A 121,896-nucleotide genomic window follows, 5' to 3' on the forward strand; every position below is an offset into this window, starting at 1 on the left:
CCCCAAAGACAGAAGCCAAATCCCCTTTGGCCACTACAACTCCTCTCTCTCTGCTTTCTTTCCCTCCCTCTCTAAACCATTTTAGCCCCTTTAGCATGCTAGCCAGATAGCCAGAAAGACAAGTGTGGATGCTAGAGAGGTTACAGAAGAGCTTACTTGGAAGTGTAGGGTGAACGAAGAGTGGGGAAGAGTCCCTAAAAAGCAATGTCACAAGCCCAATGATGGAACAATGCATCCCACAGCAAGGGAGCAGGGAGAGGAGAAGATTTCAAAGTAACAGCCAGGAGCTCTACTTCTGCAAGATGATCAGTTACAGCAGTCACCTCACTCATGCTGAGCCCTCAGCAAGGAACAGGCTTCACAAACTCCTCAGCCCACCTGGCCACATTCTTTAAGCTGGCATGGCTCATCACACCAACTCCATTCCCCCTCCTGCATGTAGTCTGCTGGCAAGTTCATGGGAAGGCTGAGCTGACTGTGTGATTCTTTTCCTTGTCAACCCTTAAGAGGGAAAGTAACCCTCAGCTAGGATAGCCAACACCTAATAAAAAATTCCCTTAAAAAGGCTTCTAACAATCTTCCCTAACACTTCAGTTACAATAAAACTTTCTGTTGGTAGGGGCAATTCTTACACAGGTGAGGCTATTGGCGAGCATTTCCTAACACAGGAACATCTTTGACAGAAATGAACTGTCTAATTGGAAAATATTGTGCAGGCATTCTTTAGATCGCTGTGACCAAACCTATACCAATCTGGAATGAATGAGGGAAGCAAATAGCCCTTTGACTCTGCTGTCTAGTAATATCTCAACAGAGGAGCACTCCTTTGCCCTTCCTCCAGAGCCAGGCATCATTAGCATCACTAGTGTGAAGAAGTCCTCATCAAGAACATGACCTCATTGTTTCAGAGGCTCTGCCCCCGAGGAGCCCATAATCATGTGTAAAACACTAGAGAGGGAACACAGACTGATTGAAAGAGAGTGTACGGGAATAAAAGATAAAATTGAAATATGTCCCTGGCCTGTCTCCCTTTCCTCAGTGTGTTACTCCCCAAACTCTGATGATGTGATGTCTCATTCACAACACTGGAAAAGCAGTCCATATATATCCTCGTAACTAAGATATCAGGGACCATAATCTGAGGTCCAACTGGTGCAACCCAGCTCAGCTACTCATAACTAAATTCTCTTCCCTTCCCTCTTCCAAACCATGGTAACCACACCCCTAAAGCTTATTGGGAACCGCCCGAGCACATGCTATTCCCCCGTCCGAACCTATGAAAGACAGGTGCTAGCTGGCTAACTAAAAGGAAGTGTTTGTTATCCCCACTGCATGAGGCTAAGAAGTAAAGATGACTTGTCCATGGCCACAGGGAGAGTCAGTGTCAGACACAAGGCTGGCCTTTCCAAGAGTCAGACTAAGAGGGAAAGACGAACATTTTTCAGGTTAGGATTGGACTACTTGGGATGCCTGCTGCTTTTTTAACATATCATTCAGTATTAGTTATCACCTGAGGCTCAACTTCATAACAGGGTCTAGGCACCTAAATCCTAACTTCCAGAGCTGCATGTCTTCATGGCTGTCTGCCAAGCTGCAACAAACACTGGTTGTATATGCAAGTGACCACTGCCACGCATAGTGAAGTCTTTTCAGCAGACATCAGTGTCCTTTTTTTACTAGTAAGTTGTTGGTGCATATAGAGCCCTAGCAAAAATGGCCTGCAACAAGTTATTGCAGTGTTCAGTAGAGGCCTTTTAGCACAGGGTGCTTTAGGAGGATCAAGTTAGCTCCAGCTAAGCCCCAGATGTTCAGTCACAGCTTCTGATTCTGCAAAAAGTACTGAGCTGGAGAGCATTAACACCAAATCTTCACTTCAGTGGTGTCTCTGGTCCCATTCAGACTATGGCTAGAATTTAAGCCAACAGAGTGAAGAGTTCAGATCTGGTAGTCCTGGATAGCAGGCAGCGCCCATGAAACACTACTGCTTTGAGTTAGGATGTGTTTGTTACATCTCCTTTAAGTAATTAAGCTGGCAACATTAAGCTACAAGATTACATGAGCTGTGGAGTGACAACTCCTGAAAGGCCTGTAGCTCTCATAGGTAAACGGCAGGCTTCCTGTGCCAGAGAAGTAATATTGTCAATGGGTATACCCGTTTCCCATCCTGGGCAAAACTAAACCATCACATCAGCAGTTGCAGTTGCACTGTCCTCTAGAAACTGAGCCAGTCAAACATCAGCTTGAACTCTGCAGCCAGTCGAGCCCCTCTGGCTACAGATGGGTCTTGCTCTCCATCGTTAATACTGCGCTTCTAATTACAGCCACTGCCTTGCCTAGATGTGAGGCTTTGTTGTGTACAGCTGCAACAGCAGATTTCTAACAGTGACCCCTTGCACTTCTGTCATTTCTCTCTGCTGCTGTGGAGTATCTGCAGCAAGGGAGAGGAGATGGGGTTTATTTTTTTGGGTGATATAAACTGAGTGGGGAACAGGGAGAAAAGAACTGCTGATTTGACCTTGAGCGCTGGGAGAAAGCATAACACACAGTCTGTATAAAGTTTCCTCTTGAAGAAAAATAATAATAATAATAATAAATCTTTTTGTTCCTCTACCAGAGAAGACTATAAAAATCGGCTCCTGCGAAGCTCAAGTGGATTTCACAGCCAAAGGAGGTCATTTAGAAACTGTTGCCAGGTCAAGTTTTCACTTTGAATATTTTCACAGTTAAAGGAGGATCCAGGACATGTAAGAAAACACAGCCCCAGACTTTCCACTTTAAACTGCTTCTTCCGTGAACTACAAGGTGCAAAAAAAAAGAGGGAAGGATATGGGGGGGGGGGGGGGGCGCGAGCAGGAGGAGGAGAGGAGACCTTAGGTGATTTGTTTATCTAGGAAATCTCAGCATTGGCTCTTTTCAGCAAAGTTCCCATTGCATTTTTTTAAACTCCATTTTCCAGCTGTGTAGCACAAAGTACAGGCAGGTCAACAGCCTTTCCGAAGATCACAGAATGAGTCAGTGGCTCTGCAGAGATCAGAGCCCAGATCCCACTGTGTGCCAGCTCTTTGTGCTTCCCTCTAGTTTTAAAAATCATTTCAACCCCAGGTGCTAAAACAAGGTGAAACAGGACTGATTCCAGGCTGCAGACTTTGGTGGGGGCTTATGAAGGACACAATCATAATGCCACCAGGATGCTATGACACCAGACACTATGGACTGAAGGGTGTTTAGCTGATACTTATGCACAGAGGCATTTGTGTGTGTGTCGGCCCATTATTTTGCATGAATTTTTCAACCCACTGGTCCTTTTCAACCAAATGTGGCAGCAACGCAGGGTCCTTGAAGACATCATATTCCTACAGTTTTCATGAAAATTGGCAGCCAGATAGAGAAGAGAAACTGAAATTAAGTACCAGCTTTAGGAAAGTGTGAGCTGAGCCACAAAATGAGACAACAGCAAACCTATTCAAAATTAGGGTGCAGCAAACCACATGTTGTGGCTACACTCCTAAATGTCAATTAAACAGGACACAGGCTCAAGCACTAGCAGGTAACTGTGCTATTTGATTGCTTGCACCCTCCTTGTCACAAAATCACAGAATGGCCAGGGTTGGAAGGGACCTCTGGAGATCATCTAGTCCAACCGCCCTGCTCAAGCAGGGTCCTCTAGAGCACATTGCCCAGGATCGCGTCCAGGCGGGTTTTGAATATCTCCAGGGAAGGAGACTCCACTACCTCTCTGGGCAACCTCTCCCAGTGCTCAGTCACCCTTACAGTCAAGAAGTTTTCCTCATGTTCAGATGGAACTGCCTGTGTTTCAGTTTGTGCCCGTTGCCTCTTGCCCTGTTGCTGGGCACCACGGAGAAGAGTCTGGCCCCATCCTCTCGACACTCTCCCTTCAGATACTTGCAGACATTGATGAGATCCCCTCTCAGCCTTCTCTTCTCCAGGCTCAACAGGCCCAGCTCTCGCAGCCTTTCTTCCTAGGAGAGATGCTCCAGTCCCCTCATCATCTTTGGAGCCCTCCGCTGGACTCTCTCCAGGAGTGCCATGTCTCTCTCGTACGGGGGAGCCCAGAACTGGACACAGTACTCCAGGTGAGGCCTCCCCAGGGCTGAGTAGAGGGGCAGGATCACCTCCCTCGACCTGCTGGCAACACTTTTCCTAATGCACCCCAGGATCCCATTGGCCTTCTTGGCCACAAGAGCACTGCCATGGCAGTGTCTTCCAGGCCTGGGCCAGGGCCTACTCACAGGAGCAACATGGAGGACATTCCCCTGTGTTTGGACAGAGAGAAAGAACTAAGTGCTATTGATGAGATCTGGGCTTTGTCCAGACCGTGTTATGCTCGTTCCCCAACAATTTTCAACAGGGGATATGATCCAACAGCCACTGAGGAAGCACCAGCCATCACCCCCACCAGGCCCTGCGGGGCCACACCCACCTCAGGGGGCTATAGAGGCCTCAGAGCATGTGTGGCCAAACAGGATTGGTCAGCGGCAGAGACAGATGGCAACACAGGATTGGTCAGAGGCAGAGGCCCTTAGAGGCTGAAAGCTGCGTTACTGGTTGTCCCTTCTGTTTGCTGATTGGGCGCTTCATTTGCTCAATGCGATCTCTGCAGTGTTCGTAAAGCAAAACGTCTTTACACTTGTGTTAATCAAAGTGCTGGCCATAAGTTTCACTTTCTGAAATGACTAGCAAAAACATTATTTATAAAGCTGTTTTGAGGTATTCGAGGGAAAAATATATTATATATATTTTTTATATATGTGTGTGTGTGTGTATATATGGTGATTTTGCTAGCAGTGGATCTTGATTTGTTATTGTAGGGTCACTCAAAAGCAACAGCTGGCAAGGGGAAAAAGCAATTTGTGAGCCCTGAGCCACACTGATTAATTGTGGCCAAGTTGCACAGAGATAGCAGGGTCTTTTATTAGGAGGTCGCTCAAGGGTACAGGGCTGAACAGAATAGATTATTACTGGAGGGTTGCTTGTTAACAGAAACTATAGAGCTGTTTATGAACAGAGGACTCTGCTGCTATGAACAGGATATTCATGAGCACTGCACTACAAAATGGTTCGTTGTTGTGGTCATGCGCTCTAGGCTGCTAATATTCGTGGGTATACTTGTGTGGGCATGTTCAGTTTATTTAGAAAATAAGGGCATTGAAGCACTTGTTTTCTGAGGGAGAAAAAAAAAAGCACAGAACAAGAATGACTCCAACTGTGCAAATATTGAAGAGAAAGAAATGAGAACGTCTCGTTCTGCTTTTACAAGCTTTTAAATGGCAAAGCGAAAGATGCAAAACTCTGGGCAGCACTGTGCTTGCCATTGCCTGGGGTCCCCAGTGCAGCAAAAGGCTGCTAAACCAATAATCTTGCTTTCCTGACCTTGCAGCCTTCTAACAAATCCTTTCTACTTTGGCAGGATTTGTTTCAGAGACCTCGGCTGTGTAATCTGGTACTCTGGTAATGTCCTCATTTAACAGATCCAAGGCCAAATCCTGCACATAGCTCCACTGGCGCAGTCCCATCGCTTTTGGTGCGGCTGCTCTGGCTGAGAGCAGAGTATGACGTTTTTCCCATTAATCTCATCCCCCCTTCCTATTGTATTTCATTTTACGGTGCCTTGGAAACCAGGAAACCTGTGTGTCTTCAGCCATTTGATGTACAGGAAATGTAGTCGCTTAACTAATCTGTTCCCTCAACAGAGGCCTTTTTTTTTTTCTTTTTTGTGAGATGGTCTCATGATGCTTATGGAAACTGCTTATGGTAGAGGGGAAAAAGATTAGGGATGGTAACTCTGCAGCCACATATATCATACTCAGTTACAATCATATCCAGGCAGCTCCAGGAACAGAAGTCCTGAGTCTAAACGTTGTATAACGCCACCCTCCAGCTAACCTTTCAGCTAAAAGAGCAGCCTTTCTCTCTTTTCCACTAGCTGGAGTGGGTGCAGACATGAGCAAGCCCTTAGGCTTCCCGTGCAGACTACACGGGCCATCCCGTGCAGACTACAGCCATACCAGGGTGACCGCAGCCATCTGGCCCTGCCTGATCCTGGAAGCCAAGCAGCTGTCAATCAAAGAGCTCCAGAGCTTGCTAGAAAACCAGCAGGAGTCCAAGGCACAAAAGCTAGACTCTTTCAGAGGAAGAACTGAAGGTACTCGCCTTTTGAGGAGTAAGACTGCTCCAGTCTCCCCTCCCTAACCCTGGAAAAGGCAAGAGTACAATTTCTGAACATCCACCAAAACTCTGAGGCCTGGGAGCATCTCAGATCCCCCACGCCTAATTTTAACCATGAAAAAGCTCAACAGCTACCTTAAACTAGACGAGCAACTTGTAGATGTGTAAAGAGAGATGGGATGGGATCTGCATGCATAGCTAATTAGAGTGTACAGGCTACTACACTGATTTAGAAAGATGAGACAGCGGAAGGATGGAGATGAAGGTCCTACATAACCTTCACTGTGACCTCTCCAACATCCTGTACCACTCCAGTTGACATACGTTCAGGTTTAGGAAGGTTTCAGTGGACAGCAAGATATACGATACAAATTTCACCCACTGTTTGAAAAGATGAAACTTCAAGAGGCAGACAAAGAGGTCTTAATGGAAGAGATGGGGAAGTTAAGCAACATGTGCCATTCGGAGACTTGGGGACCTCAAAAAAATGCAAGGATCTGACAGCAAGTAGTGGTTTGAGGCAGAGTTAGAGCAGAGGTAATAGCTACAGGAGCCAGTCACCTAGGAAAGCTGTTACAGTAGAGTTTACATTGGATCAGGCTATTCTGAGGGATTTCTGCAGGAAGATTGAAGAGGCTGCTGAAAACTCAGGAAAAAGAGTGCAAATGGGCCATAAAAATGAAGGCAAGTAGGAGGCATGAATTTATTCCTTTGACCTAAATTCATGCACAGGCTTTTGCTCAGATTTGAAATTCTTGTTCTCCTGAGGAAGAATCCATCATTCTCTGGTATATGAATGTCTGCAGAGTTAGTACCATTGCCAGGATGCTTGTTTACTGTGCAGTTTCCTAATGTGATGTTTCAACAGCAAGAAAGGGCTCTCCAGATCTTTCATTCTGCAGGCAGGGAGAAGATCCCTGCTCCTCTTCCTAACTCAGTTGGAAACTGCTTGCTCTTCATGGCACTGTATTTCTATGTCTACGCTGTCAAGTTGATCCACATTTCGCTTGAGCCCTGAACCCTCTGTTGTCCAGTTTGCACATACTAGTTCATTCCCATCTGAAGTGCAAAAATTAGCTGCCCTAGAGGAAGCCCAATGTCTTCAGGCACTGTTTATATCAGACTTTGCCCCAGACAGAGGGATGGCAGCCAAGTGTGCATGGGTCCCAGAGGCACGTGAGACCACTGCTATACAAAAGCTCTTTGGAATTCCCTTTCCTAAGAGGGCTAACTTTCCTAGCCTTGTTCCCATTACCTTCCTCTCACCAAGCAGCAAGCAGCTAGCTGATGTTTTCTTGAGATGCAGCACAAGCATCTCAAGCACAGTGCCTTCAAAGACGCGACGTCACGTGTACCAGAGCATGCCTCTGGTCTGACTGAGTTCCTGTCAGCCTGACACGTGGGGGGAACACTCAATTAATTCCTGATGCAGTTAGATGCATCGTAACACAAAGATGTCACCCACTAGCATGAGCATGTTGAGTCACTACATTCCCCAAGGCTACAAAAGTGCAAGAACTGTAACTATTTCCCAGCACAAACTCACAAGGGTGCTGGCTCCAGCTGAGACTCTTGTGTGCTCCACTCAGCCTCCTGCTAGCTTTTCCAAGAAGTCAGCACCAACACTAGGCACAAACATGTCACCCTTTCTCTCTTTCTTTCTTTCTCTCTCTCTCTGTCTTTGGGTCTAGCAGAGCATGGCTGTAAAAACAAAATAAGAATAGTGCAGAGAATGCTGTGTGCCTGCCCCAGGTTGTGAAACTTATTTCATATGGGTCTGTGGAGAATCAAAAAAAAAAAAAAAAAAAAAAGAAGAAGAAATGATGGCTTGGACTAAGTTCAGGCCTTTGATGTGTGCTCTGAGTCTGGGAAACCCAAGACACAGTTGTATGTTTAATGCCCCACTGTTTCTGTACGGGGCACACACTCCATTATCCCTCACTGCCTCCTGGATTGCATGTGATCTTATTTCAGCTACTTTCTTTTTATATATATTTTAGTATCTCTTTTTTATTATTTCTTTTAATACTGAGTGAAACAATGACATATTTTATGGGCCAGTTGCAACTCTTTGGGCTGAGGTGTCATAGGGGCTGTTTGTCAGAGAGTGTCAAGAGGCTGGAAAGATGGCAAGGACTCTTGCTGAGTCAACCTTGAGTGATGCTCTGCTCCACTGGGAAGGCCAGCAGGACATAAAGAGGAGTTGGGATGTTTCCTAGGAAAAACAAAGTGCAAGGGAAAGGATGTTTTGTTCACGAACTGAACAGCACTCCCCTCACCAACCACAGCCTTATGCACTTGGAGAATGGGCCAGATTTGGTCAGGCCAGCTCAGACACAGGATTCACACAAAACAGACACCGAAGTCCTTTGGTCCTGCAAGGTCTGAGTGGGCCATGCTTCCTCTCACCCCCGTTACTGACTCCCCTACATAATACTTCCCTGGATATTCAACTTTCCAAAGAGCTTTGCTCACTTTTCCAGCTGTCCTCCCTTAGTTATGCATCCGCCGCATCAGGGACAAGCCTTCTGAGGCTGAAACCACGCTACACTTTCACTTCCAAGAAAGCTCAGAGATGGCCCATCCCCTCTGGGAGCAGTGAGTGTCTCCGCCAGACTTCCCAGGTCTCATGGCATCTTTACAGGAAAGAAAAACTGTGGCTGTAAATACTTTTACAAGTTGAAAACACAGGCCTCTGGCTGCTTGCTAAGTATGTGCCTTACAAACCCATGGTGTGATCCCAAGAGCAAGCCACACAAGTGTGGCTGCAGTGACAGGGATCTGAATCTCACCTTGGCCGTAATACTGCGGCTACCAAGCGAGGTAGGTTAGCACCTGCTAGCGAGACCCTTCATCTCTTGGTGACGTGCAGTATGGCTACTACTGTATGATCAGGGCAACAAGGCGGGGGGGCCCACCGCTGCAAGCGGTTTGTCAGGACCACAAGAGATCTGTATTTGGCTTACAAATAAAACATACGGTGCTCTGTTTAGATTTCTATCGTTGTCTGCTAAGGGAGCCAGCAACAGTAGAGTGGAGGAGGAAGCTAAAAAAGGGGAGGTGGGACAGCTGTTGGTCCTGGATGGACAGACATACAGATAACTATTGCCTTTAGGATCCTGGGGGACGGGTAAATTGTAGAGGAAGCTGTAATATGCCATAAAATGAGTATCTCTTGTTGAGGCCAAGATTTGTCACAGCCAGGAGAGTTATTAATTTTAGTTCAAGAGTCAGTATTATTTTAGCTTACTCTTGAGGATCAGGATTCCCAGGCTAAGGATGAAGTGAATGTTGTACAAAAATGTTCCCCCACTGGTAAGTGGGTATTTCTGCTCTTCACTGAGTGGTCTGCACAACATATAGTTTATGGGAAGGCATGTGTAAGGGATAAAATATATCACATTCCAGGTGTGAATATGTGGATCCAAGGCTTTTGATGGATCTGAGGTGGGACAGGTCTGAAAACATAGATAACTGGGTCACTGACAAAATGCCTTTGAGGTTTTGCTTCTGGTGAGTATTTAGGTCCCCACACCTCTGGCTTAGGATAGGAGAAAGAGTTTTTCAAGTAGAGTATGTCAAGCACAAGCAATGAGAGGAGATAATAGCTTGAGCTGTGGTGCAAGGGAGAGACTTGTCAGGGAACTGAGCACCCTGGCAAACCACAGGAGACTCTGTGGGGAGGACAGGGGCCTCTGAAAGAGGTCTGGTCAGGTGAGAGCTGTGTGCCTTTTGATGTTTCCTCTCTCTTTGCTAATGGCTACATCCCTCTGGATAAATCACTAATGCTCTGACTTGAAGGGGCTGCTCAGAGTTGCTGTGCTTATCTGTTAGACCCATCAATGCAAGAACACATTCCTAGAAGATCTGAATTAGGCACAGTTCAGCGAGAGAAGGCGTCTCTTAATTCTTTGCCTTTCCTAACTGTTGCAGACAGTCATCCCCTTGTTCTGCATCCTACCTTCAACCTCTGCCATGCTCTGGACTCGTTGCCCCTTGTCACAGAAATGGGTTAACAAAACACAGCACTGAAATTTGGCCTCAGAGAAGGAGGTAAATTAGCAAGTCAAGCTAGGACCCATTCAGGGGAGCGACCTCTGCCATTGTGTATGACACCATCAGCCCCCTCCGCTTCTACATGTTATCATCTCCAACTCACTGGGGATGAAGGTGTCCCAAGATCAGCAGTGCATCATGAAAGGCTTGTTCTTAAGGTAAAGCAGAGGCTAAAGCACATGCACAGGTTTCCCTGCAAGAGCTCATCTTCCTGCTTGTCAGCAGCATAGCTGTCTGGAATGCTGTAACTATTGTAAATATAATTAATAGTGATCTGGGAAGATTATAACTTTCTCTCTCTTCTTCTTCTCCTCCCCCCCCCCCCCAACTTTCTGATTTTGCTTTTTTTGGCAACCCCAAAACAGTAATTCAATGCAAATTCTGGCCACAAATCCAATGGAGCTTGATAGGTTTTAAATGAGGGGAGGGGAGATAGGCGGGGGTGACTGCTTTAATAACTGTTCATGGAAAAAGGCCATTGATGTGTTTTCATTACTCAGAATAAGAAAGCCAGAAAGAAAACAAGTGGCAGGACAGCCATTAGAAAATAACTATGAATAATGATAGAGTGGGGGTAAGGGGAAGTCCAGGGAATTACTTAAGGGATATAATCATGAGCCCACATCCAGGCCAGTTATTGGCAGCTAAGAAGAGGAGGTATCCAAGTAGTGTTTGTGGGCCCCTCTGATTTGTTTCTGCCTCCATCCAGTCTTGCAGGAGCCTGTGACCTCCATCCAGTCTTGCAGGAGCCTGTGAGCCCATCACAGAAGCTCTTGTCCTCACTGTATCAACAGGAGCCCCAAAATGCTACACATGTTCCTGGCCTTAGAGGAATCTGCAAACCTTCACGGATGAAGCTCCTGGTGCATGTCTGGGATGGGATGGAGACAAGATTTTTCTTTTGCAGCAGAGAAGCTGAAAGTCTAAGTTGTAGTCTGAATTCAACTAGTGAAGTTCTTAATCCCTCGAGCCAAGTAACTGCTCTACTCATTGGGGGTACTTGTTAAAGGAGGGTATACACAGGCATCCCACCACACAGCAGAAAGCTCTGCAAGATGCAGAGGTCTAATAGTCAAAGGGAAAAGAAAGGAAGGAGTTTTCCCTAGCCAAGAGAGCTATCAAAGGGAACCACCAGTTGTTCCCATCTCCGGATCTCAGAGTAATTTGGGTGTCCTTGGGAACTTCTGCAACAACTGCACAGAAGAGACAGCCTGATTTGTGAGCTCTCTTCAGTGTCAGGCTGTAGAGGTAATGCCGCCTCATCTCCAGAAAGCCTCCAAACCATCCATATCCACTCCTGTCAGTGGTGCAGACACCCACCCTGCAGGGCTCTCAATGGACTGCACCTCCACAGTTGTCCTGGAAGAGGTGTTTTGGTGCATTCTTGATGGTGATATTGAGCTGACAGGAATATTTCCAGGCAAGTGGCAATCCAAAAGGAAGTAAAAACCACAAATCCCTCTCAGCTTATGCACAGCTTTTGATTCAGGAGGGAGTCCAGAGTGACACAAAGACAGAAAAAGGAAAAACTTCAGCAGGTCCCAAGAGGTTATTTTCACACCAGCTCTTCAGGTGCTATGCAAAGGTTAAGGAACAAATGTGCGCAGCAGGCTTGACAGCAAGCTCTCAGAGGGAGTTGGTGATCACAGTCAGCCTAAGCATCTCCTCCAAGCAAACTGCTGCTCCCTGCCAGTTCACAGAGCCAGGCAGTACATACACACAATCACAGAGGCAGCCCACAAAAGTGCATCCCCTGCACCACAGCCAGCACACCCTGTAAGGGACCTCCAGTTTCTCAGTCAAATCCAAGCATATTTTCTCACCTAAAGCATTCTCCTAATGCTCACTGCAAAGCCTGCAAAAACTTAAAGGGACAGAAAGGGACATCTTTCTGAGAACACCTACTTCTTCCAGGAGGTGCCCTCTCTCCCACAACAGTAACTATCTAATGTATTTCTGGGTCACCCATCACCATGGTATCCAGCTGCACAGCAAATGTTCTAAAGTTCCTTTCTGTATGCCAGAGAGGCACAGCAATCCCTTGTATTTTAATGCACTACAAGGTAAATAATTACACAATACCTCCAGAAGACAGCAGGCTAGAGCATCTGTTCAAGTTTCCCAGAGACCCTCTGAATTTATACTCTTCCTTTTATTTATACCATTTTTTCTTCTGGTTATTGATGATGTTTCTCATTTGTTTTTATTGGATGCAGGTGTTTTCTGCACTTCAGCTGGGAGCACTTTCCCTTTTCAGCCAATTGCAGTTCTACTTAGTGTCTCGGTCACCTTTTGACTGTGATACTGGAGAGGCAGAGAGCAAGAAAAAAAAAGAGAGCAAGAGATACTGATTTTTGCTGCCTCAGCAGATGTGTGTTAAAGTGATTCAGCCAGTGCGTCTGCCTGAGGCCAAAGGAGAGGCATTGTCTGAATCTAAAACAATTAATAACAAAAAAAGAATGTGGGCAGCAAGAAGCAGGGGAAGGTGGAGGGGGAAAGTGAGAGAATCACAAGGATATTTCGAGCTTGCAGAGCACCAACATGAAGATCTCCCAACTGCTTTCCAAGACAACCATTTAAATCTAACCCGTCCCTTGGAAATACAGAAGCTTCGTTTGTTGCACAGACAGGAAAACTGAAGGGGTTTTTGCAACTTGTCTCCAGTCATCTAGAGTCTCTTAAAGCATGCCAGCCTCCTCCCTGGAGCCAAAATGCACTTCCATGATGTCCCAGGGAAACATGTACCCATACTCGGGCCCATGTCCGTGGTCCACTTGGACGTGGGGCAGGTCACTGCATGCCACTCAGCACTGGGCCACGCACACGTGCTGAGAGAGACACCAAGCTACTCGGCTCACGTTCAGGGACTGAGTTCAGGCAGTTGGAGAAGCACAAGCAACGCAACGACCTCTGCTCTCAGCATCGGCCATGGAGGAGCAAAGGGGAACCTCTATTGTCAATTCATGATGAAATATCTGTCTTTTCTCTGTTAGCAGAAGAAAATCATTTCTTTTGTGCTCAGGGAAGAGGAATTTGTCCCCAGAGCAATTTCTGCTGCTATGATTTAAACATCCACGTTAGACTCCGACATAGACTTTATGCTTGGGTACTTCTGAAAGACTCAGAGTGCCTCACGATGCTCAGAAGCTGCTGTTTCTCACTTACTGAATCCCCCCACCTCTTAAGGTGGCTCAAGTGGGCCACACGAGAATGGAAGCACTCCATTCACCAGTTGTTGCTGGAAATCTTGGCCACTGAGCCTTGGTAATGTGAAACAGAGCCAACACAGCCATGCAGAACACCCAGACGCTGGTCTGGTGAGGGGAGACTCCATTTCTACATGTGGTTTAAAATTGATACCCCCAGGAGGCATGTTAGAAAGCAAAACACTGATGCTGTCTTCACTGGAAGCATCGGTTGCTTTGTTTTTTTAATGACACAGAAAGCTGCTTGCAAAGAGATAATTTCATTCAGCCCAGCCTTTGCTGGATGTGGAAGAAAGTCATCGGAGGTGGCTATCTAATGTATCCAGTATGCCACCTAGCCCTCGCTAGTTCTACTACACTCACCACTGCAATGCTGCTCTGCCGCTCCAGCTAGCTCTATATGGCTGCTTGAAAGTTGCTTCCACCATGGCAAAGAAGGCTTCTTTCAAAGGGCACTGTCCAGAGGAACGACAAATACCTTGGGAAGAAATCACATTTTACCCCAACACTAACTGTTGATACCTGCTGTTCTCTGTCTTCCCTTTCTGCACTTCTGTCCAGGTGGCCTCTCAGATTTGCCCAGTCAGTTCCACTTTCATTATACATCAATGTCTAGATGACCCTGCTTGAGCAGGGGGGGTTGAACTAGATGGTCTCCAGAGGTCCCTTCCAACCTTGGCCATTCTGTGATTCTGTGATCATTTTTCCGTCTGGGATTTTTACTCCAAGGATGAAATATTGGTATTTTTCATAATGAAGTTTCGGTCCCAGGCACCTGATTTCACCACCTGTCGGTGTTTTTTAATATTTGCATGCAAATATGTGTGTGTGTGTGTGTGTGTGTGTGTGTGTGCACGCGTATTCTCCTGTATAAACATTATCTTCTTAACAAGTTTCAGATCTACACAAACTGGACAGTGGTTTTGGAGGGAGAATAAAAAAACCTCACTCATGTATCTGTGATTCAGCTCTTAATCTTTCTAGATTACCTGAGCTTGTTTGATGTTCTAAGTGCCTCCAAAACACACAGGTTAGCCAAAACTGATTAAAGCATATGTTCCATCCTCTTTATCATGCCCAAGAAAGTCAGTGCTTTTGCACATTACAGAGAGTATCATAATGAAGTATCTGAGATGTAAAGAATGGTAACTGCTTTCCAAATAATGACTTTGCTTTTTGCAACAAAGGACTGTATGTAACACATGGAGACTCTAGAAAAAGACTATATTAGAAGACACTAATAGAAACCTTGGTTTCATGCTCTCTGTTCACTCCCCCAAAATAAGAAAGCATGTCTTATAAATATAAAACGTTATTGTGATCTCCCCTGGAAGAGCACAAGCCACGAGAAATATGATCTTCGTTAGCTGCAGTTTCTGCTACAGCTCATGAGCAGCCGTATGCTGCACGCTACCCTGTTGCTGTCTCTCTTTCCCAGGGTAATGTTTTTCTGGAGTGCTGGGCAAAAGATGCCACACCAAGGCAGCCCCCATGAGGAGCATGGACAGCATATGCCAGGCATTCATCTGCAACTCCATCCTGACTGCCAGGGAAGCAGTTCAGTACCTGCAGTAGCCCCAAGATCCTCATGGCAGAGGCTACTTTCATAATTCCGGAGAAAACACTCTGCACAGAAGCAGCTCATGGATAAAACTCGCACATCTCCTGGCTGAAGATTTTAACCAGTTTTCAGGTGCGGTTTCATGGATGAAGGGCCCAGCACAGGCTCACAGCACAGCGCAACGAGGGGGCCCGCAACACACTCTCACACCACCTTGATTTTGGCCTGCTCTGAACGTCCTGGAAAGTACCCAGACAGACCTAAGTTAGAGCAGCTTCCCTAGGGATCCCTCACAGGATCTCTGCCCTGAGGCAATCCAGCTGTGCCCAAGTCTCCTGTGCCAGGGCTTGCAGCTGGGCCCTATGGAAGCAGTTCTCTACATGCCTCACCATTTTGTTTCTCATGGGGAGTGAAACCTCCTCTCCACCCCTCTATATACTCTTGCTGTCTCTGTACCAGTTATTAATATTTTGTGGGACACACTATTTCTTAACTTCTTAACTTCTCCCTCTCAGGAAATGCTTCTAGATCTCCAGGTTAAAAGTGCCCAGTGCTATCTTATGCAAAGCACCCCTTCAGACCAGTGATAGATTCTCATAAACAACAGAGGCAGGATGCAATTAATATGCTGTAAAAGTTGTAAGCGTTGACTGGAGAAACCATTTAAAATAACTTTTAGATAAAATCCTAGGGAGTTGCTTTGCTTACCTTAAGGTGCCTAATTTTTGGCAGTTAACTATGATCTAAGCAGATACTTAGGAAGTATCAGATAAAACCTCTGGAAAACTCTGGTAGAAAAAGAAAAACTTAGAAATGCGGCTTTCTTTTTTGTAAAGAGAAGAAGTACAAAAGACAGGAGGGAGTTATCTCTACTACAGAATACACATGGGGTAAGAAGGCAGTAAAACAAGGAACATTTGAGATGCGCAAAAAAGCCTTAAGAGATGAAATGCCGGCAAAGGAGGAGTTAATGTTTTTAAGCAACCACCCGTCCTCTTACCATAGATGAGGGTGCATTCTAGTGGCAAAATCCATGCAATGCAGCTGCATGGATGACTGACCTAAAAAGAAACCTGAGGAATATAAGGCTTTGGAGGAGTGTGTGCATGTGTGTGTGTGTGGGGGGGGGGGGGGATGTTGACTTGAATTGCATGTAAACCTCACCCAAAATTGGCTGATCCCTTTTAGTTTCCCACTCCCCTAGTAGATAAGGCTTTGCTGCATTAGTGAGCAAACTCCCACCCCTTCATTTAGCCGTTCCTCCCAGCCTGGTTGCTCGTCCTTTCTGCTCCAGGTGTAACATCCCTGTGCACAGATACCTGGGCGGGCCACAGGGCTGCACAATGCAATTTTGGAGATTCCTGTCTCCACACTTCCAGCCTCCTTGCTTCTAGCAATGAATGAGCACTAAGGGAGGCAATGCAAAGGACCATGGCCTGGAGATCTGTAACACTTAGGAAAGCAGCAGTGAAGCAAAAGATAACAAACCCTAAACTGTCCAGGACAGAGGATGAGCACTGCAAAGTCCATGGGGTTTTTTTCTTCCCTGCTTTGTGCAGGGCAAGAGGCAGAGAAAGAATGAGCTAAAACGTGCAAATTGGACTTCACATGGCAAAATTCCCCTTCTTTTCTGGCATGCCCTAAGCAACAGCGAACTTTTCCAGAGAGGAATCTAACACAGCTCTTAAAAGTAGCCCAGCCCTGCCTCCTGCGCACTGTCCGGCTCCGTTAACCCTCGCTGTTTGAGGGTGGCAAGGGCTCTGGCACTGGGAAAAGCCTCACTGCATTTTTCCCCCTAGCCCAGCTGCAGAGGGGCAGGAGAGGTGAGCCGGGCACAGCACTGCACACACAAAGGATCTTTCTGGGTCCAGGGCGTGCGAGAGTGGCTCGCCTGGCCCACTTCCAGCCATTGCCCAGCTGATCTCACCTTTAGTGCTGATGGGTAGCTGCACGAACCAGTTCTCCCTTCTCTGTGAAGGTCCCTAGCCTGCCAGCCGCCTGGGGAAGGGATGGGGGTCCCTGCACCACCAGGGAGACTGAGTACAGAGTACAGCTTGCAGGATCAGTCCCTGCTAACGCACCCCCCCCCCGAACTCAGAGGCCTGATCTCTCCCTCATAGACTGCCTGCAGCCCAAGCTGCCTTGCAACCCAATTGCAACCACTTTTCTCTCTCTTTCTCTTTTTTTTTTTTTTAACTGGGAAGATCTGAACTTTTTTCTCTCTCCCCTCCCCATCCTCGGCTTCCCCTTCCCCCTCCTCCTCCCCTTGTCTCTCCTCATAATATTATCCTTGATCACTGCCCGGGGTTTGAAGCCCAGAAGTCAGAAGCTGCACACCCCACCCCCACCGGCTCGAGTGTGCACTGATAGGGCCCTAGTTGCTGGCACCTAGTCAAACTGAGGTGTCATTGGGATCTCAAATTGCAGCTAGGGGCTGGCAGGCAGCCAGAGGCAGTCTATTTAAAAGACAGCCTGTTCTGCAGTATTCAGTCTCTTTAGAAACTTCTCCAGGGGAAAAGTGTTGGGAGATCTACAAAGTGGATTTTTTTTCCTCTCTTTTCCTTTTTTTTTTCTTTTCCCCCTGTTTTTTTACCGATCCTCTGCAGACTTTGCAACAAAACACTCCAACTTTGCAGAAAACTTTTTTTTTTGCCTTTTTTTGGCTTTTTTTTCACCTTTTGCCTTTGCAAATCTTGGAAGAGGAAAGCGGGAGGGTTGAACAGAGCCGATCGAAACACAACTTTGCTTCATACCAAGCTTCCCGGCAGCTCGCTGGGTCGGGAGAGGCTTTTTCTCCTCCTGCAGAAGAAGGGGGCGGGAAGGGGAGCTTTGCATCCCCTCTTCCTTCTCCTGCGTTTTTTTCCCCCCTCTTGACTGCTTTGATGCATTAATAGCAGGACACTGGTTTTCAAGGAGCTTTGCTCCCTCCTCAGCCTGCCTCCTCCCAGCCCTTTGGGAAGTGTGTGTGTGTGCGCGTGTGTGTGTGTGTGTGTGTGTGTGAGCGTGTGAAATTGCCATCCCTCCCCCCCTAAACCTCACGCCTCCCCCTGCAACCTGTTGCAGGCTTTTCTCCCTCTCCCCTCCTCCTTTCTTCTCCCTCTCTTTTTGCGCTTCCGCAGATCGCGGTGGGATTTTCCCCCTTTTGAGGCAAAAAAAAAAAAAGACCTGAAAGAAGGGAAAAAAAAGACAAAAGCAAACCTAGACAACCCCCCTCTCCCCGCCCAAAGCCGAAAGAAAAGCAGGAGGGTCTCGCACACCGAGAATAAACCTGAGCGTGGGGGCTCGCCCGCAGGGGCTCCGCTTTCTGACCCTTTTTTTGCTTTTTTGAAATTTTTTGAAGGAGAGAGCGAAAAAGAGCCAGCCGCCCGCCCCCGGCTCCCCCTCCCCGCCCCGCCCGCCCGCCCGCGCCCGTCCCGCAGCATCCCCGCCGCGATGCTGCTGCGGCTCCTGGTGCTGCTGGGCGCCTGCCCGGGGCTGTCGCGGTGCCTCGGCTCCTTCGTGCAGTGCGAGCCGTGCGACGGCAAGGCGCTGTCGCTGTGCCCGCCGCCGCCGCTGGGCTGCGAGCTGGTGAAGGAGCCGGGCTGCGGCTGCTGCCTCACCTGCGCCCTGCCCGCCGGGCAGCCCTGCGGCGTCTACACGGAGCGCTGCGCCCGCGGGCTCCGCTGCCTGCCGCGCCAGGGCGAGGAGAAGCCGCTGCACGCCCTGCTCCACGGCACCGCCGTCTGCCTCAGCGAGAAGAGCTACCGGGAGCAAGCCAAGACGGGTGAGTGCCCCCGCCGCCGCGGCTCCCCCGCCTCGGCTTTCGCATCGCCCCGCGGCCGGTCCCACCTTCCCCGCTGCCCTTCCGTCTGCCCGGCTGCTCTTCCATGTCCCCCCTGCCCCCCACCACTGGTTTTCTGGCTCTCCGGCCGCTCTTCCATGGCCCCCGTGGCTTTTACATCTTTCCGGCTACTTTTCCATCTCTCGCCTGATTTTTCACACACAGTTCCATCTTTCCAGCTTTTTCTCCATCCTCCTCCCCCCACCCCGGCTGCTTTTCCATTTTTCCGGCTACCTTCCTGTCTTTCCGGCTGCTTTTCCACCCACCACCGCCCCAGCCACCCTTCCATGCCCCTGGCTGCTTTTCTATATTTCCAGGTGCTTTTCTACATCCCCCTTCACCCCCCCCCCCAAGCTGATTTTTCATCCTTCTGGGTACTCTTTCACACCCACCCTCCCCGGGTGATTTTCCATCTTTCCCAGTGCTCTTCCATGCCCCTGGCTGTTTCTCCAGTCCATCCCTCCATCCATACCTCTTGTTGCATCGGTTAACAGCCCCCTTCCATCACCTCACCTCCAAGGTCTGGGTTGTCCCATCCTGCATGAAAAAGTTTCCTCCTCCACCCCCCAGATGAACCCTTCTAGTCCCAGATGCATCCCTATCCCATCCCCCTCCCAGTTGCATCCCTTTAGTCCTTGCTGCATCCCACCCCTTCAATTGCATCCTTTTTGTCTTTCCTGTATCACAGTCCCCACCCTTTCCCTGACCCCCTTTCTCTTCCCATGCCCTCCACCTTGCTCTGGGGACCGAGCTGGGCTCTGCAGCGTGACATAAAAGGGAGCTTTCTGAGCAGGGTCCCCTCTTTGCAGCCCTCTACCCTATCCCCAGGACCTCAGCCAGCCCTGGGATTTGTTGCTTGCAAATTCAGCCTCCTGCTTTCTCTCTGGCTGTTGCAGCCTGCTCTTCCTGGCTAGTTGCTGCTGGAGGTCTTTGTTGGGCAATGGATTTTAGCCCTGGGAGGGGAAGAGAGCAGGTGCATTGGGGACAGAGAAGCCATGAATGCAAAAATAATGAAGTTGATAATCTGAAAGAATATATGAAAAGCAAGCATGAAGGCTGGTGTGGTAGCACCAGGGCAAAGCAAAGCTTCTGAAATCTTTGCACCTTTCATGTGACAAAAGCATGAAAGAAAGTGCTCCTTCACTTTGGCACTTGCTTAACTCTCATTTGTGGATCCTGTAGGTTTTGCAAGGACACATTCACTCTACTTCTTCAAATGTTTCTGTATTTCTGCCATCACATGAAGAGGAGGCAGGGAGGATTTCTCTGTATCCAGGAAAGCAGGGGAACTAATTTGCAAAAAAAAAAAAAAAAAAAAAAAAAAAAAAAACAGAAATGAGTTCCCCACTTTTTTTTCTCAAGGAAAAAGTCATTTTTGCTTGTTAGCAAGCTTCTGCTTATACTGGCGCAATGGGAATCCGTTTCTCCTTTCTAGCACCTAATAAATCTTGCTGCTTTTATTATTTTTCCTCTTTGCTGCTTGAAGGCAGTGGTCGTGCTGTTATGTTTCATCCCGTAGAACAAAACTGAATTCTATGTGTGCATATATATGTATATGTACACATATATAGTTCCCCCCTCCAAATGACAAAAGGTATCCAACCTCCTTTAAAATTGGCCAGAAGCAACAAAGCTGAGCTTGGGCTTCTGAAAGGAAGCTGGAAGGAGCAAGGGTTAGGAGGGAAACCTGTGCGGGGTACCATAGGGTGCAGATGGTAAGACAGGAGCTGATTTCCTATCTTGGAGCCCAGGAAATTATGCAATAGCCCGCTCACAGCAGAACTATGTGAAGTATCTCAGAGCGCGTCATCTGCGGTGTTTATTTACTTTGCGTGTGTGTGTGCGTGTTCAGGAGGCTGGCAGTGTGGTCAGGAAAGCAAGTTATGCAGCTGAAATGCAGCGGCTGCTGAGAGAGCACTGCTGATCCTCAGGCATGTAGTGAGGGTGCCCCTTGCAGACAGAGGGCACCAGAAAAGTTTTGATCTTGGCTCCCAGCATGAATCTCTTTTCGTTCCACCTGCCTCACTCTTCCCAAGGAATCTGGTCCTTTGGCAGGTGCTTTGGGTGAATCCTTTGGCTGACCGTCTCGTAACATGGTTGGCTTTTGGTTGCCTTGGGACCAGCAGCATCTTTTGAACGACTAAGGAGAGGAATAGGAAAGAGACTGCAGGTTTGTTGCAAACGTAAACCCCCAGCACCACTTGCACTTCCAGTTTGGACTCCCCAAGCGCCGCAGGGGGCTTTTTTCAACAGATTTGTCTGCAGCTGGGACATGAGTCTCAACTGGAAAGGCTTTTGCAGGAAGCCATGGGAGACCAGCAGGCTTCTCTGGAGATTTATGAGATTGCAAAAAGAAATAAAAAATAAATCAGGAGTTCTTGAGGACGGGAGAGGGAAAAACTCTCTTGGCATTCGACTGGTAGCGTGTGAGAACAAAGTATATTTTCATAGGCGTGTTACTAAGCAACGGGGCAAGGAAAGAAATGAAATTTGACTTGAACTTTCTGGCCTCTGCCAGTTTGGCCAGCAATGCAGGGACTGTGTGCTAGGGAAGCTGGCCTGGCCATACAATCTATCAATGACCAAAATTGGCCCTAAGCTGGGAACCGCTGAGAAGGAGTCAGCACTCTGCAAAATAAACTATGTGACAGTGGCAAGGACGAGTCAAACCGCATTTCTGTCTGTTTCTGCTCTTGCACTGGTTCAGTTTAAATCACTGATGCGATCCTCCTTATAGTCGTGGTGGAGATGCAATAAGCAGTATTGCAAGGAAGCCCCAGCCTGGGAGGCCAGACTTGACTTTTCTGTAAACCAGCTGTTTTATGTGATAGCAAGATGCTTCCAGGCACCGTGCCTCAGTTTCCCTTTCTGTAAATTGGGCATGATGGTATTGAGAAATGCCAGAGCTGCTGTGCAGGATGTGCTCCTGATTTGTGAAGAGGTCAGAAATGAAAGCAAATTCAAGATTAAAAAGCTTTGGTAATACTCATTTTAGGTAGATTGAGGCGTTGGTATTGTCAAGGTGATCCCCATATTCCTAAAGGGCACAACAGACGCACTATCCTTTACCGAAAGCCAAACATCACTGCTGTAGTTGACGTTCCTGGTAAAAACCATGAGTGAGCTTCATTTATGGCACAGGCTTCAGGATTCTGGGATTTTTTTCTGTTTTGTTTAGGTTCTGTTTGAAATACACCACATCTTTCCATTTTTTTTCCCCGCGCTCTGCCAGATTTCCTCCTGCTGAGACAGCAAGGTCAGGCTGAGCTCTGTGAGGAGTGGAGGGCACAAATTGGAGCCTGCTGCCCTGAAAAGGCTCGTGGAAAAACAAAGGTTGTCAAATATTTCCTTCTTGCCTCTCATTCCTTCTCTCTTTCTAGAAAGCAGGCAAGACTTGGCAAGTTTCCTCATGAAACCATGAGCCAATGATAACCAGAAGGGAAGTGGTGGGGGGAGCAGAATTAGCACTAAGAAAATCATCTTTGCTGCGTCAGCTGGAAGTAGGCGGAGGAGAAGTGCTGAGGGAGCCCAAGTTTCCTGCTTCTCGTATTCGATGTAGTCCTTTATCATTGCCTGACATATTTCCCCCCTCTCTTTCTCCTTATTGCACTCGTTCCCTCCCTGTTTCGACACGTGATGCGGGGTCTGGGTTTTACAGGCGCACAGCAGCTGTGGGAGAGTGGCTGGGACATGGTGGGGCAGGTGGGCAGCTCCACGCCAAGGCTGGGGTGGGCAGGGTTAGAGCCAAGGGTGAGGGTTAGGGCAGGGGTCATGGGAGCAGGGATCTTTGTACAGACTGGGTACAAACATGTGTTGTTCAGGGAAAGAGCCATCTAGGGATGAGTGGCAAGTCCTTTGTATGAAGCAGAGCCACTTACAGCTCTGAAGCTGTCCAGGTGAAAGCTTGTAGCAAAAGGCCTGCAAAGCCTCAGGTCTGAAACAGGAAAAAGCTCCATTTTTCTTTTGATCTTTGAAGTTTCAACAGCAATAACAATAAAAAAAAGACAGTGAAATCCATCAGGTGCCAGCAAGAAAGTTGGGTTTTTGTGGTGTGTGTCTGTGGGGGAGGGAGCCCTTCCATCAAGGGAGCCCTTCCAGAGTTTGTACCATTGTAGCTGAGAACAGAGGCTGACCTTAAGTGGGAGCCTCAGCAAATGTGAGGGATGCTAGAGGAAGACTGTGCGCCTGCCCATGTCGATAACTGAGCGCAAGCATCCTGTGCTCAGATGACTATTGCGGCTTTGGCGTGTCAGTGGCATGAATACAGTCATGTGTGACTGGAAGCATTTGTATGTCTGTGGTGTGAGTTGTCCCATCCCATCAGACTCAGAAAAAAAGGGATAGGAAAGCTTGGGTAGCTCTCTTTGTGCAAGCCAGCTTCAGGACACTCCCTGGTTTCTTTCCGTTGCCTAGTTTGGCACATGTATGTCAGGACAGCCAGGGAGGAAAGAGAGAAGGAGAGGCGATGAACAGGCTGCATCCCCATTCCTGGCAGCTCGCACAATAACACAGTGCTCTGCTTCCTCCTAACGTTCACTGGAAGTTTTACTCGCACTGGATCAAAAGGCTTCTCATGCTTTTCAGTTTTGAGCGCACCCAACTGCATCCAAGACGCAGGAGCAGCTGCAGGAATTGTTATAGCAGTGGTAGTTCCAGTGCTCTTCATCCAAGCTGGAAGGGCCTGGAGCAGTCTGTGAAGCGATGGAAGAAGCCTCAGCCTCCTCTGGGCTTGTTCCTCCTCTGCTCAGCGGAGTGAGCCTCTAAGACAGCTGCAGCTCATTTCAGCTGTGCTATGTCACAGAGCAGATAACAGCCCGTGGCGAGACAAATCTGATCTGTTTTCTACCAAGCACTTAGTAGTGCAAATTCACTACCAGACATAAATAAAAGCAAAAATTGGCTGGAACATACCTGTTCCTCAGTGTAGGCTGCAGAACAGCAAGATTATAATGCATAGGAAAGATATGCATGTGAACATATGCACACATGTACCTATGTTCACACACCCACACACACCTGCACAAACATTTAATGTGTGCAGACACACACACGGAGCATTTTTGTCTCTGGGGGCAGAATGGTTTCCAGGCAGCACACGCAAATCTGTCTTTCCATACAGTAGTTCTGCTTACCACTGGCACATAGGTATTTTGACATAAAGATCAGGTAACGCCGTAAAGACCAACCTACCCTATCCTCTCCCACTGAGAGCTGAGAAATAAAATGCAACAGCTGAGCATATCAAGCAACAGGAGGGAAGAAAAGAGATAGAGGCAAGATACTCTTGACACCCCAGCCAGCTGTGTGGATCTCAACTCACAGAGTGTTTGGAGATGGGTTGTTTTTTCTGGAGAGTCTAAGCCAGTGGCAGTTAAATGCCCTGTTGGCCTTAGTAGCTAGACGTATCCTAGTGAAGTTTTAGTCAGGTTACAGCTTGCAGTCAATCCACCTCAGTGAGGCACCATGTCACATACAAGGGATAGAGGACGGAGGCAGGGGGCCATGGTGCCTGGCAGCATCGGTGGAGGAGAAGATGCCGGGGTACAGAGGTGAGCGGGGAGCCTGGCAACTGCTCTTTGCCCAGCCAGTCACAGTTGGCATTTGGAAAAGCTGGGGACAAGAGCTGAGATGGGAAAACATGGCAATTTGAGACATGGCAAGCTAAGGACAGGAGAAACAACCTCTGGCATTGATGAGGAAGAATCAGCAGGACCCAGACACGTGGTACATGTAGAGGTCAAAGATAATCCGAAGGGTTTGGCCTGGGTGAACTTACTGGCAGCCTGAATAATGACCACATAGTCATTTGTAAGGAGATTTTTTGCAAGTAGAAAAATCAATATTAGCTCTTTATCCTCAGGACAGCTGTGGCAAAATGCATGAGGGGCCTCTGCCAGCAAGGGGCAGAGAGGATGAACTGCCCCTGCTGCACCGGGGTCTCCTAAGACTGGGACGCATCAGGCCCATTTAACTAGAGCCTTCATGCCAGGGTCTTCAGTGGAACTGTGTGCAGAGCTGACAGTGGTTTGCAAACCAAGCTAGCCAGTCCCAAGTCCTGGGCATGCTCAGCCTGAATGCTTGAGATCACCAGACATGGGCCATGTCTGATGCATCAGCCCATCCAGGAAGGGTTGCATTGCATCTGGTGGCAAAGGAGTGAAACACCCCCACCCTCTCACCACTTCCCCCCAACAAGAGACTCTCTTTATTCCTTCAGCTGTGTAGCCAAGGCAACTCTCAGCAAGATGTTGTTTTTGAAGTGGCTCTTTGATGCTAGTGATCTAAGGGGACCCCTTAGTGTTTATGTCAATTCACCGGCTCGCAGTTAATCCCAGCAGGAGCAGGCATAGCGTGTCTGCAGAAATTTGGGACTCTTGATGGTTTGATGTGGGCAAATTTACTCTCAAGGAAGCCATTTCTCAGCATGTTTTCGTGGATCTCCTGTCTGTTTACGATGTTTCCACGACAAGTGTGCTAAGTATCCATCAGTCCTTGTTCTATGGCCACCAGCTTCTAGCTGAGGAACCACACCTCCCTAAAGCGAAACCTACAGAAAGGTCCAAGTCTCTCATGGGTGCAGAGAGACTCTGGTCAGCAGGCTAAAACTTGAAGAGGCATCTTAAATTTATGCTTGTGGAGTCAGTGGGCATTTCTTGAGTGTCTTTGCATAAAGCCTTGCTCTCTTTATTGCCTTCATTGTCCAGACCTCTGTCATCTCCACAGCACTTTTCCCCATGCCCACAACCCCTGTGAAACTGCCTCTTTCACACAAAGGATAGAAATGGCTTTTCAACACCCACCTCAGGGAACTAACAGGTTGTTGCCTTATTCCTATTAGCCTGACAGGGCTTGATCCTGCAAGATGCTGAGCACCTTTTCTCTAGGCCCTGAGGCCCAGAGCATCATAGGCCTTTGGACACCTAATTTCCTCAGTGGCAGCCAGCTACTTCAGTCCTCTAAGGACTGCAAGGTCGAAAGCCCAAAGATGCTGTTTACTCCAGTAGGGTTTCAAAGCTCTTGGCACCTGCCTGCCTTGAGGGCTGTTATTGCAGAGTTTGGTTTGTTTGCTTTTTGGATGGACACAGCTGGTCCACTGATGGAGATAATTGTTATGCCCGTATTTAAGGGCAAGAAGGCAAACCTGACAGGTATTTAAGGAAATGATCCCCCAGCTAAACAAGAGAGTGAAGGCATTTTAAAGGTAACTTTGGGGGCAGAATTAGCCAGTAATCATAGTTCTTTTTTATAAAACCAGTAGAAATATTTTCTGTTTGCAAGTTCAGGTGGGATTCATCCTCTGAAGACAATTAAATCAACAAACCATTTTATTGTTCATGCTTAAGAGATTGGATGTTATGCATTGGGCTAATGATGAGGAACTAGTAATTAAATAAGGCAGTGAATAAACAGAAAGGCATGGACTGTAGATAGCTGGCTTTCATTTTGTAAGATACAGGAAGTGCAGGAAAAAAAATAGAGTCTTATTAGGGAGGGATTATGTGTCTTACCTGTCTAATGGTCATAGTAGACATACATGTGGCTGAGGCAGTCCCTTTGTTTCATATGTGTTTCCTGCTTTCCTGAAGAAACAACAGAAATGAGTGAAATTTTACTGCTTCATTTTCTGGCCATTTAAGCATTTGCTCTTTGGTTTTCTACCAGCGGGGTGGTTTGAGGTTGCAGGAGAAACAGTGAAGCACAACAGGGAGTTTATAGCTCCAGAAAGTACCAGGACTTACTACAAAGGGTGGTCAGTTATTTCTTGGAGTTTCAGATCACAAAATGGAGGTCCATCAAGGGAGCAAAGGGAGTTTTTCTTAACACTGAAAAAGCAACTTTGTGTCATGCTGAAACAAAGGGAATCAGATGGTATATACTGTGGTTCAGTGCAGGAAGGGGAAATGGCTAGGTTGAGATCCAGCTTGGGCAAGTTTCTGCCTGACAGTATTTTCAGAGTGTGAACATCAGACTTGTCCTTGTTTGTGGTACTACTTATATGAACTTCTACTTGCTTCCTGACAGAAGGACTCATTAGAAAGTAGAAGGGGGTCCAGAGAGCAGAGGTGAAAATGTCATCACTCGGAGCTCTTAAAAGTCTGATTGGATGGCACATGTGACAATGTGTCATCTGTTGCTGACACAGAGATGAGCAATGGATGTTCTAACAGATCTTTTCCATCTGGTTTAAGATAGAACTTTGGAAGTCGGGCTGCAGGCATAGAAATGAATCCAGGCTGGGCTGGGGGTTGCAGTCCCCCAGTGGCACATGTGAAGTATTTGCAGTTCTTTTCCAGCACCTGACACAGGTGCATCTCCAGACTCTACCTGGTGTGCCTTCATCCCTTGCAGGGGGATAAGGCAGTCAGCTTTCTTGCCTCTCTCAATTATTGGCTCCTCCACTGAGGATGATGACAGAGATGCTCAGTAACGTAAGTGGGGATGGATCTTGTGATGGAAACCTCCAACCTCCAGTGGGAGCAGCCTCTCTCAGATTCAGTTTTAGTAGGCCTATTGTAAAGAGCTTCTGCTTAGTATGAACCTAAACTGGATTCATAACTCTTACAAAAGGTGAAAGCCACCCTAACCCATAAAGCAATCCAGAAAGCTTAGTGTAAACTTTAGTAGCTATCTCTTCGGTAGGACACCTTCTCAGGATCATCTCCTTTAACACAGAGATTTCCCCTTAGTAACATGTTATTCTCAGGGTAAAATGTTACAGCATCCACAGTGGTATCCTAGCCTTTGATGGCCTTCGGGAACACTCTTCTTGGTTACGGTTGTATTTTTAAGGCCTTAGCACCTGGCTCTTATCATTTGTCACATTTGGGTTTCAATGATTAAAATACCGTCAGTTTTCTGGCAGCATCCTGCTTTCAAGCTCAAGTTTCTTGAAGTCTCATGTATAATGAAAGCAACCTTCAGCTGAGTTTTAGAGACAGCTTTTCATTCTCTATGTGGGGGCTGTCTAGTCTTCTTCCCTGGGGACATTTCCTCCATCACTGGAGGAACTGTTGAACTACCTGCATCCTGAAGAGTCCTCCTTGTCCCCTACTTTTCCATATAATAACGATACTTGTTAGATGTTTGGGGGTTCTCTTCCAATCCATCACACTGCCTTCCTAAGGATGCAGCGAGACCTTTTTCAGGTGATCTCTTCCCACTTGGTAGCCAGATACTGGGTAGTTCAGACCCTTTGTTTTCATTCAGAGGACCTGAAAGCATGTTTCTTTTCCTTGAAGGGTTTCTCTTTTTTTGCCACAGGCAAGCCCTGCAGAGACACTGCCAGTACATGATTTTATGGTGTGTGTCAGGAGCTACTCCAAATTTTACTCACCTTTGCTGTCAGTTAGGCAGAGACAGTCACACAATCTTTTTCCATGAGTCTTAGTTCCTTGGCAATGTGGCGGGTATTTTGTCTTCTTTATTACAAGTGATGGAAGCCACTAGGGTGGATTTGTTGGAAAAGGTGCAAGGCTAAGAAAGACTGAATGGTTTCCTCCTTTCCAGGAAGGAAAAATGTATTTTAATACTATGATATTGAAAGATGATTTGTTTAGAGTTTTCTAGGTCATTTTTCAATTCAGCTCTCAGCTTCTTCTGCAGTTTCAGCATATGGAATGGGGAACATCTGTAGATTCCAGGTGATGTGAAGGAAATATGTTTTATCTTCCTATCATCAGTGAATCAGCAACAGGAGCTTCTTGATGTAAATCAGATCTCGAAATACTTCCTTCCCCTTCACTTGTCAGTTCAGTTCCCTGGAAGATAATTTTATTCAGGAAATGTCAGGCTGATACAAGTGGCTATCTAGAGACAGAGTGCCTGCAATATTGCAAGATGATGCACATCCACATCAGTTCGTTGAAATGGAAATCCTCTTATAGGAGGGAGAGACTCTGGAAAGTGTCTGAAGTGTTTTACTGGTTGGATATTGCAGGTTCTCTCTTGCTCAGAAATGGTTGTCCTTGGGAACCCCAAGTCTCTGTCCACACTGCAGATTGACCACGGGGACCCTAGTCCCTCTCCTAGGACTGGATGTGCCTGCAAATGCATTGCAAACCCTCAAGCCTGTGTTAAGAACTGACCTCAGCCAGATCTGAGAGCTCTCTGGAGACAAAGAGCCAGGTCAAAGATAACCCTCTGTGAGCCCTGGTTCTTGTTTGTTGTACCCCAGATCATCAGGAGCTGCCCAGCCCACTGGATGATACTCGTGCCTGGCTCTTCCAAGCCCAGTGTGTTTGCTTGGAGCCTGCAGAGCGAACAACTAGCAATGCATAAAGAAGGTGCCTGTGTTAAGTAGCTCCCCGTATCTAAACCTGCTTTTCTCCTTGCACTGGAGAGTCACTCCCGGGGGGGGCGTTATTTTGCAGCTGCACGAAGAAAAGGCAGCTCAGAAAACTAGCATTTGGCATGCGGCAGTGCAAGTCTTTCCTTATGCTTCCAGCTCCTGTAGCCTTACCTCTCACCTCTGTGTCATTTGCTGGCACTGTGGAGAAGTGGCACTGACCCAGAGATCTGTTCTTACAGACAGTCCCTGCGCTTCCAGAGCAGACCAAAAGGTACTAAATGAGCTTCTTCCCCTGAGAGCGCGCAGGGCTGCATTTCTCCCACATCTGACTCTGTATGAGGACATGAAGGTCTTTAGGACAATGATCTGCCTTTCCCATGAATCCTATGTAAACCTGGGGACAGCCCAAGTGCCTGATATTCACGTTCTGCAAGTGAGCCCTGGCTGTTGTGGCAGGATCTGCATTCATAGGTTTCTCCTGAGGAGAAATGGTCTGCTAGGCTAGTTCGGCAAAGCTCAAACAATAACTTAAGAGACAGGCCACAGTGTAGCACAGCCCTCTGACATCCATCCCCACTTTCCAAGGCTCTTCAGGCATTTCTGAGCTCTTCCCAAGTGTCCTGCTTAAGTCTTAACCAAGGGTTCAGTCCTGCCAGGCCTCTGACTGTTTTTCCATCTCTTCACTGAGCCTGGTCACGTTGATCCGTAGCTTTGTCTTAAAACATAACCCCACGGGACAAGAGAGTGAGGTCTCAGTAACTTTCACCCTGCTGTTGCAGGGATTTAAGGTATTGATGATGCCCCAAGCTCTTTTTGGAGGACTCGTGAGAGTTTGAGTAGTTTTTCAGCTACAGTCTATGGACTATTTGAACTCTGCTCTTAAAACCTTCATAGGGGACCGTGCATGGTGGGGCAGAGTGGGCATTCTGTGGGTGCTTCACGATCCTTTGTCTGCTAAAGACTGCCTTGCGGCCACCTGCAAATCATACGAGTTTCAGCCTTTGGCAGCAACTGAGGTACCTAATTCCAGCGTAGGAAGTATTCCCAGTGGTTTTCTTACCACTGCTCCTGGTATCTGTAAAACAGTTTGGCACTGTCTCTCGTGAGAGCTTTATCACAGGTCATGAGGAGACCAGTCTGGAAAAGAGATGGTGGCATTTATCTTTCTTAATATCAGCCCTTCAGAGGTCTAAATGAGACCACTAGAGTCACAAGAGGAGAGACTGGGACCTCCAGAGATATGTTGCTCCACCCGAAAATCAGTGCCTAAGCCAAATGATGGGGTAGATCACAATCTGGAGGGCACAATTCTCTCTTCAAATGACTTAGGCATGGAGTTTAGCCATCCAGTGAAGCCCAAAAGCCTCTGTTTTAGTGATGGGTGTTATTTGGCGTTGATGCGTCATAAAAGCCTGTTGCACGTTTCTGGGACTTGGGGGAGGTTGGATTGCAGTCGGCAGAGGTTGTCCCTTCTGAGCAGGGCTTCTGTTTTTCTGTCCTTCTTGGTGTGCGATGTCTCTTCCCAGTCTCTCGTCGCCTGTGAGCATCACCACCATGCTCTCCTGCCAGGCCCCAACAGACCAACCGCTCCGGCCTGCCACTGAATCCCCACCAAAGCACAAAAGTTCGTCGAAAGTGCAAGGCACATTGCAGCTGGCTCTCTCGGAGCCAACGCCCTGGGTTAACAGAGGAACTGGCCGCAGCCCGCATCCCAGGCCCTGGCTGCTCTTCCTTTGCCGTGTGCCAAATGGCCTGCAACTGGACAGCTGTCGTGGCTGCCTGACATCACTGTCTGATATCACTGGGGCGGTGGTGCAGAGCAGGGTGACCCCCTGGCCACAGGCATCACCCCTGAGCTGGCTTGGCAGCCTACCCCCAGAACCCTCATTCCTCCATCACCACGGCCAGGACACTGAGGGGACGTTTGCCACTGGACTTGGGGGGGGGGGGGGCGGGGTGTGTACCTGCCTGCTATGGAAGTGTAAACAAGCTTTTCTTCATTAGGGTAGTAAAAGCTCCCTTCTGTCTGGGCTGATCCCCATGACCCCTGGGGGAGCTCAGGAATGCTTTTGCTTAGTTGTGCGCTCCAGCTGCCAAAGGGCGCGAGATGAGATGACCCTTCTCGCTCCACATCCCTCCCCTGCCCTGCCTGCATTATCTCTTCCCTGCCTGCATTTCAGGAATGCAAACACAGCATCTGTCCCTGTGTGCTGACGAGGCTGGGGGGATTGAGGAGGATGAGGAGGATTTTTATTTTGCCCTCATGGTCACGGGTGCAAGTCCAGGTTGGGCAGAAACTTGCCTGCCCATCCCAGGAAGTGTCAGCATCAGTCAGACATGTCCCCTCCGCCTGAGTGGGGCAAGTGGGAAGAGGAGATATGAGCTAGGGGTGATGTACAAAGTGGGCTTTTACTAGCCAGGGACCTGAGAACAAACTTCCTGGAGAAGACCCAATCTTAAGAAAAATAGGCACATCTCTAAGATGATTTGCAAGGGAAAGACTGTTTTTGGGGGCAGTGCCAATGATCCTCCTCTCCCGGCCACAAGGAGAGGGAACCTGAGGAAGTTGCTTTCCAGGGCCTGGCAAGAACCAGTACTGTTAAGGATGGGTGAGGAAGGAGAAATAGGAGGAAGCTGTCCTTCAGGCAGGTGCAGGGCAGGAGAAAACAAACATTGCTTTTCAGTAATCATTCCCACTGCCTGCACGTGCATGTTCAGTCCATCAGGAAGATGTATGAAGCCAGCACAGGACTGGGCAGATAACGGAGCTGCCATAGATAGGACTCTGCAGCTGTTTGTGCTGGCGAGCTCTTGTTACAGTGAAATTAGGAAGGAGTATCTGGATCTGGTTTTGATTAGCACTTTGGGGTCCCAGTCGATGGGAAGTCTGTCTTTCAGGCCATATGGAAAAATTCTTCCCTCTCTCCCAGCCTTTGCCATAAACCCTTTCCTTTCCCTGGCACTAACATTGGCTGCGTATGTCTCTGATCCCCAAATGTTGTCCCTCCCCTCAAAAAGAAAGCCAAGGCGTCAAAGATCACCCAGCCAGGTTTGAAAAATGCAGCATTGCTGTAAGCAGTGATTGGACAGAAATTGGGATCCTGCAAAGACAGCTGCTGCCAGGGCCCAAAATTGCAAGGAGCCCATTGGAAAAGTGGGGGAGGGGTTACTCGTAAACTCCTGCACTTGGGAATATTCCATTATTATTATTATTTTTAATATTCCCTTTATGGGAATACTGGGAGGTGGCACTTTTTCCAAGGGGTAGATCTTTCCCCATTGGAGGGCAGAGACATTGTGCACTGTTACATTGCATTGTTTAACAGGTGACACTTTCTGCTCTAGGAGTGGCTGTGTTTCAGCCGCAGGTAACGTAAGCCTTAATTTCCGTCTTGCCATGAGCACCTCAGAACAGAGGTGGCCCAGTTTGGGGGCGGTGGAAAGACTGGGCAACTTCTCAAGGTCTCTGCTGGCGACATTTGCTGTCGTTTCTATGCTAGAGGTATCACTGAGATCCCCATTACATCTTTCTTCAACACCTTTCTGCTCAAAAGACGTGTTATGTTAGTGCTCACACTATATATAATAATAATGATGATGATAATGAAGAAGGCTGTTTATCAAGGTCACATGCAATGGTTTTGCTTGTCCTTAGGGGCACATGGCTTTTTTTCAGGTTTTTGAACAGGACAGCACGTCCTCTAGCAGCCTGTGGATGTAACAAGCACGGATCATTAGTAGCAGCAGTCAATAAATACTTTTCCTACCTTCCTGCCAGAAACCAATGAAAAGCTGTTACAAAAATTCAAGCCTCCTAGTCAGCTGGAAAAGCTTCCAGCTCTGTTCTATAATGTAAGCAGGCCGGAGGCTGTGTTCCCACACACCCTACACCTAACTGTGTGTACATGCGTGCGTGCGCACACACACAAACACACAGGTAAACACACACACACACACACGCTGTGTGTGGGCCTCACACTTTTCCAAAAAGCCTGGAGCACGAAAGCACCCAGGCTATGTTTTGACCCAGGTGCAGGAAAGTGCACAGGCTGTTCTGGGCAGTATTTGTCAAGGACAGCAGGCAGCCTTACAGGAGCAAGTTTCAGCTTCCCAGAAACTGTGTCCAGTATTTTGCCACTCCATGTCCCTTTTATACTGGCAGGGTAAGTGGGGTGGAATTGGCTTCTGGAGAAAAGGTCCTGCTAGGGACCTTCCTCTGGCTGGCCCTGAGCTGAGAAAGGGCACTATGCTCTCAGCCCTCAGGTCAGAGGACAGGCCACACTATGCTAAGGGTATTTTTTGCCTCCCAAGGCCTATGGGAGCCTGTAAGAATTAGGACATCATTAACAGCCCTTCTGGGGACTGGTGAGTCCTGAGAGCTGGACCGTAGACACTCTCCACCCTTTCCGCAAGTACTGCGGCACCAGGATCAGACACAAGGCCATGGGGTAGCTCTGAGGTGAGCTCAGTCCCATGCCTTGGCTATATGTTCAACACCCCCTTGGGTGCAGTCCCAGAGCCCCAGGCTCATTGGACAGCCTTAGCTTGGCCAACCCAAAGTCGCTCCTCCCTGTGGCCAGCAAGCTTGGGACCTCCTCTGAGAGGTCATCTCTTCTTGAGGAGTGGGGAGAAGGGACAGAGAGGTGAGATTCACCCATCTCCTGCTACTCACAGTTTCCATGGCTGGGGATGGATAGGGCAGCCTCTACCATGAGCAGTGTTTTCCTGTCCCATACCTTGTACCTGGAGCTAAAATAAGGAGAAGATTTAGTATGCCCTGCCTCTGCAAACAGCTGCCTGCCTGTAACCAAATCTCCATGGCTGGCAATGCTGATGGGAGTTGGCCCTGGATACAGGTGGGAAGGGGCTATGAAGCAGACCAGATCCTGACAGTGAGGGAAGAGGAACTCCAGGCTCCTTCCTGAGTCTCAGACAGGGACTATTATGGCTGTTTCGGGGAAACTGAGCATTCCTCCCACAGGTGTCTGCTTGGGAGCAGACACGCAGCAGTGTAAATTCTGCCTGCCGCGAGCCAGCCTGCGGTGACAGATGGAGGTTAACAAATGAGCTGGCGGGTGAGGAGAGGCAGGGTAGTCCAGGGTTTTAGAGGTGCTGATGTGCTGCTGACATGGTGTCTCGTCCTACTTGCACTGGGCAGCTGCAGGTTGGTGTCGATGAGCAGGCCAGGAGGCAAAGAGAGGACAGGGGACAGTGTAAGCTGCACCGGTGCTGCACACCCTGATTTCACTCTGCCTTTCTCTCTGCTGTGGTAGCACCAGGAAGGTCTCTCACCAGCTGCCTAGAGCTTGTCAAGACTTTTTGTCTCAGAGACACATCTGAGTTTGTCAAATTGCCTGGTTAGTATCCTGTTAGGGAACAGATAGACGGGTGCATAGGCAGGGACTGCTTCAGCTTTGTTGCTGGAGGAAATTAGGCTAAAAGTTGTCAGAGGGTGGACGAAAGAGCTCAAGGGAACCATTAAGTTCTCCCTGGAAAATAAAGACCTAAACTAGACCCTACTGCTGCCTTCTTGGATTTCCAGGTGTGTATTGCCTCTGTCAGCAGTACCATCTCAGTATAGCAATACTTGGGACAACGATGCTGAAGAGCCATCCCTTCTTCCCCTCTACACCAGCCTGTCCCTCAGTTCACTCAAATGGCAGTCAGCGATGTCTCACCAGAGTTGTCTCTTATCGTATCACTACTTGAGTGGAGACCTGGGCATGCCGGGAAGGGGGAAGGGAGAGGAATGCTTTTCTGGCTCCGCAGGAAGAGCTGGAGTCAGGCTGGAGCTTGAGCAGCCTTTGACGCACGCCAGCCCTCTGGTCCCTCTGTAGAGTGCTAGGCTCCTCTGGCTCCCATCTCCCCCTGTCAAAGGGGCTCCACAGTAGCCCCTGCTTCACAGCTTGCTCTAGGTTGCGGACAGCTTTCAGGAAGCAGAGGAATAAGGTGTTTGCAGAGGCTCCAGTTGGCAACCATATGAGCAGACTGAGGCTCTGCAAATGCCACCATGAGTCCAAGGGGAGTGGAGACACTGTGCTGTTTTTCTGACTGAATCTTTGCCACCTTGCCCCATCTGTTTCTTGTTTTAGGCTTGCCCAGGTAACTATGCCTCTCTTATTTGCTATTGCCCAGGTAATGAGGTGCACCCTTCTCATTTGTTATTGTAGGGTTGCCTGCACCAGTGTGAGTCCTTCCCCCTCCTTGTTATTGTGAGGCACCCCAGGGAGATCTTCCTGGCTCTGCCTTATCAGGCCCCAGCAGTTGGTGCCAAAGGGAATTCCTGGGACAGAAATTGCAGTGCATTTCATTGCTGCAGAAGGTGGCAACTTACTGGGGATGCTTCCAGTCTCCTTTTGGACCTTGGATTGCTGGCAACACCTTGTGGCAAAGGTTGTACTTCTACTGAGCGTTGCAGTGTCATTTTCTGGGGGACAGGAGCATTCCTGATTTAATCGATCCCATCTGTATCCCTTGTCCATCATCTCCTTATAATAGAGAAGCTCCCAGCCGAGGGCACCTTTTCTCTCTTGCTGCTCCTTTCTGGACCTAGTTTGCCTGCCCATGCAGGTGGGCTGCGCTCCATGAGTCTCACCTGCTTTGTGCTGTGTTCTCCAGTATGAGCCTAGGCTCATTCATTACACGCTGCTAATTTGGAGCAAGTCTCTTCTTTGGTGATATAAGGTACTTCCCTCCTGTTAGCTTGAGTGAATTTGAGTCCTCTAGCAAGAAAAAACAGGCACGTGAGCATCATGAAGCAAAATTGCAAGAGAATCCCATACTGGGGAGACATGCAAGTCCCAGAGATGATGCATGGGGTCATTTACATTGCTCTGGGCAGTTTGGAAGGTGCTGAGTCTAGGATGCTCGTGGAGAGAGTAATGATGGGCTGCTTTCCTAATGCACCCATGGGAAACTTTCCAGTTTTGCATGTGCAATATTTGGGAGCTGGGAGAGGGTAGGTTTGCCTTGGGAAGGAAGGAGGGGAGACTGATAGCCATGGTGGGCTTGGGTCCCCCAAGACCAACCTCTCCCCTCTGCCAACTTCAAGGCCACCACACTGGGTCTCTGTGACAGGCCTGTGCTGCCATCTGCTGCCAAGCAGCATGTCCCCCAGCCAGGCAGGACCCACTGGGCATGCCCAGCAGCTCCTTTAGGCATCCCTGAGCTGCCTGGCTGGGCAGAGCCTTCCTTTTCACCCATCAGACTCCGGCCCCTCTGGGCTGCATCTAGCCTCCAGGGAGAAGCCGTTCAGTAGGGAAACTCCTGATGGCCTTTGCAGGGATTTATCTGCTTTTATTTTCAGCCTGGAGCCTTTTCTCTCCTCACCATGCAGTTTTACTTGCAGTGACGATTGTAAGCAGGGGCAGAACTGCTGCCCTGTTGTCTTTACTGTGGGTTCTCAGGAGGGGATGGGCACAGGCTGGGTTCGCTGGCATCAGGAGACACCATGGACATGCAGGGAGAGATTTCAGTCTGCAGACTCGACTCACAGCTTCCACCTTTTCTCTGGTGCTTTTCCTTCTGCTACGGAGGCATTGTCCCTATTCCTGCCTGCCGGGCCTCAGTACCAACCTGGCATTATCGCAGGCCAGCTGGAACCAATGACTGGGAGACCAGGAGCATTGAAAGCTTAAAACTGTATTCAAATTTAGTCCAGAAATAGCCGTCTTTCACTCCAGTGGCTGTATTAAAGGTCACAAGTCAGCTAAGTTTAGACTGTCACCAGCTCTCTCCTATATATAACTGTGCAGAGCTCCTGATTGCATCCTGTCGGTACAGGTCATGCTGGGCTGATCGGAGGGGGTGTATAAAAAGGGCACGGCAGTGGGTACAGTTTAAACACACTTCTCCCTTCCCTTTGGCACTGATGGTGGCAGTCTCAGTCACACAACACCGTTCTGCAGTGTTACCCTGGGCTTTGCCAACTGCTCAGTTTATGCCAGTGGACCAGGGCTGGTTTAGTCCCACAAGCATGGGTCATCCTAGCACAGGGACTGCAAACTGAGGGCCCTGGAGATTGCAACATTTCTCAATTGTGTCTTTAGCATCACTGTCAAAGCATCTGCCTGACCGTGTGGTGGCTTTGCTATGTTGGTGATTGACCTTGAATTTGGAGTCATCTCATCTTTGAGTGTCCCTAACTTTTGCTCCTGCACCTGCAAGTGGGGGTAGGATATGAATTTGCCACTTAGTCCTCCTGCCATTGCTGAAGAGGGGCTTTTCCACTACATTTTGTATGCCCTGTGGTCCTTTTTGGGTGTCGGATAATCCTCCTACTAGTCCTTCTCCATTGATGCATTGCAAATGATAGTGGCTTGTAAGTAGGAGCCCATCCTAGACTCCCGACTCCTCCGTGCTCTCAGGGGCCTTCCTCTTCTATGTTTGGAGTCACATGAAAGCCACACCACATCCCACATAGTGGGATAAAAGCCAGGATCTTAGGAAGCAGCTGGGAAAAGTGCTTTCAAGGAGGGCATCTCTGGGCATGAGGGCTGTGCGTGGTGCACCCACCAGCTGTCACAGTCTCTCCCTGCCAGCTGAAGGGGGGGCTATAGTTCAGTTGGACCATTTTCTTCCTGCTGGACCCTTGCTGGGTTGTATCAGGAGTGATATCCTTGGCTTTCTGAAAAGGGAGCTCTAGGACAACGTGCTGAGTTAAATTTCTGAAGATCTTATTTGATCATTCGTTTCCTTCCTGCTTGGTGCAAAGATGTCTTCTCGAATCAGTCAAGAAGGTCTCTGTGCAAAAGCAAGGCCAGTCAGCTCCTGGAGAACTGATTGTTTGGCATCTCTTCCTCCCCCTCCCCCCCCCCAGAAAGGGAATCCCGAGAGCATGAGGAGCCAACCACGTCAGAGATGACAGAAGAGACCTACCCACCCAAGGCCTACCGGCCCAAGCATGGGCGCCTCTCCGAGCTCAAAGCTGAGGCCCTGAAGAAGGACCGTCGGAAGAAGCTGACTTTGGCCAAGTTTGTGGGCATGGCAGAGAACACAGCACACCCTCGTGTTGTCATCCCTGAGCTCCGGCAAGAGTTTGAGCTGGTGAGTGTCCATCCCTCTACCCCTTTGCGGTGGGCCAAGGGGCTCTCATGGAAAAGCGGGCTACAAGAGGGCTTTTCCCCCTTGAAGAGTGGTGCTGGGGGGGAGCCAGGGGCATTTGCACCTTGGTGCTTTTTGGGGGCTGGCTGGGCACCTCCTTCCTCACTGCACCTCGCTCTCCCCTCTTGGCAGGGCCCTTGCCGCAGGCACATGGAGGCATCGCTGCAGGAGCTCAAAAGCAGCCAGCGGATGGTCCCCCGGGCTGTTCACCTCCCCAACTGTGACAGAAAGGGCTTCTACAAGCGGAAGCAGGTAAGAGCCCTGTGAGTCCCTCCTCAAAAGCAGGACGGAGAAGGGCAGGGGACAGACACTCCCCATGCACGGAGGTTTTTCACTGCCACTGCCCAAGGTGGAAAAGATGGAGGTTTAACTTCACCAGGCTCATGGGGAGGTCGCTGCAAGCCTGACAAGGCATGGCTGGTTGTGGGTGGCCCTGCTAACAGCTCCAAGCTGGGCCCTACTTGAAAACAGCATCCCGAGGGATGGGGTGAGGGAAGAAGGGAAACTCAGCCTCAGGCTTGGGAAGTAGCAGGGTTGGAGATGTGATAAAAGCAGACAGTAAGAGCTAGGTCCTTCCCCAGGGGATTGCACTGCTGGGGTAAAAGAGAAAAAGCACAGGGTTGCTCCTTATCCCCAGCAGGAGAGTTATGCAGAGGTTGTGGCAAGTTCTTGATCTCTCCCCTTGGGTATCTCCCCAGTGCAAGCCGTCCCGAGGCCGGAAGCGTGGCTTGTGTTGGTGCGTGGACAAATATGGCATGAAGCTGCCGGGGACTGATTACCTGAGTGGAGATCTGCAGTGTCATGCATTCGACAGCAGCAATGTGGAGTGAACTTGCACCCCCTCCCTCCACCCCATCACTACCCCAGGCTCCCTTCCACCCTCCCTTTCGCACCTCCCCGTGCCCCAGGACTCCGATTCCTTTCATCTCATGTAAGAAGAGAAAAGATAAAGAAAAGAAAAGAAAAAAGAAAAGAGAAAAGAAAGCACAGAAAAGAGAAAAGAAAAGAGGAAAGAAAAGAGAACAGAAAAGAGAAAAACAAACTCTGAAGAAACTGAGGACTCGGAATCTACAGCAGCGTCTTGACAACAAGGACTTAGCAAGGAAAGGACAGAGCCAGAGACAAACCAACTTCGGCCACACCACCATCCCGCAACTCCCTGTGCCTCTCTCCAATGCCACCTGCACCCCTCTGCTGCAGAGCAGAGGCTACGCCGATGTAGGAAGCTCTCCGAGTTGGTGATTTTCTAGTATGGGTTGTGGGTGGGTTTTTTTGTTGGTGGTTTTTTTTTTTTTTGATTAGCTAGTCGTTTTCTAAATGGTCTCGAGAGGAAACCTGGCGGTGAACAGCATTTCCCCTCCTAACTCCAGTCTGCTGGAGTTTCCTCCCCACATCACTGGGATTCACTCAAGTCGATGTGATTTCCATCTCAAACGATTGCCTGGGAGCCAGGCAGATTTTGACAGCATCACAGACCAGGCAGCAGTGTAACAGGAGGAGGAGTCGAACGGTTTGCTTTGTGTCTAGAGATGAACCGTGGAGGGAAAAAAAGCTCCTGCAACAGCACGAATACCCGACGCAAAATATTCGTGGACTTCAAAAAGAAACAATCCAAAAAGGAAACATATACTTCTCAATCCAGTTCCTCTTGAATGGGAAGTCAGAAATCTTATTTTTGCATAAGTGGGACTTTGAAAGTTATCCATCCAGGTGTGGAAGCATTTGTTGCGTGTGTGTGTCTGTGTGTGTCTGTGTGTGTCTGTGTGTGTCTGTGTGTGCACGTAAGCGTGTGTGTGCAGAGACGTGTCTTTGCCACCTTGCAAAATTTGCCTCAAAACCTGCAATCTTGAGAGCTTAACTGTAAGCAGGGGGAGAGCTGCCCCAAAAAAGAAATCTACTGGACTAAGCACAGGAGCAGACTGAGGAGGTGAATCAGTGTCTGCAGGATCAGGGCCCTGTGAATGTCGAGGTGTGCATCTGAGCCGATTCCACAGATAGCCATCAACATCCATACTTAAGCATGCACGTGTGGGGACAGGGGGATCGGGGCCAAAAATCTTCACCGCCCTTTGCCGCCACGAGGAAGACCAGCTATGGAGCTTTTTTTTATTTTTTTTCACAGCCAAAAAAATCATTTGCTCCAGGGGAAAAAATATGCTTTATTTTGTCTTAGATTTTTTTTTTAAAGGCTGGTTAATAGTCTTTCCCATGAGTAGGAAAATGTCAGTCTCCATCCTTTTGTATTGAGATTCTGCTTACGTTTGCCACAGCTGATTTCCCTTGGCCCCATCTCTCCACCCTGTAATTATATCCTTGCAATGGGGCCCTCAAGTTTAATCCAGGATCCAGATCGTTGTTTGGTGACAGCAGCAACGTGGAGACCCACTGACTCAGGCCTGCCTAGACAGCCGTTAGTTGCCTTCCTGCTTTTTGTTTTTTTTATTTTATATGTTCAATTTGGGGACTGTTTCCTCTGATTTCTCCATGACAAGGGTCTCTGCTAAGTTTGTATTTGGAGGAGATCCTGCAGCAAAGAAAAGGAAAAAAAAAAAAAGGAAAGAGAGCAGCGCCCTGGTTCGGAGATGTGTGGGATCTGTGCGTTGCCATCTCGGGACGCAAACATGCACACACTGGGAACTGTTGCTGACCTGACAAGGCTTGAGAGCAACGCCAGAAGAGATGGGCAGGACATCTCCTGAAGACCATGCCACTGAGGGATGCAAAGCACAAGCTGGTTTTCCTCTGGCTGCCTCACGCAGCTGCCGCAGGAGGCCACACTGCGTGCTGCCTGCCAGGAAGGGCAGGCGAGGCAATGGTCAGTGGCTGCAGGGCCAGAGCTGGTGCCCTCCAAGGTGTCGGAGAAGCCACAGGGCGCTGGCACAGAGCATGGCACCATCTGCCTTTGCTCCAGATCAGAGGAAGGTTTTCTGTTCCTTCCAAAGCCCTTTTTAGCGTCCTGGAGCTGGGCAAAAAGGCAGGAGTGCCCCTAGTGGAACTGGGTCTCTGCCAGCAGGGCCAGGACAAGGGGCCTCAGGTGCCAAGGAGCTCTGGCAAAGGCTCCCCTCCATCGCTGCACCAAGCACCCTCAGCAGCCTCCCAGGGGATGGTTTCATCTCCCTTGAGAGGGGTGCACTGAGCAGCCTTCCGCCCCCTGATCGCCAGGCTCCAGTTCAGGTGGGCCACGGACCACCAGCACCTCCCTGCAGGACTGTGGCCAAGCAAGATGCTTTCTCCAGGTTGGTTCTGTCCGAGGAAGGGCGGAACCAGAAGTTAAGGAAAACTTCTCATTTCCCGTGCTGTGGGCGACTGCAGCTGGCCGCGTATGTCTGCCTTTGCAGGTCCCCAGTTGCTTTCCCCAGAGTCACAGCTGGCATTGAGTTTAGCTAAGAGACTTCCGTGGAGCCCCCGGCTGCAATGCAGCAGGGGGTGTTTGGAGCTGGGCCGAAGGCTTCCTTCTTTGCCAAAAAGGAGGGAGGTGCCACCAAATGCAGATCTGGCTCCCCCCAAAATGTAGGAGCAGGACAACCCCCCCGACACACTTTGTTAGAGGGGAGCATCGCCAGTGCGTTTGGGTGGGGGGAAGAACCTCGCCGGGTTCTGTAGGGCTAATGGAGTCGGGTCAATTCAACCAGGGTGGGAGGAGTGGGGGGGTTAAAGGTTTAATGAAGGTGGGATGAAGAATGGGGGTGAAGAAGGTGGAGGAGGAGCCCCTAAGAACCCCGAGGGAGCTGTGGGCCACAGAGCTACCATCGCAAACACCTGTCTCCTCCGCTTCGTGATCCCATGCAAAACCTCCTGACTGTGATAGGCCAGTACCACCTTTCTCCAATACTCTTCCCTTCTTTCTTTTTCCCTCTCATTCTCTCTCTGTTGCTGTTTGTTTGTTTGTTTGTTTGTTTGTTTTGTTTGATTTTCCAAAACTTGAAAGCCTTTGGCTGCAGAGAAAGGAGACGTACTGCCCGGGGGCCCCGGGCTCTTGCGGAGGTGGGGGGGGGGGGGGTGGAGGGGAAGGTACAGCAGCTCCCCTTGGGCTTTCTCTTTTGGGGCTAAAGCTTGGAGGGGAGGATTTCAGCTCATGGTGGCTTGCAGACCGGCACTGGCAGTCACAACAGCCCAGCCGTGGGCCTGGCAGTGGTCTCCTGACATGAACCACTGCAACACCTGCAGTGACACAGGGAGCTGACAGGGGGACACAGGATGACTCCCTGACTGTAGCAGGGCTACCCTGGGCATGGGCGGACTAGAGACCCTGCCGGTCACCCTCATCCTGACCCAGCTGCCTCCAAAGTCATCTTCACTGCTCCCCCAGGCGAGCCTCCCACTGCTTTGCCTATAAAATGGGTCTCAGCCACTGGCCCCTGGGAGCTCTGACATCTCCCCACAGGCAGCCTCCACCCTGCAAATCCAGGGCTGAGACAGCACCACCTGTCCCATCCCTGCCAATGTGGCTGCGACAAAGCCTCCTGAGGAGGAGGAGGAAGAGGAGGCAAGGAGGGAGCAGCACTGCCCTCACCTCGCCAGAGCCACCTCTGTCCCCGAGCTGGGGCACTGAGCGACTGTGGCAGGAGCTTCCCAGCCGCCCGCTCTTAAGAGGCTCCCGGTAAGGACTAGGCTGTTTGAAGGCTGCACTAATATTTAGGACGTGTTGGGCTGAGGGAGAGACCGGCTTTGGAAATGGTTTGCCAGCTCCCCAGGGCGGCAGCAATGAGGTGCATCCTTCTCAGTGCTTCACGGTGGGCAGAGGGACATGCTCTACATTTGCAGTGAGAAAAACACAAGGGGGAAGATTTAGGAGCCCAGGTGGGCTCGGGGGGGGCCAAGGTGCATGGGGAGGTGGGGGTGACTCCTGAGTCATGAGAAGGCACAGGGCTTGGGGGGGGGTCTTTGGCCACGGCCACCTCACCGCAGGTTTTGCACCGAGTCAGTGTTTGAGAGCTGGGCTGCGAAGGAGATGAAAAGGATTGAGGAGGGTCAGGACGGCCTTTCAGCCAGACCTTGCAGGGGAGCAGCATTAAGCAGCTGGGTTATTCCTCATCTGTACTGCAGTGGACTTTGAAAACCACTAGTACAAGAGCATTTTGCACTATTTCTCCGCGCTCTCTCTCTCTCTCTCTCTCTCTCTCTCTCTCCTCCCTCTCTTTTTCTCTCCCCTTCCCTTTGAAAACTTTCTCTTTTTTGTTGTTGGTTTTTTGTTGTTGATTTTTTTTCCCGAACGGAGCATTGTATATTTAACGATTGACAATTCACCTCGCTTCCAGACCGCTGTCCTGGCCCTGGCTAGGAACCCTATGTACTGTGCTCCCTTCCCTAGCCCAGCCAACAACCCCATCACTGCCACCGGGACAGACGTCACCACGCAAGTTATCTACCATTATAACACAGTTGTTAACACACCAGATTCCGAGTTTCCTGCCTGGTTTTTATCTTTAAGCAATACTCACTACACATTTTACGGTAGCTTTTTATAGCTTTACATACATACGGTAGCTCTGTTGTTTCGTTTTGTTTTGTTTTTGTTGTTTTTTTTTCCAGTAAACAAGAAATACTCATAATCTTACTGGTGGGAAAAAAAAAAGCAGTTTGTGAAAAACTGACAATGGAAGAAGAGCTTAATGCTCTGTTTAGCATTTTGTACTTAAAAAAAATCTCACATTTTATTAAAAAGTGAAGATTGCTGTATACTATTTATTCAACTTATAATTTATGTTACTCTTTGATCTTTGTCTTTTCTCATGACAAAGCATTTATTTAATAAAGTTATGCATTCAGTTAGCTCGTGCTTGACCCTCATGGAGTGTCTGCGTGCCGGGGGCCAGCAGTGAGTGGCACCAGCTAACGAACATGTCCCAGCCGACCAGCCAGCCCTCACGGCTTCCAGCCATCAGCATGTGTGTGCCCTTCAGATGCCAAAACCAGCCAGAGGCAGGATTATAGGAGAGATGGAGGGAGGTACAAGCAGAAGAATAATGTGATGGCGATGGTTTGGGAGAGTTTGCTACACTGGAGCGATCTGCTAAGGCAACTTATGCAATGATAAAAGTGCAAGTTCGAGTTTACAGCCTCCGAAAAGTAGAGAGCAGCCCCATCTTCATTGGCACTTTCCTCTCAAGGATGTGGCACTAGCTTAGCTCAGCCTGGGTTTGCATCATCCCGGTCCTTGGAGGCAGGTGACATGCAGAAGTTGCATGCCTTTGCTGCAGGCACGGCAGGCATGCCTGGCAGAGCACGTGGCCAGTGCTTCCCCAGAGAGAGATGCCCCCACTGCGGCAGGGCCTGCAGCAGGGCACCCTGAGGGTGCAGCACTCACTTTCGGCCACCTTACGGGGGTGGGAGGAGAGACCTGACTGCAGGAGATGCTGAGCCCCCAGCTGCAACCACAAATTGAGCCCACGATTTGGGAGCAGACGTGATGTCTGAGCCTCAAAAATCTCTGGGTAGCAGGAATACTTGCCCAAATGTCTGGCTGTGCAGAAGCATCCCTGCTTCGTGCCTGCCAGGAGCCCAACCCAGCAGGGCAGTGGTTGGCAAAGAGCTTGTCTCAGACCTTGGGGCCATCCCACCAACACTGGATCTGACCTCCTCTCCTGCTACACAGCTGCCACCCTCCAGCCTGCCGAAAAACCACTATCTTTCCATATTATAGACTCACCCCTTTGTCTCCCCTCTTCCCCTGTACTGCCCCATCCCTGCCATGCACGACCCAGCTGTCAGCATCGTCCCATGTGTCCACAGGTTGGAGGGGAATCAAAATTGGCCCCTTTGACCCCCCCTGGGGACTGTGGATTGCTGAGGCATGCAGGCATGCCTTCCCCACCCCATGTGCACCGCACTGGGACGACTCGGCCCCCTTCTCACCCCATAGCACAGCGAGGGCTGAATTCAGGAGAGTGGGGCAAGGGGTTTGCATCCCACCAGCGCTGCCTGTTCCCGCACCACCTGCAACCCCTCAAAGACCAGGCCTGCTTGGTGCCACCACTCCGCCAGCAGCGCCGGCAGGCCTGAGAGCCACACGGTGCTGCGGCCGGCACCAGGAGGCGTGCAGAGCCAGGTGCACCGCCGCAAGACCAGGAGTCAGGACTGCTGCAGCTTTCAGCCACACAGGCATCAAACATAGGCTTATCAATCCAAAAAGTCATTCCCCCGCCCCCCCCCCCCCCAGCTACTGGGCCAGTAAGTCATACTCCTAGCCACAAGCTATAGCTGTATACATGCATGTAGCATGTATACATAGATGTAGCTATACATAGGTATGCACAGAGTTTTATATTATAGAGTATATTTTATACTAGTATATAATTTTTATGCTGTACTAAAACTGAAGTCTGCCAGTGTTTGTAGTTGTGTGTGTGTACATCAAAGCTGCTGGGGTTTCCTGCTGCTGGCTGGTTCCTGACGGCCGAATCGCACACCTGGTTACCTAGATCTAGCACAGGGTGCATAAAGCCGACTCAGAAGAAAACCCAGCGCCCGGAAGCCACGCTGTGACACCTTCACATACAGACACTGAAGTCAGGCCACAAGCCTAGTGAAACATAACCAGAAGCTCTTTGCTCCCCCTCCCAAAATCTCTCTGCCCCTCTGCAGGGAGCCCTGCCAGCCATGCTCCCTCTTGGCTGGGCCGAGGGCTCCTGTCCCCTCACCCCAGCTCTTGGCCCAGGTGCAAAGGCTCCTCCAGCCAGCCCTGCTTCTGCTCTTTCTTGCACGGGAGGGCAGCACCAGGCAGGGCACCTCTGGGCTAGGGCACCTCTGCAGCCCCTCCTGAGCGGGACAGCCCGGCACTGGGCAGCCTTAGCACCCAGAAGGAGCCCCAGGAAGTCCCTGGGGGGTGCCCACCCTGCCCCTCAGTGCTAGCTGCCGTTGTCCCCTGGCACCCTGCAAGCTGCCTTCACCTCCTTCCAGGGACACAGTAGCAGGGTGTTATTAAGTACCGATTTTGCTCCTCTGCCCATCTTCTCCAGCTCCCATTCTCCCCCATGCTCCCAGCCTCTCTGTGCTACCTGCCTCCCTTCCAGGCCAGTGCTCTCACTGCCTCCATCCCTGACACATTTTCCTGCTGCCTTTTGGCTCCGTCCTCACCCCCAGACTAACTCCCTGCTTTGCCACATGCGCCTGTCCTATTTCCAGCTCTCACATAGTGACCGGGGTTTTTTTGGGTACTCTGGCCTCTGCCCCACGAGACGTCCTGGCATGGGGAAGAGAAACCAGATGGCAAAGCAGCCTGCTCTTTTTGCCTTCTTTGTGAAAGCCAAAGGAAAATAGCAGCCATCTAGACATTGCAAGGCCCAGAGACGTACAGGCACCAAACACTTAGAAGGTTCAACTGATAACATTATTGGACACCATTGGCATCAGCATGGGATCTGGCTGCCAAAATACCTCTGGAGCCTAGGCGTCGCGCTCCCTGTACCATGCACGTTACGGCTGATGCTGGGCTTCAGCCTCTGCCGCGTGTCATTCATCTTCGCCGCCCGCCGTGCTTTCAGCACCCTTGAGGCTGCTCGCTCCTGGGGTTTCCCCACGCGGGAGCACATTGCAGTACTCCCAGGAAGGAGCACGTGCAGCTCCAGCAGCCCGAGGGCTCCAGCCCAGCAGTGCCTGCACAGCACCGACGAGGGCACGGCTCGCACCCACTGTGCCACTGCACGGCCCGCACACGCAGCCCGCTGCCTGGCTGAAAGACAGGCTGTGCACGAAAGGTTGGAAGTGCACACGATCCCCCAGAAGCCTCTCCAGCTGGACGAACACAACAGCCGGATGCAACCGCTCCTGCTAGCCACAGACTTGCTCTCCTGCAAGCTCTCACCATCACCACCACGCCACAGGCTGCAGCTTCCCAGGCTCAGCATCCCTGGGGATGCCATCCCAGCCCTGCGTGCTGGCACTGGCATCGCTGAGCAAACAGAGGGCTCAGTCTCGTTCATGGCACATTCCTCACAAGGTGCTGGCTAAACCCAGGCCGCATGGGACCTCTCCCTCAATGCTGCAATTTTAATTGAATCCAGTGTGCTTTTTTTTTTTTTCGTCTCTGCCTCCCTCTTGTGTCCCAAGCCCTGAGTTGGGCCTGTCGTACTCCCTTTGGCACTGCCCCTTACCCTAGGAGAAGGTGCAAGACCTTCAAGGACCTGTTTCCAAGGCGCGATGAGCTGAGCAGCTCAGCCCCTAGCACCACAGGCATCCCTGTCCTGCATGCAGCCCAGGCCTCTCTCCAGCCAGCACTCCAGCTTCGCAGCAGCCCGTGCTGGACAAAGACATGGCACAGAAACACCAAGGCTGGATTTTTCAGCCAGCTCAAATTTTGCTTGCTTGCTACAAGCAAAGGGGAGGGTCAGCTGGGTTTCTCTATGCAGCACACCGTCACGCTGAGGCACTCTTGGCAAACAGTGCAGAGGAAAGCAAAAGTGCAGTGAGACTCCTAGAAGAGCCTAGAGGAAACCATGGAGAACAGGCCCATCTGCTGGCTACTAAGGTGTATGATCAGACACAACCACCAAGTCAGAAAGCCACTGAAATACTGAGCCCTGGAAGCTGGGAGGAGCAGAGCTCCCTTGTCCTTTGCCTAAGCGTCTGCTGCAGGCCCAGCTCTGGGCAGGACAGACCTTTTTGTGGCCTAGCAAAGCTGCTCTCCTGCTCACTTTAAAAAACAAAGAGCAGGAAACTGCTCGGTAGCTTACGGAGCTCCCAGCTCCATGATCATCACGCCGGACAGGGTGCTCACACTGCGCCTCTCCCCACCAAGAGAAGAGCAAAGAAACTATCCTTTTCTTTGAAATCTGGTTGCTCTCAGGTGGGGCGATGGTCTCAGCACACGTGCCAGCCAGACACTGACTCAAGAGCATTCAGAAACACCAGTTGCATTTTGCAGAATCACAATATACCGTGTGCGGAGCAGAAACAGTGGGCCAGTGGGGTGAGTGACACCATTTCTTCTCCGCTCATACGACTGGGACCAATAACGATAAAAGGACTGACTCCCATTGCCACTTGTTGGGCCCAGCGTTTACAACACCCCTAGGACAAAAGCCGAACAGGCCAAACCTGTGTGATGCATCAGGCAAGAAAACATGTTCTATTAATAGAAGAGAGTGGGAAGGGGGGAAGATGACATTTTTCTGGCATCCCATTTAATTTATTCCAACTTTATGCAGCTCAGCTTTTCCAAAAGAGACAAGAAAAACACAAAAGAAAACTTCCTGATTCCTAAACCAAACAAAAAGTACAAACTGCAGATGAGAGCCAGCATATGCGAGGTTTACAGGAAAAAAGCAGAACAACCTTGGATGTTAACAGAAAACAGGTAGCATTGTTTTTTACAGTTACTTGGGTTTGCATGCATGTGCATTTTCTTTCTCTTTTGTGCTTTCCCTCTCATATACGCGCACGCGCACCCCATACTTCCCTACCCCGGCCCAAAGGAGGTCCCATCCCTTTTTCCTCCACTGCCACTTCCAAATTCCTGCACGGACATAAGAAAAGGCTTCATCTGCAGAGACTGTCTGCAACGTTTGGATCTGAAATGTGGAGCCGAGAAGGGGAATGAAAAAAAAAAACCCCAAAACCCAGCACTCCCCTCCCTGCAAAACCTGTTGGGCTTTTTGTTTTCCCTTGTTCGGATCAAAGGCCCCAAATGAGGTGTAGAGCACAGGGATCCTGGTGTGCCTCTCCTCCCACACGGTCCGCTGTGAATTTCTGTGAGCCTGCAGCTACTGGCGGCTGTTCCCACCACGGCGGGGCTGCCGATTCGGACCTGCGCGGTTCAAGGCTGGCGAGCTCTCCCCCATCACAAGCAGAAGCGCCTGGCGTGCCCATGCCCTGCAAAGCTGCTCAGGCACCAGCACGTCGGGGGCTGCTGCGTTCTCCCCACTCCAACGTTACCGCGGGCGAGCGCTGGCCCGCAGATAGCTCTGGGTCTCTGCCCTCTGGGTCCTCCCTGCCGCTTCCCCGGTCTGGCCCTGCTCCAGGTGACCTTGTCGAGCCGAGCAGCGGTTTCCCAAAGTGTCCCCGCCGGCTGTGGGTCACAACCCCGTGCACAGCCCTGCGAGCAGGCGCCGGCGAGCACAGGGCAACGCCACAGGTAGGAGCCTCCCTGCTTCCCCCTGCACCTCCCCGCGTGGGAAATTTGGCCTGAGCCCCTGGAGCAGCCAAGCTCGGAGGCCGCGTTCGTTACTCATTTGCCAAAAAGTGGGAGATGCTTTATTGTTGCCCTTGGTTCCATCTAGGGAAAACTCATCCAAGGTGCTTAGTGTAAGAAGGACTTCTGCAATTGTTCTGTAAATGGTATCCATATTAAAAAGAAAAAAAAAGGAAAAAAGGAAGGAAGAAAATAATAAAATCTCCTTGCTTAGGCGACGGGGAAGTTATTTATTCTCAGCGTCTGTGTGTTCTGTACAGAAACAAATCAACAGGTGAAATAACGGCAGAGACACATCCGTCCTTTGGAGCGGCGCGTCCAGTGCAAAACCTCTCGGCGCGCCTGGAACTGCTCGGATTGAACCTATACAAACATGTGGGTGGGTGGGTGGGGGGGGGGTGTCAGGGCCTTCACAAAGCACGATATATACTGTACTGTACTTACAAAAAAAAAAAAAAAAAAAAAAAAGGTGTGCGCTGAATAGCAGATGCTCGCTCTAGTCCCAGGAGAGAACAGAGGGACAAGGGCAGCTGCTTGGGAGTGCAGGTTTTAGATGGGTTTTATCCTGTTTAGAAACAAAGAAAGAACGAAAGAGAAAGAGAGAGAGACACACTCTCTGGCTTGTTATCCTAAATCTACACAGGCATCCTTCCACCCGGCCCCCGCAAGCTCACCACAGCTCCCTCAGCAAAAGCCGATCCTAAGAAATACTGGGCGCTAGCCCTCCAAACCCCTCAAAACCCAGCCTTTAACTGCACCGTTGCCCCCCGGCCCGGCCTCGGGGCCCGGCGGCAGGGAGCCGGCTCCGGGTGCAGGCTGGCGCCGCTGCCTCGGGTGACGTGGGCGTTATGGCGCTGGCGGGGTCCGGCTGGGAAACTGGGGTGTGTGTGGGGGGGGCTTTTACCTCCTTCCCTTCCTCCCACAGCGCATCCCGCACCAGGATGAATGCCACCAGCAGCGGGGCCACCGCGGCAGGGCTGGCGTGACGCGAGGGGCAGGCGACACAGTATTTACAGTCTTTGGTCTTGGGGAAGGCAGGGAGGGAGGCGGAAAGGGTGTATTTTCGTTTTCTTCCTCCCCCCCCCGCCCATCAGGAGCGGTTTCGCCTCTCTGGAGGCATGGGGGCAGTGGCAGCCTCGTCCCCACCGGCCGCCACGGTGGGGGACGGAGCTGGGACGTGCCGCAAACCGGCAGGGAGGGCAGGGCAAGGGGGCGAAAAAAGACCGGTGCTCTGCCTTACGTTGGGTGAAAGACTATAGGAAAGCAGTCCCTTCTCCCGGCAATCCCCCCGCCGCCCTTCCCCTCCCGTCGCCCCGTCCCTCCCCGGGAGCCCGGCAGCAGGGGAAGGAGGGCAGCACACGGGACCCAACCCCAGTCTCGTGCAGAGCCTAAAGAGCCTTGCTGAAACCCATGTAAAATCCGGCACGGGGGCCACGGCGAGCTGCCTCCCACCAGCAGGATCACGTCCGGCTACTGGCTCCGCAGGGCGTGTGCTCCCCGGTCCTCCTGCTCGTGGGCTGTGTAGAAGAGGTGGCACTCGGGGTCCCCGCGGATGGTGGGGGCGCCTTGGATCACCTTCCCGTGGATGGGGTCCACGCACCAGCACTCGCCGCGCTGCCCGTTCACCGACATCTTGCACTGCACCGAGGGATAGGGCACAAGTGAGCCGGCGGTCGGAGAAACGAGAGAAGAAAACGACGCCCCCGCCCCCCAAACCCCGCTCTGAAAGCCCAAGCAGGGCTGGGCTTCCTTTGGGGATTCAACAGGTCACAAGTTTAGATTTGGGCAAGACTGAGGGGTGCCAGACTCAGCTGTGCCAGGTCCGTGCTCTGCCAGCATCACTGCGCCAGGTCCAAGCTGAGGGCTGGACCTCTTCCCTCAGTGCCGTGCTGGGACCAAGCAGCTGATTCTAACAAACCATGTTAATGATCATCTCTGAGACTCATTGCCCTCTTTCAACCCTGGTCGAAAGCAATCCATGGAGTCAAAAATCCCTGGGGGAAGGCGGATGAGACACACACACTGACACAGGGCTTGTGTAAGCCTCATTTCATCTTCAAATTGGGCTAAACAAACACGGCAGCAGGGCTCAACAGACCCAAACACATCTGAAACAGGGTCTCAGTCCGTCGCAGCAGAGAGCTAGGGACCATGGCGTGTCTGGACCTGGACCCTGAAGTCCTCCCCAAAGCCTGGCCTGGTTCGAGAGGAGTTTCTCGATCTAAAGGCTGTCGTCCACCTCTCACCCTGGCAGAGCTGCGGGCACTTTGCTCCGTGTGCTCACACCTCCGTCCCCAGGAGCTACAGCCCTGAACGGGGCACAGCAGGAGCCAGCCCCCACGGCAGAGGTTACTCCAGCACACCGGGCTCTGCGCGCGCTTGCTTGCTAAAGCTGAATCCAAGCCATTTCCTGCAGCTGGACCAAGGTCAAAATGCAGGCTTGTTCAGGGGGATAAAACGTAGAAAAAGAGGCGAAGAAAAAACTCCCCAGCATGAGACTGCGTCCAGGCACCCTCCACCCCAGCACTGGCCCGGCCCACAGGAGGTGGGAGCAACTGGGAATGTTTTGGTTGGTGCCTGATCTCAGGGCAGCAAATGAAAACAAGCTGACACTTGGCTCGGGAAACCCAGACGGAGGGAAAGTGGGTTTCAAGGTGGCCTTAGCTTGCCAGGCCAGATGCAGCTGGGCTTGGGGGGAGCCACAAGCAGAGAGGGCGCCAGCCTGGGGGATGAAAGGCTCCCAGCTTCCCCGGAGGCCTTCGGCGAAGTGCTGCGCAAACACAGATGGAGAAGCCTCAGGGACCTATATCAGGGAGTTCCCAAGCTGACGGGGAAACTGAGACCTGCCTGCGCCCACCAGGCAGCGCTGAGCCCCAAACCGGCCACAGCCCAGGCAGGGCTCTCTGAGCCGCGGGGGTTTTGTGGAAGACGAAACTGTGGCCAGACTTAAAGCCGCAATGAGGCAAACACATTGATAAATCTGATCTTTCAAAAAAGCCCATTGGCCCATGCGGCTCCTGTGTTGCAGCTCTCTGGAGGCAGACAGGGATATGCAGGGCTGTATCGCGTTGCGTTTGGCCTTGGCCGGGGCAAGGCGGGGAGGAAGGAGCAAGAATTTTGTGGTCCCTTCTCCCTCACTGCAGCTATGACCAACGTGCAATCGCGCAGCCCTTCCAGGTGCACTTGAGCACTGCAGGGTGAGGCAGGGGGTAAGTGTCCAGGTGGGACAGGGCTGGGAGGGAGGGAGGAAGACTATCACAGAGTAGCATGTGCATTTTTTGTTTTTTATGCTCCTGACCAAGGGGTGGGAGTAGCTCTGAAAAAAGAAAAGGCCCAGCCGTGAAAACTACAGGATTTCTTGGGTCCTTTCCATGGGATCAGTTATACAAGGCTGGAGGGGGTGCTTGCATCCAGGTACCATTCACCCACGGCTACAGGGCAGCCCTGGACGAGCTGGTGTTTGGCTGCCTGCGAGCTTTCTCCTGGACGCAGGCTCTTTTGTGGTACCTGGTACTTTGTGAGACCCCGTGACTACTCACGGGGGTGAGTAGTCCAAATGCAGTCCCCAAATGCAGGGGCAGCATTTGGCTCCGGCACGGGCTCCCCTGTGCTCTGCCCTCAGCACCTTGGATGCGCTGCTCTAGAGGCAAGGATGTCATATGCTTCCCAACTCCCAGCTTTCCCCAGGCTGGGAAGAGAAGTTACTAGAGCATTTTTGGTCATTGTGCTTCGGGAGGAGAATTAAGAGAAAAGCAACAGAGAGAGGAGCTTTCCATGGCAAAGAGAGAGGAGCCCGTTTTGTCTAGCTGCAAAGTTTTGCTGGGAAAAAAAGAAACACATCCCAGGGAAGAGGTGCCCAGGCACTGGGATGAACTGGAGAAGACAGGAGGCAGGAAGGGCACAGGAGCAAGCTGCTCTCCTGGGCTCCTCGATTAAGACCCTGTGCCCCATGCCAGGAAAACCTGAGCATGCTCCCCTTTCCAACTAGAGCAGGAGGTTCACCTCTCCCATCTCTAATGCCTCTCCCGAGGCCTGTGCCATGCCCCCAGCCTCTCCTGCCTCCCCCCCCCCCCCCCCCCCCCGCCCGCGCATACCTCCTGGCTCACCCACTAGCTTTACAGCTGGCCTGCAAGAGCCCAGGGCAGCCACAAGGGGCTGGTTGGTGGGAGCACAGTGGTGATACAGTGTTCACTCTGGTCTCCCACCAACTCATGAACAGTGGGTCGGGAGCCAAGGCATTCATTTGCAAAGCAGCAGACATTTAACCCAGGACAAGAGTTGACTGAAATGAATGGACAATTATGCAGTAATAGTCCCAACCCTCCTCATTATGAAACCATCATTATGCAATGATTTAATTTGCAGTGAAACCACCCAAATGTGTGTTACACTGCACAAACACTGGGGGTAGGTGGAGGCCCAGCTTCTGCCCAGGTAACAAAGGTGAGAAATGCAACTGCCCTGTGCTCTGGGTCAGGCAGACAGGCAGCTCCAGAGCCTGAGTCAGACCCTAGGCAGGAAAAGCTGCACCCAGGGGTGACTCCCTGGTGACTACAGTCAGGGTGACTTGCTATCTTAAGCGCTTAGGTGGAGAAATCTGGCCAATGTAATTTTGCTCAGTGGGTGACAGTACTGGGTGACACCCACTTTCTCTCCTTTACATCTTCCCTCATCTTTTACATAGTTCTTTTCCCCTCAACCTATCCACAATCCTGGCCAACGTCCTTCTGATGGCCTGTGCCATCAGAGCCTTGATCAGCCTCCGGCCAGTCTGATTCCCAGCCCTTCCAGTATTTCTCATGTCCTTTTCAGCCTCCCTGGAGAGGCTGATGCCCTGGTCCAAGGTAGGGACATCCTCCTTGGGTCAGGCCCGGAAGCTGCGAAGATGGCTGGCAAGGGGCCTTTGGGACACACAGGGTGCTCTTCAGAAAGCTTCACCTTCTAAATAACAGTGCTGACCCATGGCTAAACTGGATTCACGATGACTGACTGGAAGGGTTACAGCTTCGGCAGGGGAGATGAAGATTTTGGCACAGGAAAGCTGACGGCTCAGGACATGCTGGGTGCAGCATGTGAAGGAGAAGAGGCCATGAAGCACACATCTGGAGGAGGTGTCTCCCCAGGACTGCTGTGACATCCTCTGCAGAAGGGACCAGCACAGCCTCGAGTGTGACATACAGCCTGTACTGACAGACAGGCCAGGACTCAGGTTGCCAAGCAGCCGCTCTCCAGCGCCTCGAGGCACAGCTGATACACTGGACCTGGGTGCCAGGAGCACCCAGGAATAAGCCCTGAATGAGGGCTGGAAAACTTCCAAAACAGCTTCAGAACAAGCACCTCTAGAGCTAAACCTGTGCCTAGCAGCCTGCCTCCACGAACAGCATCCATTCACAGAGGAGAAACCAGCAGGGCTCCCCAGTTCCCAGGCAGCCCAGACTAACCCAGGCACTCACAACCATCACACAGGTGCGTGCCACTGCCTTGGCAAACCGGTGTACCCAACGCCTGCAGCCACCGCTGCCACAGGGCTAGCAGCTGAAACAGACCCTTAGACGAGAGAGGTGGCACAGTCAGTTTTGCACCTCCCCACAGTCAAGTCCTTGCGCCCTGCGCTGCGAGAGATGCAGCAGTGTCTGAGCAGACGGCTTGCAAAGCACCATGGTTTTGTAAGAGTCAGGGGTTGCTCTGACATCCCTTGGCCCCGCGGGGGAAGACTGCGCAATAGCCTGGCAGACAAAATCCCTCCCTGGCCCTTATCTGGCTCTACATGAGCGGCTTGTGAAAGATGCTAAATGCTAAACATTAAAGCAGACACGAGACATTTTTTCCCTATGTCTCAGTCACTGACACCTGCTGTTTTCACATGAATGAAGCCAAGAAGTTAGAATTCAGACACACATTAAGTAGAGAGTCATTTGAGTGGTGTGGGGGCCCATAATCATCTTCAGAAGGGTGCTGCATCCCAACCCCACCTCATGTGCAAGGAATCCCCCCCAAAACCCTTGGGACTGGCCTCAATTTGTGGAGGAAAGTGAATAAAGTGTGCTAGAAACCGTCCTGACCCCATGAGAAGCTCTTTCTGCTTTGTCTGCAGGACTGGCCAGCATTCAGCCCCTCTCTGCTTTTCCACTGTGGCAGGGCCCAGCTAGGACAATACTTGGCTCAAAGCTCAAGAAAATGGACCTGGACGGGTAAGCAGCTCTCTAAGGGAAGAGTGAGCTGCGAACTAAATGGGTTCGTCATCTTCAGGGGAATTCGTGGCACCACTGCACCTTACAGCGCAGAGCTGCCTCAGCCCATCTTCATCTGCCAGCTGGGACCTGGGGAGCCCCAGGGGAGGGCTTCTGAACATTGCTGAGCCATAGCCCCCTCCCCATTCAGCTCCTAGGGAGGCTGCCACTCTGCCAAGTGGGCTGCGCACACCACCTGAAGCCGTGTGCACAGATGTGAAGGTCTCCTGCTGCTGTGAGCAAGCACGTGCTTGCCCTGGAGCTCTCCATGCACGCACAAAACCTAGCGTGCCACTGTGCATGGCTAATGCACCACTGTGTTTGTGTGAGTGGGCTGCCTGCATGCATCCCTGCTTGCAAGCTCATGGCTCCAGATGCATTCAGGCATCAGTGCCTGTGCCACATGTAAGATTTGCTGTTTAGCTCATGCCTCATGCAGGGTGTGCAACATTAGCCCAGCCCTGAACTTTGCACGTGTCTCGAGGCTCCGTGCAAGGGGATGTGTGCTGAGCCCAGGGCTGCTGGTGGGAACGCAGCTGGCCCAGGGGCTCTCCCCACTTGCCTGTTTGAGATTGTACAAGCCGTGCTTATCACAGTTGGGGATGTGCAGGGAGTAGAGGTGTTCCAGGGGACCTCGCTCATCTGGCAGCCTCATAGTGGAGATGCGCTCCAAGACCTGATCCAACTCCTGCTGACAAGGGGTCTGAAAAAAAGCAAGAAAACAGAAAACAACAACAAGAAAAAAATCAGGGCAATGGGCAAACAGACAGCGTCAACACCTCAGAAAATGAAAATGCCAGTAAAGATGAACACGGGACATCATGCGCACCTCCCTGTGGGGGAGACTGAGACCAGTGCTCAGGACACAGGTTTGCCATGAGCCCTGCTGCTGGCACCTGCAGTTATGCCAGCGCTGGTAAGATGAGAATCCCACTGCTGTGCCTGCCCCGGCACCCAAAGTCCACACATGCAGACGGACGCACAGATGTATGCACAGAGATGTGCACGTTTCTGTGCACAAGCACCCTGCTGAGCATACTGGCACGTGGACACCCTTTCTCCACACGCACTGCTCTCGGTGCACGTACACACGTGTTCCACACGTTCACACCATTCACATACCCCACGCACTGGTACACACACAGATCCCATCTGTTATGCACGCAAGTATCTCGGACCCGCAAACATATCTCACACGCACAGTGCAAACAAGGTGAACAGCCTGGCCACGAAGGGGCCATGACAAGGTACAGTGCCAGCAAAGTTTCGTGGAGCAGAGGGCAGTGTTGCCTCTGCTTATCAGCTGCCTTCCTCTTTTGTCCAATTTTGCTTCCAATTTGCCCGCTATTCTCCTGCATTCCCAAGCACTGAGCTGTGGCAACTTTGCTTTTTCCTGAGAAATACGAAGAGGGAAGGGACAACAGGCCAGCTGTGAGGGGTTTTGCCCACCCTAAGCCTCCTGCACCTCCAGATCACTGCCATCTGCACCCCCAATGCACAGCAGGAGGGTGTGCCATGCACTCAAATCTTCACACTGCCAAGAGACAACACAACACCAGATCGCAGACACTGAGGAGCGGAAGCCTGAGAGATGCCCCAATGGCTCCCACTGGCTAAGCGATAGGGTGATGCAGGGTTATGTGAAGCAGGGTTCACTCCCCCCTAATTTGGACTGACCAGAAGGGCCCCAAAGGACACAGCTCTCCTCCCAGACTCACGATGTGGCTTTGGCCCAGAAGCGCACCTTGAAATGCCTGAGACCTCATGGGAGCGGAGGGGAAGCCCTGCGGACTGGCAGCACCCAGGAAAGCGAGGCATTGCTCTTGCTCCTCCACCTCTCACGGCAGCCTCAAGCCAGGGCTCCCCGTCGACGTAGCCCGGCTGAATTCAGCCTAACGTTAGCTGACACGAGCCCACCCCTCTGTGCTTTTGCACCAGTGGCCTTTCTTCCAGGGGAGCAGCAGCAGCAGCACAGGGACTCTCCAAGCTGGAGGTGCCTGCACCGTGCCGTGGAGCCAGGTCTCCCCACACACAAACCAGCCAGTTAGGCTGGATTTGACCTAAGCGCTGCAGAAGCTAGGGCCATCTGGGATGACACAGTGAGTGTGTGCTGTGAGGACAGGGCAGAGAACCTCTGCTCTGCCTGTTTCCCTTGGACGAGGTGAGGGCTCTCCCTTAAAGCTCCTCTCTGTCCCCCTGCTCTCCCTCTCCACCACAGACTGCCCCTCTCATTTATAGAGACATGTATTATGGCATTTTGGCACGGCTTTTCATGCCTGTGCCATCCAGTTGCCTTGATCAAGATGCCCGCTAGAGGGAAACCATGGCTGCAGACCAGAGGGAACAGAGATGGGGACGGGGAAGGGGACAAGGAGGACACTGGACACTCTCCGTGCTGCATGCTAAATCTCAGCCCTTCCCAGAGGGCTCTGGCTCCCCTTGAACCTGCAATGGGGCCATCCTGCAACAGGCAGAGGCCCCTCATAAATCCCCTTTGGTCGACCCTGGCAGTCACTTAGGGAAAAAGGTGTGGGAAAGCCAGGCTGTGGGCAGAGGGCATGCCCGCTCCTGCTGCAGAGGTAGGTATTGAGCCAGCAGGACCCCCCTGCTCCTGCTCTTTTGTCGTGAGGTGCAGCTGCAATGAAAATAATGCCTCCTTGCTAGGAGATTAAAGTTCATCAGATGGTGTGTCCAGCCCCAGCTTCGGGCCAAAACAAATGTTTGCTTTGCTTTTCTTTTCTTTTCCCCCCTTTTTTCTAAGACAGTTTGTTGCAAATGTCACTAAGGCTTTCGCATTCAGCATCTCCCAGGCAAGCCGCAGCTGCCTCCATTAACTCCCTCTGCCCTTGTCTCCCTCTTGCACGTGCTGTGCCCACTGACCCTGCCAGTCGACATCCGCGACTTCTTTGAATCTTCGTGGTTGTGATGGGGCTTGCTGACTTTGCCCATTTGCCGCTGCTGCTCGTTCACTTTCTCCCTCATAACCGCCAGCTCCTTCATGCCTGTTTTCATGGGCTTCCTCCCTCCTGCTCCGCTCAGGATCCCCGTGGTGCCATCCACGTGGTTCTCGGCAAGGTTTGCTTCTGACCGGTCATCACCACCATCTGCAAGAGAGAGGGGAGAGAAAGAAAGGATCATACTCAGCCAAGCACTCTCTCACGTGTTTATCCCATCCTGGATTGCTTTCAAGCATGGCTGGTTACCAAGCCATAAAATCTTTGCATGCAAAATTCTTAAATTGCATTAGCCCTTTCATCTGGAAGGTGAGAATAGATCCTTTCATGCTGGAGTTATTACACTAAAAGACAGTTTAGAGAGCAGGGGAAACCGCTGCTGGAGAAGTTCTTTCTGGTTTTTCTTTGACCTTCTAAATTACTTCCCGAAGAATGTAATTTTCCCATCAGAAGTCCAGTTGGATTAGTGACGCCAAGTGTATTTCAGCTCCAAAACTTGAAACCACAGTGATTAGTACCAATACCTTGAATCCATCTATCATCCCTCAGAGTATCTCCAGGAATACTTACTCAATATTAATGTGCTAAAATAAATTCTCAGAATCGCTTTCAGAAATACCAGGCTCTGTTTTATTGTCACCTCAATCTCCCTCAAAGATCCTGCCATTTCAGTGATCTTCCTTGCCATATCTTCTGTCACATCATTTGTCATACGGTACATTTAGCTTCTACCACACAATCTACCTACCTTTGCATTTGGCTACTTCTTTTGACTGTAAGACAACTCCATGTGTCCTGGGGTCCTGACACTGCTGCAAGCCACAAGACTCCCAGGTAATTCGATTGTTTCAAAAGCAGTTAGCCAAAAACTCAGGATAAACACCGAGCTTCTTCAACCTCCTGTACCTTCTGCTTTGTGCATTTTCTCAGTTTACTGGCTGCTATTTCTGTAAGAAATGCTTGGCAAATTAGGACATGGTGGTCACTGCTGCAAACACTAGTCCCTTTGGAATTTGCAGTGACAGCGAGAAGAGATCGCAAATCCTCACGCTTGCGCCAGAAGCCCAGCAGGTGACAAGGCTGAGCCTACTTGGTGCCTGGCAGTACAGTGCTCCTGCTCTGATCTGGCCGATTTGCAGAGAAAGCTATGCAACCACATCAGACACTGATGTTGGAGCTAACATTGAAGCTGGGCCTGCTTTGAACAGGCGGTTGGACAACGACCTCCAGAGGTCCTCTGCAACCCAAATTATGATTCTGCACTTGTATGCACACATCACCTCTCACTACAATAACCCAGGCCCTGCAAAGTACACCTCTGTATACAGGACTTCTTCAGCAGCATGACAGGTACCACATGAACAACAGACCAGACCATTCTGGTCCTACAATGGTGAAAAACAAAGTCTTTTTCAACACACAAAGGAGAAACTCTGTCATTCCAGCTTCCCAACATCAGCAACACAACCAAGATTTGCTCTGGCAGCTTCTGATTTCAGCTGTTCAGCACTCCGGACCTTAGACCCTTGTACAAAAATAAAGAAATCACATTAGACTGTGCATGATAGGGTGCAAGCAATGCTTCAGCTCATATAACAAGGCTTGCTTTATGGGCCTGTCTTGCTTCTTGGAAGACTAAGCATGCAGAACACTTAAAGATTTAACATTTCCTTTCTGTTAGAAGCTGCATCGTGATGTTCTGTCAGGGCAAAATTGTACTGTCATGACACAGAATGAAAATCCTAACAGCTAGCATTTTATTTCTGCCACAGCTTTCCACGCTCTTTTCAGGTGGTACGACCCCAGGCTCACGCATGGGGAAAACACAAGAAGAACCTTGCCTAAAATCACTCAGTGAATGTGTGGCCGCCTGCAAACGGATCACAGACTGATCTAAGCGGGCCAGACCAAAGTGCCGCCCCAGCCCAGCGTCCTGTCCGCTGCTGCAACCAGGACCAGGTGCTTAGGGATACGCATCAGGGGATCATTCCCATTCCTCCCACAGACCAGTCGTAAAAGCACTTTCACGGCTGGAGACTCCATCTGACCAGGGCTTAAAGGCCACCAACGGACTCATCCTCCACGGACTCGTCCAGTCTTCTTTTGCATTTCCTCACGTTTTTGGCACCAGATCTCTCAAAACTGGGATCTTCCCACTTCCCAGCAATGCTACATGTGTTTGGTTTGTGGATTTTTAGCTGCTTAGGTAGCAACTGAAAAGCAAACACAGGGTAAAATTAATGTGGCCAACTCCAGGACTTTCCTCAAATACTGGTTCCAGACAAGAATTAGGATGGGCAGGCTTGACAGCCAGATGGGTGAACTGGGCTGCTGCCTGGCGATTACCATATTGCCATCACCCTAAAGCTAGGCAAGGAATATTTTGAGCAGGAACCTTCTGTTTATACATCAGTCTCCTCGTTAATTAGAAACACATAGCAAGGAGAGAGAAGGCCATGAGATTGCCCTTCACGCAGGATCAAATAAAAAATTACTGCGTAAAAGACGGGCAAGGCCTGCCCAACTCCAATTCCTGGCAAGCCACTTCAGAGAGTTTTAGCCTCTCGATCTCCTTTGTCCTCCTTTTCTTGGTGGTCCCGCCTCAACAAAAGAAGAAAATGAGCACTGCATGCCTGCCCCTTACGATGGCAGGGCAGCACTTGAGACATGCTGCAGTGATGCTGCTTGGCCCAGTTTCTCACAGACTGTCCCCTGCTTCATTCAGAAAACCAATAGTACAAGCTGACGGAAAAGCAGCATACTGAAAGCAGGGCATTTCCTGATCAATTCTTGTTCTTTCCTGCCTCCAACTAAAATATGGAGACATTTGCCCAAATAAGCATTGCTCTAGTAAATCAAGGCGAGCTGGTAAGCCTCTTGTCAGCTGATTCATTCACAAAACCTGCTTCTGATAATATTTTTGCTCATTTTTCTTGCTTTCCAATGCTAACAAAGATCAGCCCAAAGAAAACCACCGTTGGGAGCTGAGCGTGCAAGCCCATATGTACGAACACACCCAGGGATTGGTCTTGGCTCCTTGGGCACCATCACAAGAGCTAACCTGGAGCGGACGCCAGAAAGAGCTTGCTGCTATCGACTGCGAGTTCTCCTCATTGATGCAGAGCTAGTCATGGCGAGCTGAGCCCTCACCTTGCTGCTAAGCAAGACTGCTCCACCTGGGGCTCACTCCGGAGTCCCAGGAGAGGTTTTTCCTCTTCTAAACCCTACGCTACTCCTTAGGAGAGAGCACTCGGGACATGGTATAATTACAGCTGCTCTGTGGGCAGGAGCCAAGGGCTGCCAGTTTGCTCTCTCCTCTTGTTCGCTTTCATCCAAGCCAGTAAGCAGGATGCTCCAGCAAGCAGGGAAGGGAGATGGGACAGAAGAAGTTGGCCTGATGTGGAAAGTGCTGGCATTTCTGTAATGTCCAGGCTGTGTGTGAGGGAGGAGGCCGAGTGTCAGGTTTGACAGGTCCCACTTCAGAGAGTAAGCAGGGACCAGGCAGCAATGGCAAGAGCAGAGAGAACAAGCCTCAAAGTCGGGAGAGCATGCCGAGAGCCAAATAATGCCTTTTATGGCCAAAAACCTCTTTAACATTGCCCAAGAGAAGCAAGTTGTGCTTGCTTGCTTATGACTCTACCCATGAACCAATTATGCCACCCACTAACCCCACCGGCATGGGATGGGCAGGTATGCAATTGCCTTAGATATACAACTCTAATCCATTCGTCATCCTGGCAAACAGCCTTTTGCTGACCAATTTCAATTCACGCTAAATATATCTGTGAGCGGAGGGGTGCCAAACTCCAAAACAATTATGTTTTATAGTTCTTCCATTTTCCTATGGCATGTGGAAAACATCTCCTGTGCTATTCTGGATCAAAAGGTAGAGCACTTTGTGCTGGGCGGGACAACTGTGGCAGGAATCAAAGCAGATAGCTGAAGTTCTCCTGAACGCTGCTGTGGAGTCCATGAAACACCTCTCTGAATGCCAAGAAAATGATTCCTTTATGGCCTTTTTCAAGGAAAATTCCCATTGGCTTCAATGGGGCTAGGATTTGGCTGAGGTAAAAGCGTATTCAAATGGCCATCAGCTAATGTCTGCAGCGAGCTGCACGGTCTCGCCAACATCTTCAAAAGCGGCTACCAATTTCTAGCGCTGAAATTTTTGGGAACCTGATTTGAGACCTCTAGGCACCTCCGACGAGATGGCTGAGAAACAGAGCGCTTTAAAAATGACCTGCCACTCCCACAGCAACAACAATAAAAAGCGCCACACGAAAAAAGGCAGCTGCCTGAAGTTAAAAATACATCTTTATCCCTTTGAAGAGTCCCGAAGCGTATCTGGGTTGCAGGACAGCTCTAGCCAGTAGCACGCACTTAGCACAAGAGGGCCAGCCTGTATCACAGGGGCACACATACCACGCCAGCGACTGCAGCCGCTCTCTCCAGTGCTGCTCGCTCCCGGCACTTGTTTTCCTTTGACAACAGTTTGCCCGGCTGGTGTCAGATTTATTTGCTTATCTGTCCAGGGTGTTTACATAGTGTCTAAGTGCTGATTAAGGTCCCAGACCTGCAGAAAGTTTCACCCAAGTGGCCTTCAACACGCTGCCTGGAGCCTCTTTATCCGCTGGCTCTGGTTACGTGGCACGGCAGACTGGCAGGGGCCACCACGGCCAGTTTACGGCTCGCTCCTGCAACCATCACAGCCTCCTCACGCCAGCATATTCCTGCTGGAGACATCAAAGCCTTTTACAGCTCATTAATTACCCCAGAGAGAGAGGTGCTCTTCCTGGGTCGCAGATGGTGAAGAAGGCAGGCAGGGAAAAATTCAAGAGCGTTGCCCAAGGCCACACAGCAAATCGATGCGTGAACCCAGGAGTCAGGAACCCGCGCTCCTGCCCCAATCCCTGGCAAGCACAACGCACAGAGGAAAAGGCACGGCCGGGGCTGCAGGCAACGTGACACCCAAAAAGCCTTTTTTCATCCCAAGCAGGATTTTCTGTCTTGTCTGGCCCTTTTTCCAACCCTATCTGTCCTTTCAGCCTGCTGTGGCAGCAACTTCTCCAATTTCAGGATGATCCAAGTGCCCATTCTGTGTTTTGCTTGTGACTTTTTTGCTGCAAGGAGCAGGACTCCCCCTCCAGCTTGTACTCCCAGTACTTGTCCTTTGCAGCCTGAGAGCAGCCAGGGCCTTTAAACCTGACACACGTGCCAGCAATGGCCCCAGACTTACTTGCAGAAAGATGGGGAAAGCACAGACATGGGCTGCAGCCCCTCGTGACCTCCATCTGATCAGCCTGCAAAGCATTTCTAGGAGTGCCCTGGGCAAAGGTTCCTGTGCAATAGTCTGGTGTGGGTGTTGTTGACCTGGAGCTCGGATACCTCCGAAAACATTTGCCAGCAGGGATTATATTAGCGTTCCAATTTCCTCGCAGCAGGAGCTGCCAAGTACAAAGTCTCCCCCCGCCCCGGGTCCTCTGGCCCATCCTACCCCAAAAAGGACCGAGGGTTTGCCGACAATCACTGCCAAACTGCAAAGCACTGGGCTGGTGCACAGTTTCTTTCAGCGTTCAGCTGGCTGCGGAGGGGAAACGCGGGGGCACCAGGACACGGTACGACCCTGTGCATGATCCAGCTGGGCTAGGATGTGTCTCTCCCAAGGCAGAATAAACCAAAGCAGCTGCTCAAGTTTCACTCTCTACTTGGCACACACAAAAAAAAAAAAAAAAAAAAGCAACTGGGAAACGCCACAGGGAGCAGAAAAGGGAGCATAAGTGATAGGCTATGTGGGAGACTGGGGCGCAGGAAGAAGGGATGCAGGAGTGGAGAAAAAGCCCCCTTACCCTAGAGCATCATCTCTCTCAGAAGCCAACTACAGATGTTCAGGGAAGGAGAAGAAACAGCACAATTACATAACCGTACAGCCCCAGCTTTCCTCCCTGCTTCTGGCAGTCAGGAGCTTCCTGAGCCAAAGGATGTATCTAGGCTGTGTTTAATAGTTACCTATAGGTCTATTAGATGCACCTCATCTCTTTTGGGCTTCGTTTGTACTTCTGGTTTCCACAATGGGCCACAGCAAGAAGTTCCCCATTAAAAACTTGTGTCAGGTAGAAAGGCCCTTCCTTTCCTTCCTCTCAGACCTGCCACACGGCCATTTCACTGGGGAAAAGGGGTGCATAACTGGGGAGGAATCACAAGGGACGCCTTTCTGGTTTTGGCCCAAGGCCTCTTCTCCCATCTCCGGCTGGTGCTCCTCTTGCCCAGCCCGTGCAGCTTAGCGGAGATGGGGCCATTTCTGCACAGCACGTGTCTCACACAGGACACGTGGTGGGCAAGGAAGCTCTCCTAGTGCACCCTGTCCCTCTGCAGAGCCAACTTCCCTGGGCACCCCAGAGGTGTCCATGCTGCCCGGCTTTGCGGGGGCTGGCAGGTATGGCTGGTGTTCTCAGTGACGCTGGATGGGGGTGGACGCACACGAGACACAGGTTTGGGAGCCAGGTGAGCTCAGGGCAGCTCAAAGCATCCCTCCATCTGCCAAGAAGCACCTTGGGGCAGCTCCCCACTTTGGTCTCCCTGCCCACACACCCCTGGGGTTATTTCTCCGAGTTAATGTACTCAGCTGTAAGGATGTAATCACACACCATAGGCCCTGCAGGCAGAAAACTCCCACTTTGGTCTCCAAGCACTTGTTTCACCTCCATGATAAGCCGCCCACAAAGTGCTCCAGTCTCCCCTTGGGCCAACTGGCCTTTCTACAAACACCCTTTATTTTTGCTGTCCGATCTTTTCAGCCCATCCCTACCAGCGAGGAGGGCAGGACTCGGCTGGGAACGGTATGTTCCAGCCCGCGGTTGCTTAGCAAGCTCCTCTCCTTGCCCTGAGCCGCTGGCACAGAGGGGTGATCCAAGGGGCACCCAGTGCCTTCCTTTGGCTCGGGCATCTCGCAGGAAATGCTTTATGCTTCTCTGAAGCACAGGGGACGGTCCGAGTCAACAGTCGTGGCGTGGCATGGGGCAGCGCAGCTCTCAGCAGCCTGCTTCGCTTTCCTTTCTCTGCCTGGGCTGCATGGTCCCTCTGCCTACTCCCGATGGTTGGAAGAGAGCAGCTTTCCCTCCTCCAGCCACCGAGAGCCAGAACTGAGAAAAACTCACAGCACTCACAGGAAAAGACAGTATCCTGTTGGTGTGTCTGTGCCTCCAGAGCACGCAAACGCCCCTGGACACCCAGAGCAAGCTCACAAACGACACTGAAATGAATCTGAGGGCAGCCAAGGGAAGAAGAGGGACTAAAATGCCCCTTCCCCCGGGCTTTGCTTCAAAGTGTCTTTTTTTTGTTGTTTTGTTTTTAAGTCATGTTTGTAGACTGGTTTCCCAAGGATACAGGACTTGTGCAATAACATAGCTCTCCTGTATGTGTTTCTGCATGTGCGTGTGTTTGCATGACTGCCTATTAGTCCTTTAGTCCTCCTCCCCCTCTACCTCCCAATATATCTGCAAGCACGTCAGCAAATGCCAGTGAAATTTCAAATAAGAACAGAATTTTCAAAAATAGTAAGTTTCCACCATTTCACGGAAGTGTGTGGCCAAGGCTGAAGAAAGATAAAATAGCAGGGTTTGTTTTCTTAGCTTTCTTTCCAAATGATTCGACTGACAGGCCATGCAGCACATCACCAGCCCACTCTGTGTGGGCCCAGCAGAGCACAAACCACCACTGGGGAAGCTCTGCTCTAGTCTTCTTCCAGCCAACAACAAGCCTGCAAAGGTTGTTTGCAACATCCTGTTCCTTCCTGCGCCAGTCGTTTACTTTATGCCAAGAATGATATGGCAAAACGCTGTTTGGGTCCCTCAAAAACACAAGGAAACAATTCTCAAAATCCCCTCACTTACCCAGCTCCCTCCTGCAATGGTTCTTTCTTCCCCCCCGCCCCCCCCCCCCCCCGCCCCACTCACCCGAGCCCTGCTAGCTTGTTTCTCTTGACCAGGGAAGCGCAGAGCTGCAATAAGCATCCCAAAGCAACTCTACAGCAGACACTCCAGGCAGCTAAAAAGCAAGGCTGAGGAGCCAGCAGGTCTCAGCTCACAGCTGGTGACAGTGGCTTTGTTCCCACCTCACTGCACGGTAAGCGACCCTGGGCAAGCCTCACTCTGTTTCCACTTATCCTCCTTAGTGCAGAAGGTAACTCATCTCCTTATCTTCCAGACCAGTTTCTTAACGGTGTCCTGAAAAGCGGCTTGTAAATGCTACATGTAGATGCTTTCATAGGCTCCTGCTCAGCAGTGCATGTAAGCATGTGTGTAACTTTAAGCATGTGTGAAAGCAGCTTGCTCAGGGAAAAGACGTTAACGTGTTTGAAGGGTTGCGCCAAACGAGGCCCTCCAAGCTCTCTGCCACAATCAAAGCATTCCCCTTTGTTACTGAACCATATCTCAGCTCTTCTCAACACACTTCTCTGATTAGCCCTCCACAAAGCTGCAATCTTTCCAGCCAAACCAAACGAATTAACCTGAAAACACTTCCAAGCTTGTATTAATTGTGCTGCAGCTTCCCTTTTTAACCTTGACCCCATCTGTAAAATCCCCAGTGCAGTAGCTACTTTTCAGTCATTAGGGGCTTCTACCCGAACGAAATGAGCCGTTAACTTTCCAGGGCAAGTCTCAGGCCCTCCTTCCTCTGTTGCTCTCACGTGTGTGGTCTTTTGTGCTCCAGACACCCCAAAATCCTTCAGTAACTTCTAATTTAAGTTCAGTTCCTAAATCCTCAGTTCCTATGAATTTCCAAAATGAATTTGGACCACAAAACTGCCTCCTTCATTTCCTGCAGGCTTCACTGCCATGCTAGAACTTCCTTAATTTCCCCAGCTTGCGTTAAGAAGTCCGAGCCTGTTGAGGCTTTTCCATTCCATGGCCTTGACAATGTGAGCATAGAAGAGCTTTCTGTACTGCAGTCTCCGTGACAAGTTAATTATTATGTTAGTGACCTCTGTTTGGCATCAGGGTGTTGCACCTCTCTTTCCTGTTGGAAAGCCAGAGGCTAGCAGAGTCAAGGGAGCTGCAAAGCCACATGAGGATGATATTCAGATATGGTATTCTGCAGCCGATCAAGAAAGAAGAGGAAGATGCTCTGGAGAATGTAAGTCTAGACAAGAGCTGATGAAGGAGTAATGATCCACTAGACACACAATCATGAATAAGAAATTACACTCAAAATTTAAACTTTTCTGTCTTCCTTACACATTCTTGGAGAAAGTATAATATACAGGACCTTTTTAGACTCTTCTCCTGCTTTTAGATGATTGCCTCAAGGTTGAGGCAGTGACAAGCAAATACCAACAGTTAGCTTGAGACAAACTGTTGAAATCAAATCTGCACCAAGGAAGGATGTGCAACAAGTCTCTTGGACTGCATCTTTTAGCCAAATACAAAGCATCTTGTTTCAAGCAAAAGTGGCTGAAGGAAATTTTATGGTGTTTATCATATGAGAAGTTAGGCAAGATAGTTTAGTGGTCATTTCTGGCCATAAAAGTTCTCCATCTGCAAAGCAATGCCCTCAGCCTGTTCTGGCTCCTTGAGGACAGCTTAGCTCACCAGAAGCGTCTCCCCTGGCTCATAGCTCCTGGAGACCCAACTGTCCCCTTTGGTGCTCAATCACAGCTCCCACTGAGATCAACAGCTGGTGAAGAAACATCTTGGGACAGTACACAACCAACCAGAGGAATCTATGACAGGGTATTTCTGCATGCCTTCTGGGAAGGCTGCAGTCAGAGCTGCCAAAAGTCTGACCTTCTGCTCCACAGAAAGGTAGAAAAACTTGAAAGTTGGGAGGAAAAAGTACTACAAGTAAAGCGAAAAAGAAATAAAAACCCCAAAAGGTCAGAGCAGTGCCCCACCCTGCCTGCAAGAGCTCTCTCTCATCTATCTCCGATGTTTCTCCATTCCCTTCTCAGCCACATTGGCTTCTCTTGTTATTATGACTATTGCATGCAAATGGAATGAACTTCAGCCATTTGTATTACTAGTTTTTAAATAACATCTCACTTTTCCACAGTCGTTTTTCCAGACGGCGGCTCAGTCCAGGGCTCCCCTCACCACTCACCCAAAATCGCATTGCGCATTTCCTCAAAGTCTGCCTTTTCAAAAAGCACTATTATTATGGTAATTCCTTTTTACCTTCTCCTCAAAAACCCTGCCAGACCCCAACTGCAATTACCACCAGTGTCACCTCAAGGTCTGCTGAACCTACTGTCCCCATGTAGCCCCCTGGCTGGGCACCAGCTCTCAAAGCCAACGTTGTGTCCGCTTTTTCCCCTGGAACCTGTGGTCCCTAGAGACATAGCACAACTCTCTGAATAAAATCACGTAGCTAAATTGTAGGTGGGAAAAGGCAGTAACTGCTGTATTTCAGTTGGGAGCTCTGTTCTGCCCACCAGCACCTCCCAACCGTGTCAGGTTTTCGCAGACACCGTCCTTCCCTGCTCGTGAGGGCTATTACAGAGTTGCCATAGCCCACATTTAAGTCCTGAGTTGAGCTGTTCACAGACAGTGGCTTTTTCTCATTTGGTGCCCAAACTAAATAACTTTGCAGTTATTTCAGGTTATGTCAAAACACTTGTTCATCTCAAATGAAGCTCTTGGGGCAATATTTCATTTAGTTTTGGAGTCACTTTGCTGGCTTTCTTTAACCTTTGTTTTACCCCTCTCGCAGGTCAAGGGAGAGCTAAATTCCAATCCTCATGTTAAAAAAGGCTGTGAGGGAGGGATTGAACCTGGCCTCGCATGTGCATTTACCATTTACTGAAATAACTGCCAGCCTCTGGCCGTGAGGTTCTTATTGATACACAATTGCTATTGAAATAAACGTGAGTTTTGCCCAAATCAAGACTTTAAGAATTGTCCCACTGCTGAATGACATGTCCATGTGCACAATAATTTCATGAAGGGCTCACACTCACAGACGGGCTACCAGAAGGCAGCAGTTTACCGATTGGCTGTTTTGCAGTAATGGTTTATGGTATCTTACGGCCACGGACGTCCAAGGGATACCAGCTAGCTACCTTTACGGTCCTTCAGTGATTTCTATTCGAGCTAAACCACAGCTCACCTGATGATTTCATACTATGCATTATAATGGTATGATTTAAAGCACAAGAATGGACTTTCTGTGCCCCTCTACTGCTTTAGTAGCAAGAGTTGCTCAGGTGTGAGCTGTTGAGGAAGTACTGCCGATGCTGTAAGAAAGCCCATCTTGCCAGGGGAAGTGCTTCACCTCAGAGTGTCTCCAAGTACACCAATGCCACACTGCTACTTTCACCCCATAGCTGTGAAACCTCTAAATCCCCCAGCACAGACAGATTAATGTCATTTGGCCTTCAAAAGGGGAAATTTCCTCCCACACAGGTGGGAGGGAGTTAAGTGTTAGGCAGCCTGCTGTGTCGTTCTGCTGTGTCATTACTTTGGTCTCTTCCTTTGTAGAGAAAGGGGCTGGATCTCACTTTGTTTCCAAATGACTCTGTATTTTGGGCCACCCATGAAGCTGCCCAAGCTCCAACCTCAGGAGTATGCAGACTCCCACCGAGTAAAAGGCAGGAAGAGAGAGTCATAAAACTGTGGTAGAGGAAGGAAGAAAAGAAAGGGGAAGAGCAGTCAGCCACATTCCCAGGGTGGAGGGAGGCATCGCAAAGCCTAAAAAACAGACCACCACAAAACACAGTGCGATGGAGACAGATGTGATAAACCAGCTGAACCATCAGAAGGGAAGCTCTGACGTGCAATGGTCAGCTTTCTGCTCAAACAGCTCCAAAAACTATTTCACATACATCCAGTCAGCATGTTCAGCACCAATGGCCCTGTTGTGTTTGCTGTGCACCTGATCTAGACAAAACTCATTTTCCTTGCTTTCATATTCAGCTTCACATTAGTTTTCCCAACAGCTCTAGAGCTGATGCTGGGCAGATCTAGGTACCACCCAAAGGAAAAGTAGGCTTGGAAGGTACCCAGGCCTGAGGCAAGGAGCCCTTTGAAGACTTCGAAGATGCGAACTGTTGTCATGTAGTAGTGGGGTGGCCACCAGGTTAGACTGAACCATCCATGACTGTATTAAGCCGCCAAATAGTTAAAATACTGAGCTTCCACCAGAAAATGCCAGAGTCCCCTGGCTTAAAGTGGGGTGGGCATTTCAGCTGGCTTGCGGCATGCCAACATTTAAGTCCCTTTCCAAACCAACCCTGCACGTGGCCTAACCATGCCCTACACGGGCCTGCCCAGCAAAAACCCAGCCGGCTGCTCAGAAGTGGGTGCTAATCACACTTTCGGGTTAGCGGCGTTGCATAGCACGTGACTGATGGGAATCCAAGCAGCCTGGAGCGCTGCACTCCTTTAGGATATAGGATGCCCAAATTCGAGCCTCAGCTCGTCTGTTTTTCATACTAGGTGAGATGAGGCAGACAACAGGCCGATCATGATGCCCGCGGTGTAAGAGCAGCATTGCACAAGTCTCTGTGCTGCTTCAGACAGAGGAAGCCAGGTCTAATTCTTAGGTTACCAATACACCCTGGGCTCCAACACTTTTGTGGAAGTGGAAAATAGTTTCCCAGATCACTCCTGGTGTTACCTGCCCTGTATCCATCATCCTGCAGCCTAAAGCATCTCATAGCTTTCTGCTGCATTATTTCTTCTCCAGATTTGTGAAAACTTGGCGGTCATTTAAGGGCATGTAACCCCCCCCAGGCACAGGGCTTTGAGAAAGCACACCAAGGGGGCCACGGCAACCTCCTGGGAGAATACAAGGTGGGAGGCTGCCATTAGTTCAATTGCCATAATTAATCCACCCTCGCTGCTCTCAGACAGACCACCTCAACTGAAAAGTGCTGTAACTGCAGCCATCCCAAGGGCAAAAGGTCAGGAGGCAACTGCTTGCCGGGGGGATGCAGGAACCGTCAGTCCTGAGCACCCACTCGGAGAGCTTTCATAAGCTCCCAAAACACAAACCCTGCGCCATTCCCCATCACAAAGCACAGACACATACACACCCGCCTCCACCATGCTTAGTTCATAAAACTCCAGTTCAGAGCCACTGTTGCAACATCTGTTAGTGCTTTAAAGCACGTACATCTGGCTTAATTGAATGCTTGATTTTACTGCTGCTTTATCTCCATTTTTCTGAATAGATCATGGGGAAAGGTTGGGGAGGGGTCTCTCTCCCCCCCCCACCTCCCTGCCCCCCCCGAGACCCCACCTGAAACGGGAACAAAAGGCCCTGTCACGGTCACTCACATGTCGAGTTTGCCGTTAGGAAAGCTTCCCCCCTAGATGATAAACTTAATCCTAAATATTCTGGTAGCACATGCTCGACAGCCACAAAGCCTCAATACGCATATTTCCCCCTGCCCCCAACATACACTGTCTCTGTTCCCCCCCACTCCAGAAAAAGATTAGTTGTTGGCAAAAGGTATCACAGCACGCACCGGGGAGAGAAGATAGAAAAGAAAAAGATCTTGCTGCCCCTGCAGTCTCTGAAAGTTTGCATCTGCCAAGTTACAACAAACAGGAAAAGCAGAATCAAAACACAGCCCCCACGTCCCCCTCCATCCACCCTGTTCAGGCTGTGCTAATGCCAACTACAGCTCTCAAACACCCACGCTGCAAGCCTCCTCTGGCACATCCTTCCAGGTGGCCCAAACAACACAAATGCCCAGCTCAGGAAGCCTGCATCCAAGGCACAAGGAGTTTGAAAGTGCAAAGATCCTTCATGCCCCCAACCAGCAAAAAGGTTACCCGCAAGCCCACTTGCCAGCTCCTACAGTGGAAGGTGCTTGTATTTCCCTGTGGGAAAGAAGAGCCAGGCATGGAGAGGAGGGCTAGCTGCGAAGCACGCTGCTCTCCCACTAAGCCACTCCAAATGCCTCCCAACCACTGGGAGAATAACCCGGCCAGGCCCTCCTGTGGGAAGTGGTCAGGCTGCGGCATGCTCCTGCAGACCTGCACCCGCCTCCTCCCACAGCTCTCAGGCCACGTGTCTGGTACAGCTGGGTATCAGCAGCATCTCCAAAGTTGGGGTCTCCAACACTGGCCCAGCCAGTATTTCCTCTCTCCCACTGCAGACCGAGGTGAGGTCCACTCAGCAGGCCATTCCCAGGCTGGCCTCGGCCCAGCCTCAGATACACAGCATGGACATTGACACAGGAGAGCAACCCACGCACGCAGCCCTGTGACTTTATACCTGCATGAGGACATCAGGACTCTCTGCTGAAACCAGGACTACTCCAGCAACAGCTCAACTAAAACAAAGCAGCCACCAGGCACGACGGCTGCGAGGCAGCTATTTCTCTGCAAATCGTTCTCGACGCTTGGAAGCGAGATCCTCAGCAACACAGCTTGCTCATCGTGCTTTTCAGGCACGTTCCTCTCCCCTGCTGGCCATCTCCCCGAACGTGCCTCTCAAACCGTCAGCAACACGCTCTCCAGCGCGGCATGCTACACACGCACGAGGGCGTCCTGTGAAGCTAGCGTTGCTCTGATCTCCCCATGTAAGCTGCCTTTCAAGCCTTCCAGTGGAAGCAGAAGTAGGTGGCCTGTCTGTTCCCCTTCCGACGAGAGTAAGATATTCAAAACGCTGCCAGCTTTTCCAGTGCCATGTTCCAGTTTGATTTCATGCTGCGGTGCCAAGTTCAGCTATCTTTTATCCCTGCTGCCTGGTATCTTTTCTCAGATGTCTATGCACAAAAGCCACCCTCGAAGTGAGGAAAAATCAAGGCATATTAGCAGCAGCTAAACTAGCTCCCTTGGTCCTTCCTGGGGCAAGTTGCCCTAGTCCAACAGACTTCAGGGCCAGCAGAAAGAACACCTGAATCACAGTTAAAAGGGGTCAAAATGTACTTAAGTGCTGCACTTCCTATCCCAAAGTGTTAGTTAGTGTTGCTGTGGGCCTGAGAGTTACTACAGCATTCCCATTTCACTGGAAAGGAAAATAGTCCTCTCTTTTTAAACACGACAAGCTCTTTCGGGTTCTTCATCAGGAGAGCAGCAAACAAAAAATAAATTTTAAACCTCTCCCTGTTCTCTTCCTTTCCTCCAGTAAGGCTCACCTGTGCAAAGCAAGGACATCTCTCCTGTTACAAATTCCTGCTTAGCCTTCCCAGTGAATCCAGCTGCACTCTACCCCACAGAAAGACAAACCCAAGTTATCCTCATAAGCCTGTCTTCCAAAGTTGGTGAGGGAAAAGCATTTAGATACCAATTAGCACATCAAAAGCAAAACTTGGAGCCAGAGATCCATAGCTCCTGCCTGCTGGTCCCCATCTCAGGGCATGAGCATCCCATGAGCTGCGACTGCAGTCAGCAGCACGTGGCAAGGGGAGGGTGAGGACTGATCCTTTCTCCATATACACGGCTCTGCTTCTGGCAACCAGTGGTTTAGGGACTTTCTGAGCCCGAGGTTGCACATGGATCTTCCTATTTCATAAGTGCCCATCCCCTATGAATTTCTCTGCTTCTTTTTAGAAGCTATTCATACTAAGGGCACTTGCAACATCCTACAGCAGTGAGCTTCACAGTTTAATTCTGCGCTCTTCGCTCCTGGATATGCTGCCTGATCTTTTCATGGGATGCTAAGAGTGATTAATCGTCCTCTTTTTTCCTACTACTCTTCACAATTATATAATTCTCCATCACAGCTCACAAAAACAGGTTAGCAGAAAGACCTAAGTAGGTAGGTCTAACATAGGCCTCCATACTCTGTTGAAAGAGGTTTTGAAGGCCCTTTAATTGAGAGATCACCTTCAGGAAGCAACCTGCACCTGCTACATGTCATGCAGGTCTCCGATGCCCCTCTGAAATCAACTGCAACTCTCACGAGAGGCCAAGAGCCAGGACGCCTCTTCTTTAAAGGCAAAGAAAAACGCTCAGCCTTTTCACAAATACAGAAGGCCTTGGCACAAGCCGAGGGCACAGGAACAAAGCCAGAGCACATGAAAAATAGCAGGAGCGGCCGCCCTTACTGCTGCCTGTCTAATTTGAGAGCTAGGACACCACCGCAGACAGAGAAATAGCAAGGGTTTCGCTGCAAGCTCCTGACAAGATTAGAGACCCCCTTCCAGCACCACGCCTATCGCTGGCCTGACAACCCCAACCCATCGGCACTCACTCTTGTCATGTGCTGCATTTTCTCAAAAGCCTGCAAAGCATGTTGGCCAGGCCCCAATGAAAGCACCTTCTAATGGGATTTTTCAGGTTTCAAGGATATCAGTGTCTGGCACAGGCTGAAGTAATTAAGAGGACGTCCAACAGACGATCTGGCATTGATTAACTGGCTATTTACCACTGTGAATATTACAAATCCCACTCTAAAACTCAGCACCAAAACACTTGCTTTTTCCTAATTGTTTTCACAAAGCACAACCCTGGCCTCTCTCACACCACTTCCTCTGCTTCGGCCATGCTTTGCATTGCCAAATAAACCACAATGATATCTGCTGGGCTGAAGCTGGAAGGCTTGCTGAGGGTTAAAGAGAAAACGTGTGTTGCTCTTGGCAAACAGATAAACCCAGTTTTCATTGAACAGGCCTCAAGATGGACAGCCTCAGCAATATGCAAGCATCATGTTTACGTTTTGGAGTCTTCCTATTGAATACTGCAGTAAGAAAATCCTCTGGCTGATCTCACTTCTACTGGCTTTACTGGGCTAGTCCCTGGACAGCCGTGGATCTGTTCAGCATCAAGTTCTTTCACATCAGAGACATCCCTAAAGCTGCAATAGCCGATTTAGAGACTTGCTTCATTATGTCTTCCTCCTACATCTTTTAGGAAATGTGCCTGGAGCAGTAGCAAACAGGTAGCCCTGAAGGGAAGGTTTTGTACTCGGTAGTGAACAGTTATGACTGGTATTTGGCACCGTGCAGTAGCAGTAATGCAAATTCTGCCAGGAGAGAGAATTCAGAGATGCAACTTGTTATGATAACTGAGAAGGGGCAGGTCTAGTTTTTATTTGAAACAGACTGGGTCCTGCACCCTGTCTGCTGTGGAGGACAACCCCCAGGCTGTGGGCTGAGCGAGCCCTGCAGAGTTCGCTGGGCAGCTCTCTTCATGCAACAGCCTGACACAGAGCACAAAAGCTTGGCAGGTTGTTAAATGCAAGTCTTTTCTGTTTCCATGCATGCATCATACGGAGATCAGATTGCACAATGCACTGCACGGGTCACCTCTGGGACATACCAAGCAAATTATCAGAGCTGCTTTCATTCTTTCCACAGAAAATATCAGCAGTGCGTATATCTTCATCTCTTTAAAGGAGAATTGAGGAGTGTCTTCCATTCCCAATAAGCTCCAAAGCAACAAAACGCACCCAGCACCTCTAATACTTTGGTCTGGCCCACAGAGCCGTACCATGGCAGCTCCTAATGTCCCACTGCAGCACGGAACACTCATGGAAGGACTTGATCATTGCAGGTGCAGGACTCGGCCTCTTTTGATCTCTGCAAAGTGCTACATAACAATAAATGCTTATGTTGCATGATCAATTTAAGGGAATGGAAGAAGAGAGGAGAATGGAAACTGTAAATCGGTAATGAAAAGCAGAAGTGATTAAAAGCCTGCAGAAAAAATTCCCATAAGCTTCTTACTCATTCTTGAAATACAGCTGTAATGGGGTGCCACAGAAGGTAGCAGGATAAATTGGTCAAATAAGATATTAAAAAAGGAAAGAGAGTGAGAGAGAAAGAGCAACCAGGGAAAATGTGACTTCACCTATAGTCAAGTATATGAAGAGGAAAAAGGAATTTATGACTCCTGCAAATTACACAGCTCTGAGATGAAAACTGTTCACTGGATGAGATAACAGAGACATGGACACTCCAACTAATTATCCATCGGCACAGTTTATAAAAGGGTGGTGCTGGGTTCTCCCCTTGTAGGGGATTTCAAAGTCAAAATGGGATGTTTTTGTAGCACTCTCGTCAAAACAGGAATTCACGCAAAGGCCTCGGGTCTGGACTAGACTAGAAGTGCTGCTTGAGGACTGCAAGCACTCATGGCTGTAAAAGCGTGAAAAATGGACCTGAGAGCTCCAGAGCTGGATGCACCCAGGAGAAGGCCTGATGTCACATGGACTGATCCCTAAACTCGGTGCACCCACCGCAGAAAAGACGGGGCTCAAGTCAGACTTGCTACTGTGGAGCTGGTGAGCATGGGATGGAGGTCTCAAGGTGCTGATTTATTACAAAAGCAGCCTTGATCACTTGCTACGACTGATGAGGTTAGCATAAATCTTTAAATCAGAGGCAGGAAACGAGGCAGCACTGATGCAATGAAACAGCCCAGGAGACAGACAAAGGAACAAACACTTAATAGAGCATCAGGTGGTGGAAAATGTGAAAAGTCATTGGAGAAGTCATCCAGACAAATTAACTGGAAAACGGCAGAAGGCTGATGAATATTTGGCGCTGAAATAGCCATCAACCTCCCTGGGATGTTCCCAGAACAAAACTTTAGAATGGGCCATAAATAGTCTGAAGTGCATCTTGCTCCTTTGCCCCAAAGGCAGCATAACCTCACTGGGGGAGTCTGGAGGTGGGAAGAAGCAAACGCCTGAATTCCGACCATCTCTGAGTCACAGGAATAAATCACTGAAGTGATCTACAAAGGATTGCTGAAAGCTGGGGAAGAGCCTTCTGGAGGACTTAAAGGCTTGCGTCAGTTTTCAGTTTCTTTCCTGCCAGTTAAAGTTTTATTTGCAATTAAAGCATCAGAGATGCCAAAGCATCCTTTTCCCCTTTTCTGTCAGGGGGCTGCAAGCCTCAGAGGACATACCTGATACCTCCTGTCGTGCCACTGATTCTACAGCAAGCACTTCCTATCTTTACCACGTTAACTAGTTATTGGCAGCGTTCGAGGGCTTTGTTTAAAAGTGTTCTCCCGTTTCCACTTCGCAAATATTCACTTTCTGAACACTTGCCATTTCTCCATTTCCCAAATCCTCTTTCTCTGAAAGTTTAAGGTCACAAAGTACAAATTTCCTCATTTCCATTTCCCCCAAAGCAGGAATAATTTGGCTTGCCTGCAGGGCAAACTCTAGATCCTACAGAAAATAAACATGTAGGACACTTCTTTTATCCTGAAATGCTGAGCAATAAAATCTCAGTAAATAAATAAATACATGGAAATTTGCTTTAGGTCAGAGTATGTCATGCTGCTTTGTTTGCTACAATAAACATAAAATTGAAAAAAAAAACTTTAACAAAGAAAATAGATACAGACTGGGGTCCTGCACCTAGAAAATAGTATGTACAAAATCAGCAAAAAAATCTCTACCTCCCCATTTCCATTGAAAATTCAGTAAATTATTGAGAAACAGGAATAACGCTTTAGCATACATCCAACAGTACTTGGAACTAGTCCTTAAATTCTGAGGGCACAATTTTCTTTTGAATTCAGTGAATAAATACTGATCTTTAACAACTGCTCTCCCATGACAACATTTCCTTTTTGTGAAACCAAAGGGACCTTAGAGTGGCTCAGTTGGTGCTATACTTCCCTGTGCATTGACAGAGCCTGCTGGGCCCGGGAACAGAATTTAAAAATAATTCTAGCTTGGGGTTTGGGGGAGGGGGGGGGGGAGTTCTCCCTTGTACTAGTGCCAGAGCATCCTAAACCACTGAGTCTGCACCTTGCCATTGGCCGCACCATATAACACTCCTTGGAAAGAGTGGAGCAGTGCCTGCCCTCCTCCTTCCACCTGGAGGAGACGTCCTCGAAGGACTGTGCTCCAGCCAGCAGGAGACGTCGTGTTTTTCAGACGGGATATTTTTAGGGCTGGGTTATGGCGTGCTGTCCTCATGCCAGCACTCTTCTCTAGCTCAAAGAGCTCCTTCCCCTCCCTGGTCTTTGTTTCCCTCCTGCCTTTCGCAGGAGCAGCCAAGTCCTCCCTCCGTCAAGCCCTCCCATGGCACGTGCTCCCCATTCCCTCCTGGAGCTCTTCCCTGCACCTGCGCCTGCCCCAGTTCAGCTTTTCCAGGCCCACGACAGCAGCCAGCGGCTCACCAGCTGCTTTTTGTGGGGTTAATGCTTTCCTGTGGGGGGAGGAAACTTCTCTCCTGACATTTGGAGAGACTCCAATTTTTCCACGGCAGGTGGTGAGTGGCAGTTCACAGTAACCCTGTGACTGACCACAACATTCAGGTCTTACCTATCTGCCCATGGGTCCTGCCAGCAAGCATCCACTCAAAGAAAGTCTCAAGTTTGGCCTTTCACTGCACATCCCAGGGCTCTGAACAATTACTTTTTAGCCTCTCTCTCTCACTCCCCAGATCACTTACCCCAACTAGTTTTTCTGAACTTCCTCTCTCTACAACGGCACTCCCAGCTCAGCGCTTGAAGGGCTCCAGACCTTCATTCCCACTGTCTGCATCAGGGCGTCAGTGCAAACCCACACGCAGGCCCCCCCACATCTAACACCCAGGGCCCTCTAGAGCCTGCTTCTTTCCAGCCAAAACCCACCTTCCCTGCACAAGCTTGTTGCTCCCTCACCTAATGCTTCTCAAACTAAGACCTGTTTCTCCATTTTAAGGAGCAGCTTATTGCATGCCTTTGTCTCTTCTGCTCCATAGGCGATCACACAGTTCAAATATGCTGCACTTCCTCTGTCTGAGAAGTCAGCTATCAAAAAGTACCACTAAAGTACCAAAAGAGTATCAAAAGAAAGTACCAGACAGTACTCCTGCCTTAGCCTGGCAGGATTTGCCCTTGCCTAGCTCCCAGTGCACTTCACCTGCTTTGCATTTATCTTCTAGTCCTTCATTACTCTTTCCTGCGTATCTGTTACAATGTCATCTACTACTGCAGTAAGATTAATGGGTCTATATTTGTCCAAATCATTCCCTTTGCCAATCTTAAATACTGGGCATCTGTTTGTTATTTACCACCATGTTCTAAAAAGCTTTATTCATGATGCAGCAGTTTTGTGTGCTGGTCCTTTCAGAAACAGGGGCTGCTGTTCCTGGCCTCTGCTCTCCTACTGATTTCAATTGATTTAGTTCTTTGACTTTTGTTTTTCCCTCAGTTTTCAAGGTTTCCATGTCCTCATCCCCTCCAACCATACTGAAAACTGAAGCAAAGTTTGGTTAATTCTGGAGCCATACCTAGATTATCTTTAATCTCCAGTCAGCCCTCACTGCACAGCGGCTTCAACTCTCTTTTTATTTATATAGCTGAGAAACCTGTTGCTATTTGTTTTAATTTCCTTTGCCAGGCCTAACACAGCTTGACTTTTGGCAATTCTCATTTTATCCCTACCCTTCCTGACCTCTAAGACATTGCTTTTTTGCCGATTAGTCTTTTTTTCCATTCCTTGCAGTCTCTCTGCTTAGTCCCAACTATCCTTTTTAAGGTGGTTATTCACCAATTTCAGCCTGGAAGCTTTTCCTACTGCATTTTCCCCCTTGCTCGAGATCCATGTTCCAGATAGTTTTTGCACCTCTGAATTAGATGTAGGCTCTGCATCCTCCATATTTAAGTTCTCATGCTTCTCTGCCCAGATGACTTCACCAACTAGGTTTCTTCATTTTTCAAAGTTTGCCCTTTCAAAGACAAGTATCCTAGTACTTTTGTTTAGGCTTCCATTTAATTTAAATGGAATCTGTTTTATGAGCACTTGGTCCAAGATTCCTTTGTACAACCAGGCCCTTCTGTAACATCAACACTAGTTACCAAAACAAAACCTAAAATAGCACCTCCATTTGCTGGTTCTGTTACTATTTAATGACGAAATCTGGGCTATCACATTCAGAAACATCTGGGTATTACCTTATTAATACAATATGTGTATTCAAGTGTGTATTCCTAGATATAAAATACATTCCTAAGCTCCCACAGCAATATTATTTCGGTAATATTTATCTCTCTAACAACATTAGAGAGAGATCTGTCCACACAACCTCTGCCCCCCGCCCCCCCTTTCTTCATCTGCAGCTTTTCTTACCTATCCTCCCATGGCTATTTCCTGAGGTACTTAAATGAATTGCAGCCTCCTAAGGTCCTCCTTTTGCAATTGCCTTCAGGTGATCCTACCACCAAGATGTCCCTCACAAAATAACCACTCCTACACAGGAGCTGCTGGACTGGCTTAGACCACAGGTCCACTTAGCCCAGTCTCCAACAGTGGCCAAAAGCAGGTGCAGAGTAAGGAGCGTAAGAGCAGAAGGACCGTTTATGCTGCTTCCCCACAGCACTCTCCAAGCCTCCAACCAATCTTAGCTCAAGGACTTACTAAGCCAGATGTGGTTTCCATGTATTTAGTAATCCTCAATAGATTTTTCTTCCATTAAGTTTTCTAGTCTCCCCTTGAACACACAGCAACTTCAAGCATCATCTGGAAAGGAGCTCCACAGCTCAGCTAGCAACTCTGAAAAAACACCTTCCTTTATTTGTTCAGCCTCTGACCTCCCAGATCCAGTCCTCAAGGGAGGCCTATAAAACACCTCACAAGGTGAGCTTGAAACTAGCATTTATAACTCTCCTAGAAGTCCTGGTTTCAGTAGGGAGATCGACTTTATTGCACATTGTAGTTCTCTCCTGCCTCCCAGTTAACCCCTCTGTGTTCCACAGAGGATAAATTCTCTTTCCTTCCCATAGGAGATAAATGCCTTAACTTCACTTTCTTTGCTGACACCTCTCTTATGCAGACACGAATTACCTTTCTCTTCAAGGGCCTAACTGATCAACATCTCATTACACTCAACAGTACTTGCTCTCAAACTGAATACAGCCTTGAAAATTACGGCCTCTGTTTCAGACTTGAGTTTGTGCACCTAAAAGCTCATCCACAGACTTTCCCACAAACCTTTCCTTACATATGTCTTCAGATTACTATAGCTACGACAACGCTACCACACTACGTGGTCTACGTGCTAGTGCTCCTAATGACACCAATTCTGGAGCGCTTGACTCCTGACTAGACGCCTGGAAAAGCCTCCTTTCTGGGGACAGCATAAAAAGAACCTTCACTGAAAATCATTTTAGTTTTTCCTGCTGAAGCATCCTCTCTGCTCTGGCATCATCATCTTTGTTCTGTTCAAGGAAGAATCAAGAGTGTCAGGACTGTCATGGTAGTCTCAGGCACATTTCTTCATTGAAGTCAAAGTGATCAAAAAGGGGAAATGTAGATGAAAAAGTGGGTGAATTGGACCAAGAAAGAGATGGATCCTGGTAGATGGAAAAAAAATCCTAGTGTTCCTTTTGTTACAGACCACAAGGCCAAAGAGCTTCGCTTTCAGTATCACCTTTGTTCCTAATCCCACTCCCATTCTTTGGGCACCCTTTGTTGAGGTATACAAGTCCTTGAAAGCAACTAACATGGCCCTGGTCGTAATCTGCTTAAGACAGCTCATACTGATGCGATTTTGTTGACTTCAGGAAAGACATTCCTGACACCAAAAGAGTCCTATGAATAGTCTCAGGGCCAAGTTCATTAACTGGGATTCAAGAGAACTGGACTCAGGTTTTCCTATCCTCCTTCCACCCCCTTCAGAGACCTTGAGGAAGTCTTTTTATCACTTCATCCAGCGGTACACAGCTATAAAACAACAGGGATCATAAGATTCCCCTCCTTGAGAGGATGATTGTCAGGATAAAGCCAGCAGATATGAGGAAGTCCTTGTAACATGGCAAGGACAGTCATATAGCCAGACTGAACAGATACTCAGGAGCAATTCCCTTGCTCTGACACTGACCACACTTTTAGTGCCACATAAATAATTCCACTTTATTTTGGCATGCTATTATCTCTGCGTAGACAGGTTAAAGTGAAAAGGGGGGGAGGGGGAAAACAGGTTTGTTTCTCTTCTCAGCCCTGCAAAGGCTGGAGTTTTTTAGTGAAATCTGAGAGGAAAAAGGCTTGTGGCAATTACCTCACCTGCCTCACTCTAAAGATCACCTCTTCTCGAAATACCTCATGCACTGCGGCCACCCATTCTGAGACAACCAAGGGCACTAATCCTGAGCTGTATATCTGACACACTTTTTGCCTCAGGCTATCCAGAGGAAGCAAAGCTGGCCCCACACAAACCCCCAAGACAGACAGCTGCCTCTGCCTTCTTACCTTGACATAGCTCCCACCCCAGATCACCCAGTGGGGTGGGGGAAATGCAGCTGTTTCCTACGAAACCAAGGGCTGTTGACCTGACTGTATCACCTCATTATCTGCTAAACAGCTCTGATTCCTGCTTGGCACCAGGCATTGCGATTCACCAAGTGTGGCAGAGGTCAGACTCCTCAAACTCAGGACTTTCAGGAAAGATTTGGGTGTGTCTTCCCCTCTCCCACTCAATGCAATAAGAATCAGCAGTTTTGCAAAAGTGATTTGCATTTTCTCAACCCAGTCATTTTTCATATCAAAGAGGTCTACGTGCCAAAACATACGTGAGCTTAGGCACGTTTGAAGCAAGAGTAGTCTCCAACTTGCCCTTAAGAAAAGTCAAGCAGTAATGAGCTGTTTACTTGTTGAGAGAAAGTTGCTCCCAGTCAGTGAACAACTTCAGAGAGACCAAAGTTTGGCCCTGAATGAACCTTAAGAACTTGGGAGCAAAGGTCAAACTCTGCCTCCTAGAAGAAGGTTTCCTAGAAAAAAAATCTAATTCTGCATTTCCACCACTACGTCAAATGGTGTTGTTACCACCTGAGAAAAATGCGATGACCTGAGATCCCTTTTGGACGATGGAGTCCAAACATAATTTTCTGAACAAACCAAATTAGAGATAATCTTGTCTCCCAAAGACGACTTAGTCAAAGAAAAGCACTCAGGTCTGCAGGGACACTCAACTCTTCCCTTATCTCATTGCCTCATGACTGGATTAGCTAATATGGATCTGCAGGTTCAGGATCTGAAGCTGAGCTCCCTCCAGCCCACATGCTCCAACTGGACATCTTGAGCCATGACTAACTCAAAGGTTGCAGTAACTGGCTGTACGTGGAGAAGCCCTCCAGCCCCAGTGCCTTTGCTCTCCTCGAATACATCAAGTGTGCTTTGCATTTCTTACTTCACTGTTTGACAAGGCTTTCAAAGTGCTTTGAAACTGGCACTGCATCATTGCAATGGTTGTATACAGAGGACAAATAAGTCTGAGCAACTGAGGGTCATCTGTTCAAGATCATCAGAGAGATGGGAACAGAGCTGGGAACAGTCCTACACTCCAGGCTCCAGCCCTTGTTTTTTCCCCACAGTGGATACAGAGCAATTCCAGGATTAGGCAACTTCACTTGCCCAAGTCCAGCCCTGGCTGCTCCTCCTGCCATAAAGGAGGCTCCTGCCTGCTCTCCATTGTATGGCCTTGATGGCCATGGGTTTGGAAGGAGGACAAGACAAAGGAATAACACAGTGGTATATGAAGGCAGCCTGGCCTTTTGTGTTGCCCTATCTCCTCAGCTGGTTATAATCTCTTCCACAAAACCAAGTAACAAAGGGACGACTAACAACTGGAAGACAAGAGAGCCTTAACGAAGCAACGCAGCAGGGCAAAGCATTCTTGCCAGGTACATGGTACTCCTCCAGTGCAGCATCTCATTTCATTGCTTCCATGAAGACAGCAGATCTCACCAGATGCCATCATGCCTTCAAGAGGCAGCCACAATGGAAATCAACCCTCATCTTCCACTGAAGGCACTAATTAATGCTCCCAAATCACCTTAGTTGCTCTGAATGCATTTGCCCTTAATTTGCCCAGGTCTATGCTTTTCCACCAGAGCAGTTCACAAGCACCTATAGAGAGATCTCCAGCATCCAGGGGAAAAAGCAAGAACAGAATCAGCCAGGAAATCCCTAGATACCCTACAGCGAGGGAAAAAAGTTATAATCACGTGATGCAACCCCTTGCACTGACGTAAACCTGCCATAACCAGTTCCCATTCAGGGTAACTTCTTCCTAGGGCAAATGAGTTTCTTCCTGAGATAGCTCTTTGTTCTGGTACAGGCGTCCAGAGGCAATTATCCCCATGTTTCTGCCACCTTGTCTCAGGGCACCTTCACCACTTATGCCACAGCACCAGTTACATCTAACACTATTTCACCCCCCGCTTAAAGCAACAGCTCATTTCTGGGGAGTACACTCCTCCCTCCCTCTTTTCTTTGTTTCTCCTTCACATTTGCGTCTCCTCCATGTTTTCATATCTTTGACCAGGCCTTTGTTGTTTCTTTTCTGGGAAGATTATTAGTTTGTGGCCCTGTCCTTCCTTCTGCTCTGATGCCAAACAAGCACCAGTCCAAACCCATTTCCTAATGAAGATTCCCTCCTGAAAGAACCTCTGGAGTCTAAATCACAGATGCTGCCTAGTTTTGGTAGCACCTTACTCCAAACTTGAGGGCTGTGCTGCTTTATCAAGGGCTTGGAGAAAGTGAACTGGGGCCAGGAAACTGAGGAAGGAACCAGGAAGATCTGATAGAAGTCAGCCCTCCATCAGCAGGGCAGGAGCAGCAACTCTGAAGAGAAAACAAAGAAGAAAGGAAAGATTTGAGAAGGCAGTAGGAAACAATTGAATTAAAATGGCTAGGTCTCTCCTGTAGAAAAAGGAAAGGAAAAGAATGAGGAAAAGAAAAGAATGGCGCCAGTTTTGGCATCTCCTTTGCCATAAAGGACAGTGAAAGGAACCAGCATGGGGGAACGCTTCCCACATAGGGTCTCTGATGTCAAAGTTTTAGAACAGTCTCCCATTTCTGCCAATTTTCATAAAATGAATGGTAAGTAGTTCAAATAGCTTCAAAGATTACTACAGCAGGCATGCAATGGAGCAACTAAGAGAGAAGCAAGGGGCATGTTACCACCTATGTTTGCTTAAAAAAAAAAATTTAAGGCTGAATCTTTTCATTTTTACAGGACCTGATTCTCACGGTCAATCTAGAAAGAATGACACATTCACTTACCACCAAATCTTTCTTCATTGTGCATTACCCATCTCTGAAGCTCAACCCACCAAAGAAACAATAACTCCAGGTGCCTGGCAGTGTAAGTAGGGCTGTAAAAACTCCTGGTGCCAGCCAGTAGCTGTGGACCACTGTGCCTGGACAAGGCAGAGAAGGAAACAGGACTTGGCGTGTCCAGCCAATAGCATGAGACAAGTCAGTGAGCCTCCAGTAAAGGTCTCCCCTCTAAGAGGGCTAGCTCCTATAAACAACATGTTAACACAAGCTGGTCCCCAAGACACCCCCCCACACACACACACACACTCTTTTCTGCCTCCCTCTCTAGCTCACTCCTGCACTCACAGCAGAGCATATGACCTTCACAAGGGGCATGGAGATGGTGCTCTCCCCAGGATAAACTCTAGAGAAGCCCTGCAGATAGACATCCCTAGGACGGGAGTCTGAGCGTGTCATCTTCAGAGCCAGAAATGCTGACTAATTAGAAACATCTTTAAATCCCCAACTAGGAAGGCGCCTGAAGAAAGCCAAATCATAATAATAATGATGATGATGCTATTTGTAACGGCTGTTACTTGTTATCTTGCTAAAATGTTGACAGCGGCTCTTAACAATCACACACCAGCAAATAGCTCACATGCACTAATTCTCTTTTAGAGAAGCACATGTTTAATGCTCATCAGAGAGAATACTTACTTCTTCATCCCATGTGGGACCTCAGGGATCTCAGAAATGATTTAAAGCCCTGGCGAACAAGAGCTCTTGGAGGTGATAATCAAACCCCTCCTGCCTACATGTGACTCATGAAGTCTATGTTTCTCATGCTCTAATGTTTCCAGCTGGGACCCATCAGCAAGCCATCAATTGCCCCTCATAGGCAGATGTACAGATAATTAGTAAAATGACCTAATTAATATTAATACACTGGAGTGATAGAACTAACAAAGCCCTTTTTTTTTAAAAACGTAGCTCTTTTCTGACACTGTGCTTGAGAGATCATTGGTTCTCTGATGTCTAATACTGGCCGAGTTTCTGCTATAAGCCATCAGAGACAAAGTAAAGTCCCATTCACACAGCAACTATTTTCACAAAAGCTGTAGAAAACCAGTATCTCTGAGAGTTTGATCCCTCCAGCAATTTGCTGGTTGAAAAGTTTTAAGGGTAGCCATAGAGACAAAGATAATCCACACGTGCCCACACACATGGCTCATTTGGAAGAAAGCCAGGCTCAAAATGGGAGCAGCCAGTAGGTTGCTTTAAAACAAGAAACAGAAATCTTTACTGAGCGCAAGAGCTAAACAGGGACCACGATGGACTTTATCCCCCCAGATGCTCTCATTAGAGAGTTAACACAGTGCAGCAAACCACACAGGAGTCACCACCACTGAGATGTTAAGGGGGCAGGATCTGCTCTTCAGCTGTAAGCACTCCGGATGCACAAAGTGCATGTTGGGCAGACAGCTTGGGATCAAAAATGCAATACTTGGAGATTTTAAAGGAGGAGGGGAGGAGAGGAGGGGAAGCCAACCTTGCAAAACATGTGTGCTTGCCTGTACTAAGCGAAGCCACTCAGAGCTGCAGCAGCAAGTCCCAAAGCAGCGCAGGGCAGTCCTGGCCCTCCCCGTCCCCAGGGACTCGGGTGGAGGACGGAGCGAGTGGGGGCAGGCACATTAGAGAGTGGCCTGTGGCGAAGCAAAAAGCCAGGTGCTCGCCGCGCAGAGCCAGCAGCAAGGCTTGCTCGCCGCCTGCCCCCAGCTGCCGCCTGCAGAAAGGCGACATTGTCCCTGCAGACGCAGGTGCCAGCACGGCAGCAGCCCGACAGACGGCCATCCCAGGTACGGGACGTTTCACCCCAAATACCAGCTGGGCTCAGAGTAGGGTGAAGGAGGCAGTCACAACCCCCCCACCTGGCTTTCCCATGCCTTTTCCAGACAACCAAATGAGATTCCCAGCTATACCGAGCTCACCGCACCCCCAGGCATTTCCACGGCATCGGGGCTCCAGCGCGTCCCACGTGATGGAGACGCAGGGACAGGGCTGGATCAAGCAGAGGGAAGTAAGTTTGAGTTCACTTAAAAGCAACTTCAGGAAACAAACAAAATACAGAGCAGAGGGTCAGTGGGACCCCCGCTGGCTGGCCAGCGCCTGGGGCTGGCCACACCGCAAACGAGGAATTCGGGCAACTTCTCCATGTGAGAGACCTCCTGACTCCAATTAGCCATGCCTGCAAGGAGCAATATTTGCCCCCGTGACATCTCAGCCATCAAACAAATCAGCAATTCAAATATTCTTGCAAGTTTTCTGTTCTCTTCAGGTTGTGGTAGTTTTCAAGAAACGTTGCCAAGGCTGACAGGCCTAAAACACACGTCACATCCCCAGCCTGAACCCTTCAAGAAAGGGAGAGAGAGAGGGAGAGGAGCGAGAAAAAGGAAAAAGCCGCGTCAGGACGGAGGACAAACACAAAGGACGCAAGCACAGGCACGTCAACAGCCCTTGGGAAGGGGGGTGGGTTGAAACACAGCCCAGGCCTGCTGCTTAGCAGCTGGGATTTTAACACTTGTTGCAGCAAGAGAAATTAGTAACAGAAACCAGCAAGGAGAAAGATGGGGGTGTCAGATGCCAGGCCTGCTCTGCACCAGGGGAGAGCAGCAAAAGCGGGCTTTAGGAAGAGGTTGATTTGCTTTGCTCTACTTTATTTCCCCCCCCCCCCCCCTTCGCAGTTGCACAACGCTCCACGAACCCAAAGGCTGAAGTTTAGACCTTTGGGATCATTTCAACACTGCGCTCTTTCCACCTGGCTGGAAAGCTACAGTCCTTCAGGCTGACTGCGACACCGGGAGACACACACCCCTGTTAGATCTCCCTACTGCACCATGTTTGTGCATCTCCAAGGCTTGAACACCCGGAAACAAGAACAGCGAGCGAGTTCTTATTATTCTCTCTGCTGGAGCTTTCAAGGAATTGAAACATGCTTTAGATGGCAAAGCCAGCTGTGGAAGCAAAGAAAACCCCAATCAAACAAAAACAACAAAAAAAACCCACAAAATACCCCCACACACTTCCGTTACCTTCTTCATCACTCTATTCCCTCCTCAAAGCACATCTCCTCCACTGATCTTTGCCAAGTATCAATTGAGAGGATTTGGAGGGAAAAATCCACGTTACCCCCACCGTGGTGGCTCAGCCGCAGCCCATACTCCATGGACATTTACGTCACTGCAGTGAATCAGAGCTCACATGCGCAGCAGCACTGCCCACACTGACTCTGCTCGGTTGCCACGCGCAGGCATTGCTGAGCGTAGCTCCTTCAGCACGAGACCACCTAGCAGTGCAGATTCCCCTCTCCTCCAGCGCACAAGCAGAAAGGAAGGCGATGCACGGTAGTGTGGCATGGCAGGGGGACAGAGAGAAAGAAGGGGGAAAAATATTGACCTATATGTGTATATAGGATATATTTTTTTTAAATTACTTTATATATATATATGTATGTTTATCAGTCTTTCAGGACAACTCTATCTCAGTTTACCCATTCCAGATACTCTGCAACCAGCAAGAGAAAGGTCGCGGGATGAGCGTTCCCCAACATAGTGTGGCAGTGCACATCTGAATGTCCCCACTGCTAGCAGCACTGCTGTGACAAGGTTTGGGATGGCAGCCCGGAAAGCACAGGGTGTCCGCAAACTCAAAGTTGCCTCCTGGGTTGCAGTTCATCAGCGGAGCCACAGTAATCACCCACATGCAGCACTCTCAGTCTGTGCTCTCTGTGGGATGAGAGTCATGCAAACCATCTCAAAAGATCCAACCCCTTGTTGCAATTTTAAGCAGTTTATATGACTAGTTCAAGCATGGGGGATGATTTAGGCTAAGGCAGGCTTGTCATCAATGATCCTTCCTCAGCTGACAGGAGGTAACCTTCTCAAAAAAAACAGGGTAACTTATCTTTTTAAACTATGACACGTTACTGTGAGACGACAACACATACATTCAAGCCTATCAACCTCATGCAGCTTCCCTACCACCTAGATGTGGAGGATTATTTTTTAACCTAGATCTAATCAGGAATAAGTGCCAAACTGCGATGTTAAACTGTGTAGTATAGGTAGGCTCATATTTGAGATTTGACAAGTGTCAGCGGTAAGGTCCCTTCTGCAGGCAGGCTGAGGACCAGAGGGCTTTCTTATGTCAGCATGAGCAGGGAACAACTCCTTCCTGCATCTAAATTTCTCGGAGCAAAGTAAAACGCAGAGCTCAGTCATCGCCTATTCAAGCCAACATTACTGAAGCAACGCGAAGGCTCCTGAGCTCTTCCCCAATACCTTTGCTCCTGGATCATGTTTGATTTATGACTCCAAAGGATCACACAGTTCTCCGCTTCTGAGATTTCTTCCTGCAAGGAATGCGAATCACTTAGAAATGCTAGTGACTTTCCCACACAGATCCACAGAGAGAAGCCGAGACACCAGGCAACCACAGGCTTTCAGAAAAGAATTCCTGATGAAAAATGATGGCTCTCCCTCCTAGCGGGGGTAACCTTAAGCTAGGAGAGACTTTGGACCTGCATCTGCTCTGCAGCCACTTGCTCCAGGAAGAGATCCGGGTACGTGGAGGGTCACCGGATCTGGACAGTACACATAAGGACTGTTTCTAAAGCACGTCAGTCAATGGAGAGACTCAGTAGGAGCCCAGTTGGGCTCGTGAACAAAAGGGGGAGGGGAGCAGTGGAAAACTGTGACAAATTGAAAATTCAACATGGATTGCATAACTGCATGAATAATTCCTTTCAAGCCAAAAGGGATTCCTGCAAAAGAGGTAGTTTGCCACAGTCTCTCAGCTCTACTCAACAAAAGAACCCCCAGACGGTTTTTTGGTTGTTTTCTTTTCGGGTTTTTTTGCTGTTGTTTTTGTTTTTAAGAGCTGCTTGTAAGCCTGTTGCAGTCTGCAAGATGCAATGAAGCTTCCATTGTTGGGTTCCCACAGCTCTCCTCTGCCAAACAGGCAACACTGGAGACAAAGATTTCCCCACCCTGGCTGGGCAAGGAATTTATTCAAAATGGCTAAGATGCTCCTTCCCTTTTGCTGGAGAAATTGTTTTCATTAATGAAAACAATGTAAGAGATATTCCTGATGGGAGCAGGAAGTCTGCTGACAAATATTTTCTTTAAAACATTAAGAGAGATTTATTAGAATATGGGATCATCTCCCAGCAGGGAAGAGCAATTGGTAAAAGGAAGGAGGGAAGGCTGTAAAAGAGAGTCCTGACAGCAATTTCTACTCAAATTATTGGACAGCATTCACAGACAAGTGGGGGAAGCCACATCTCAAGCTACAAGACACAAACCTGAAGCATCCCTGGATGAGGAAGGGCCCCTTCCTCTGCATCATCTGGCAGCCACAGGATGACTAGGCCTTTTCCATGTGCAAAAAATAGCTTTGTACTAATCTCTTCTAGTCACATTGTCCCAGTGGGCCTAGGGAATACTGATGTCAATGCATTCCCATACAACCCTAACAGCAGCCAGACCAGAGGCCCATTTCACCCTGCGTCCCATCTCCTACAGTGATAGAACTGGAAGAATCTCTCCTCAGCAGTGCAAGCAAGACATGATCCCTCCCCAGCACTCGCTCTCAGGCATGTCCATACCCATGCCTGGCTGCCACCAGGACCCTACACCTGGCCCTCCTTGCCCGGGAGGGGAGGCTGCCGATACTAGCCTTGGCAGAAGAGATGCCCTCAACACCCTGCAGCACCTACCACTCCCCAAGCTGGTGGGACTAATAACATACCCTCAGCAATGGCCAAAATGACCCTTCCTCAATGGCAGCAGTCCCTGAGTGCATTTGCTTCAGGGGAATCTTTAGGAGCCAAGCTCACTGGCTTTGGAGCTCCTCTTTGAATTCTACATTTTTACACCATTTGCCTAAAACCAGATCCCTGATTCCCTGCCAAGCCCTCCTGGCCAGCTGGCCTCAAGGCCAGCCCTGCAGCCACTCTGCAAGTCGTACCCCCTTCCCCCCGGCACAGCCACACTTTCTCGTCTTCTCCCCTGAGTACTAACCCCACAACTGCTTATTCACCAATTTCCACCTCCACTTCTGCTCCAGTTCCCCTTTCTCCCTTTTCCTGTTTCCCATGTGAATGTAATGAGCCCAAACTCTCATCCTGGCCAACTCATTTTGCTCAGGAGACCCTGCATGTCCACCATGAGCTCCAGGGCCAGGTATGAAAGCCAGAGGGAGGGATGGGAATGGCAGGTCAGGTGGCTTGGGGGCTGCTGCTCACTGGGAGCATGGCAGAGCACCAGCCTCTCCTTCCCTACTCATTTCCCACGGCAGCAGGAGCCTAGGCTGCGATAGCAAAACCATTCCTCCCCGTCCTTCCCGGGTTTGGAGCTCCCAAAACCTGCAGACTGACCTCCAGCACGGGAGCAGCCACACGGCAGAAGCGCTGACGCAGGCGTGAGCAATACCTGCGCGAGAGCATCGCCTGCCCTCGACAGCCCGCAGCTCTCGCTGAGAACATGCTCTGCCCCAGTGAATCATAAACCAAATCGAGCAAGTCTTTTCAAGACCCATCATCAGCCACCATAGGGGAGAGAAGGGGGGGAAAGCACAGGCACACAAAGTAATTAGAGGTGTAACCCTCTCCCCTCCCTCTGTGCAGGCTTAATGCTCCCTTTGTCTGGGCATGTTTGCCTCAGTAAGTCGTGCCTCGGGACAGCTTTCTTGACAGAAAACAAAGGTTAATTAAAAAAAAAATACACAAAGAGAAATCCCTCATTAAAATGGCCACCCTCTCTGCACAGCTCCCTACCCAGACTGGTCCTTCCTGGAAACTGAGCACTGACCCATGGCCGTGACCCCTGCAAAAAAGCCAAGTTACACGCAGCCATTTGAGGGCTGTCTCCAGCAACGGAGGGGTGGGAAAGCAGCCAGGGCAGTGGACCCAGGACATAACAAGGTGCAAACATGATGGTTGTTATTTGCCTCTTAGTGACTCTTCTTTTTGGGTCAAATTAAACCCTTCCCCTAGTAGCTTGGTGGCACACGTCCTGTGACCTACTGTAATTCTGCCGCCGCTCTGTGACTGATGGCTCAGAGTCTGCAGCGGAGGACAGAGTATCAAATATCGAAGACTTTCTGCTCCCATCCCTCCTCACCCAAGCAGCTGAAACCACAGCAAACCTCACTGCCAACTTACCACCTGCAGAACCAAATGCTTCACTTCCACTATAGAAATCTCTACTTAGAGCAGAGACATATCAAAAGCAGGTAAAGTCTGCTGCAAACCTGCAGTCTGCAAGTGCAAGAACATCCCTACCAGATACTCATCCGATTTACCTAAAACACATGAACACTTCTGATCCTGTCTGCTAGAGAAAAGGGGCAAAAGCACATACACACACACACGTGTGTGTGAGCACCAGCCACCTCGTTAAGTCTAATCAGACAGGCTTCCACAGGGAATTTTGAAATGCATATCCAGCACTTTCTGTGCACTGCTCTTTCCTCAACCCTCTGGAGGCATGAGTGTAATTACTCGCCACATGAAAAATAAGAACTCATATGAAACTTTAGGGAGCTGCCATACCTCCACATTAATGAAGGTATACCGTGACTTAATCAGAATCCTCCTGCTTAGAGACAAACATGATGGCAGCAATACAAGGAAAGAAGAAAAACAGTGCTAAACTCCAAGAAGTCCTGTTTCCAGACAGTTTTCAAACTCACAAAGCCAGAGCTATGGCTGCTGGGTCCAAAACTCATGTACTGTTGTTTCAGCATGCCCATATGCCTTATAAAACACATGCAAGAGAGCAGCAGCCACTTTGCCTCCAAAACCCTTGGAAAATCCAACATGCACAGAACGGAAAGCACATGAAATCCAATTGTCATCTATCCTAATGCCATGACTCCTTACACATCAATTGTCATTCTGACAACCAAGGCTCAGATCTGGATCCAAGCCTCTGCAGGAAATTCATCATCTAGAACACCAAAAGTTCACCCTGGTGACATTCTGGTGTGTAATGTGTGGAGCAATAGCACATGTGTAAGCAACACCATCAGCATGAAAACAACTAAAGTACAAGGGACTGAACTCAGAGAGACTGGAGGAAGAAGGAGGGGGAAAAAAAAGCTTTTCCTGAGCCTAAAATATAAGAAAATTGTGGCTTCAGGCCTCATACACATGATACCTAAGGGCTGAGCACCGAAGCTGAGCGTCTAAAGCGCTCCCCAAAGCTCACTCAGTCCCTGGCTCCGCCGATGTGGCAATCGGGGCAGTTAATTCCAGCTCCAGGGGAATTCCTTGTGTGAGGACAGGTGTCTTTTACAAGCCACATTTCACTGCATCAATTCAGTACACAGCAAAATGTCTCAATTGGCTTCTTTATACAGGAAAAAATTAATCCAAATTAACTTTTAAAGTAGATTAGCTAAACCATGTTAAACATGCCAGCGTAGCCCACCCAACACGGAACATCTTCCTTCCTCGTAGTAGATGCATGCTTCCTTTGAATGAGAGGCATTTCAATTCTCAATAGATGCATCTACAGTAGGTTTAATGCAGTACAATCAATCCAGGCTAAATATGCACCACTAATTCCTAAGAGTCCCTGGGCAACCACATTCAGCAGCTTCCCATCATACCTCATCCAGTTGATCCTAGATGGATTTTGGAAGTTCCTGGCTTCCTTGCTGATGTCAAGGTACCCCAGTTGATTTGACCAGGAGGTGCCATAAGTATTGCTCACCTACACCAGGCTGTGAAGAATACTTGGGAGATAAACGTGCATTTCCTTTATAGTCAACCACTTTTTTAAGCTATGTTCTTTGTCACAGTGATTGGTCACTTAAAACTGCTCTGAGAGCAAAGAAACTGTTTATACACATGTAAAATACTCAAAAATATTTCCCTTTTGCATTGCACAGGTCATCACCTGGTCTCTATGCAATCAACCAAGCACAGCCAAGTAACAGGTCACCTGGGACACAGAGCTGGTGCACACCTCTGATCCCAGCTACAGTACGAATTAGCTTTATCTCCAATACCTACCTTTTTCCAGAGGGGCTTCACAAGCACTTTTACATACAGGGGTCCCAAACAATTTTAAGTGGCCAGGAGCCACTGAAAGTCCAAAAATACTTGCTATTTCATGCATCATGCAGGCCTTCATTTAGCCACACCATATTTCACCCCTGCTAAGGGAAATTTCCAGCTCCTCAGCAGGACAGTTTTGTGTCAGTGCAAGGTCTTGGACCAGAGACCTCAATAGCTATTACTTTGAAACAAATTTAAAGTCTCCCCTTTGCCCCATCATACACACTCCGTTGCCAGCTGTTCACTCCCTGAGGACTTTGGAGGAGGACAGCCCGTGGGCTGAGAGCCCCCACACTGTGTCACAGCATCCCAGTGCCCAAGCAGCAATATTTGGGAAAAAGCCACTTCTGATAGTGTAGCATCCAACTCCGAGCTACAGCTGGGGAGGATCGCAGGGGCACTCAAGGTGAGCGCACAGGGCAGACACAGGTTGAGGCAGAGCCATCCACAGAGCCTGACTGAAAACCGCTTCTCCAAGGGAGCCCACCCACATCAGCCCCACATATAGAACAGCCTCAGGAAGAGAGATGAAGGCTGGTCTTGGGAGGCCATGGAGGCACCTCGGTGCATGCAGGTGACTGCGAGTCTGTCCATGCATGCGTCATTTATAGTTTCACAACACGGACACCCTGAAAACATGAATGCAGATATGGTAGATGTGAAAGCTACATACTGTGACTGTGTATTAGGAAATTTCCCTAATCCTTCACAGATGCACTTTGGGCCAAATTCAGCTTTCCCGGAGTTGGATATGATTTTCACATAGATGTACCAAGGACATAACTAGTTAGGCATAACGCTGATATATTCAAAGCATTTGCAAGTTTGAGTAGTGAAGCCAAAGGGCTGGTAATTTCCATAAATCAAGCAGCTCCCATTTTTTTCACTCTTGATGTTCCCGGTCTCTTAAAGGAGAAGGTGGGGGGGGGGGGGAGATTCACATCATGTAAAACGCTCCTACATTAAAGTAGGAAAAAAAAATTACAAGATACAATGAATTAAAGCAACTGTTAGTCATTCATACTGATGATGTATCTGCTGTATTTGCTGTTTTTTTCACTCCCTCTTGTTAGTTAAATATCTAGCTTACATTTAATACTGTGAACAGTAGGAACATAAGTCCTAAAATAAGCAGGATGACAAGTATCCAGCTAAGGTTAGTGCACGTGGCTGCATTGACTGTGCTTTTCAGATTTAATAACTATTTCACTGACTTAATTTTGATTTAAACACAATACTTTCAATTTAAAAGACACCAGAAACTAGAAACTGCAGCATATAAAGCTAAAGAATAGCCAGATATCAAAACAAGACAAAAAGAACTATTTTTTACCAATTTGTATCACTTGGCTGAAAGATCTAAGTCAGTAAATGATGTAAGAAAATTATACTTTTAATTAAGCTTTCCATAACTCTGTGATTCTGCATTAGATGATTTTTTCTGTGCTGCTCATGACTAGACTCAGTGACACATTTTCAACTTTTTCTCTTGACTTTGGAAGCTTTTTGGTCTGAAAGCTTTGAACTGTAGTAAAAACTTTGAATAAGAAGAGAACCTGTAAAAATTGAGACAATGCATCCAAAGACTTAGCTGTATTACAAAATCAACTTCGCAGAAATACTGTTTCATCAAGAAAAAAATATTTAGTCTGACTACTGTAAAATACAGATATTAATCCTAGATGCTAGCCTGTTAAAAACAAAAGCTATAGGAAGGGAGAACTTAAATATATACATATATTGGAGTCACAACAGCTTTCTACAGAGAAAGAGAGAGAGAAGCAACTTGAATATAAATAAGTGTTCAAAATAGGTCAGCACTCTTTTCTTGGCCACTGAAGTTTGATACTTTTCAGCTGAAATTAGCCTGGACGGTGGTAGCACACACATTGCAGCAGCTCAAGCTGCAGGAGAGGAGAAGAGGTGACCAGCAACCTCCAGCCTTTGCGCATGACCCGACCCCTGCACAAAACCCCCAGGAACGGCTCACAGCTAATGCATGGTGCGTTCCCAAGCCACAGGTACTTTTTCCATAGGAGAGAGCAACTCATTTCCACAGCACCAAGAGGTGAGTTTGCCAGTCCAGCCTTGGCACCACTGCCTGCCCAGACCAGCTAGTTTACCACCAATAAAAAGCCTATTAATTGCACAATGCATCTGTTAAAAATAACACCAGAAATCATCACTGGCAAATTAGTAAGGCACCAGGATAGGCAGACACCTCAATCTGGTGTTATGGAAACCACAGAGGAGTCAGACTTTCCTCGGGAGCTTTTCCCAAGGAAGGCAATGAGCTCCAAGATTTCTCTCCCTTCAAGTGGGCCCAATGAATTTCAAATGCGTGGTCCCAAAATCCAGCAGTGGCCCCAAACAGTGAGCCTGGCACTTCCGATTAAGCCACTTCCAGGGAAAGTAAACTTGCCAGGCTCAAATCAGGCTGGTTTGTGCCAGCATTAGCTGGAGTGCAAGGTCCTCGTCACGTAGCAGCAGCCAGGCTAGGCACAAGGACCTCGCTGCCCTGCTCCACGCCCGAGACGGCGGCAGCAATTGCTGATTGCGCACATTCCCCTCCCGGGTCACCTAAGGACCCTGCTTTAAAAGTATCTCCTGGCATAACCCCTAAAGGGGGCATGGAGTGAAGCGTAACCTGTCCTCCCCTAGGAACCAGTTCCCTTCATCCCCCACCAGACACTTAGGGACACCTCTGGCACAAGGAGAAGGACTAGCCTTCCGCATGCATTTTAACATAATTGCTGCAAAAAATACCTGGCTCTCAAAGTCCTTTACCAAAAGGCACAAAAGTTAGCCTAGCCTTCTGCATGCAAGCCCTTACTCTCCAGCTAAGCAGCCCATGACTGGATAGCTCAAGCCTTGCAGACAGGCTTTTCTGAACACTGTCTCCAAACCTGTGCAGTGTAGGAGTCACTGCCAAGCTGATGCAGTGGTTCGCTAGCCCACAGGCAGAGGGGAGACTGGAGGCGCTGCCTTGCTTCCTGCAGCCCTCCTTGAACGCACGCAGAGCCAAGGGCACAAGGGGATAAATGGAGCAAGTTCAGGAGGAAAAGCAGAAAGGTACCACCCTGAGGGTTGCAGGCAGAAGAGCTGAGGATTTTACAGTATAGTCCCTCTTCGTGCCCCCCTCTAGATACTGAGCAATCCCATAAGCTGCTTTAGACTCAAAGGCAACATTGCTTTTGCCCTTGAGCCCAGTCACATTTTGTGGGGCCTGCCCCAGCCAGGCAGTCCAAATTCCTAGTATTTTCTCCAACCCCACCATTAAGCAGTTAGGAAAACCTGAAGATATCATTTGGCAAGGAAGCAACCTAATTTTGTTTGTTGTTTCTCCCCACAATAGCAGGGCACCTGCAACTCCTCTGCAATTAGGGTGTTTCTGCCTTTTCCTGATGTGACCACTCTCAAAAACACCTTCCATTAACACAGCTTTCCAGCTCACCTAAGCTCTTTGAAAGGAAGCTCCTTTGGGAGCATGGCAAACAGAGTTACACATTGAGGATACTGGATTCAGAAAACAGGATGAGATCCCTCTCACTCACCAGGTGATAAGAAGGGACTTTGAAAGTAGCTGCAAACATCCAAGGTGATGAGATTTAGACTGACCTTCTCACAAAAGGAAATTTTCTCTACTCATGGCCACACAAGATAAAAAAAATACATCTCAGACATGTGCAGTACCCTCCCAATTTGTAAGAACAAAATGGGGTCACATAAGCAGGCCAGCAGGCACTGTGCTACATCCTGAATGAAAACAAACTCTACATACAAGAAACAAAAGCACTGATGAACACAGACAGTTTGCAATATCTACATTCCTGCTATTACAAACAATTCCCCTATGAAGTCCTGCATATTGCAAATCCCCAAGCAGGATTCAAATGCCATATCAGAAATAATCATCATCATCCTCAGAGTGGAGGTCAGCAGTTGGTAAAGCACACCTGGCAGATCTACACACAAACCACAGAGAAAGGAGAGAAAAAACAGCTCCTCTGCATCCTCTCACATCAGGAAGAGGAAAAATCCCTACTAGTTGGTTAAGGGTTACAAGTGATGTAAAAGTACTATAACACACAGAAGACAAAAAAACAGCAAGCTAGAGCCCAATCCTCCTTGTACCAGCACAAAGACAGAATCACCCACTGACACCAGCAGAGTTACTCCAAATAAACTACAGGAGCAGGGCAGCAAAATAGGGACCAGCTGGTCCAATCTATCATTTAAATTCAGGTGGGACTTAATGAAGGCAGTGACAAAGGGTTAAGAGCTACAACTAAATTAGTTTCTGGTGTTTGTGCCTGGATCATGAGGATGCTCAGTTGCTTAAACTGAGATTGTCTCCAGCTGGAGATGGGTGAGAACAGCTTCCCTCGTGGGGTCTCTTACCCTGGAATTGGAGTTACCATTTTAAAGCCACACCAAACTCTGCTCAGGAACTGCGTGCTCACCGTCAACAAGCCCTTTCCACAAAGAGTAAAATAGTGACGTTGGTGCTGTTACATCAGTGAAGAATTTGATGCGCTAAGGTCCCTACAAGATACGTGTTTTAACAATAAAGACGTCTCTTTGGACTGAGTCATCAAAACGCAAGGTGCTTCGAACTGGGACTTGCCTCACAGGGAAGGAGATAGAGGTGGTTACACTGGAACAAGCTAGCGAACCAGAGCTTTCCACATCATTCTCCACATGGAGACCCTTGCTGGGCACCCAAAGTAGCAGGGACCACTTGTTCTGGAGTGCTGTCACCTCCAGCTCCACCAGAGTGGGATATTCCTGAATCATTCTAACTAAACAGCTTACATCAGGGCTTCTCAAGATGGTAACTTCAACCTGAGGGTGCTTCAAATCAGATCAAAATCATGATGGGCAGTGACCCACTCTACAGGCAGCCCTGCTACTCCTAACGTGTCCAAAATATTTTCGGGGGAGAGGGCAGGAGGACGGACTCAGTTCCAGCACATTTCACGCTGGATAGAGTATCATAGCGTCTGCGCCACTGTAACATGACGCCAGTAAGGTACTGTCAGTCCTGCTGGTGTAAGGCAGCGAGCCAGCATAAACACCGTATCGGATGCTCTGGCTAGTTCGACAGCAATGCAACAGTGTCCTCAGGCCGGATCCAGACCAAGTGCCGCCTGCCAGCTGAGCTGGCCACGCACATCTCCGGTGCCAATGGCCGTGGAAACGCAAGCTTCAATCCGCTTTAGTGAAGCCGCTTTTGGGTGCAGAGTCACCCTCTGAGCCGGCGGAGGTAGGCGCAGGGGAAGCGGCTGCACAAGCCCCAAGAGTTTGCAATAAAGGAGATCTGTGTGGCTGGCGAGTGCGAGTTCTCCTGGGAACGGCACTTTTACTGGGCTCCAGATGCTGTGGAGTGATTGCTTATATGAAGGCGGGGGAGGCCTCTTTACTGTTTCTCATTTCCTCCTTTTTTGCTCCCCCCCCCTCCGATTTCCTGGTTTTGTTCAGAAGCACAAGAGACTCATTCATCATTTTTTCTTCGAGCACAAGGAGCGCTCTCACCTCCCCCTCACCCCGAAATCCCTCCCCACCAGAAAAGGGCACGCGTTCGCCAGCCAAAAAGGCTCACAGCAGGGAAGGCAAAACTCCCCGGCTCCTGCAAACAGCTCCCGCACAAAGGGCCACATTCTCAGCTGGGTTCAGTGGGTGCCAGCCCCGAAAGGGTGAAGGCCAAAACTCAACCACAGCAGAAATGCTAAGTCAGAAAACTGATATCAATGGTGGGGGAAAGCAATTCAAACTGGTTTGAATTACGGGAGATGCAAAGCAAAGAGTAATTTGCATGCTGAGGAGACAGACAGCGCCTCAGGTAATAGGAAAAAAGAGCAAAGAGATGAAGGGCCGCTTCCTTCTCAGCCCTTGCACGCTGACGGTCACTCAACATAACTGAAACCCGGGAAAACTTTCCTTGTAGGGTTTGCCCCCCTGGGAAACTGGACGGGCGCCAGCCCAAGTGCAGTCCAGGTGCAGGACTTGAGCGGGTCTTCATGGCAACTCCTAGCTTCAGGATGGGGGTCTGGGGAAGCCCTGTTGAGTTTGCGGGAGGGGGAAAAAGGGGTGACTAGAGATGCAGACATTTAACCCCTCTAGAGCACCAAAGAAACCCCAAGGAAAACCTCACTGTACAGCTTTGCTCCGCTGTCTTCAAGGCCCACTTGTGTTCACAGTCACGCTGTTCCCTCCATAGCTTCTTAATGCCCTCCTCTTTGCCTTGGTCTTGGAGCGAGGGAGCTAGGACTAGAGCATCTTAGTGCAGCTGCAACGAAAAAGAGCAGCTCTCTCCAGATGCCCTTGAGAGAGACAGAGAAGGAAAAACCCAACGTAGTTCACATTCTTGCACGTATTTTTATGAAGCAATTGTGCGTTTGCATGAAAGTTAGAACTGTGCAAATACCTAGGGTCTGTTTGGGGCTTTTTTGGTTTAGCTGATGATCTGGAAAAAAGGAAAAGAGGAAGTAAGACTGGACATATAGAAAATGTTCCAGGTTTTGGTCTCATTTGGTTTTAATCACAGCGACAACAGCAAACAAAAGCTAAAAAGGTGTGCTTATGGTCAAACGCAATGCTTCTTTTTGGTGCATTTAGAAGGAAAGCAAAAGAAACAGAAGACTAGCCTCAGCAACTGAGCTGGTGGGATGGAGGGGAGCCTGAGTACCGGCAGCCCCACAGGGAGGCAAGTTTATAGCACAATTCCAGCAAGAACCAGAAAATCAATAAAAATAAAAGCCTCAAAGTGGCTATAGCATTCAGATGAGCAGTAAGACACCTGGGTTCGGCATCCCATTGTGGTGAAGGTGGAGCAAACTGGAAGAGGGGTCACACCTCTCAAGTGTGTGTCCTGCCCAGCCAGCTCTGAGCTGCCCAGGCCCCTCCTGCTGCAGCCCAGCCTTTTGGGACCAAACACTTATATATCCCCTGAGCTCAGACCCAAGGACTCCTGCAGAGGATGCTCACCAAGACCAGTGGGATCGCTGCACTCCTCCAGTCCCTCCACCAGACACTGACAGCCCATGACACGCGCTGAAATGGCATCATTTGGGAAGACCCAAGTGTCACAGTGTGGGAGCTAAGACAGCCTGTATTCACAGGAGGAAGAGTTGGAGCCAGTTTACCCACATGCTGGATCGCTGGATAAACTGGTGGCACGTTCTTCAAGGCACTTCAGAGAATCTGTCTGTCTCTTCTCCTTTGCTTCTTTTAAAAATGCTCAAATGGGAAGCTCTTTTTGCTGCTGGTCTCCCTCAACAGGAGACATCCTTGCAGACTTGTTCTGAGGTTCCTCTGTGCACCCAAGGAAAAGCCCCAACATTTCAAAATTGCCAGAATAAAATCTGGGGTTTGGCTTGCTGGGTTTTTTATTGCTGTTGTTGTCCTTGTTTCTCAGTTTGACAGCCAAACCAAAATGATCAGTCACAGCCACCAGCCCCAAACAGGAACTGACATGTGGACTCCATCGTTCTCCGAACCTGGAGCATGTCACCTCCCCAGCTCCCAAACGTGCTCACGCAGAGCTTCGAGCCTGACCCTCCCACCCCAGCGGGATAGCCCCTGCCAGCTGCCCTCTCTAGAGCAACAGCAGGTTTGAACAGGTCTTCACTGAGCCAGACAGGTCAAAATCAGCACGCCAACAATTCAGCGAAAATATGCAAAGTAAACCCGAGAGCAGGTGCGGGGAGGGAAGGTGAGGCTGGCAGAAATATAGCAAAAGAAAATGAGAGGACAAAAGAGAACACAGCACTTCAGAGCAGAAAGAAAATAAGCCTGATAAAAGAAATGCAATGGGAAAAATTTACAGGGCTGGAGGGAAAAATGGAGCAGCTAAGGAAGAAAGCAAGAGTGGCTATGATAACACACTGGTCTGAATGCACACGGTCAGCGTGGGTGTAATGGAAGTTATTTTCTTCTCAGCAACAGGGAGATCCCAGAGGCCCTCCAGAAGCCTTCTTCAAATAGGAACCAAGTTCTTGACTTATCCTGTCTGCAGCAGCTGCTCTATCATTCCTTACCCACGGGGCTCTCATCCCACAGAAATCCAGGTTTCTGCTGTTGGAAAGGACCAGAGTATTACAATAAACTCAAAAAAGTCCCATGGAATTTTGCATTAGACCCTTTTCAGAAGCTTCCTCACCCTGGCATCTTCAAACTGTGTGACACACGCTGCATGGCACCGTCGCGGTTTCTACAGCGTTCATCGCCTGAGCACATAGCAGGCTATTTAGTCTATGCAATTTGCTCTCCTGAGATACAGCCCCATCACTGGGTCTTCCAGGACCAAAGGATAAACATCCTCAGGAATAACATCCCAGAGGCTCCTGCCTCAGTGTCCAAAACTTCTCGATGGGGCTTTTGATGGTGCAGCAGACGCCCTGGTAGCCCAGGGCCAGTCTGTACCTGGGACCAACAGGTCCACAGTCAGGGAGGGATGAGATCAAACATGCGGATAACTAAGAGTTAAATGCCAGCCTCCACCCAAAGCAAGGTCAGTGCCCACTTAGCCACACTGCAGCACAGATGATGCGGAAGGGAAGAGAGAGGCTCGAAACCTAGAAGAGCACCAAAACGAGGCCAGTCTTACCCTATCCCAGTAACATACCTGCACCTTGGCCTTCATAAAGACTAGGAAAGGAGTCCTGCACATTTTCTTTGGAAAGGAGCTCAACAGGGAAAAGGCCCTCAGTAGGGGAGTTCTCCTTTCAGCATGACTTGAACCGTCCAGTCTTTCTGCAGCAAGGGCACAGACGAGGGGACCCAGCTTGCCTGCTCGTGGAGTAGGAAGGGGAAGTTAACTTTCACAGCCAAAAGAAAATAGGGAGTTCTTTTCAGATGGCACGAGTGTAACCGTGACACTTAGTCCCTTGCTATTTCTGCTTCCCAGATATGTCTCCCTACAGGAAAGCCCCTGGACAGAAGTCCTCCAGGTAGTATTGCAAAATGTGTTTGCCTAAATTTTGGTGTCTAAACGTGCTCCAAGATCCCTGTGCATGAGGGCCAAGCACTGGCTCCTCAGGGAGCTGCGGGATTTTTGGGGAGGTTCAGTCTTCCCCGCTCAGTGCCTTGACAAAACAGGCTGCCTCAAAACAGATGGATGCGTCTAGCTGGAAAAAAGGGCAAACCTGCAATGCTGGCCTAAGGCCACTCAGAGACTGACTCACCAGCTGAAAACAGCAAAACCCCCTCTCTCTCCCCATGATACTACAAGCCAGGACACGACAGCAGCACTGTAGTGCACTAGCTGCTGCGCCGTGCAAGACCCAGATGGCGAGCTGAGGGAAATCGTCCCCCGCTTGAAAGTGCAGGCTCTCACTGCTGCCACGAAGCGAAAATCTTTCTTTGCTTCATTTTATCCTGCAACACCGATGATCCTACCTCACACACTACCATGGCACTGCTGCTGCAAGGAAGGTAACTCCCACATCCAAACTGCCCTGCTCCCTAACTGGGAGGGTGTCTGGTCCCCGATGCCCAAGTCCCTCTTTTGCCTGCTACCTTGAGGGCTGCTCAGTGGTATATGCCCCCAGACACCATGCACGCTTCCATGGCTGCAGAGATGAGAGAGCAACCTGACTTAGGCCTATTGCAGTACAGGGCAAACGGCCCACAGAGGCACCCGCACAACAGGCGACAGGTACCGGCGTCAGGGAGTCAGCTCAGCTTACGCTGCTGACGCTACTCGGCCCACGTTTTCAGGGATTTCCCAGAAGTGCCTTCTTCGTGGTGCTACTGCACTAATTACAGTCTTGCATTGCAAATGCATTTTGCCACACAGCCCGAAGTCCTACCTGGTAAAAGCCCTTTCATGGATAAAATTTTGGGACCTTCCCCCATTAAAAACCAGTTTCCCAAATCTGATGGGGGGGGGGGGGAGAGGGAGGGCACACAGTGGACTGCTTCAATAGAAGAGCTAAAAAAGCGTATTCCAGATGCTGCACAGCTTTTCAAGGTGTAATTTATATGGCAGTGGAGAGCCCACAGTGGGTTGTAAACACTCCCATCTCAACACTTAGCTCAACATCAGTCTTAAACACAGGTAACGAAGACGGGAGATAAGCAAGATGCATAATTTAACTGCCAAAAATGCAGCTTCATTGCAGGATACCATGGAGGGTTTATACATTCAGTTGACTTTCTATCCCCACATACACAGGGGAAAATAAAAGAGAAGAACTGACAAAAGAAAAAAGCAGACTCAGTTAAATATTTATAGGAGGGCCTCTGCATTTCACCTGCAAGCAGGTTTTTAGGTCAGCTGGAACATGTCAGCTCTGCTAGAGGAGATCATTTCCAGCGGACAGGATACCACCAACCACAAACACACCAGGAAGCTGTGAAACCTGAACTCTCCTAGCCAGTAACTCAAGAAAAAAAACTGAGTTACAGACAGAGCAGGGTTATATTTCCTCTGGGCACAGCCCAAGCAATGGGACTTTCCTTATTCTCACCACGACTGCTGCCCCCAGACGCACAAGGCAACGGGAGATGAGAACAGGTGGCAAACTGGATTCATAAGAGCACCCTCACTCTGATCTTCTAGTCTTGATCTTCCTATGTCAAAGCCCCAAGACACAGCAGTGATGTATATATAACCTGAGGGTCTGCTTGCCTCCTTCAGCACTTGAAGCCCCCCTGCTAGAAGTTAGGAGGATAGCTCCAGGCAAGACTCACTCCGTGCTCACCTTTTTCATATAATCCCAATTTATACACTACTAGCCACCACCACAAGCAGGACTATGGGCTTGGTGGACCTCTGGCCAGGTCAGTCTGCTGCCTGGTCATATCTGTACAAGTGTTTTCAGCATGGTCTGAATTCCCAAGGGTCTGTCTCAGCATGTGCAGGACCAGCCTAAAGGCCAGTGGCTTAAGGTAACAGATCCTTGAAATCAGCCTGAAGAAAAGACAGAATAAACAGAAAAACAGAGGAAAGCAGTGACTGAAATCAAAGGTAATAATGACGAGAAAGGCAGAAATTTTCAGGCTGACTGAGATGAGAAGAAATTTATGTCAACACTCTCATTTTTAACTCTTTTACCTCTTTTTACACTCTTTTACATTTTGTTAATGCTGGAAAATTTGTGATTCAGGGCTTTGCCAGCCTAGCTGGCCTTAGTCCTTGTAGGATGAGGGTCATAATGCCAAAGACAGCTGAGCACAAATCAAGTCACATTCAAGGCTCTGGGATCTGCAGGAGCTTTACCACCGCCTTAGTCGGCTCTGCCATGAAGTCAAGCCCTGGTCCACGTAGCTGGGGTTGAGCAGAAAGGAGGGGTTAGACACAAAAGCAGAACCCCCCTGTCCAAACAAAACTATCTTAAGTAATATTAGTAAAGCAAACACTGGAATGACCGACAAGCTGTGCACATTTTGCACACCTGCCCCTTACCAGCACGCGAATCTCAAAAGACAACATTGGCGCTTCTAAAAAGGGATTAAAATAAAATTGAGCACACTGAGTCCATGGAGAGCCTTTGTTTAAAAAGCCACGTGAGAGGCGATATGTTTCCACAGGCAGACTCCCTGCAAGTGTAAGAAAGCAAGAGAAAGTTATCAGCTCTGGGCTCCCAAAGTATTTACTCAATCTAAAGTTATTCTGTCTACTCTCGAGCAGCTCTCTCCAAAGTCACATGCTGTCATTTTTATGGCATGCCCTTGACTAAAACTCAAACGCAGAGCACCCTTCCCTATAGGGGTTTCCAAGCGCTTTACTACCATAGATGAAAACAGTGCCCTTGCAAGGTAGGAATGGCACTATGGAAGCCCATCGTCTGGGGAGACAGGGGGCAGATGGCTGAAGCTATGCAGCCTCCACTGCTCAACACCAAGGGCCAGATCCGAATACTGCATCTAACTAAAACTGCAGACATAATTTAGGGAACACAGATGAATGGCTTAAGCTGAGCAGGAGCCAAAAGGCTGAGAGAAGATACCTTTATGGAGCAGCCTGGGGTGTTTTGATGGCTGCGATTGATCTAAAACTTGGGTTTAGATCTTATCTGGCCAAAAGCCACAGCTTTAGAAGCACGTCTGGTGGAGGATGTTGGTAGACGCCACATGTCTCCCTGCAAAGGCCTGGGATACCAATTCTTATTTTTAGCACTATTTTCATTTCTCCATGTAATGAGTTCATTGTTTCAGGCAGCCCTGGAGGAGCGGGAAGAACATGTCCTGTAATAAAACTAATTAATTCATGTGGAATTTCTAGCCAATATTATGAAAGTGGCCGAATTCCTCACTCCTGAAAAGCTGCCAAAATAGCCATTACTCTGGCTGTGGTCATGAGCAGAATTCCTGTGGCCTCCTGCAACGCTCGAGTGGCCCGCGGGACAGAGACTGCATAAAGCAAAGCGGATGTTGTTATTTCCTCAGAACAACTCCCGCAGCCCAAGTTTTACAAAATAAGACAGTTGCCTTAGAGGGCTCCAGGCCAAGTTCCTCCCAGTGCCCCCAGACCAAACATGCCCCAGGCCACATGCACAGAGGTCTAGAGCTGCCAGACCTCCAAAATCAACCCAAATCTGTCAGTTTTACATTATTCAAAGCTCTACAGACCAATGAGTGGCTTCATTTTCACCTGCCTAGCCTTGGCTATGCTCTAAGCGGCAGGTGCCCTGAAGGGGAGAGAGTACCACATTTGTCCAAGACATGCTGGAAGTTGTCTTCCTACCACCCAACTGCGTGAGTCTGGGAGAATGGTCTCTTCAGGTCCCACCTGCAGTCAGTGGGAAGTCAGCTCCTTCCCAGAGAAATTCCAAGCAAGAATCTCATCGACTAAAATCCCTCAATTATGCACAAGAATTAATGGAATCTGTCTCACTCCCTGTGAGCTGGGGGTGAGAGGGTCTGTGGGGTCTGGCAGGGAAAAAAGCATGGAATAAACTTATTTTAGTCACTAAAATCAACAAGAACAACAAATGACTCAGAATACCCATAGGGAGCCAACCTATTGTGTAAGAAGGCACCATTTTGCCATAGTCTCTTTCTTTCCCCCCCAGTTCTCGACTGCACTTTAAATTCAGTGGTGGGTTAGTGGATTAGCCTCAAAATAGGACCTCTGTTGCTGCTCCATCACCCAGGCCCAGGAATGGCTATGCTCCCTGAACAACCCTAGAAATCCAGACCTACTGACCCAAATGTCCTGACTAGCTGTAACAACCTGGATTTGTAACAATCTAAACAAAATCCTCCCAAAACCACCTCTGCACAAGCTGTGGAGTTGGCACTGTGCACCGTGGCCAAAGGAAAAGGTCTCGTACCATGGCCATCCCTTGCTTTAGGCCTCCTCATCCCATTCTCAGCACAGCAGATGATTTACCTGTCCGTTTACACCACAGCTGGAGCAAGATGATGCAGTAGTGAGTTTCCTGCCATTACATCAGTCCTGCTCATATGATGTTCAAAAGAGGGAAGGAGTCCTCTACACATCAGAGATCGTAGTAAATCCATGGTTAACCAAGGGGGGTACCATGCTAGAAATAACAGGCTCTTGGAACTCAAAAGTGCAAACAGGGAGAAGTTTTCAACCTCAGGACCATGGTCCTTGACTGATCTGGACTAAGAGGCCCCTTTCAAGAGCCTAGGATGGACCCTGGAGCAGTTCTTCCAACTTTTGCAGAACAGTGATAAGACTCATTACAGTGTTATCACTCAGCATTTTCCTCTTGCTGTTTCAGCTCCAAACCTAGAAGAGCAAAGCAGCTATTGCATGAAAGATAACCCGCAGCATCTCCAACAAGTGTCCCCAAGAAACAAGACATAATTCTCCAAAGCAACTGGAATTTGTATTTCATAAAGGCACTGCAAGGTGGGCGGGGAGGACTGAAAGGAACAGAAAACAGTCAGGGAAAGACCTGGGGCTGTTGAGTTAGCCTCCCTGCACTCAGAAATGCCACACTGGTCAACCATCCTGACCTTACAAACCACACACCAAACTCTTCCTGTGGCTGAGAGCCAGAGGACCCCAAGCACATGCCACAGGGAATCCATGGGCCCTGCCCAGGTCCCCAAGGAGCCCTGCCTCCGTGGCGAAGGGGCCAGCAGGCCACCAGCTGTCTTGCCCTCAGCAGGCCTTGCTCCCTCATTCCATCCCCACCAGCGATTCATATTATCGGCAACCTCAGCAGCTCTGCAGTCCTGCCACGGGCCAGGGGCAAATCCCAGCATGAGCCCTTGGTCCAATGGCATGAGAGGACGAGAGACCCAGCCTGGCCACCCCTCTCACTCCTCCTCCTCCTCATGGCATTCCTGCTTGCTAAACCTGAGCTTCTCTCCCCATTTCTGCTTGCTTTTGAAGTGCCAGATGAAACAGCAGCAGATGGAGACGAGCCGCTCGCTAGCTGAAAGCAATGAGAGGCGAGCACTTCCACATGGGCTGTGTGGGAGGGCTGCCGTTTCTCTGGTTGCAAACCTTACGTCTCCCTCCAGCTCAGCTCAAAGTTAAACTGTGCACCTCACACCGAGCTCTGCAGACAAACCCCCCTGAATTCAAACAGAAAATAATCCCCGAGCAACTTTCCAGATGCAAGAAAACGTCAAATCCTGGCCAGTTTCACTGTTTTCACTCCACTGGCTTCACTGGGACCACTTTGGATCTGTCCTGCTCCACTTGAGAGCAATATGGGGGACTCCTAAAATACAAGGCATTCCCTTGCAGGCTTTGGAGCAAAGGAGGAGTGTGCCCATAAAGGGCAGTGTAATCCCACTGGTGTAAACTCTGGGGGAGCAGGAGAAGGGCCAGTAAACCAGAGGCTAATCCCGGTTCTCCTGGCCCAGCCACATGGTTGCTTCCTGCAGGGCAGAGGAGGGAGAAGGAGGGTCTCACGGCAGTCACCAGCTTCGCTGCAGAGAGGGAGGCTGCGCTGCAAAACCAGCAGTTGCCAGGATGGGAGGGAAGGACGAGACAGGCCACACTGGGGGGACACATACACCTGGTCTTTACAGGTACCATAAAGGACGTGGAAGACACCTAAAACCATAAAAATGACTTCAGCAGCTCACTTTGCCTGCCTGCCCCCCTAGACTGAACAGCAAACATTTCTGAGACACAAACATCAGGGGCCTGACCCTTCTAGTTTTAAAAGAGCAAGAGGAAAAGGTGGGAAAGCTATCAGAAACCTCCTCACAGAGGTGAGAGAAGCCCATTGGCCTGGACCAGATCACTTAAAACTAGCCAGAAGAGCTGAGAACATACAACCCTGGCTGAAGTCCACGAAGCAGTATTATGCAGGGAAATCTCATCTTGATCCCTGCATTATAGGACTACAGGACTCTCTCATGGAAGATGTTGTGTAATTCACAGATACCTGGATTGTCTTAGACAGTCACCTGCAACAGCACGTCGTTGTTCTACTGCATCTCCTGGCTACACGGACAAACTGCGATGAGGCACAAAAAATCCTCTAGAAAATAATCGCCTGTGCAGGAGATATTATTAATTCTGAGGGCAGCGCATTCAAAATCCCCTCATCCCACCTGAGCTATTTTATCTGCAGAAAACTGCAAGAAAAACCACAGATTTCAGCATGGTCCAATTCCCACCAGCGCTTTGTGTCACTCTCAATTACGCTCCAGAATGAAATACCAGGAAAGTGTTCCTCGCGGCCGGCAGAATTAATGGGATCTTTGACTAGAGAGAGCAGCAGGCAGCGAACTTGTTCCCTTACCAACCAAGAGGCACAGTGCAGCTTTCTTCAGAACAAAAGCTGCAATGTCAAGAGATAGTTTAAGGCTTATAAAAGTGACCTGATGTTTCCCAGTTATTCAACCCCACAAGAAAGTCACATGACTGCTGACCCCTTCCTTTCTAAAATAGTTATTTCCATCATAAGCTAATGTAGGAAGAGATTTGATCTTCCCACTGGAATCCAGCTAAATTGTGGATGGGGCAAAATACTAAATGCAATACAATGAATAGTGCCGTTACAATAGCGGAGCCCAGGTCGTCGAACACAGAGCCGCAGCAGAGCTCTGATAACTGTTAACTAACCCCCTTCTCTCAGGTCTTTGCCCAGGATAACCACCACATCACTTTAGCCTGTGATTAGAAGTCAACTCACATGTTTAACAAGGTCACACTTGGCCAGCTCTTGAATGAGAAACGCTTCCCAGCCTGCTGGCAGCGACGACCAAAGGTGGGCAAAGACATCTCAGTCAGAGATTTAGTCTGCTGAAGGGAGTTGGGTCACTACGGAAATACTCACAAATAAGACTGGATTTGCAATCTAGTTTTTTGCCTGGAGGAAGAAAGCAGGGCTAGACTCACAAAACAGCACCTGCAGTTGTTATTCTGTCCTCCAACCCACTAAGTCCTTGGTTAGGGATCACCGTGGGAAAGCAGGGAAAGGTGGGGTCGAAACACCCCCCCCCACCACCTGGCAGGAGAACCAGCCTGGTGTCCCACGCGGGCACGCGCACATCGCCTCCGCAGCAAGCGCCATCGGAAGGCTGCCGCCTCGCCTGCGCCCTCGGCGAGCACGCGACTGTCTGGGCAATGGCCCCAGCAGAAGGGACATGGTTTTTCAACAGGAGAAGCAAGGGCCTGGCTCAGTCCCGCACACAGCCATCCCAACCCCACCACTGACCTATATCACCCAAGGGTGGCCCTGCTCACCCTTCTCTGCACCCCGCTCCTGACCTTGCACTCCTGCACATCCCTTGCATCACATACTCAATCCCATGCCAAGCTGATTCAGGGAGCTTGAACCAGCAGAAAATTCATCCTTCCAAAAAAAAGCAGATTTTGTTAGGTTAACTCCCAGGCATGGCTCACCCTGAGGCCAGGGAAGGGCCAGCACCTGTGTGAGGGGGCATGAGGATGGGCACGAGGCCAAGCAGGGAGTGGGGCATGGCCACCCTCTCTTCGTAGCAATTAGCCTGAGATCAGCTCAGCAGGGACGAAAGAGTCACAAATATGCCTCGTGTAATCTGCACAGCAGCATGGTCCCCAAAGCAAGGATTTCTCCTTCTCTGCCAAGTCCATACCAGGAACACACGCTACGTTTAGCCTCCAGATCACATCAGCACACTTGGCACACACAAAACAGCGTGTTATTGCATGGCACGCAGCAAAGGGACACGTAACACGGCTCTCCCCAGGCAGACAGCAGGCACTAACGCAGCTTTCTCTGCAAGACTCATGCGATCCGGTAAAGCCTCACTCTTCCACTGAGGATGAACATGCCTCTTCTGGCAGATGCTAACAGTCAGCAATGACATGACGGGAAGCAGAGCCCAATGTGTTCAATATGTGCTGCTACAGGACACCCTCAAAAGCCGTTACACACGCAGCATTTCAGGCAGTGCCTCCCCAAGAAAAAGCCAGGTGTGAAGACTGGTGGAAGCAAATAGCTTTGTGCACAGAAAGACAACAGCTTTGCATCTTTGTGATAGGAAGGAGCTTGCTAAGCAGCCACTGCATCTAAGTTACATATTTCCCCCTGATTCAAGGCAAGAAACCAGGAATTTTTACATCTGGAAACTAGGTATACCACCAACTTCAGTCCTCTTCGTTGAACACAAAAGCTCTGAAGCATGTTTGCAATTTGCCTTGGCTTTCTGCTTATTCCCTCTGCCTAATGTGAAAGACCTTCCCTGAAAGAATCAGAGCCCCAGCAGGGAATTCAGCTGTGACCAAGTCCAGAAAGCTGAAATTGCTCAATCTAAACAGAAAAGCACACAACCCACCAGAGAAACTGCTACTCTCCCTAGCTCCTTAGTGATGAATATGGGACTAGGAAAAACAGGTTCAGAGCTACTGCTGACAGCAGAATGAAACTCAATCTGCACAAATTCAGTTGTGTTTGTGGTGACAACTGCACCAACTCATTGGTCAGATAAGTGAGCCCCAGCTAACACTGCAGCCAGGTCTAGTCCAGCGCCATAAGCAAACACACCTCGCGCATTCCAGTTTTCACTGTTTTGCCTCCTGAATTGTTTATCTCAGCTCAATTCCTGGATGTGGATAAAACAAACGACATGGACTTTCTCACAGACGGCGCTTCTTGCTGTTCCCTTGACAAATACCATGCTCAGCTAGTATGAGCCTGAAACCCAGAGGAAAGGAAACAACTGCAAAGGGCAAGGAGGAAACAGGTCATTTGCCAAGGGACAGCATGAAAACACATTTCTCCTTTGGGCCAGAGCCCTGAAATTTTCCCAGACTTCCCCCTTCCTCCGAAATATATTGCACCCCTGCACCACAGCAAACTCTGGCGGGATGTGGGGAGTTGCTATTATTGTCAAGAAGTTGCTCCACAGAGTGTTATTTATTATCTCAAAGATCATAACCAGCCCAGGGCTTGTTCTTGACTGGACATAGGTACCCCAAAAGAGCTTGGAAACCCGGTCCATCTACCGACAAAGCCCCAGAAGCAGCAAAGACAGATCAGTTAAATGCCTTTTCAGTCATGTATCACCCCTGGAGCGGTTATTAATTGCATTTCACTCATAATTAACTTCTTCTATGACAAGAAGCTCTGCAGAAGTTGCAGTTTAGCTGGGCAGAGCCACTGTAGTGGCAGCAGACAGAGCAACACTCATGTGGATTTACTTCTTGTCGTTGGCTTCTCTCGCGTCTACTAAGATCCAGGGTCTCTGTCCCATGTGGTTCTGCGTCGAAAGGTGTCTAGCATAGGGGGTGGGGACACCGTTCGCCTGCCTCTACTCCACTCTCCCCCACTCTTCAGCAGCACAGTACCTTCAAGATCTCCACCCCTGCGTTAGGTCCAGCCAAACTGACCGGCGGGGTTTGTCTGAAGTTGTGAGGGCGGAAGGACAGATCCACATATGCACATGCAGATCATGATGGATGCTTCATTTCTTTATAAAAGCAGGAGAAAAGCAGAGGTCTTCCTGGCAATTCAGTGGATGTGAAAAATGCATTCATAGAATTACTGGCAGGGTTTTCAAGTCGCTGTTAAAATTCCACTTATATTATGCTACCTCTAACCTCAGAGTCTTCTGTGTTTTGGAGTAATACATTAAACTGTCTTTTAGCAGTTGCCTGCCAAGGGGAAATGGAGGTTTTGACATTTGACCCATAAGGAAGGATGTGTGGCATTTGGGGCTACCCAAATAAGGATTTTAGTTGGATGTTAAAATGAGCTGTGTTCTTAAAAGTTAACTATTTTGATGCTGCTTTCGCATCATGGGAATTGAAAATGGAGTCCCTGACCAGGTGAAGGAGGCAACCCCAGCCCTGCAGGTTCGCCTGCAGCTACAGTCTTTAAACAACTCTTTCCGTTGGGAAGGATTTCTTTGCAGTAGCACGGACTTTAAATGGCATTTGTTTTAATATAAAGGTGACATTCTGAAGCAGAACTCAATAGCCAGCGGTGGGTTCAGAGAGTGCTTCCACTCGATTAACATCACAAAGTACAGGCAACCCAAGAGCAAAAGAAAACAATGCTACAAGCCTAGCTGAACTGCACTGGCAAAGGGGGGAAAAAAATCCTTAACCGGTCAGCTTTGGAAAATGGTTTGAGAGCCATTTTTCAGAGCAGAGGTAGTTTCCTAGGACCCTGTCTCCACTAGGGAGAAAATCGATTTCTTCAGGTATTTTCATAGCTCGGGCAAGGCAATTGGTGACTTCACAGATGACAGCAGGTCAGGTTAAAATGTGAGTCCCTGTTCCGTGCAACTCCATGGTATATTTAATCCAGCCTCTGCCGGCAACGCTAAGATCTGCCCTGCTCCTTTCCTAGCACAGGTTGCCACCTTCTGCCTTGCAGCAGCGCTGGCGCTCTGCTGAACCTTCAGCCAGTTCAGGTCACTGATCCAGCAGAAAACCTTCGGCTTGTTTCCTGGGGCAGGTTTTCTGCAGGGTTAGCCCACTCCGACACACAGTGAGAGCCAAACCTAGCAGAAGGGAGGGAGAGGGAAGGTGCCGCTGAGAGACTAAGGAGGCCGTGCAAGCCCCCAGTTTCAATTCACGAAGGCCAAAGCAGAAGCCAGAACCCCCGCTCTCTGGCTGAGGTTGTGCCCCTACTTGGAGACCTCCGTGGTACCTAAAATGCCTCTCGAAGTAGGCTCTGCCTTTGAGACTCATTCAGTCCTGGACCACCCCAGACCTGCTTGGAGGAAAGGTGGATATTTGGGAGTGGGACATTATCTGCCAGGAAACAGACTGGACGCCCCAGCTCATTTCTCACGAGCTGCTAACATGGGGAGTCCTTGATCTGCTCCATGTGTCCTGGCTGACCTTGGGCAAATCAAATTAGTCTATCTTTAAATCCAAGCATAGATCTCGCAGAGGTGCTGAAAGAATAAATATAAATACACTCGAGACTGGCATGAGCCATCCGAGAGCTCTGCACATACAATAACAACCCTCTATCCCGAGCTCAGGCGGTTTCAGTAAGCAGTACGTAAAGTTTGTTACACGATGACCTGAAATAAACTGCAAAACCGTGTGGTCCAGTGGGATCTAAACTATTTAAGAGGCCCTGATCCCTGGAGGTGCCGAGCCTCCGTCTCACTCCCACCATCAGTGGGAGCCTGTGCACTCGGCACCGCTGTGACACTCGGCTCCCCTGGGGGGGAGAAGTTCTCAGCCTGATTTCCACAGACTGCTGCTATTTCGTTCCAACATTCCCAACATCTCCAAAATACCCAAAGCTTCTTGTGCAATGAGCAACATCCCCTGCTTCCTAGCTGCATGGTGGTTTATGTTACTTTCCGCCTACAACCATTTCAGGATTGGCTTTACAGACCTAAGTGGAAGACTAAACAATGCTGGAGCCACAGCAGGAGAATTTGCAGAGTTTTATTCCTTGTTTCATTTGGGCAATCCTTCTGCCTCTCATCAGGGACAAAAAAACTTGCCAACCTCTTAATTTAGGAATAGCACGAGCTCTGCATTCCAGTCCCAAATCAGCTAAAGGAGCCTTTTCAAGCTGGAAAGGGGAAAAAGGGCAAATACCTTTAAGCACATTTAAAAAAAAAAAAAAAAGAAAGAAAGAAAGAAAAGGCTCAACACCTGCCTTTTGCAGGCAAAAACCTGCTCTCAGGGCACTCTTGAAACTAGCTTGACATCAGCATTTGAAAGGGAATTCCAATCCCTGCTCTTCAGGTGCCAGACTGCTTTTCCTGTCACTGCTTTAGACGAAAAGAAAACTCTCCCTCAATATATTTTGTAGGCATGCTACAGATGGAAGCTATGATACAGATCTGAAAAGAAGAGTATCAAGTGAAGCTGACAGATTTGGGTTTTAGTCTGTTGGTTTTGTTTGTTTGTCTGTTTGGATTTTTTTTAATGGCTGCAACAACCTGTTAGAGGTTTTGTAATCTGAAGAGAGCAAAGCCTTCTCTGGACGTCCAAGCTGCTTTGCCAAGCCATGCTCGACTGTGAATATTCCAGCTGCATGTTTCACATCACACTGGTTTAAGATGTGCCAGTATTTTTATTATTCACCCCCTATGGATATTACAGAGCACCACGTATATTAAAGTGTTCTTAAAATATTCTTTATATGTGTGTGTGTGTATTACACAGACACAGAGATATGTTCAAATAAATCATATGGATTGTAAAGGAATAAAGGTAATAAAAATCAAGCAAAAGACCCAGTGAAATAACTTGAAAATTCTGAAATAAGTCCATAAAACCAAAAAAAGCAGCTTTAACTCAAAAAAAAATCTTAACTCATCACTGCAATGCTTCCCACCACCACCACCACCACCACCACACGCCCCAGATTCCTTAAATCTAAATGCCCTTGGCTTCTTCTGGAGAGTGTAAAATTCAGTCCCTTGACACTCATGTTCTGTAGCCAAGCAAGATATCACATCAACATGTTCTCCAGACTCCAGTGTTTCCACAGCCCTTCGTGGCTGGACAAAGGCGGGGGGACAGGAGTGGGGACGGCACCGGTTACAGCCGGGGTGCGCAGAAGCAGCAGGCTGCAATGTGCAGAGTTTTCTGTGCTGCAATTTTTTTCGCCTCTCTCCCCAGTCCGACCAGAGGAGCGCGCAGGTAGCCGGGAACGCTCCTATTGTTCCCGCGAACCAAGGCGAAAGGAATAGCCCGTTTCAGAACTCTTTTAAATAAAGCCTCAACACGAGGGAAAGGAAGGAATTCAAAGTCGTGCTGCTGAACTAGTTATGCAAACAAGGTCAAAGCCCCCGACGGAGCCAGGGGAGCAAAACCAGCCACGAGGCAGAAGTCAAGGAAGGGAATTTCAGAGGAGAAAGTGCTGGTTTCAACAGCCAGACCTGATCTGGCAATTTTAAACATCCCATGGAACGGGAGAGAGGTTGTGACCGATCCCAGGGGAGATGAGGCATTAATAAAACCAAGCTCCGCTCTATCGGCATCCCCAGGAGAGCTTCCTCCCACGCTAATCGCAGCAACAGGTCAGGAGCCTGTGAGCGTCCCTGTCCTCGGGGCCGTGAGCTGGGGGATGCTCCTTCTGCCCCGGCTCCGAGGAGCCCGGACCAGGGAGGGTTGGAGAGCGGAGTCAGGACCCCGATACGGGCTAGCCGGGACCGGCACCCGGCTCCCGCAGCCCGCAGGTGGGAAGTACGGAAAGGGGCCCCTACATGGCAGGGCCCCAAGCACCCCCTTCCCACCAGGCAGCACATGGTCCAGCCGCAATGCCTCCTCTTGCATCTCTGGGGCATCCCTTAACCTGCAGGGTCTCCCTACCCCCTAAACCCTACACCAGCACCTCTGCCTCCCTCTGCTCCCCCAGAGACACCCCCAAACCTGCATCCCCCCCAAACTTCACCTTTATCTGCCCCCAATGATGGGGTATGCTTCCCTAGCGGACCCCAACCTCCACTCTGCCCCCATGCTGTCCCTGCAAACCTCCCCCTGGAGGTCCCCTCGCCCTCAGACGCTCCCCATAAGTTGGCCCCTGGGAATCCCCTCCCCACTCCTGGGGATCCTGCCCCCACACTAAGGAAACCTCCTCCGTACCCCAGGGATAGCTGCACCCCCAAACACCCCTTTCCCCCCAACCTCTACTCCCCATAGACAGCTGCACCCCCAAATACTCTTTTCTCCCCCTTCCTTTGCTCGAGGGACAGCAGCACCCGAAATTCCCTTTTCTCTCCACACCCCCACCCCCAGGGATGTGCCCTCGCTCCCCTCCCCTCCCCAGCGAGCCCCCTCTCCTGCCCCATAGGACCCTCCGTCCCTCCCTGCACCCCCCTCTCCCCTGGTCCCCGAGGAGCCCCCCTCCCGAGCGGCCCCTCGGCACCCGGGCAAAGCCCCCCTTTCGGACACCCCTCGCGCCGGGGGGATGCCCTGGTCCCCAGGAGGGGCCGGTCCCCCGCCGCCCCGTCGCGGGTGCGCGCTGCCCGGTGCCTGGTGCCCGGTGCCCGGCGGCGGGGGCGCGCTGCCCCACGGCCGGGAACCCAGTGCCCGGTGCGCGGTGCCCGGCGCGGGCTGCCGGTCCCGGGCGCGCGGTGCTCGGCGCTGCTCACCTGCGGGGCGCTCGGCGCTGGCGCCGTACTCGGCCGTGTCGCGGCGGCGGGCGCAGGTGCCTTGCCCCTGCACCAGGGCTTGCAGGGGCAGCTCGGCGCCGGGGTCCGGGTAGCAGCGCAAGCCGGCGGCGCAGCGCGGCGTGTAGACGCCGCACGCCTCGGCCTCGAGGCGGGCGCAGACCGGGCAGCAGCCGCAGCCCGGCTCCCGCACCAGCTCGGGGCAGGGCGGCCGGGCGGCCGGGGGGCAGGCGGCCAGGCGCTCGGCCGTGCAGGGCGGGCAGCGGAACAGCACCTCGGGCAGCGCCGGCCCCGCCAGCGCCAGCGCCGCCGCCGCCGCCGCCACCAGCAGCCGCGGCCAGGCGGCCCGCGCCGCGCCGCCGCGACCGACCCCGCCGAGCGCCATGGCGGGACTGACGGGCGGCGGGGCCGGCAGGTGGACACGCCGCTCGGCCCCCCGGCGGCGCGGCACGGCGCGGCGCGGCGCGGCACGGCGCGGCACGGCGCGGAGCGGCGCGGAGCGGCGCGGCGCGGAGCGGGGCCGGGCGCGCCGCGGCGCCCGCCGGGTCCTAGAGCCGCCCGCCCCGCGGGGCCCCCGCCCCCGCCCCGCGGGGCCCCCGGAGCGCGGCCGCCGGCCTGCCCCACGGCCAGCTGGGGCCTGCCCCACGGGGTGCGGGCTTGACCCCCAGCCCGGCGATCCCGGCCTGCCCCTAGGGAGATTGGGGTCTGCCCCACAGGGTGTGGGCCTGAGGCGCTGGGGGTCTGGGCCTGCCCCGCCACCTGCCCCACAGTGTGCGGGCATGAGCCACAGGGCATCTGGGCCTGTCCCACACAGTGGGTTGGGGCCTGCCCCACAGCGGGCAGGCCTGCCCCATAGGGATCTGGGCCTGCCCCACAGGGGAGATTGGGGCTTGCCCCATAGGGATCTGGGCCTGCCCCACATGGGGTCTGGGCCAACCCAACAGGGGAGATTGGAGCCTACCCCATAGGGGGTCTGGGTCTGCCCCACAGCAGTCTAGGCTCTCGCAGGGGGCATTGAGGCCTGCCCCACAGGGGGTATTGGGGGTTGTCCCATAGGGGTTGGGCCTGTCCCACAGGGCATGGGGACCTGCCCCACAGGAGGTCTGGGCTTCCCCAACAGGGGGGTTGGGGCCTGCCCCACAGGGAGAGGGCGTCTGCCCCACCGCAGGTCTGGGCCTGCCCTGAGGGCATGGGGACCTGTCACGCCGGGGAGATGGCCCTATCTTACAGGGGCCTCGGGCCCTGCCCCACGGCGGAGCTGTGTCTGGCCCACAGAGGGTCAGGGCCTGGCCCACACAGGGTCAGGGCTAGGAGGGTTTGGGGGATCCACATCCCCACTGAGGCTCTTACCCGCTCCCAGCAGAGCTGGGAAGGGGTTGGGGGGCTGGCGGGGCCTGCCCGCATCCCGTGCCCCGGAGATGCTGCCCCCGTCCCGTGAGCCCCACGGGGGCGAACGCCGAGCACCGTGGCAGCTCGCACCCCAGGCCGTTGGGGCGGGTGGAGAGCAGGGACCGAACCCCGGCGCGGGGCCCACGAATTTCCAGCGCGGCTGCAGGCAAAGGACATTTCTCAGGGTCTCGGGTTTTCGACACAGCCCCGATGCCCCGTCCCTCTCCCCCTTGCTTCCTCCGGGCATTTATAAACCAGGATTTTTGGCAGCATTTTAAACCAGCGTCATCACTGCCCCAGACAGCCGGCACAAGGCCGCGGCACTGCGCCCGGCGCGCAGCCTCGGACGCAGGCTCAGCGCCACCCCCGCAGCGCCGCACGGCCCTGCGAGGTGCCCGAAAGCCAAGGTGCTGCCAGGGAAGCAGAAGGAGCGCTCGCCCGGCTTTGGGATTGGGGGTGAAATCCGCATTTTAAACCCTATCGTGACCTCTCGCTCTCCCTAGTGCCTGAAGGTCGCAGTTTACCCAGAGCTTTTTAAGTACTGAGGATATTAAGTCGAGGCAAGTAATTTTTTCATTAGTAAAAAAATAAAAATAACAAAGCCAAGGAAATGCAACTGAACTAATGAAACTGGAAATCTCTGTTAATATCGTTGTGGGATTAGATAGTTTAAGTCAGACACTGAGAAAGTTTGAGCTCCCCCAGGCACGGGAATGCTGGCTTTGTGGCGCTTAGTTAAACACTTTCTGCTGTAGAGCGTTTTTTTTCTTTTTTTCCAAATTAAGAAATCAGTCAATGCAAAATGCTGCTGTTTATGACTCTTGTTATGCAGCACAACAACTTTCGGCACAGGATTACTCATGGCCATGGAGTTATATAACAACATGTTTGTTTGTGGGATCAGTGAGTCTGAGGTGGGATGACTGTCTGTGGCACGCAGCATACCCTATACGCACGTGGTGTGTCCTGGGACCAAGCAAGCATTCGCATCCTCGTCCCTGGAGTAATACCAGGGACTAGTTACCTAGTCCCCCAAATAACAACTCTGTATATTATTTTTTTACAGGAGTTTAGTCAAGCAAGGTCCCTTCCTCTGGCTACCCACCACATTGCTGCTACCTCGTCATGAACGAACTGATGTTGTGCTTTACTTTTTAAAATGTACAACTGCTTGTTTGCTTTTGTTTGCACCTCACCCAAGCTGGACAGTGATCTTAGCCTCCCCAGTTTCACTTCTGGAGTAATCCAGTTAGTTTTGGGGTCCCTGTTGCATCTGTTTGAAGCTTTGCTTCAGAGTGGAGGGGACTCCGAAACTGCAAGTCAAAAACAATGTTCCCCTGAAATTAGAAACAACGAAGATATTTTTATTCCACTTCATATTACAAAATCTCCTTTTGCATTGCAGAACCAAAATTTTAGCCTGAGTGACTCAAGAAAGTCTCTTTAAGAAAACAAAAACAAAAAAAGCCCAGCACAGACTTTGTGTTTGTTATTTCTATCTATCAGAGTGGGAAAATGGGATGCACAACTCATAGGCAGCCTCCCCCCTCCAAAATCTCCCTTTAAAACAGATTTGCAAGCAGATGTTCAATAGAAAATGGAGCAAATAATAATTATTTTCACTGCACACTCACGACTTCCCAGGCATGGGGGGAAGGAGGCTCTTGGTACCTTTTTTATGATCTGCCATTGACTTCACTAATGACTCACATTTGGTTCCAATGAGATATTTTCATATGACTAATGAATCTATATTTGGAGGCATAAGAGGGTTTGGCTAATTATCTGTTACAGTCAGTTAAATATTCCAAGTATTCAAAGCAGGTTTTCTTCCAATGGCAAATGTTATGCCCTAGTGGTCTGCACGCTGCTGGTACTTTAAAAACAGCCTAGTACTTTGACTCGTACCAAGTTGACATCTGGGGTTTTTTGTGTGTGTAAGCATAAGAGATGGCCTGAACTTAATTATAAAGTGAACCAATCCTGCATATTTTTAGGTGGCCAATAGGTCATTCCCCAAGGGATGATTTAAAACCGATTTTTCAACACGCACTTGATGCTTGCAACAGCCCGTTTTGCTGGGGGCTTTTACTAGTGTGCCATTAATAACTCCTGGCAGGGGCAAATTCCTTATAAGCACCATTGTTTAGGTTGCTTGTGCACAAATCATTTTTTCCACAGAGAGGGCTTTAAGTCTGGTGAGAGGAGGGAAGGGAGAAGAGGAGGGGGAGGGAAGGGGCTGTGTCGGTTCAGCTGCCTGAATTGCAGGAGGACATTAAACATAATGATTCTGGAGGGAAAGAAACAGTATACAGTGCCGATGTGGGAATGAGCCAGGATTTCCTGTTCATATGCCTCTTTAGTAGGTGCTTGGGCTGTTCTCCTTCTTTTATCGCTGTCATTCGCTTTGTCTCCGACTGAAATAATAATACGGCTGCAAATACAATAGATCAGATGTTCCCTGTGCCCTTACTGCTGCTGTGCATTCACCCAGCCCTGCAGACTGAAACTGGGA

At 49.8% G+C, this 121,896-nt stretch overlaps 2 protein-coding genes across 2 annotated transcripts; one reads left to right on the forward strand and one right to left on the reverse strand.

Moving 5' to 3' along the window:
- The first annotated feature begins 17,432 nt into the window (after positions 1-17,432).
- IGFBP5 (insulin like growth factor binding protein 5) lies at positions 17,433-39,104 on the forward strand. Its single transcript, XM_068948951.1, has 4 exons — positions 17,433-18,772; positions 37,936-38,162; positions 38,352-38,471; positions 38,918-39,104. The coding sequence occupies exons 1-4, from the start codon at positions 18,442-18,444 to the stop codon at positions 39,047-39,049; spliced, it is 810 nt and encodes a 269-aa protein (XP_068805052.1). The 5' UTR covers positions 17,433-18,441; the 3' UTR covers positions 39,050-39,104.
- Positions 39,105-48,318: 9,214 nt separating this feature from the next.
- On the reverse strand, positions 48,319-118,377 carry IGFBP2 (insulin like growth factor binding protein 2). Its single transcript, XM_068948952.1, has 4 exons — positions 117,975-118,377; positions 58,458-58,681; positions 56,140-56,280; positions 48,319-50,985 (listed from the first exon to the last, which is right to left on the reverse strand). Exons 1-4 carry the CDS (start codon positions 118,375-118,377, stop codon positions 50,818-50,820), a joined length of 936 nt encoding a protein of 311 aa, XP_068805053.1. The 3' UTR covers positions 48,319-50,817.
- Between the last annotated feature and the right edge of the window lie 3,519 nt (positions 118,378-121,896).

Source organism: Struthio camelus, chromosome 6 (genome assembly GCF_040807025.1).
Source record: "Struthio camelus isolate bStrCam1 chromosome 6, bStrCam1.hap1, whole genome shotgun sequence".
NCBI classification, from domain to species: domain Eukaryota; kingdom Metazoa; phylum Chordata; class Aves; order Struthioniformes; family Struthionidae; genus Struthio; species Struthio camelus.

Coding starts and splice junctions, on each gene's coding strand:
- IGFBP5 (XM_068948951.1), top strand. CDS start 18,442: ATGCTGCTGCGGCTCCTGGTGCTGCTGGGCGCCTGCCCGGGGCTGTCG. Junction 38,163..38,351: donor TCCGGCAAGAGTTTGAGCTG/GTGAGTGTCCAT, acceptor CCCTCTTGGCAG/GGCCCTTGCCGCAGGCACAT. Junction 38,472..38,917: donor GCTTCTACAAGCGGAAGCAG/GTAAGAGCCCTG, acceptor GTATCTCCCCAG/TGCAAGCCGTCCCGAGGCCG.
- IGFBP2 (XM_068948952.1), bottom strand. CDS start 118,377: ATGGCGCTCGGCGGGGTCGGTCGCGGCGGCGCGGCGCGGGCCGCCTGG. Junction 56,281..58,457: donor CGCGGATGTCGACTGGCAGG/GTCAGTGGGCAC, acceptor GCTTTTTTTCAG/ACCCCTTGTCAGCAGGAGTT. Junction 50,986..56,139: donor GCTTGTACAATCTCAAACAG/GCAAGTGGGGAG, acceptor CCCTCGGTGCAG/TGCAAGATGTCGGTGAACGG.